General features: G+C 45.6%; 5 protein-coding genes and 1 pseudogene across 5 annotated transcripts; 5 read left to right on the top strand and 1 right to left on the bottom strand.

Moving 5' to 3' along the window:
* Positions 1-1,857: 1,857 nt before the first annotated feature.
* On the top strand, positions 1,858-38,104 carry LOC125516554 (uncharacterized). Its single transcript, XM_087545797.1, has 10 exons — positions 1,858-1,965; positions 13,349-13,738; positions 13,886-13,950; positions 31,751-31,802; positions 31,933-32,343; positions 32,462-32,596; positions 32,712-32,872; positions 33,569-33,637; positions 36,642-36,809; positions 38,014-38,104. Exons 1-10 carry the CDS (start codon positions 1,858-1,860, stop codon positions 38,102-38,104), a joined length of 1,650 nt encoding a protein of 549 aa, XP_087401923.1.
* Positions 2,261-4,069, top strand: LOC147977532 (uncharacterized). Its single transcript, XM_087545739.1, has 5 exons — positions 2,261-2,471; positions 2,576-2,804; positions 2,978-3,065; positions 3,295-3,378; positions 3,638-4,069. Exons 1-5 carry the CDS (start codon positions 2,261-2,263, stop codon positions 4,067-4,069), a joined length of 1,044 nt encoding a protein of 347 aa, XP_087401865.1.
* LOC147977531 (receptor-like serine/threonine-protein kinase SD1-6) lies at positions 11,511-13,102 on the top strand (annotated as a pseudogene).
* On the bottom strand, positions 18,006-19,787 carry LOC147977530 (uncharacterized). The gene is made up of 3 exons (XM_087545737.1): positions 19,712-19,787; positions 18,909-19,632; positions 18,006-18,057 (listed from the first exon to the last, which is right to left on the bottom strand). The coding sequence occupies exons 1-3, from the start codon at positions 19,785-19,787 to the stop codon at positions 18,006-18,008; spliced, it is 852 nt and encodes a 283-aa protein (XP_087401863.1).
* Positions 38,105-43,253: 5,149 nt separating the features above from the next.
* On the top strand, positions 43,254-71,053 carry LOC147977529 (uncharacterized). Its single transcript, XM_087545796.1, has 14 exons — positions 43,254-43,361; positions 43,598-43,856; positions 43,961-44,189; positions 44,300-44,450; positions 44,557-44,763; positions 45,023-45,448; positions 45,571-45,635; positions 61,662-61,713; positions 61,843-62,253; positions 62,372-62,506; positions 62,622-62,782; positions 63,479-63,547; positions 69,594-69,671; positions 70,999-71,053. The coding sequence occupies exons 1-14, from the start codon at positions 43,254-43,256 to the stop codon at positions 71,051-71,053; spliced, it is 2,406 nt and encodes an 801-aa protein (XP_087401922.1).
* Positions 71,054-76,099: 5,046 nt separating this feature from the next.
* Positions 76,100-96,688, top strand: LOC125526816 (uncharacterized). Its single transcript, XM_087545795.1, has 13 exons — positions 76,100-76,207; positions 76,493-76,751; positions 76,856-77,084; positions 77,195-77,345; positions 77,452-77,658; positions 77,918-78,343; positions 78,466-78,530; positions 94,563-94,614; positions 94,745-95,155; positions 95,274-95,408; positions 95,524-95,684; positions 96,381-96,449; positions 96,676-96,688. Exons 1-13 carry the CDS (start codon positions 76,100-76,102, stop codon positions 96,686-96,688), a joined length of 2,286 nt encoding a protein of 761 aa, XP_087401921.1.
* The last annotated feature ends 12,412 nt before the right edge of the window (positions 96,689-109,100 follow it).

Raw genomic sequence — 109,100 nt, 5'->3', positions numbered from 1 at the left:
GCATCTACTGGACAAATGCAATCTGATGTTCACCACAATACAACCAGGCGTAACAGCAGCATGCCAATACGGGTCAATTGTACTTGAACATAAAACACTGGTCCCAGAGTCAGTAAAACGTTACAGTTATAGGACCAGTTGCTTACAAAAATAGATGTCAGGTCTTATGCAAGACTAGACAAAACCAAGCGACATGATTACCATCCAGAACAATAAATTAAATTGAGGAACACCGAGAGGCTGTTTAGGCCATGTACAGCGATGGGTGCTTATGCACCAGTGCTTAAAGAGAGAGAGAGAGAGAGAGAGAGAGAGAGAGAGAGTATGATATGTTTAAATATATGCAATGTGCCTGCGACCCGCTCCCGCGACCGGCTCCCGCGACCCCCTCCTAGGGTTCCTGCGGCGCTGTCGTAGGCTCCCCCCCGCGGAGCCGCCACTGCGGCCGGTGCCCGCCGTCGCCGCGCGCTCTCCCCCGCTCACCTACCACTTCCCCCCTTTCCTCCCTTCCCCGTACCCCCGCATTGCCTCCCCGAGCAAGGTGACCGGGGGCTTCCTCGGGGCTCCTCTCCAGCTCGCCGCCCTCGCCCTGCCTCCTCCCGCCGCCGCCCGCGAGCGCGCCGGTCCTCGCCCTGTCACGCGAGAGGAAGATCGCCGCGGCGGCGCTTCGCCCGGCCGCAATCTCTGGCAGCGGCGAGGAAGGAGGAGGTAGACTGGCGGCGTTTTGATCGGGAGGCCCTCCTCGGCCACCTCGCGGGTGGCGGCGCGAGAGAGGGTCGAGCCTTAGAGTACAAAGCTAATAGTATCATCTATCAACCTCAAAGTAGCATGTCAATTTGTACTTTGATGCACCCAAAAATTGTGTACAGTCGTGATACCTAGACTACCAACAACAGATATTTATTCTTTACAGATTCAAGAGGAATGGAGGGGAAAAACTGAAGAACAAGGACCCACCAAATCCTTTAGCAAATAGGATAGGAAACGAAGCTAGCTCCAAGGTCTCGCCCTCTCGGTCTCAAATGTAGCCTGCAGCACAACCATAAAAAGACCATTAGCACACCTGGACAATTTGTCAAGCACCTAGCGTGCAAAACATTACGATGAACTGGGAGGGAGGTGGTGCATTGGTGAGCTTCCCAGGAGGTTTTGCAGCAGTGAAGGCCATCAGGGATGGGAGTGCCCATCCAAGCAACAACTGCTGCGCGCACACACAGCAACAGCAGCATGCCGGCCTCCCTTCCCCATGGCCGCGGAGTAGGCAGTGGCGACCGGCAGTGCGAGAAGTCAGAGACGGGGCGAGAGAAGGAAAACCAAGCGTCTCGCCGATTGATTGGGACGGAGCAACGAATCGGTATAGCTACATGGCGCGGAGCATTCCTTCCACGAACCACGAGCGGGCTATGCAAGTGGAACCGCGGAGTCTTTACCTACCGCACGGGTCAACACACGCATCGCATGTTCGTCCACACTTGCAAATTATACAGATATACAGGTATGGATCGGAGAAGAGACGCCTCGTTTCCCTTCCTTCCTTCCTTCCACTTGCATTTTGTTGAGCGCTCCTCTCATATTTCCCCGCTGCAAGACCTCCTCTGCAGCTGCAGGTTAGTGCTCTCCGTTGACTCTACTACTTATCCTCGCCGATCTCTTGTGCGTGTATGGCAGTCGTGCTGTAATTGCTTTGTGCAAAGCTTGACTGTAGATCTGCGTTGTACAAAGCTCGATTGGATTGCTGTCGGAGAACCAAGAAAGAGCCGACAAGTTAGATTGCTTAGAAATCTGAGCTAACGTTTATTATATCTGTGTAAACATGCTCCTGCTTCTTCTGCTTTTACATCCAGGTGAACCAATAACATGGCTGATGGGCCAAGCCGTGTGCCACTCCATTCACTGGAAATTATGACAGATAATTTCTCTCAGGACCGGGTAATTGGCAGCGGTTCGTACGGAAAAGTTTACCTGGTATGATTAACCATTCTCAATTTCATAAGTATATGATTAGAAATGGCACCGTTTTCTTATATTCGTTTTCTATCATTCTTGTTGAGGAGCAACTTGCATATATATATATATATATATATATATATATATATGATTTTACAAAAATCTACGCCTATTCAAGTATGAGTATACTTGAGTAATATTTTCTGCTTTATGGATGCCACATATATCCCTGCAATCAGAGAACTAAACAGTATATGTCCAATAGGGGAAGCGGGAAGATGGTCAAAAACTTGCTGTAAAGATTCTTCACGACATGTCAGGACATGACGATGTGCAATTTGATAAGGAATTTTACAATCTTGCAAATCTGCAACACCAGAACATCGTGCAGTTAGTTGGTTATTGCCATGAAACAAGACGTGAATATTTGCCGTACAACAACAGTAAGGTTCTTGCTGATGTGACAAAGAGGGCGCTTTGCTTTGAGTTTATGGAAAATGGAAGCCTTAGCGACTCTCTTTTTGGTAAATCTGTGATGATGCTTGATTTGTATACGTACGTAGCATGGTAACTTCTCATTTTTTGTATACATGTTTCAAGAATTCTAATATTGTCTCTATTTATATAGACGAATTTAATGGACATGGTTGGCGCACGCGCTACGCTATAATCAAGGGTATTTGCAATGGTTTGAAGTACCTTCACGAGGAACTGAAGCCTCCTATTTTTCATTTTGATCTAAAACCAGCCAACATATTGCTGGATAAGAACATGATCCCGAAAATTGCTGATTTCGGACTGTCCAGATTCTTCAAGGAAGAAAAATCTCATAGCACTAATAGTCCTATAGGAACACAGTAAGCTTTTTCTTCATGTGAACTGTTTTATTTTCTAAGCAGAGAATTCCTATTTGTGTTAGGCACAGGGAATGCCAGTAACATATATACCCGTTGTGTCGTGCTTGCAGTGGGTACTTACCACCGGAGTTTATACATCATCGAATAATCTCAAATAAACTGGATATATTCAGCCTGGGAGTTGTAGTTATAAAGATAATTGCAGGTCCTACAGGCCACTGCAGAAGTGCTGAAATGACCTCTGAGCAATTCACTGAGATTGTAAGAATTACGTCTACCAATTAAGATAAGCCGTATATTTGTCACTGCTAGCGCTCTGTTTTCTTTAATCTAATAAACTAACGTTCGATGTGTTCTGAATTGCCAGGTGCATGGGAATTGGAGGAATAGGCTACAATCAGCAGCGTCCGAGTATTTGTTGGAGTCGTATTCTGAACAAGTAAATATATGCATGGAAATTGCTTTAAGCTGTTTGGAGACCGATCGGCAGAAAAGGCCAACTATAGGGGATATTGTTAATATGCTAACTGAGACAGAGACACAAGAAAACTATCATGGGGCATTAGTTGACCAGGTACGATCAGAAATACCACAATCTTTTTTTCTTTTATGATTGTAGTCGTTTTTATTGTTTTCCCATCCTACAAAAACAAGTGTCAAGCTTGAACATATATATATTACTGATGCTTCTGACCTGAAAATGTTATGCCAATGGCTATTAATTTTTCGTAACTTTGATCGTGGCATAGACGGGTGGTATGATGCACCCCGTCTTTGCTTGCGTCGAAACCATTTTATTGCAGTTAACCTCGTGGCTTTCTTCTTGCATGCAGATCAGCACTTGCGTGGTCAAGGACTCTGAGATGATAGATGTCCATCCCCTCCAGATCCACTTCTGTTTTGGGCCGAATAAGATTATGTCCTGCCCATTTCATGTAGCTAATAACATGGATGATCAGCATGTGTCCGTGAGGTGTGTCACAAAACTCCCGGAGGCAGGCCGTTATCTGAGAGATGTATCCGGTGTTGTGCCACCAAGGTCCACACACACCTTCTTTGTATCGATGAAACAAGTAGAGCAGCCACCGACCAACATGAGCGTGCTTGACATGGTCATAGAGACTATCCTAGGGGAAGTACTGTCGTCGGATGTTTCGTTTGAGACGTATTTTAAGGATGCTAGAAAAGAAATCAGCCGTGGATTTCGTGAGGTTACCCTAAATGCCATCTGTGCAACAACGTGTGAGAAGACATCTGAGGTTTGAATGTGATCAAGTAGATACTAGCTAGGATATTCTCTGATACTTTCTTTCCGTATATTTCACCTTTTCTGTCTTCGGCCTGATACGGCACATGTTTTGATCTACCATGCTTACTTCAGGTCATACTCTGTGAGGGTGATTACGCTGCACTAAGCTCAATGGATGTGCACCCTACAGAGCCTTGGTGAGTTCAAGCTTCTAGCGGTATTTATTGTTTGTTGTGTGTACAAAGTGTCATACACTTAATCACTTCAGAAACCAGGCCTTAGCCTTGCATTATAGATAAAGCAACCAACCAAAGATCCATACAAGAAATACGAAGGTAAAGGAAGTCGAGATATTTTACGGTACATCATATTACCGAATTTAAGGAGTATTATTAAGTTGATCCAACAGCCAAAATGATTCAACCTTGGAGTTTAGTAATTTCCTATTAGACTCCCCATGACCTTGCATCCTCCTGCTGCATAAACGGTCGTCGATTGGTCTTCGCCTGACCACACTGCGCTACCGTATGCCATAAGCGCTGCTGTGTGCCTCGGCGACCGCTAAGCACCACACAGCACCATTGTGTTTGTCGAGTTCCAAGGTATACACATATAGCTAGCCTCCGACTCTATACGTCCTGCCTCCGACTCTATATGTCCTGCACGAATTCAACTGAAATCATATCCTGTAGCAGTTGCATCTGCTCACGACCGATGCATGCAAAAGAAGGAGATTATTGACGTGGCCAGTATTCTTGAACGGGCGGACCTCTGAAGCCTGGTGTGGATGAACAGATGAGCTGGTGGGGATACAAAACACAATGAGCATACATCCGGCCTCCTCATATCTAGGATGCACATCCCCAATATCAACGCACACACATAAAAATCACGACAGCAAATAGCAAAGCCGTAAAAGACCAACGCTATGTCTAGGCGGATGAAAGGAATGAAAAGCAACATTGATCCACGTCAAGCAGTTGTAGCCACCAAAAATGATGTAAGCGTATATGGCCCAGACATAATATACACAAGCCGTAAACTATGCACACACCAAGCAAATAGCCCATCACGGAGCCATTGATCGCAGGGAGAGAGAATACGTCATCACCGGAATCCCACCCTACAGAAAATCTGGCAATTCCATGCTTCCATCACCAGTGTCTCTCAATGATAAATCTGGACATCCCAGACAATACACCACGAGTTGTCACTGTCCTGTTAAGGCTGTGATTCTCACCGGAAAATTGCCACACACCAGCTTCATATTGCGACGTCACCACCCATGCTACGGCTCAATGCTTCAGCCACCCAAAACAGAGCACCGGTGAGACATGGAAGCGTCCCCCACAAAACGAACCTACTAACATCCACTGGCCCACCTCACTGATGCAGCTCCAAGACAATGCTCCCAAGAGAGAAAAAAGACACCATTGACGTCATCGTCTGATCCAAGATTACCGTAACCTAGGGTTTCCCTCGAAGCAGTAGGTAGGTAGATGAGAATGGCATCAACGACACCTTCGACAACGTAATGATGCCCAAAGACGTCGCCATCGTCGGCCCAAAAATAATCCAAGCACGGCTTTCACCGTCCTTCGCGCCGCAGCCAAACAAACCGTCCCATGGCACGCCATCTAGGATAGAACCACACCACCATCACGTGCATTCGCCGAGCCACAAGACGCCACTCGTCGAACCCTGCCGTCACCCGCATCGGAGACACGCCGCTGAGCCCCAATGCAGTGTGATTTCCCAGCCCTTGGGCCGAGTGGCACCACAAAGCGAGCAACACCGGGACACGAGGAAGAGCAACAAAAGATTTGCCTTCGGATCTGTGATAGAAGGTGTATCCAATAGTTTCCTTTGGATATCCTATGAAGACACATTTCTCCGATTTGGGTTCGAGCTTATCAGGTTGAAGCTTTTTCACATAAGCATCGCAACCCCAAACTTTCAGAAACGACAACTTTGGTTTCTTGCCAAACCATAGTTCATAAGGCGTCGTCTCAACGGATTTTGATGGTGCCCTATTTAACGTGAATGCGGCCGTCTCTAGAGCATAACCCCAAAACGATAGCGGTAAATCAGTAAGAGACATCATAGATCGCACCATATCAAGTAAAGTACGATTACGAAGTTCGGACAAACCATTACGTTGTGGTGTTCCGGGTGGCGTGAGTTGTGAAACTATCCCGCATTGTTTCAAATGTACACCAAACTCGTAACTCAAATATTCTCCTCCACGATCAGATCGTAGGAATTTTATTTTCTTCTTATGATGATTTTCAACTTCACTCTGAAATTCTTTGAACTTTTCAAATGTTTTAGACTTATGTTTCACTAAGTAGATATACCCATATCTGCTTAAGTCATCTGTGAAGGTGAGAAAATAACGATATCCGCCACGAGCCTCAACATTCATCGGACCACATACATCTGTATGTATGATTTCCAACAAATCTGTTGCTCTCTCCATAGTACCAGAGAACGGTGGTTTTGTCATCTTACCCATAAGGCACGGTTCGCAAGTACCAAGTGATTCATAATCAAGTGGTTCCAAAAGCCCATCAGTATGGAGTTTCTTCATGCGCTTTACACCGATATGACCCAAACGGCAGTGCCACAAATAAGTTGCACTATCATTATCAACTCTGCATCTTTTGGCTTCAACATTATGAATATGTGTGTCACTACTATCGAGATTTAATAAGAATAGACCACTCTTTAAGGGTGCATGACCATAAAAGATATTATTCATATAAATAGAACAACCATTATTCTCTGATTTAAATGAATAACCGTCTCGCATCAAACAAGATCCAGATATAATGTTCATGCTTAACGTTGGCACCAAATAACAATTATTTAGGTCTAATACTAATCCCGAAGGTAGATGTAGAGGTAGCGTGCCGACCGCGATCACATCGACTTTGGAACCATTTCCCACGCGCATCGTCACCTCGTCCTTAGCCAATCTTCGCTTAATCCGTAGTCCCTGTTTCGAGTTGCAAATGTTAGCAACAGAACCAGTATCAAATACCGAGGTGCTACTGCGAGCATTAGTAAGGTATACATCAACAACATGTATATCACATATACCTTTGTTCACCTTGCCATCCTTCTTATCCGCCAAATACTTGGGGCAGTTCCGCTTCCAGTGACCAGTCTGCTTGCAGTAGAAGCACTCAGTTTCAGGCTTAGGTCCAGGTTTGGCTTTCTTCTCTTGAGTAGCAACTTGCTTGCTGTTCTTTTTGAAGTTCCCTTTCTTCTTCCCTTTGCCCTTTTTCTTGAAACTAGTGGTCTTATTGACCATCAACACTTGATGCTCCTTCTTGATTTCTACCTCCGCAGCTTTCAGCATTGCGAAGAGCTCGGGAATAGTCTTATTCATCCCTTGCATATTGTAGTTCATCACGAAGCTCTTGTAGCTTGGTGGCAGTGATTAGAGAATTCTGTCAATGACGCAATCATCTGGAAGATTAACTCCCAATTGAATCAAGTGATTATTATAACCAGATATTTTGAGTATATGCTCACTGACAGAACTGTTCTCCTCCATCTTGCAGCTATAGAACTTATTGGAGACTTCATATCTCTCAATCCGGGCATTTTCTTGAAATATTAACTTCAACTCCTGGAACATCTCATCTGCTCCATGACGTTCAAAACGTCGTTGAAGTCCCGATTCTAAGCCGTAAAGCATGGCACACTGAACTATCGAGTAGTCATCAGCTTTGCTCTGCCAGACGTTCATAACATCTGGTGTTGCTCCAGCAGCAGGCCTGGTAATTCTTCTGTGCAGCAATGAGGATAATCCTCAAGTTACGAACCAGATGGGCCACTCAGGGCCTACATCTGGGCCGGGGTGCACTGCCGGCAATCCCCGCGCCACCAAGCCACCCGGCCACCAAGGAAAAGCACCACCACCTCTCTGACCGCCGGCCACCGCCAACAGGTCACTGGACCACAGCCTACTGAGCCGCACCGCCGCCGACCTCCTGCCCCGAGAAGCAGGGTCGCACGCGGGTAAAGAAGACCCCGCCGCTGCCGACGCCACCCTGGTGAGGTCCGGCGGTGCCCGCCGGCAGCGGCGAGGGGCGAGGGGGGAGCGGGGTCCGATGGAATCAAGCAAAGGTCATCACGGAGGCAAGACCGCCAGGACGGCAGGATGGAGGTCATCACGGAGCCCACCGCGGCGTCTCCACCAAAGCCTTTTGCAGACGAAGACTACTTTTGTTAGGATAGCTTGTACTAGTTGTCCCCCAGGTTAGGGTTTAGAGTTTAGGGGTGGGAGGAGGAGGGGGGCGGAGGGAGGTGTGCCGTGCGCCCCCCAGGAGGCTGCACTAGGGCAGGGTTGGGATGGGATGGGCAGGTGATTCGTGGAGATGTCTTGCTGCTCAGCAGTTAGGAACCTTGGCTAGCTCCAAGGTCTCGCCTTCCGAATCTCAAATGTAGCGTGCAACACAACCATTAAAAAAACCATTAGCACACTGGAAAATTTGTGAAGTACCAAGCGTGCAAAAACATTACAATGAACTGGGAGGTGGCGCATTAAGAGGAGGCTGCAACCAAACTTTGCTGCGGAGAATCATATCAGCCATCAAGGAAGCATATCGAAGCTAAAACTCCTGCTCACACACAGAAGCAAAACGTCGTCCTCCCTTCCCGGCCCCATGGCCGTCGATTCAAGGTCGGAACACGTGAAGGATGCAGTGGCGACAAGCATTGGTCAAGGTAGGTGTGTGGAGATGGCAAGGACTAGTGGGGAAGAGCGAACGCCGAAGTGTGTAGGGCAAATAAGCCGCGGCGACGTGTCGGGCACGACCAACGCATGTATGGGCGCGAGCTGATCGTGTCAGCCACGCCGGGTCCGCGGCGTAGCTGTGTGTGTGCGCGCGCGCGTGCATGTGGTGCACGGGGGTGTCCGTGTGCGGCTACACCGTGCGTGTGTGTGCATGGGCATTCTGTTGGCGAGCCGTGCGGTCCGATCGGGCGCGATCCACCGTGAGCCGCGCAGCGCGGGCGTGTCAGAGCGAAGAGAGCGCGGGCACGATCGGGGGGCGACTGGAGGCGTGGGTGCGTGCCCGGTGTGCTGGCTCGGGTATAAAGCCGTGCGGTGGCGTTGTAACAGAGTGACAAGGTCAAGTTCGTACTCGAGGGAAAGGAAGAGGGCGTTCGTGCGCCGGAAATCTCCTGTGTCCACTGTCTCTTTCGATCCTCTTTTTCCTCCTTCTTCGGGCGTTCGAGCGCAGAGAGCGAGTGAGGTGCAACGAAAGATAGAGGTAGAGCTAGGGTTTAGGGTTTTGCAACAACATTTGGTATCAGAGCCACGTGGAGGGAGGAGCTCGCCGTCGATGTCTGCCGGTGGATCCCGTATGCCGGTGGATCAGGCAGCTCGCTACTGTAGCCAGTGTCGATGCTCACCGGTGAGAACTACACCGCTGGGCAATCAAAGTCGAGGCAAATCTCTACGCGGCTGGGCTGTGGGAGGCGGTGGTGGTGCCGGAGGACGCGGCGGCGGCGGTGCTCGTGAAGAAAGACAAGTCGGCGCGGGCTTACCTGCTCGAGGCGCTCGCAGAGGACCTGCTGCTGCAGGTGGCGTCCAAGAAGACGGAGGCGGAGGTCTGGGCCAGCCTTAAGGTGCGGTTCGTCGGCACGGATCGGTTTCGGGCGGCGCGACTGGGCACTCTCCGCGGCGAGTTTGAGCTGCTGCGCATGGCAGAGGGTGACTCGCTGGACGCGTTCGCCGGCAAGCTCGGTGGCATGACGGCGTGCTTCACGAGGCTTGGAACGATGCTGGAAGATGCGGCGTTGGTGAAGAAGCTGCGTGACTCCGTGCCGGACCGCATGTACGCGGCGGTGGGGATTGAGCAGTTCTTCGACGTGAGCACCATGGCGTTCGAGGAGGCCCTGGGTCGCCTGAAGGCCTTCGACAAGCGGCTACGGCAACCTGGGTAGGCAGGCGGCGAGCGAGATGAGGGCCAGCTCATGTACACGGCGGCACAGTGGCCGGGGCGGGAGCGGCAGCATGGCAGGGCTCGGGACGACGACAACGGGCGAAGCGTGGCGTCGGGCAATGGCAGAAACAGGCGCGGGCACTGCTACAAATGCGGCGAGGACGGCCACTTCAAGAGGGAGTGGCCACTGCTGCGCAAGGAGTCGGCGGCCGGGCGTGCGCTGCTGGCGGACGACGTCGTCGTGGAAGACAGCCTGCTCTGAGCCGCGGCTTAGAGGGTGAACTGTAGGGCAAATAAGCCGCGGCGACGTGTCAGGCACGACCAGCGCGTGTATGGGTGCGAGCTGATCGTGTCGGGTGCGCCGGGTCCGCGGTGTAGGTGTGCCTGTGTGCGTGCGTGTGGTGCATGGGGATGTCTGTGAGCGGCTACACCATGCGTGTGTGTGCGTGGGTGTTCTGTTGGTGAGCCGTGCGGCCCGATCAGGTGCGATCCGTTGGCGCTCACAGCGAGTCACGCGCGGGCACGATCGGTGGGCGAGTGGAGGCGTGGGTGCGTGCCTGGTGTGCTGGCTCGGGGTATAAAGTCGCGCGGTGACGTTGTAACAGAGTGACAAGGTCTAGTTCGTGCTTGAGGGAAAGGAAGAGGGCGTTCGTGCGCCGGAAATTTCCTGTGTCCACCATCTCCTCCGATCCTCTTCTTCCTCCTCCTTCTGTCGTTCAAACGCAGAGAGCGAGCGAGGTGCAACGAGAGAGAGAGAGGTAGAGCTAGGGTTTAGGGTTTTGCAACGACAAAGTGGAGACAGTCATCCCTTGCGCGCCTCTTCCACACCACAGCTCCTGATTCGCCGTCGAGGACTCTTCAAGGCGGGTGGTCGTGCAAGACCGAATCGGCTAACGGCGCCGATGCATAGACGAAGGAGGCAGAGGCGGCCTTGTACCGGTAGATGGCGACGGGGGCAGACAGCCGGAGTTTGCGGGGGTCGGTGGAGAGAGCAGGCGGCGGAGAGGATATGGAGAGAAGTCAGAGACGGGCGAGAGAAAACCAGGCGTCTCACCGATCGGGGACGGAGCAACCAACCATGAAAGCTATGTGGCTCGGTGCTATGAGAAATCCCACAAATGCCCTCGGCGGAGTATGGAAACCATGTGCGGGGTATGCAAAGTGGAACGTTTTCCTTCCTTCCTTCCTTCCACTTGCATTTTGCTCTTCGTTTTTTTTTATCTTCCTTCCACTTCTGTATTGTTGAGCGCTCATACTTCCCCGCTGCATGTCCTCCCCTGCGTCAGTGGCTCGATTGGTATACTGGTTCGTCAGAAACTATTCCCCTTTATATTTTTTCTTTTATGGATCTTGTTTGTGCAAAGCTCGATTGGTATACTGGCGGAGAACCATGAAAGAGCCGACCAGTTAAACTGCTCATCTGTACTAACGCTTATTATCTTATCTATATAAACATGCAGCTGGTTCTTTAGTTTTACATCCCGGGGAAGCAATACCATGGCGGATGGACCAAGCCGTGTGCCACTCCATTCATGGGAAAGTATGACAAACAATTTCTCTGAAGACCGTGTACTTGGTAGCGGTACATACGGAAAAGTTTATCTGGTATCATTAATCATTCACAATTTCGTACTCCCTCCATCCGAAAATAAGTGTCGCCAAGGGATTATATGCTTTGAAATGGTGAAAAAAAAATCGTCATTCATTGCACTCTTTATTTCATTACTGTGGTTCGATTTAGGCGTACGCCAAGATCCATGGCACCGTTTTCTCATATTTGATCTAGCACACTGCTATTTAGTTTTCTATATCAATCTTGTTGAGGAACAACTTGCATATAATTTTCCAAATATCTATGCCTATTCAAGAATGAGTATATTCAGTAATATCTTCTGCTTTATAAATGTCAACTATATCCCTACAAACAGAAAACTAAACCGTATGTGTCCAATAGGGGAAGCGGGAAGATGGGCAAAAAATTGCTGTGAAGATTCTTCATGGCATGGTAGAACATGGCGATGAGAAATTTGAAAAGGAGTTCTACAATCTTGCAAATCTTCAACACCAGAACATTGGGCGGTTAATTGGTTATTGCCATGAAACCCGACGAGAATTCTTGCCGTACAACGAAACAATGGTTCTTGCTGATGTCACAAAAAAAGCGCTTTGCTTTGAGTTTATGTAAAATGGAAGCCTTAACAGCTATCTTTTTGGTAAATCTATGATGATGCTTCATTTTCTATAGGTTGCCATTATATATATGTGTGTGTGTTTCAAGAATTATAATATTGTGTTTATTTCTATAGAGGAATGTAATGGACATAGTTGGTGCCAGCGCTACGGTATAATCAAGGGTATTTGCAATGGTTTGAAGTACCTTCATGAGGAACTAAAGCCTCCTATTTTTCATTTGGATCTAAAACCAGCCAACATAGCTGGACAAGAACATGATCCCGAAAATCGCAGATTTCGGATTGTCCAGATTCTTCAAGGAAAAAAATCCCACATCACCAATAGCCCTATAGGAACACTGTAAGCTTATTCTTCATGTCAAATGGTTTGTTTTTTCAACCAGACAACTCATATTTGCAATGTGCACATGATGTCTCTGACATATGCGTTGTGTCGTGCTTGCAGTGGGTACTTACCACCAGAGTTTATAAGTGAGAACATAATCTCAAATAAGCTGGATATATTCAGCTTAGGTGTTGTGATCATAAAGATAATGGCAGGACCCGAAGACTACACCAAAAGTGCTGAAATGCTGTCCGAGCAATTTATTAAAATTGTAAGAAGTGCCTTTTATTGGTATCAGTTGAACATTCTCACTAATAGTGCTCTGTTTTTACACTACCATACTTTTTGTTCTCAATATCCATGTACATAAGAACTGGAGGACTAGGATACAAGCAGCGTCAGAGGATTTGTTGGAGTCGTATTCTGAACAAGTAAAGATATGTATGGAAATTGCTTTAAGTTGTGTGGAGGCCGATCGACGGAAAAGGCCTACTATAGGGGATATTGTTAATATGCTAAATGAGACAGAGACAGTAGAAAATGATCAAGAGGCAGTAATTGACCAGGTGTGATCAACAATACCACAATCTATTTTTCTAGTATGATCTTAGTCTTTTTTTCTTGTTTTCCTATTCTACAAAAAAAGGCCAAGCTTGTACGTATATTACTGATTCTTACGACCTGAAAATATTATGGCAATGGATATTAATTTTCTTAAGTTTGATCCTAGTATAGACGGGTGGGATGATGCACCCGGTCAGTCATTGGGTCAAAGCCCTGCTATTGTTTTAACCTTGTGGCTTTCTTCTTGCATGCAGATGAACTCTTGCATGGTCAAGGACACTGACCTGATAGATGTCCATCCCCTCCGGCTCGACTTCTCTTTCCGACCGAACAAGTTGATCTCCTGCCAATTTCACGTAACTAACAACATGGATGATTGGCTTGTGTCCGTTAAGTGTGTCCCAAAACACAAGGTGGCAAACCGTTATTATACTAATCGGACGGACATCATCGGTATTGTGCCACCAAGGTCCACACACACCTTCATTTTAACGATGAAAGAAGCACAGCAGCCGCCGGCCAACATGGATGTGCTTGACGTAGTCGTAGAGACTTACGCAAGCAAAGAAAACAGCCGTGCATGTCATCGTGATGTAACCCTAATGGCCGTCTGTGCAACAACGTGCGAGACGAAGATATCTGAGGTTAGTTGTTGGTCTTGGAGGGTTTGAAGTTTGAACGTGATCAAGTAGACGCTAGCTAGGATATACTCTGATACTTTTTCACGTATATTTTACCTTCTGTTTTCAGCCTCATATGGCGCATGTTTTGATCAACTATGCTTACTTCAGGTCATACTTCGTGATGGCGATTACGGTGTACTAAAGTCGATGGATGTGCACCCTACGGAGCCTTGGTGAGTTCAAGCTTCCAGCGGTATTGTTTGTTTGCTTTGGGTACAAACTGACGTGCACTTAAGCACTTCAGAAACCAAACCTTTGCCCTGGATCTTCTATCTTCTATTCTTAAATAGCTACAGCCCACTACCCAATTTTTCTCTCCATGCAACAATGCCACATCACCAAGTCAGTCATGCATGTAGTCATAAGTTACTTTCTCCATTAATCTCTTCATGCAAAACATACTCTCATGCATAATTTTTTTTCTAGGTAATTAAGTCATATAAGACATTTTTATATTTGTTTTTGCATTAATATTTGTTTGCTACCATTTATTCATATATTTTTAACAAGTTTCCTGCAGCAACACGCGGGGCATCGTTTAGTTATAGATAAAGCAACCAACAAAAGATCCATACAAGAAGTACAAAGATAAAGGAAGTTTGGGGACACAAGCAAACAGACCTCGACAAGGGTAGCATCAGGCTCATTACAAATGACGAAGACAGACGGTTCCCTCAAAAAAAAATGACAAAGACAGACGGGGAACAATCCTGCAGCATGGTGTGGCCAAACCAGCTGTCAAGCTAGAAGAGGGGCGCGGTGCCCTGACCAACCTCATGTCGGGCTTCCTCCCGAATGATGTGCTTAATACTTTGGATCGACCGCTAGAATAGGGACCCCTCCTTCAGAGAGCACGCGAGAAGAAGATGACCATGAACGTATTTTGCTTTGATTGGATCAAGGCAAAGGCCCACCTCACCCGAAGGATCCTCCAGACCCATTTTCAGAGTATAGCCAAATTGATGCCCGGCGATGCCAATAATCCCTACAAATACCTTCGTCTGTATGGTGGCAAAACTACACCTATTTAACCATGCGGTACCTTTGTTTCTCATCAATACCCTGCCAGAATAAGCGATAAACCTCCTTGTCCATCTCCGCATGGATCGCTTCTAGGAAAAAGTACAAACCCATAAGTAACATGGGTAGGCTAGAGAGACAAGAGATAATTAGGATATTAGCGCCTTTGGAACTGGCCCGCCAGGGCTCCATATGGGACATAACCTGCTCTACTAGTAGTCCTAAGTCCCTAATTAGGATCTGTGAGTCACTCACCGGACAGCCTAGGTACGTAATTGGGAAGGTCGGGGAGCCGACAACGCAGGTTGTTCCCAATGCACTACTGCTCGTCTCGCAAGTACCCCAGAACATCGTGAACATTGTGTCATCTGCATACTAGAGGTGGGTGAGACCACCTCCAACGATCAAGTGATCCACCAGCCCATGGATGTGGCCAGCCGCTTTGGCCTTATCAAAGATATATGCGGCGACATCAATGATGTGGTTAAATAGGAGCAAAGTGAGCGGATCTCCCTGGCGCACACAGTGTGAGGATTTGAAGTAAGTGATGGGGATCGTTGCATGGAAAACAAAAAGTTTTTCTATGAAACACCCAAGATCTATTCTATAGAGATATTGGCAACGAGAGGGGAGTGTGTCTACGTACCCTATTAGACGGAAAGCTTTAACGATCTAGATATCGTGGTTGGCGTAGTCGTACTCCCTTGGTGATCTGATCCGATCCAGTGCCGAATGGGTGGCACCTCCGAGATGTGCACAAATATGGCTCTCTTACGTATCCGCCTCCTTGATCCAGCAAGGGAGGAGGAGAGGTAGATGGGATCTAGGCCAGCACAATGGCGTGGTGGTAGTGGTGTCAGCAGAACAGCAGCAGGGCTTCGCCAAGTGTGTGCATGAAGGAGATGGAAGGAGTTGGGAGAGGTGGCGGCCATGGGTGGAAGGGTGCAGCCCTCCTTGTACCTCCCCACTATATATAAGGGTGAGGGAGGGGTGGCCAGCCATGGACCATCCTCCAAGGAAGGGGCAGCAGCCATAAGGGGAGGCTTGCCTCCAAAGCCATGTGGGGCACCTCCACCCCTTGTGTTGTAGGGTGGAACCCTAGATGGAGATCTTTCACGAATTGGAGGGGAAATCCCCAAGAACACGAATAACATGAAGAATACAAGAGCGGGGAAACACTCAAATTGACTAGATCCAATCACACAAAGAGAGATACAAGGGTCCAAATCCAACACAAGAAGATACAAGAGGTAACTAGTTCATCCCAATCCTATGAGGAGAGAGGTCTTGATGATCCAATGATGGGGATCCTTCCCTAGATGGGGTCTTGATATCCACAAGAGGATCTTCTCCCTTAGGAGGACATGATCTCCAAGGGCAGGAAGATGAGAAAAACTCTCTCAATATCTCACATATACTTTGCTATCCCTATAAATGACTAGGGGAGGGGTACTTATAGTCTAGGGACGAAATAATGGAGAAAAGGGGTACAAGGGTCATTTTAACCCAATATGCACGCAGGCATCGTCGGAGGGGTCCGGGCACCCTGTGGTCCCTAGGATGAGGAGGCCGGGCACCCGGGGTAGCGCCAGGTGAGTGTGTGGGCACCCGAGGGGTCGGGGTGCTGGCACCCGGGGATGCGGGCACCCGGTGTTGAAAGCCCGGGCACCCGGGGTGCTCAGGGGCCGCACCCTTTGGGGGCCGGGGGTCCGGGCACCCGGGGCATAGGAGACCGGGCACCCGGGGTGGTCCGAGGTCTCCGGTGCTTCGCGTCTTGGGGTCCCTCTTCCTCCTCCTTCTCCCTTATTGGATGGTGTACATGTTCTCTTGCGCTTGAACTCCTCCTCATCGACGATGAAGCTTCGGTAATACCTATGCATGCACACGAGAGGAATGTCAAGTAGTATACCATCCTCGAAGGGGTCAAGTGAACACGTGTAAAGGAGATGATTAACCTTTATGTATGTGCAGTAGATGTCGCACGTGTCACTTGCCGAACGGACTCTTGACATGGTGATGTTCGTAGGATGCTCTGCATCATCCCCTCCCCCTTGGGAAAGATCCGACCTCAGATCGAAAACCAAATCACCATGGGAAAGAGATGGCGTCGCCTTGTAGGAGTGAACGTTCACCAAGTACTCATTGTCTTGAAACTCAAAGTTGGCACTCTCCAATGTCGCACCGGCTCGTGATTCCTTCAAAATGAGCAAGAACAACTAACACTTGGAAAAACAAATGTGGTTAGCGTTAGTGCAAAACCAAGCATTCAAGTGGTGATTCACCGAACAAGTGTTGTCATCATGCATATCAAGTGGTGTGACAAGGGATTGTGACATGTCATGTAAGCACATAAATTGAGCAAAATCAAGGACATCATGGAAGCAAGCATGCAAAGGTGAGGTAAAGGTGTTAATATGCGGGACAAGTAAACGAGCATCTACCTCAATGTCATAGCAAGCATGCATGAGACTCTCAATGAACGGTCTATGGTAGGCATAAGAGTCATTCACAACACCAAATGAACTGCAATGTCTAAACACATGGGGTAAGTGCAAGACAATCCGAGCATAATGTGCACATGGTATAGTGAAAATAGTGTGGCACTCAACACAATGGAAAGAGCAATTGTTCATCATGTGTGAGGCAATCAAGTCAAGCAAGTGACAAGCAATGGGACATGGCATATGTGAAGTAATGACATTGTTGCAACCAAACATATGATAGCAGTAAGTAATCCAAGAATTGGATGCAACATGAGAAAGCATAGAAATCAAGTCGTGCAAACTAGTGGAGCGAAGATGCAACACACTAGAGGAAATAATGGCAATCATGTCATGTGAGCAAATACTAGGCATAGGCAATGCACATGGCATATCACAAGCACGAGTACAAAGCAATATATCATCATAGGAATGGATCACAAAGGAAACATGGCAAGAACAAGCAATATCTCCACCAAGCTTGCAAATACACATACAAGTAGTAGAATCAATCATCATGCGTAATGCAAAGCATGGGTCACAAATGCATGGCAAATGTAAAGAAATGAGCATATCATGCAAAGTGAACATGGCAATATGGGCATAAAGTGAGAAGTGGTATATAACCCATAACCAAGTGAGGGCCATGTAGAACAAATGCGCGAAGTCTTTGTGCGAAGAGAGCGGTGGTAAGAACAATCCACGGTATCCCAAATCATCATTGCTCTCTAAGCTCGTTTCGTCAACTCGTGGGATTGCGGGGTTGACGATGTAGAATGTGTACCTACACAAAAGAGACACAAACCAAAGAACTTGTGTGTGTGGTAAATGTATACATCATCCATCATGATGTGTATGTGCATGTGTGAGTTAGCACAAAATAAGCATCTGTCAAAGAAATTGGAAACCTGGTATATGAACATGTCATCCATCATGAAAGAATAGTTGTTATGTATGACACGATGGGGACACAAGTTGAGAGTGCAAGTATATGGCACATCACTAGGATGTTTATTCATGGGGAGCATATGGTGCACACAAGTAGTGAGATCATGCAATGAATAGGATGGATCAAAATCTCCTAACATGTATGAGGAAACTATGGGGGTCTCCTCATGAGCATTAGTGGAAACAACACATGGAGAATATTGACAACATCCAAAAAAATGCATATTTGGAACAATGTGATCATGGCATGGCATAGTAGATGAATTGCGCAAATCATGTAAAGGAAGCATGGCAATGTCATCGCATGAAAAACAAAAGCCAATGACCATCATCTCGTCATCTATGCCATAAGTGCAAATGAGATTTATTTTAATGGCGGAAGCATAGTTACTATGTTGAGATTGAAATGATGCAATATGGGAGATCTCACTCATAGCATATGACAAGTTCAATGGATTGTCAAACATGATGTGACCTAGAGAATTGTCACAAGAAATCCTATGTAACATGGCATCACAACTAATAGAGTCCACATGGCAACCATCAAACTCATCATAAATGGGTAAATCAACGCATGTGGAAGTCGAACTAGCATGAAGCATGCCAGTAGGCGGATCAACATCATGCAAGCAATCAATGTCAAGAATGTCCACTAGTGGGACTAGAGCATCACCTTCACCCATGTTACCTTTTCATTCCACTCAAGTGGTGTACTTGAGGTGGCAAAGACCAAATGGTGGTCATCATCCTCAACTTGATGGAACCATGTGGGGGGTGTATCGTAATCCACCATGGCCATCGTCTTGTCCAAAAGAAGGACGAAGTCGTCCCGAATCGGCGCATCATCATATATGGGACCTATCACCAAATGAGAAGACACAATAGAGGTAGAGGTTAAGTTGTTAGAAATCAAAATGGCCTCACGTGCCCTATCAACTTCCTCACTCTCTCTATGTGGTGGTGGCTCAATCACTACCTCAAGGTAGGTGCACTCAATGTCACATATGGTGGAGTCACTCAAATCACTCAAGTGGTGGTGTTGGTGGCTCGCCTCGCATGTGAATTGGGGCAGCTCATCATATATGGAGCTAGTGGTGAAGTCACTCTCACTCTCAATATGGTGGCACAAGTCACTCAACTCATCATACGTCACCGTGGTCGAAGGGAAAATCTCATGCTCAACCATCTCGTCGTCGTCGCCGTGGATGAAGGCCGAAGATGGCCCCTCATCGCTCTCCTCCATGACCGACGGGAAAATCACATGCTCGATCATCTCATCACCGTCACCGTGGATGAAGGCCAATGTAGCCGTACTCGTCAGAGGTAGGCGAAGATGTCGTACGTCCAAAGGCGAAGATGCCTTGATAACACTAGGCGAAGATGCCGAAGTGGCGGTAGTAGTCGTAGCTCAGTCTTGTTGGTGCTCGTGTCGCGGTCTTCTCTTGTGTTCATGAAGGTTTTCTTGATGGTGCCGTGTGGTACTTGCATCTTGTAGCTGCTCTGAAGGTGTGCGACTTGAGCGTCTCCGCCGAGAAGATGACGAAGGGGAAGAAGACTTGCATTTGGCCACCAAGTCTCATACTTGATGCATTTGTTCGGCCAACTTGGTGTCTATGTAGTCCCTTTTACGTGCTTCGTTTGGCGAATGTTGATGGCGAGTCACTCAATGCCTTGCATTGCTCGTTGTAGTCCTAAGGTGGACATTTTGGTGATGTAGTTGTTAGCGCCGTCATTGTCGTGGAAGACCGGAGATGAAATTCCCTGCCTATCCATCACAAGACTCGAGCAAATCTGAATGGAAGAAAGGAAAGAACTAGACCAAATGTACCTTTCGAATGTTGAAGATGGATCAATGATCACTTAATAATGTATCAAGGAAATAGCACAATTGGTACCGGATCTTGTCAATTCTCACACCTAAACAAGTACGGCTTATGGTGGAGCTCGGTGAGGATACTGGCACAAATTTTTTATGAGAAATATTAGCAAGAGTCAATAATGTTGGAAAAGATTCACAAATTCGCAAGTGAAACAAGTAGACCAATAGCAATATGTGGCACACGGAAACACACACACGGATAGATATTATGGGGTCGTGCAACCAAGGAATGAGCACAAAATGTGGAATCCACGGAAAACGCTCATGTTGCACAACTCAAAAGAGACGCTAGCACGATTGCTCAATAGGCGGATACGACACTTGTGCACAACCTATAAGATGCAAATGGTATGAGCCTTCTATCCCAAGTATGCTATGTGTATCATGTTCCCAATGTTCTTCTCAAGGTGATCCAAGATGATCGGATATGACAATCTTATGTGGAATTTGGTATGATGCTATGGCTCTTGCTCACAAGCTTCTTTGCTCTCTTTTTGCTTAAAAGCTTACTCTTTTGTTTTTTTTGTATGGCCACTTATGCGAAATGCACAAACCAAGATAGCAATTGTGTATATGCGGGAACAATCTTGTGACACAAGGAATGATATGTGTTGGGGAACGTAGTAATTTCAAAAAAATTCCTACGCACACGCAAGATCATGGTGATGCATAGCAACGAGAGGAGAGAGTGTGATCTACGTACCCTTGTAGACCGACAGCGGAAGTGTTAGCACAACGTGGTTGACGTAGTCGTACGTCTTCACGGCCCGACCGATCAAGCACCGAAACTACGACACCTCCGAGTTTTAGCACATGTTCAGCTTGATGACGATCCCCGGACTTCGATCCAGCAAAGTGTCGGGGAAGAGTTCCATCAGCACGACGGCGTCGTGACGATCTTGATGTACTACCATCGTAGGGCTTCGCCTAGGCACCGCTACAATATTATCGAGGATTATGGTGGAAGGGGGCACCGCACACGGCTAAGAATATGATCACGTGGATCAACTTGTCTCTAGGGGTGCCCCCTGCCCCCGTATATAAAGGAGCAAGGGGAGGAGGCCGGCCGGCCCTATAGGCGCGCCAAGGAGGAGGAGGGGGAAGGAAGTGGGGAAGGAGAAGGAAAGGGGGGCGCCGCCCCCCCTCTCCTTGTCCAATTCGGAATAGGGGGGGAGGAGGCGCGCGGCCCACCCTTGCTGCCCCTCTGTCTCTCCACTAAGGCCCGTATGGCCCATTACTTCTCCCGGTAGGGTTCCGGTAACCCTCCGGCTCTCCGGTTTTCTCCGAAATCACCCGGAACACTTCCGGTGTCCGAATATAGCCGTCCAATATATCAATCTTTATGTCTCGACCATTTCGAGACTCCTCGTTATGTCATTGATCACATCCGGGACTCCGAACTAACTTCGGTACATCAAAACTCATAAACTCATAATATAACTGTCATCGAAACCTTAAGCGTGCGGACCCTATGGGTTCGAGAACAATGTAGACATGACCGAGACACGTCTCCAGTCAATAACCAATAGCGGAACCTGGATGCTCATATTTGACTCCTACATATTCTACAAAGATCTTTATCGGTCAAACCGCATAACAACATACGTTGTTCCCTTTGTCATCGGTAAGTTACTTGCCCAAGATTCGATCGTCGGTATCTCAATACGTAGTTCAATCTCGTTACCGGCAAGTCTCTTTACTCGTTTCGTGATACATCATCTCGCAACTAACTCATTAGTTGCAATGCTTGCAAGGCTTATGTGATGTGCATTACCGAGAGGGCCCAGAGATACCTCTCCGACAATCGGAGTGACAAATCCTAATCTCGAAATACGCCAACCCAACATGTACCTTTGGAGACACCTGTAGAGCTCCTTTATAATCACCCAGTTACGTTGTGACGTTTGGTAGCACACAAAGTGTTCCTCCGGCAAACGGGAGTTGCATAATCTCATAGTCATAGGAACATGTATAAGTCATGAAGAAAGCAATAGCAACATACTAAACGATCGGGTGCTAAGCTAATGGAATGGGTCATGTCAATCACATCATTCTCCTAATAATGTGATCCCGTTAATCAAATGACAACACATGTCTATGGTTAGGAAACATAACCATCTTTGATTAATGAGCTAGTCAAGTAGAGGCATACTAGTGACGTTTGGTTTGTCTATGTATTCACACAAGTATTATGTTTTCGGATAATACAATTCTAGCATGAATAATAAACATTTATCATGATATAAGGAAATAAAAATAATAACATTATTATTGCCTCTAGGGCATATTTCCTTCAATATGATGATACCAAGATGATCGGATCACTAATGTGCACATGTAACGTTGCCAACAATACTTAAATGGCTAGTCTCGATAGGCAAGTGACACAAAATGGGCTAAGGGGTTAACAATGTAAAGGCAAGAATGTACAATGATGGGATACCACGATACCAAGATGATATAGAGGTTATTGTTCTTGCTTACGGTTAGGGTGTCAAATTGGTGAAGTGGTCGATGTCGAGTCCTTGTCGAAGGTGAGCGGCGGTGTTGTCGATGTCGAACTGTTCCTAGGTAGCCGAAACAACCTAGGAAACGGGAAAAACTGCAAACTCAAAATCTCAAAGGAGAATTTCAAATGGTGGTAGCGGAAAGCGTAGGTGGTTCCGGAGTTAGCAATGCGGGAGTGGTGGTGGTGGTTGATGACGAAGCGACAATCACTAAGTAGCCAAAACACCTTAGGAGACTCAAGTAACCCCTCAAGCAACCACAAATGCTATATGGAACTAAAAGGGTTAGGTTGCGGAAAGCTATGGTGGTTTTGCGGATGATATAGTGGATGGCCGAGGCAAAGAAGCCAAAATGCCAAAATTTTGATGAAGTCAAATGGTGTTGGAACCTATCCAGATGGATGGGGGATGTCAATAGCTACTCAACGAGCCAAAGAACGTCAAAATCGGACTCCGGGGGTGAAAATTATGGCCGAAACGGTTTTTGTTGGTGGGCTGATTCGAGGGGGTGCGGGTGCCCAGGGGTCGAGGGAGCGGGCACCCGGGGTGGTCAGAGGGGTTGGACGGGGTGGTCCGGGTGCCCGGGAGTCACGGATTTGGGCGGACATTTATGGGAAAATGGGAGAAATTCGTGGATTTCGTGGAGGGAAAGATGGAGATGGATGGGGGAAGGCGAGATCCACTTGAAACCAAGCAAATCCATGGATCAAATCCAACAAAACCTCATCAAACCAACAAATCACAAAAAAAATTGGGGCTATTTTTGGTGGGAAATTTTCGTGAGAAACACAACAAAATTAGGCTAGAGAACGAGGGGGGCTCCAATTTCGTGAGATACCATGGCTCATGATACCAAGATGTTGTAGGGTGGAACCCTCGATGGAGATCTTTCACGAATTGGAGGGGAAATCCCCAAGAACACGAAGAACACAAGAGAGGGGAAACACTCAAATTGACTAGATCCAATCACACAAAGAGAGATACAAGGGTCCAAATCCAACACAAGAAGATACAAGAGGTAACTAGTTCATCCCAATCCTATGAGGAGAGAGGTCTTGATGATCCAATGATGGGGATTCTTCCCTAGATGGGGTCTTGATATCCACAAGAGGATCTTCTCCCTTAGGAGGACATGATCTCCAAGGGTAGGAAGATGAGAAAAACTCTCTCAATATCTCACATATACTTTGCTATCCCTCTAAATGAGCTAGTGGAGGGGTACTTATAGTCTAGGGACGAAATAATGGAGAAAAGGGGTACAAGGGTCATTTTAACCCAATATGCACGCAGGCATCGTGGGAGGGGTCCGCGCACCCGGGGTAAAGGGGTCCAGGCACCCGGGGGCCGCTGGGATGACGAAGCCGGGCACCCAGGGGTGAAGTCCGGGCACCCGGGGTAGCGCCACTTGAGGGTGCGGGCACCCAAGGGTAGGAGTGCGGGCACCCGGTGGTGAAAGCCCGAGCACCCGGGGTGGTCAGGGGCCGCACCCTTTGGGGGCCGGGGGTCCGAGCACCCGGGGCATACGAGGCCGTGCAGCCGGGGTGGTCCAAGGTCTCCGGTGCTTTGCGTCTTGGGGTCCCTCTTCCTCCTCCTTCTCCCTTCTTGGATGGTGTAGATGTTCTCTTGTGCTTGAACTCCTCCTCGTCGTCGATGAAGCTTCAGTAATAGCTATGCATGCACATGAGAGGAATGCCAAGTAGTATACCATCCTCGAAGGGGCAAGTGAAAACGTGTAAAGGAGATGATTAACCTTTATGTATGTGAAGTAGATGTCGCACGTGTCACTTGCCGAATGGACTCTTGACATGGTGATGTCCGTAGGATGCTCCGCATCACCTAGGGTTTGCCCTAGCCCAGCCGCATAGACCTTGTAGGGGCTGGTGCACCTGGCCATGCAGACCAGGGTTCCCTCCTACAGCCCATGTTGGCCCCCAAGGCAAGTGGACCTCCGGAACCCTTCGGTACCTCTAGTACACTCCTGGCATACCTCCGAACTTTTCCGACTCCAAATATAGCTTCCCATTTATTAATATTTGCCCCTGGAAGATTCTGGAGCTCCTTGTGATTTCCCGGATCCCATCCGGGACTGCAAACTACTTTTGTACTTCACCGTATGAATATCCCAATACTACCCTAGCATTACCGAACATTAAGTGTGTGACCCTACGGGTTCGTAAATCATACACACATGAGCGAGACACCTCTCCGATCAATAATCACTAGTGGGACCTAGATGCCCATATTGATTTTAGCATATTCAATGAAGATCTTCATCGGTTGAATCACGATGTTGAGGATTCAATTAATCCCGTATGCAATTCCTTTTGTCCGGCGATATGTAGGATTAGACTGCCCAGAGCTGGAGCGGTCATTCCAACAAGTTACTTGATATCTCCTTTTTATTAATCTGGTATTCGAACAAGAAAGGGTATCCCACACCTATTTCTCTAGAGGTGATCCTGGGTATCGAACCCACGAGTGGAAGATTCCCTTGAAGCGATGGTCTCTAGCAAGCTTTTGTCAAAGTGTCAAATCCAACTTTTGACCAGATCAACAAGCAAATTGTGATTCAAACACATATATTAAAAAGAAGGTACAGTGATGAGGTCTTAATGCTCACAACCATGTATTGGTGTTGGGATAAAAAATGATATTAGTTTGTGCTTAGGAAGTCACCCATCAAGAGGTGCTTGCTTCGTTTGGGATGGGGATGTGTCCAAATTACACCTTGACCGACATGAGTCCTGCATCAAGAATCAGTTGTCCTACCGAAGGCCCTATCTATCTCGCGGGGTTGCCCCCATAATTAAGATAATAATATCTGACAAAAGCTTTGGGCGTTCAATGACTACACCTCATGAATCCCCAAGGATATCATCCATGTTACCCAACTAAACCTAACTGTCACCGGTGTTTGATATAAAACTTCATGGTCCCCTTGCCCCTGACCTCACCGGTGCTCAATCTCCATGATTCTGGGTACCTACAGGGATGAAGATCGCGGACAAGACAAGAGATACTTCACGATGCAATTTTATTTTACACATACAATACGTTGTGTCAAAGACTTCCATCGACCCCTTCACCAAATTCCTGGGCCTGCAAGTCTCATGCCTCACCACATACCTTACCGGACTACTCACACATGGAGATCAGATCGCGAGAAAAGATCACTGAAGAACACATCTTGAGATTGATTGATTGCAATATGTCTTACAATAGATGCCTTGTGTGATGCACGATTACAAGTATGAACTAGATGAGAGAGGGCTATGATTTCTGAGATGGCTATGGAGGTGAAGATGGCGGCGGCTAGGGTTTGTGGATGAAGATGGTGATGAATGGGTTGTGGTTGTGATCCACGCTCCTCCTTTGCTCCTTCTCTTGACATTTTGACGGGGTCCCCTTAATAATATTTGTTCAGGTGCACGACCTGCCTTGGTTTCCACGCCAAACGACCGCTCATACGAGCGCGTGCGGTCGCATGGAATGTCGTCTTTCTCCCTGGTGGCCTTCTGACGCCTCCTGGTGATTTGTTTCTTCTCTATTTCCCTTCCTTTCCTTTCTCCCACGTGATATCTTCCCTTTTCAGCCCATTTCCTATGAAAAAAACAGTAAAGAGAGGATTTGTGGAATCCTTTGCATTCATTAGTCATTAATGGCAACATCGGAGCAAATATCTCTCTTTTAATGAAATATGCCGGTTTAAACGAGCTTGAAATGAGTGTAAAAATATCATTCATCATTACTCAGCTTGGGTTTTTCAGTCAATCAACAGATTGTGTAGTTTCTTAGTCTTCTGGTCCACGTCTTCATGACTTATAGAAAGGGTTTCTTTCTTTTACAAGATCATGGAAGCTTCAGAAACCGTCCTAGATCTTCTAGAAACAAGAAACGGACATACCTAGTTCAATTTTGTTACCGTCAAGTCTCTTTACTCATTTCGTAATACAATATCCCTGTTATCAAACTCATGAGTCAAATCCGTGAAAGCCATTCATGATGTTGTATTATCGAGAGGGCCTAGAGATATCTCAACGTCACACAGAGGGACGAATCCTAGTCTCGATTCATGCAACCGAACAAACACTTTCCGATATATCTGTGGAGAAACTTTATGATCACCCAGTTACGAAGTGATGCTTGATATCCACAAAGTATTCTTCCAGCAATCGGGAGTGGTATGATCTCATGGTCTAAGGAACAGACACTTGACATAAAGCAAGTTGTAGCAAATACACTAAGTGACACGATCTGATGCGAAGCTTACAGTTGGGTCTATCCATCACAGAATTCTTCTAATGATGTGATGCCATTATCAAATGACAGCTCATGTCTATGATTAGGAAATCTTAACCATCTTTGATCAACGGCCTAGTCTAGTAGAGGCTCACTAGGGACAGGGTGTCTGTTTATCGACCCACATATGTATCTGAGTTTCTGGTCAATACAATTATAGAATGTATTGATAATAAACATTAATCATGAACGGGGAAATATGATAATAACATTTTTATTATTGCCTCTAGGGCATCTTTCCAACAGCAAGGGCTTAGAACACCATTTATGTTAATGGTCGTACTACCACTGGATCCAAGTTGCATCACCCAGATGATTCAGCAGTCATCAAAGGCCCTCCGCTTTAGGACCTGACGAAGGAATAAGAGCTCCAGGTGGTTATATGCTTTCTAGAAGACAAGTTTAAGGAAGATCCCCCCCCTTCGTTTCGTTGACTTGACTTTGGGGACAAGCTCGTGAAGCACGAGCACCCTATCGAAGATATCCTGACCTCAGAGAAAGGTCGACTGGCTGGGTGTGGATCACCCTACCAGTGATCGGAGCTAGGTGCATTGTGCACACCTTCGTAAATACGCGCTGAAGGGTGTTGATCACAGTAACAGGCCTAAAATGCATAATGTCGGTGGCCCCAACAACATTGGGAATAAGGGAGATGACCCCAAAATTATTTCAAGACATATCAAGCATCCCAACAAAGAAGTCCTGGCCATCTTGGCCAAGGGTTGAGCCTGTTCTCCAGTATGCCAAGGCTGCCCAAATTTCCACTTAAAAAGAGGAAGGGCGAGGGCCTCATTCTCGAGGGCGTAAATGATAACCCACAAGTATAGGGGACTGCGACAATCTTCGAGGGTAGTATTTCACCCAAATTTATTGATTCGACACAAAGGGAGCCAAATAATATTTTGACTATTTGCAATTGAGTTGTCAATTCAACCACACCCGGAGAACTAAATATGTGCGGCAAAGTGTCTATTAGCGCGGTAGTATGATAGTTTGATTGCAGTAATAAAAATAGCAATAGTAATAGTAACAGTAGAAGTTTTGTAGTGATTGTAACGGCAGCCACAACAAAAGTAACTTAGCGAAGATCAATATGACAAAAGCGCAGGCATTGAACGAGCGATGGATATTTATGTTGGATGTTGGATGATATTCATCATATAACAGTCATATATCAGTCACACAATAGCTCCAATTCATCAATGTAATGTAGGCATGTGTTCCGTATATACCCATACGTGCTTATAATAAGAACTAGCATGACATCTTTTGTCCTACCCTCCCACGGCAGTGGGTCCATAAGGAAATCTAATGGATATTAAGGCGTCTTTTTAATAGCGAACCGGAATAAAGGATTAAGACATAGTGAACACATGAACTCCTCATACTATGGTCCTCACCGAAAATAATCCAATTATTGTCACCTTAGGGTATGTAGATCATAACACGTATCCACCCTTCTGAGCCCCGAACGGGCTCCAGATTAGCCCTCCCGATGAAGAACAGGAGGTGGCGGTGGCTCCGTATCGTAAAACTTAATGATTCCTTATCTCTGATTTTTTTTCTCCGCGAGACGGTACTTATGGAGTTGGAGTTAGGGCTAACGGAGGAATGTGGACCCACAAGCTCACACGGCGCGCCCCCTGAGCTCGTGGCTCCTGGGTGCCCCCCCTCCAGTAGTTCTCTTCGCCAATATTTTTTACATATTCTGTAAATATTCTTCGTAAATTTTTAGCTCAATATGAGAACTTTTATTTCTACACAAAAATAAGACCATAGCAATTCTGATGAAAATAGCGCCAGTCCGGGTTAGATTCATTCAAATCGCATAAATTAGAGTAGAAAACGGAAGCAAAAGTTTCTGAAAAAGTACATACGTTTGGGAAATATCACTAAGACCCTCAACTCCATGGGCAAGAAATTAGGGGCAAGGGCACCCCCTACTAGGAGCCGCCTCAAAAAACACCTTATTGAAGGCATATGTGTGCTCCTGGATGGCCCACGCTTCTGGAATGAGGGACTCATGCTACTATAGGTCCATCAACACCAATGACAAAAAGTTATCATCACTCACCATTTGGCGACCCGTCAGTGATGACTACCTCATCACTAGCGGACTACCTCACCTGTGAGTGATGACTAGTGATCACTGACCGGTCGGCCATTTGGTCAATGGTGATTGTTGATGGGGCAACACGAAACAAGCTAGTACTGACCGACGGTACACTCTGGGCGGTTGGTGTACTTGTGGTGACCTTGGTAACTAGGGCTGCACTGCTAGCACACTATTCTAGTAGTGCAGCCCCGATTACACTGCCTCATCCAGAGATAGATTACATCACCAACATTGCATTTCATAGCATCACATACAAAACAGTATGAACATTGCATATCATCCCATACACACATACATTTGCATTTCATAGCCTTACATACAAATAGTATCATTATTGCATGTATATCATCAATATTTCATTTCAACATTTTTAACTTGTGTACATGTACATCATTGCCATCGTAAAGTAGATACAACGTACCCATCTCATCTCTTCATGTCTAGACCATAGATCATTTTCAGATATCTAGTTGACCATGACTATCTGGCTTGCTACAAATATGTTTGAATAAGTATATTAACTTGGATGTACATAAATGAAATGGAGATAGCTAGTTTGCAATCGCCATGACTTTATATCATAGGCCCCAATCTAGTGCAATTTTGAGTCGATAGCTGGTGCAATGCTACCAGCTAAAGGCGCTGCCATTGGGTATTTTTGTGCAGTGCAACAAAATTTGAGCAACGTCACCAGCGTCATATTTCTGCCGGACTACACAAACACTCTCTTGAAAGAAAAGTGCTTTGTATAGTACATCTGCATTACACAAAACACTCTTTTGAAACATTTTTGAGAATGAGTGTATCATCCACACATTGTAGATGAGAGAGCCCTCCAAGTACCACCCTGGCCTCCACTACCAAAATATGGCTTGCTGCCTTGGAGCTTTGCTGTCAGAGCATCGGCCACAGTATTAAATAAGAGGGGGAATAGCGGATCATCCAACGGATCGACCCCCCCCCCCCCTCACATTTCTAAAGAGTACTCCTATCTCACTGTTAATGTTACCTCCGTTTACTAGTTACATCATACAACTAGTCCATCTGGTACCTCATCGATAAATTCCAATCTAACGTAGTCAAGCGAAAATTAATGTCTCCCCTCGAGAGCATTTGGTCTCACGTAGCACTTTCATGCAAAACCACATTCCCATGGAGGATACTCTTACCACAGATAAACACTGTCCGGTTAGGGTGGATCATCTTGTGGGCCACCCGCACCAATCTGGAGGCAAAACTCTTTACCAGTAACTTAAAGCTGACATTGATCAATGTAATCGGTCTGTATTGCCGAATGCCATCCGCTCCATTCAACTTCGGCAAAAAGGTTAACACCCCTTATTTAAGTCTCTTAATATCAATTAGGCCCCATGTGAAATCATCCAGCAAGCTAAACTTCTGAGGGCCTACCAGCGCCCAGAATTTCCTATAAAAAAATCACCGGAAGTCCATTTTGACAGGGAGCCATGTCCGTCTTAATCTCGTCTAGAGACATGTATTTTCTTGTAGGGAAAATGGAGCCACCAAACTCCTATTATCCATCTCTGATACCCTTCCCTTAATCTTCCACGTTGTTGCCGAGATATGTGCCCATCCAGGTTCTGCAGTCCCGAGAGGCTCGCGGTAGAATTCATAAATCTGGTTCCAGAGCTCCCGGTCATGGGAAATGATTCTGTTCCCACTCCTAAGGTACCAAATCAAACATCTTCTCCTTCTCCCGTTAGCGAGCGCATGAAATAATGCGGTGCTGGCATCACCCCCCAGAATCCATTGTTATGTTCCCCTCTGCTACCCGTACAACTCCTTGCAGTAAGCTGGGAAGGTTAGATCGTCTTCGATCTCATATCTCCATGCCCATCCATTCATCGAGACACCAACAACACCGGCTTTAAGGTCCATGTTGGGACTTCGGCCACTAAAGCCTTTTTCTCTAGATGCTACCTACATTCACTCCCCAACCACTGAGGTGATGTCGTAGGCGTCGAATGCTATGTTGCCAACCATTGATCTTGTGCCATAACGGCCCATAACAGTGGGGTGGCCTCTCCATTGCCTGCCACCAAATGTCAGTGACACTCTCCACAAAACCAGGCTGGAGGAGCCATTGTTTCTAAAAGAAGAAGCGCCCAGGGGTCTGCCTTTCTTCCTCCCCGGAGGCTAACTACAATGGACAACTAGAACAATGATCGGTCATGAGAACTGTAAATAAAAAAAATAAGTGTGTAACGTGTCATCCAGCTATTGCGCGTGGAACAATGTTCACCTTTGTATTTTTCTTATTGGATGCGGATTTGGTGAACATGGTTCCACGCGCACCCCTTATGAATAGTAAATTCAAAAATACTAGAAAAATTAAAAAAATCTGAATATTTTTTCTAACATACTTAGTCAACCGATATACCTGTGTTTGAAGTTTCACAAAGCAATTACATCCTTATTATTCTGGGCAAAAATGAAAAAAGAAGCTATATTAAGAAACACTATTTAATGTACAGTAAGGTCCCAATTGTAGTTTCTTCACTAAGAATACTACTGGTGTCAATATTTTTCTGAAAATTCACACGTGAGTAGAATGGTCGACCGAGTTTGTTATCCGAAAATTTTAGATATTTTTCAATTTTCCTTGTATATTTTTGAATTTACTATTCACGTGGGTGCGCGTGGAACCATGTTCACCTTTGTATTTTTCCTTATTGCCCTACCATGTTTCCTCATGTGATGCAGGATTTTGGCAGCCTATTACAAATGGCTTGTCATTTGGAACTACAAGACCCAGGTATATACGTAGGATGGAGCCGTATTCTTCTTGGGATGCATTGATGGGCTGGGCCCTCACATCATATATTACGCATTGAAAAGTAAGATGTTCAAGAGTTTCAATTGTATCGATATTTTGTGCGATGCAGACAAGAATTAGGGAGCATGGATTCTACCCTGGTTTGACTCATGCCATCAGAGCGCTTAGCTCCGACTACGGTGGGTTCATCGCTTCCGTTAGGTTCATCGCACAGTCGACGGAGCAATTGTTCGTGGTGGGTGATGGGCATGGGTACATCCACGTGTATGAATGCATGTCAATGAAGAGAGTCAAGGAATTCAAAGCTCACGGTCGTGCGGTCATCTCATTCACCGTTCACCCGACTGAACCATTTCTGTTATCAGCATCTGATGACCAGCTGATTAAGCTTTGGAACTGGAAGGAGAGCTGGGTTTGCATTCGGATATTCACTGGGCACTCGGACCGGGTAAACCAAGTCATGTTTAATCCGCATGATGTCAACACGTTTGCCAGTGTTTCCAAAGATGGCACAATGAAGGTTAATTATTAGTCCTTTTTCTTTCGTGCTCGTGCCTATAATGTTTTCTTTTTCTTTGAAGGGAGGCCTATAATGTTGTTTGTCCGTATAATATAATTTATTTATTTCTCATTCACAGGTCTGGAGAATTTTATTTCCCATTCATGTCATCAGCCTCAAGTGCGAAGAGGGACAAGCATGTGTTGTTTACTATCCCACGGGTGGTGATCAGCGGCACTACATTGTTACAGGATCAGAACATGGGACGGCACGCGTATAAATACTAGATCATTTTCTTAATTCAACAAAAAAATATGATATCAGATGTATCGCGTGGTTGCATGCCGCACATCTCAAATTAACGTCTCTCCTTCATTTTCTAATATCAGATCTGGGATTTGCAAACACAGACATGTATCCGTGAAATCAAGGGGCTCAACCGATACAGTGAACAAAATGCTGGTGTGATGGATTACCTCCCAGATCGTCCAGTGTTGGCTACCGCGTCAGGTGCCACAGGTGTTTCTCTCCACGACCTCACTACCTACAGGTATTACAGCACCCGCTACAATATATTGTGACTTCGTGCCTCCTCAGACATAGTTTTTTTGTCGGGTCCCTGTACTAAAGACACACAAGTGATGGCCATAGTACTAAAGAAACACGAGTGATGACCATAGTAAGAGCAAGTCTAATACGATACAATCAACACGTTGTGAGGATTAAAATGTTGTATTCTTGCTGAGTTAGATGAGAGAGAAGAGGAGCGAGAAGCGAAGCGGGTTGTACATTAAAAACCAGCTGCAACACCGGCTCCAAGAATTATTGCCAAAATGTATGGTGGGCCATGTACTAGTAAAGTAGTACTATTAAGTAACTAGCTACTATATTTGGCTATTAAGTTGACTATATATGACATGGCAAGTTTATGTAGCCGGTTGCTGGCTATACTATTAACCATACTCTAAATAAATGTGCTTGTCGAATCTCTTCTGATCACATGTGCATGAGGAAAGTTTCAATTTGGATCCGAATCAACCTGGCAGAAAGCAGGGAATGCAAAAGTAACACTCTAACTACCAGCTTGCTTTTCAGTTGAAATCCTTATATAAAACCAGAGGATCCGAGCATGGCTCCACCATTCCCCTCTCTTCTTTTGTTTTTTGTTTTGTTTTATGATGTAGAGTATACATGGCTAAATTATGTATGCATGTTGGAATTAATAGTAGGATTCATAATTTTGTAGGTGCCAAAGAACGCTTCATTTTGGTCTTGGCAGTGTTTTATGTTTTGCATACATCAAGGGCACAAGAAGGTAACGATGTTTTTTAAACGCCCTGTATTTTACTACTCCCTTCATTTTTGTATACAAGGCCACAAACTCGGATTACAGGTACCAATGTAAAATTTAATGCATGCTTTATAAGTCAACTTTTTTTCTTATTTACTGGGATCATTAATACTTCGCATGCATGCAAAGAAACTGAATGGTGGAAGTAGATGACTGTCATTATGACTGCATGCATGCAAGTATTAAACAGGTTGTTAGTATGAGAAACTACCATTAATTTAGCCTCGATTACTGTTGGTGGCCTTATATAGATGCAAAATGTATATTTCATAGTGGCCTTGTATATAAAAATGGATGGAGTACCACACATCTTCTTTTCAACCTTTTAGTGGGAACAAAGTGGGATAATCCTACGTGAGAATAGCATCGCCACAGGAGTAGATAACGTCCTAACAAACTAAAGCCATCTTGTCCATGGGGATGATCCTAGTACTCCTAGCCAAATGTGTGAACATCCAAGCTCAATAAGCCCCTTGAGGGAAAGAAGTGCTAAGGGCATCTTCGGACCCTCAAACTGCCCGCAACCGTCCGGACTACGCCGTTAGGACGTGTTTAGCCATTCAAAGCGGGTCCGCATCGGTCCGCCGACCTGTTCGGACGCACTTTTTTCCAGAAAGACGAAACAAACTACGGGGCTTTACACGAGTCTAGACAGCAACCACGTAGGACTCTGACACCACTGGCCCACACAAAGCCCCTCCTAGATCCCACATCCCCATCCTCCCATCTTTCTCTGCATCCACTTTCTCACTTGCTTCCTCTGCTGTTCCACCAGCCCGCCACACCCTTCCCTAAACTGGACGACTCCGTATCCTCCAACACTACACCCAGGCTTCATGCCGGTTTTCCACACCTCCCCTCCATCCGCCGCACAGGTACCATCTGACCCTACGGTACTACGTACTAAGCCTGACAAGTGTTCATTGAAACGCATGTGCTAATTTGTTTTATCCCTTCTTCTTTAAAACTGTTTAGATATGAAGTACATATATGAGCACTATGTTGAGTCGTTGGATGGCTTGTCCGACAAAAGACGACTCCACAGATGAGACACCGATGATGCAGGCGGTCAGACGCGAAGCGTGCGGAAGAGCATGTTGTCAAATTATATGGATCGACCAAGGGTCATCAAGTGCTCAACCGCAACAGGGCGTGCGGCCATTTGATGCTGATGGACCACTACCTTGCCCTCGATACCTATTCGCCGATATTTTTGGTTGGCTCTTTTGGATGTGAATAATGTCTTCGATCGGCTCTATGGCGTCCGGCCCTTTGATGATTACTTCATCTTAAAGAAGGATGTCGTGGGAAGGATATGGTTCTCTAGTTACCAGAAGTGCACGACTGCACTATAGATGCTTGCTTATGGCACTGCCGCTAATTCATGGGATGAATACCTATAGATGTGTAAGAGCAATGCGGAGATGACATGGTAAGATTTCCTACTGTCGTGGTCTCAGTGTTTGGACCTCAGTACCTGAGAGAACCAACTGTCGTAGACACAGACAGGACCTTGGCAATGTCTAAAGCTAGATGGTGTCCAGGTGTGTTTGGATCTCTTGACTTCATGCATCGGAGATGGAACAACTCTCTTGAAGCTCTACAAGGCAAATTTCAAGATCATTTTAAGAAGCTTACCATCATTATTGAAGTAGTTGCACTTACAAAATCTTTGGATTTGGCACGCTTTCTTTGGTATGCCCGGGTCTCATAGTTGAATCAATGTGCTGCAACAATCACCATTGTTTGCTAGGCTGACTAAAGGCGAATCTCCTCCTTGCCACTCTGTCAATGGATATGAATACAACATGGGATACTATTTGGTTGATAGTATCTATGCTCCATGAGTTACCTTTGTCAAGACCATCTCTGATCCACTTGGCCAAAGTCTCACTTTGGCCAAAGACAAGAAGCAGCTGGAAAGGATATTGAGAGGGCATTTGCAGTTCTACAAGTATGTTGTGCAGTTGTTCGTGGACCTACTAAACAATGAGATCCGGAGACCTTTTGGGAGGTGATGACATGTTGTGTAATCATGCACAACATAATCGTGGTGGATTAGGGTGAGGATGTTATCGTAGCTCTTCAATTTGATAACATGGGTAATCCTATCGTACTGCCAGAGCAAAATCTAGCCAAATTTGATGAGTTTGTTCAAATGTATCAACACATTCAACATCGAGCAACTCATATGCAACTGAACTAAGATTTGATTGAGCAACCCTGTGCAGTTAAATAGGACAAGTAATACAAATGTGCTATTACAATCTTAATACTTTGTTGGATAGTGATGTTTAATTAGAACTACTATTGCATTTAAGCATTTGCTTTAGTTAAACTGGAACTGGATATTCAGCTATTTTGAGCTTGTAGACTCCAAAAAAAATGGAGGCTGATGTATGCGGCTAGCTTTGGATGGGGCATACTCATCGGTCATTTTTTTAGAGCTAGACGGAAATTTATAACTCCGGTCTAACACTTCGTGTAGCTTCCGCTTTTCTGCGCCGAAATCCATGCAACCGATCGGGGCGTTATTTCTCAAGATGCAACCTAGCATTTTGCTATATGTCTTGGCCGCGCCATCTGGGGCGATGGGATCTCCTTTTGGGCCAACTTACGTTATTATAATGATACCTTCATGAAGCTTGTTCGGTTCCCTAGCCTTATGACTGCTCTTGTTGCTGGAGGCGGTGCTAGATGAAGCCCCATCGGTGTGGCTCGTTTCTCCTCGCCCAGTGGGTGGTTCTTCATGTTGGTCGTCGCCCATCTCAACGTCAGGGGCTACTCTCAACATCAGGGTTGTTGTAGTTGAGTTCCTTTTCAGATGATGCTCTGGCGTGGGGATCCATTCATCGAAGTGCAAAATTGACAAAGAGTTATTATTGAGTGGAAATTTTGGCATGACCCTTGATAAAAGGGAAAATTTTGTTTTTGCCACTCTCGATTTTGCCAATTTTTCTTATGCCAGTTCAGATTTTGACATTTCACTTTTGCCACTCTTAGTTTTGGACAATTGTCACAATTGTCATTCCTGTGCTGGTGGAGATCTAGTGGTCAACAGCATTGTTGGGATAGAGTGGGAACATGACGGTGACCCCGCGGTGGCGCCCTCTCAAAAGCCATGCAAGCACGGCAGGTGAGCACGCGGTGGTGGCGGCGCAAGAGGCGAGCACGCATGGCCGGTGAGGTCTAACGGCTCGCGGCGCACGGCGGCGATGGGCGATTTCGCTGAGCGGGGGCATGGTTTGAACAAAAGGCGTCTAAGGTAAGGTAGATGGGGGGCCGGTAATTTTTGGATCGGACCTACGTGGCGGGCGGGACAGCCGCAAATGCCTGGCGCAGCGGGCCCACTACCGTACCCACCACCCCAAATATCTGACATGGCGGTCCACCTAGCACGCCCGCCACAGCAACTTTTTTTGAATGTCACAATGCTTCTACGCAGTGATTATCGATCCGATCCACACATTATATATGTCTATATAGTACAAAATAACATTCATATAAAGACATTAGAATTAAGTTGTTAATGGATTCTACTGACGGTCTTCACATGAATTTTGGTTATCCTCTTCCTGGTATGGACTATTGTCCTTTTCTGACTCAGTCTTGACCATGGTGCAATGTCATCACTAGGCAATGTTGATCTTTTTCTTCTCGGTACATGTTTGATGCCTCGTTGTTCTTCCGCGGGGTAGTCGTCTAATTGGTCATAGTCCTCCTCATCATTGACTTCGTCCATTCCGACGATACTCCTCTTTCCTCTTCAGTAGACCACACGGCTAGGCTTAATTGGGTCTTTTATGTAGAAGCATTGACAATCTTATTGCAAGCACGTTCGTGGACTCATTTTGTGGTGGTATAACCATGGTAGTGAAATAATCGTCTTCTTAAAGTACGTGGTTCGCCCATCTAACATGGAACATGGGGCATATCCGCGTACCTTAGTTCCCAAATCTCTTTGATTCTGTTGTAGTGTTCCTTCTTTTCATTAGCGGTGTATGCATGTAGTGTCACCCCTAAATTCTGGTACACACCTTTTACCTTGTCTCTGGCCTCCGTATAGAATATGTATCCGTTGATGTCATAGGCTTGGTATGTGGTCACATTCAATGCGGATCCCGATGCCAAGGAGAACAGCTCAGTAGCTCTTTCATCATCTTCTCACAATGGATTTTCCCGCACGTATGTCTTGAACAAACCTGCAAACTTTTTGTCGTGCTCATTTGTTAGTTGCACATCGGAGCGGTTTATCCCGTGTTTCCTGTATTCAGTTTTCAACCGCAACATGTGCTTCCTAGCATATGGGTTGACACACTTAATGTGTTGTAACACCACAGTGTGAGCTCTTATGAAGTCGGGCTCTCGGTTGGGATCGTCAAAGGTCACATGCATATTCTTTCTCCATTTCTTGTGACCTACGCCCTTTAGCCGGCCAATGTGCTTATTCTTGGGCATGCCCAAAGGTTTCTCGACTTCAAGGTAGTCTATGCAAAGCAAAATAACCTCTATAGATAGAAATCACTGGACGATGCTTCCGTCTTGATGTGACCTGTTATGAACGTTTCGTTTGAGTATCCCATTTGATCTTTAGAAGGGGAACATGTTGTGGATGAATACTGGTTCTAGGTCTATGATGTTTCCGATAATGTGGACAAGCAGATGCACCATGATGTCAAAAAATGAGGGTGTGAAGTACACCTCAAGCTCACATAGTATGACAACAATCTCTTCTTGCAGTTTCGACACGTCCATCCATCATTCATTCCTGTTGCTCGTCATTGTCCGTTCCTTCACATGACATCCCATCCTCACCATGACTTGCCCATGTCGTATAACCGGGCATAAAACAACTAGGCAACAAGTTCTTATGCAACTCTCCTGGTTCACTTGAGTACATAACATCATTCTCGCAAACAACACACAGACAACATATTTTCTTGGAACTCTTTTTTTGTACATATTCCTCCGCAAAATGTAAGAACTCTATCAAAACATTAAAATTATCATTGGACACACATGGTATAGAGTACATCCAACTATGTTCCAACATTCCACGCCAAAACCTGCAACATATATACATATATAACATAATAAATTATTATTCGATCTAAGAATATGGAAAATTAGAAAATTCGGCACGACCTTTGCTAAAAATGGGAGATATTGAGTGACATCAACCTGACGAAACAAAAATTAATCAACATTTCGATGTGATTTGGCACTTTCATTTGTATTCCCTGAAAATTTTCAACAAAAGCATCCGATCAACCGAATGTTGAATCGCCGAACACGTCCACCGCACCACACACCAACAATCAAGTACGCATGCATGCTCATACATACACACGATGTTGAATTTAGAAAAGAATTCTCACCTAAAACGTGTCTCCTCGTCTCTCTGATGTAGCGTGTCAGATCGATCAGAAGAAATCAAGAACTGAGAGCTGTGGTGTATGATCAATGGTGAGAGGAGTAGCAGGAAGAGGAAGAAACTAGGGAGTGGAAGCCACTGAACTAGGAAGCAAACATTACACACGATTTTAGCACTGGCGGGCGGCAGGAATTGCCCACCACTGCTAAGTGACGTGGAAAACATCCTCGCGCGAGAATTTTTTGTGGCGGGCACCAATTAGGGCCCGCCACATCTATTCAACCTACCACTAGCGGGCGATGTAGAGGACCAGCCACAGCTATGTTCTGCTAAAATTGGGTTTCAAACGATGATAGCTAGTGGCGGATGCTAGTTACTGCTTGCCACTGCTTGGTCATTTACCTGTGGCGGGCAGCAGCTAGGGCCCGTCACAGCTGAGTTACGCAAGCAATCCTCGTCCGGGAGATTGTACCTGTGGCGGGGGTTGAATTTTGTCAACCACAGTTACGTTGTTAGCTCTGGCGGACACTGTTTGGTACTCGTCATTGCTTATTTAAAAAAATAACTGTGGCAGGTGACCTACACTGCCCGCCACTCACTGGGGTTCAGCTATAAGCCCTTTCCCAGCAGTGTAGTGGTAGCCTCAAAGCTTGGTTGCGATCTTGCGTCTGATACATATGTCTCCTATTTGAAGTTATTAAGTCCAAAAATAGTATTCCATAAACGAGTTTTACAAAACAACAACTGAAAACTGATTTTGTAAACTTGTTCCATATAGCAGATATCCTAACAACCACTCAAGCGTGGGATAGCATAGTAGGAAGGTTTTTTAATTCGGCATGGGGATTTTTCTTCACAACGTTATTTCACAGTTCATAGTTCTGACCATAGTGTAGCCTTGCCATTGGACATATCTCCGGTGTTGCAATCGTGGAAATCGATGAATTTTCTAAGAACGTCCTGCCTCCTGCAAGGTAATTGAGGAATGGAGGAACATAAAGCTTGAACGAGATGGAGCATGAATTGCGTGTTTGAGTTATGCCAATGCAAAATTGGTGTAGAGATTGTTCTCAGTGGTGTTATTCAGTTATGTGATTAGCATTCTTTATCATATTGTAGAAGTAGTACATATTTTTCCTATGTACATTGCAGTATGTTCCGATCAGAGAAACGTGGGTTCCCTCAAAATTTACATTTCTTCATGAGTTTCTGATTTTAAAATTGGTATGAACCTTGCACATTTCTTCATGAGTTTCTTATTTTTAATTTGTTATGAACTTTGCGCTTTCCTGTGGATCCTTTTCCCTGCATAACGCATGGAATTTGTACGAAACGCGGACCCCCTGTCACCTCTCTGTAGATATTTTGGAGTGAATGGTGTGAAAGCAGAGCATTATTTAAGGTCGACGGGAGTGAGTGGCGCTCGTTCAGGAGTGAATAGGCTTGGTGCAGGAATATTTGAGGAACATGGTTTTCTTTCAGTTTTGCATTCTCACTAGTCCCAGTGTTGCTGTTGTTGCTTGATTGATGGCAAACAATTGCCTCGATTTCAATCCAAAGTTGCTCGGGTTAGCATCGCTAAGCTACCACCACTATCGCTCCATAGAATTGCAAGGACATTCAGTTAATATATCCAAAAACTGAGGAGCCATTGCTCACTCTACAACGGTGTCATAAAAACTTCCAAGCAAGACTGCAAGTACATACTGATCGATGATCCAATTTTTAAGCGACAAAGTTAGACGAGAGATATTTGGGCGGCATCGTTCTGTCTGACCTCTCCGCCATTCAAATCACCAGATATATCCGAGATACCTTTAGCTGCTGAAATGCACATATGCAACCATCCATCTTCTGTCAGTCACTCTGTTAGTGTAGAGTGCATTTCTGTCTTAGGCTATTGATAATAATCTAGAGCAGAGTATAATTCATTTCTATGATTACCACTACATAGTACATTGCTACAAGTAGTACATAAAGAATGCATGAGGCATAACCTTAAGAGAGAAACCCCAATAAGAGGGAAATACATGGAAGCACAAGACTTTAATTTGCAGGGCTCCACAGTAATCAAGCTTTCTCCCGCTTTATCAGCAGATCACCAATACAAAAGGATCCGCTACATTCATTCAGTTCAACAATGAATAACGGAAGCTCACAAAATAAAAATGAATTGTCCAATGTGATGTTTTAAAGTACCAGCATGTATACATAATAAGGGGTGTAATGTTGAATACACTATGAGTTTGTCCACAATGGTACCCATATTATACTTGACCGTATCGTGTCATTTATCAACAGATGGTTGAAACCCATGGTATCCTACAGCTGCATCTACTGGACAAATGCAATCTGATGTTCACCACAATACAACCAGGCGTAACAGCAGCATGCCAATACGGGTCAATTGTACTTGAACATAAAACACTGGTCCCAGAGTCAGTAAAACGTTACAGTTATAGGACCAGTTGCTTACAAAAATAGATGTCAGGTCTTATGCAAGACTAGACAAAACCAAGCGACATGATTACCATCCAGAACAATAAATTAAATTGAGGAACACCGAGAGGCTGTTTAGGCCATGTACAGCGATGGGTGCTTATGCACCAGTGCTTAAAGAGAGAGAGAGAGAGAGAGAGAGAGAGAGAGAGAGAGTATGATATGTTTAAATATATGCAATGTGCCTGCGACCCGCTCCCGCGACCGGCTCCCGCGACCCCCTCCTAGGGTTCCTGCGGCGCTGCCGTAGGCTCCCCCCCGCGGAGCCGCCACTGCGGCCGGTGCCCGCCGTCGCCGCGCGCTCTCCCCCGCTCACCTACCACTTCCCCCCTTTCCTCCCTTCCCCGTACCCCCGCATTGCCTCCCCGAGCAAGGTGACCGGGGGCTTCCTCGGGGCTCCTCTCCAGCTCGCCGCCCTCGCCCTGCCTCCTCCCGCCGCCGCCCGCGAGCGCGCCGGTCCTCGCCCTGTCACGCGAGAGGAAGATCTAGCCCCGCCGCCGCCGCCGCCGGTCGGGCTTCGCCCGGCCGCAATCTCTGGCAGCGGCGAGGAAGGAGGAGGTAGACTGGCGGCGTTTTGATCGGGAGGCCCTCCTCGGCCACCTCGCGGGTGGCGGCGCGAGAGAGGGTCGAGCCTTAGAGTACAAAGCTAATAGTATCATCTATCAACCTCAAAGTAGCATGTCAATTTGTACTTTGATGCACCCAAAAATTGTGTACAGTCGTGATACCTAGACTACCAACAACAGATATTTATTCTTTACAGATTCAAGAGGAATGGAGGGGAAAAACTGAAGAACAAGGACCCACCAAATCCTTTAGCAAATAGGATAGGAAACGAAGCTAGCTCCAAGGTCTCGCCCTCTCGGTCTCAAATGTAGCCTGCAGCACAACCATAAAAAGACCATTAGCACACCTGGACAATTTGTCAAGCACCTAGCGTGCAAAACATTACGATGAACTGGGAGGGAGGTGGTGCATTGGTGAGCTTCCCAGGAGGTTTTGCAGCAGTGAAGGCCATCAGGGATGGGAGTGCCCATCCAAGCAACAACTGCTGCGCGCACACACAGCAACAGCAGCATGCCGGCCTCCCTTCCCCATGGCCGCGGAGTAGGCAGTGGCGACCGGCAGTGCGAGAAGTCAGAGACGGGGCGAGAGAAGGAAAACCAGGCGTCTCGCCGATTGATTGGGACGGAGCAACGAATCGGTATAGCTACATGGCGCGGAGCATTCCTTCCACGAACCACGAGCGGGCTATGCAAGTGGAACCGCGGAGTCTTTACCTACCGCACGGGTCAACACACGCATCGCATGTTCGTCCACACTTGCAAATTATACAGATATACAGGTATGGATCGGAGAAGAGACGCCTCGTTTCCCTTCCTTCCTTCCTTCCACTTGCATTTTGTTGAGCGCTCCTCTCATATTTCCCCGCTGCAAGACCTCCTCTGCAGCTGCAGGTTAGTGCTCTCCGTTGACTCTACTACTTATCCTCGCCGATCTCTTGTGCGTGTATGGCAGTCGTGCTGTAATTGCTTTGTGCAAAGCTTGACTGTAGATCTGCGTTGTACAAAGCTCGATTGGATTGCTGTCGGAGAACCAAGAAAGAGCCGACAAGTTAGATTGCTTAGAAATCTGAGCTAACGTTTATTATATCTGTGTAAACATGCTCCTGCTTCTTCTGCTTTTACATCCAGGTGAACCAATAACATGGCTGATGGGCCAAGCCGTGTGCCACTCCATTCACTGGAAATTATGACAGATAATTTCTCTCAGGACCGGGTAATTGGCAGCGGTTCGTACGGAAAAGTTTACCTGGTATGATTAACCATTCTCAATTTCATAAGTATATGATTAGAAATGGCACCGTTTTCTTATATTCGTTTTCTATCATTCTTGTTGAGGAGCAACTTGCATATATATATATATATATATATATATATATATATATATATATATATATATATATGATTTTACAAAAATTAATATTTTCTGCTTTATGGATGCCACATATATCCCTGCAATCAGAGAACTAAACAGTATATGTCCAATAGGGGAAGCGGGAAGATGGTCAAAAACTTGCTGTAAAGATTCTTCACGACATGTCAGGACATGACGATGTGCAATTTGATAAGGAATTTTACAATCTTGCAAATCTGCAACACCAGAACATCGTGCAGTTAGTTGGTTATTGCCATGAAACAAGACGTGAATATTTGCCGTACAACAACAGTAAGGTTCTTGCTGATGTGACAAAGAGGGCGCTTTGCTTTGAGTTTATGGAAAATGGAAGCCTTAGCGACTCTCTTTTTGGTAAATCTGTGATGATGCTTGATTTGTATACGTACGTAGCATGGTAACTTCTCATTTTTTGTATACATGTTTCAAGAATTCTAATATTGTCTCTATTTATATAGACGAATTTAATGGACATGGTTGGCGCACGCGCTACGCTATAATCAAGGGTATTTGCAATGGTTTGAAGTACCTTCACGAGGAACTGAAGCCTCCTATTTTTCATTTTGATCTAAAACCAGCCAACATATTGCTGGATAAGAACATGATCCCGAAAATTGCTGATTTCGGACTGTCCAGATTCTTCAAGGAAGAAAAATCTCATAGCACTAATAGTCCTATAGGAACACAGTAAGCTTTTTCTTCATGTGAACTGTTTTATTTTCTAAGCAGAGAATTCCTATTTGTGTTAGGCACAGGGAATGCCAGTAACATATATACCCGTTGTGTCGTGCTTGCAGTGGGTACTTACCACCGGAGTTTATACATCATCGAATAATCTCAAATAAACTGGATATATTCAGCCTGGGAGTTGTAGTTATAAAGATAATTGCAGGTCCTACAGGCCACTGCAGAAGTGCTGAAATGACCTCTGAGCAATTCACTGAGATTGTAAGAATTACGTCTACCAATTAAGATAAGCCGTATATTTGTCACTGCTAGCGCTCTGTTTTCTTTAATCTAATAAACTAACGTTCGATGTGTTCTGAATTGCCAGGTGCATGGGAATTGGAGGAATAGGCTACAATCAGCAGCGTCCGAGTATTTGTTGGAGTCGTATTCTGAACAAGTAAATATATGCATGGAAATTGCTTTAAGCTGTTTGGAGACCGATCGGCAGAAAAGGCCAACTATAGGGGATATTGTTAATATGCTAACTGAGACAGAGACACAAGAAAACTATCATGGGGCATTAGTTGACCAGGTACGATCAGAAATACCACAATCTTTTTTTCTTTTATGATTGTAGTCGTTTTTATTGTTTTCCCATCCTACAAAAACAAGTGTCAAGCTTGAACATATATATATTACTGATGCTTCTGACCTGAAAATGTTATGCCAATGGCTATTAATTTTTCGTAACTTTGATCGTGGCATAGACGGGTGGTATGATGCACCCCGTCTTTGCTTGCGTCGAAACCATTTTATTGCAGTTAACCTCGTGGCTTTCTTCTTGCATGCAGATCAGCACTTGCGTGGTCAAGGACTCTGAGATGATAGATGTCCATCCCCTCCAGATCCACTTCTGTTTTGGGCCGAATAAGATTATGTCCTGCCCATTTCATGTAGCTAATAACATGGATGATCAGCATGTGTCCGTGAGGTGTGTCACAAAACTCCCGGAGGCAGGCCGTTATCTGAGAGATGTATCCGGTGTTGTGCCACCAAGGTCCACACACACCTTCTTTGTATCGATGAAACAAGTAGAGCAGCCACCGACCAACATGAGCGTGCTTGACATGGTCATAGAGACTATCCTAGGGGAAGTACTGTCGTCGGATGTTTTGTTTGAGACGTATTTTAAGGATGCTAGAAAAGAAATCAGCCGTGGATTTCGTGAGGTTACCCTAAATGCCATCTGTGCAACAACGTGTGAGAAGACATCTGAGGTTTGAATGTGATCAAGTAGATACTAGCTAGGATATTCTCTGATACTTTCTTTCCGTATATTTCACCTTTTCTGTCTTCGGCCTGATACGGCACATGTTTTGATCTACCATGCTTACTTCAGGTCATACTCTGTGAGGGTGATTACGCTGCACTAAGCTCAATGGATGTGCACCCTACAGAGCCTTGGTGAGTTCAAGCTTCTAGCGGTATTTATTGTTTGTTGTGTATACAAAGTGTCATACACTTAATCACTTCAGAAACCAGGCCTTAGCCTTGCATTATAGATAAAGCAACCAACCAAAGATCCATACAAGAAATACGAAGGTAAAGGAAGTCGAGATATTTTACGGTACATCATATTACCGAATTTAAGGAGTATTATTAAGTTGATCCAACAGCCAATATGATTCAACCTTGGAGTTTAGTAATTTCCTATTAGACTCCCCATGACCTTGCATCCTCCTGCTGCATAAACGGTCGTCGATTGGTCTTCGCCTGACCACACTGCGCTACCGTATGCCATAAGCGCTGCTGTGTGCCTCGGCGACCGCTAAGCACCACACAGCACCATTGTGTTTGTCGAGTTCCAAGGTATACACATATAGCTAGCCTCCGACTCTATACGTCCTGCCTCCGACTCTATATGTCCTGCACGAATTCAACTGAAATCATATCCTGTAGCAGTTGCATCTGCTCACGACCGATGCATGCAAAAGAAGGAGATTATTGACGTGGCCAGTATTCTTGAACGGGCGGACCTCTGAAGCCTGGTGTGGATGAACAGATGAGCTGGTGGGGATACAAAACACAATGAGCATACATCCGGCCTCCTCATATCTAGGATGCACATCCCCAATATCAACGCACACACATAAAAATCACGACAGCAAATAGCAAAGCCGTAAAAGACCAACGCTATGTCTAGGCGGATGAAAGGAATGAAAAGCAACATTGATCCACGTCAAGCAGTTGTAGCCACCAAAAATGATGTAAGCGTATATGGCCCAGACATAATATACACAAGCCGTAAACTATGCACACACCAAGCAAATAGCCCATCACGGAGCCATTGATCGCAGGGAGAGAGAATACGTCATCACCGGAATCCCACCCTACAGAAAATCTGGCAATTCCATGCTTCCATCACCAGTGTCTCTCAATGATAAATCTGGACATCCCAGACAATACACCACGAGTTGTCACTGTCCTGTTAAGGCTGTGATTCTCACCGGAAAATTGCCACACACCAGCTTCATATTGCGACGTCACCACCCATGCTACGGCTCAATGCTTCAGCCACCCAAAACAGAGCACCGGTGAGACATGGAAGCGTCCCCCACAACACGAACCTACTAACATCCACTGGCCCACCTCACTGATGCAGCTCCAAGACAATGCTCCCAAGAGAGAAAAAAGACACCATTGACGTCATCGTCTGATCCAAGATTACCGTAACCTAGGGTTTCCCTCGAAGCAGTAGGTAGGTAGATGAGAATGGCATCAACGACACCTTCGACAACGTAATGATGCCCAAAGACGTCGCCATCGTCGGCCCAAAAATAATCCAAGCACGGCTTTCACCGTCCTTCGCGCCGCAGCCAAACAAACCGTCCCATGGCACGCCATCTAGGATAGAACCACACCACCATCACGTGCATTCGCCGAGCCACAAGACGCCACTCGTCGAACCCTGCCGTCACCCGCATCGGAGACACGCCGCTGAGCCCCAATGCAGTGTGATTTCCCAGCCCTTGGGCCGAGTGGCACCACAAAGCGAGCAACACCGGGACACGAGGAAGAGCAACAAAAGATTTGCCTTCGGATCTGTGATAGAAGGTGTATCCAATAGTTTCCTTTGGATATCCTATGAAGACACATTTCTCCGATTTGGGTTCGAGCTTATCAGGTTGAAGCTTTTTCACATAAGCATCGCAACCCCAAACTTTCAGAAACGACAACTTTGGTTTCTTGCCAAACCATAGTTCATAAGGCGTCGTCTCAACGGATTTTGATGGTGCCCTATTTAACGTGAATGCGGCCGTCTCTAGAGCATAACCCCAAAACGATAGCGGTAAATCAGTAAGAGACATCATAGATCGCACCATATCAAGTAAAGTACGATTACGAAGTTCGGACAAACCATTACGTTGTGGTGTTCCGGGTGGCGTGAGTTGCGAAACTATCCCGCATTGTTTCAAATGTACACCAAACTCGTAACTCAAATATTCTCCTCCACGATCAGATCGTAGGAATTTTATTTTCTTCTTATGATGATTTTCAACTTCACTCTGAAATTCTTTGAACTTTTCAAATGTTTTAGACTTATGTTTCACTAAGTAGATATACCCATATCTGCTTAAGTCATCTGTGAAGGTGAGAAAATAACGATATCCGCCACGAGCCTCAACATTCATCGGACCACATACATCTGTATGTATGATTTCCAACAAATCTGTTGCTCTGTCCATAGTACCAGAGAACGGTGGTTTTGTCATCTTACCCATAAGGCACGGTTCGCAAGTACCAAGTGATTCATAATCAAGTGGTTCCAAAAGCCCATCAGTATGGAGTTTCTTCATGCGCTTTACACCGATATGACCCAAACGGCAGTGCCACAAATAAGTTGCACTATCATTATCAACTCTGCATCTTTTGGCTTCAACATTATGAATATGTGTGTCACTACTATCGAGATTTAATAAGAATAGACCACTCTTTAAGGGTGCATGACCATAAAAGATATTATTCATATAAATAGAACAACCATTATTCTCTGATTTAAATGAATAACCGTCTCGCATCAAACAAGATCCAGATATAATGTTCATGCTTAACGTTGGCACCAAATAACAATTATTTAGGTCTAATACTAATCCCGAAGGTAGATGTAGAGGTAGCGTGCCGACCGCGATCACATCGACTTTGGAACCATTTCCCACGCGCATCGTCACCTCGTCCTTAGCCAATCTTCGCTTAATCCGTAGTCCCTGTTTCGAGTTGCAAATGTTAGCAACAGAACCAGTATCAAATACCGAGGTGCTACTGCGAGCATTAGTAAGGTATACATCAACAACATGTATATCACATATACCTTTGTTCACCTTGCCATCCTTCTTATCCGCCAAATACTTGGGGCAGTTCCGCTTCCAGTGACCAGTCTGCTTGCAGTAGAAGCACTCAGTTTCAGGCTTAGGTCCAGGTTTGGGTTTCTTCTCTTGAGTAGCAACTTGCTTGCTGTTCTTTTTGAAGTTCCCTTTCTTCTTCCCTTTGCCCTTTTTCTTGAAACTAGTGGTCTTATTGACCATCAACACTTGATGCTCCTTCTTGATTTCTACCTCCGCAGCTTTCAGCATTGCGAAGAGCTCGGGAATAGTCTTATTCATCCCTTGCATATTGTAGTTCATCACGAAGCTCTTGTAGCTTGGTGGCAGTGATTAGAGAATTCTGTCAATGACGCAATCATCTGGAAGATTAACTCCCAATTGAATCAAGTGATTATTATACCCAGATATTTTGAGTATATGCTCACTGACAGAACTGTTCTCCTCCATCTTGCAGCTATAGAACTTATTGGAGACTTCATATCTCTCAATCCGGGCATTTTCTTGAAATATTAACTTCAACTCCTGGAACATCTCATCTGCTCCATGACGTTCAAAACGTCGTTGAAGTCCCGATTCTAAGCCGTAAAGCATGGCACACTGAACTATCGAGTAGTCATCAGCTTTGCTCTGCCAGACGTTCATAACATCTGGTGTTGCTCCAGCAGCAGGCCTGGTAATTCTTCTGTGCAGCAATGAGGATAATCCTCAAGTTACGAACCCAGTCCATGTAATTGCTACCATCATCTTTCAACTTTGCTTTCTCAAGGAACGCATTAAAATTCAATGGAACAACAGCACGGGCCATCTATCTACAATCAAGCATAAACAAGCAAGATACTATCAGGTACTAAGTTCATGATAAATTTAGGTTCAATTAATCATATTACTAAAGAACTCCCACTTAGATAGACATCCCTCTAATCCTCTAAGTGATTACGTGATCCAAATCAACTAAACCATGTCCGATCATCACGTGAGATGGAGTAGTTTCATTGGTGAACATCACTATGTTGATCATATCTACTATATGATTCACGCTCGACCTTTCGGTCTCCGTTTTCCGAGGCCATATCTGTATATGCTTGGCTCGTCAAGTATAACCTGAGTATTCTGCGTGTGCAACTGTTTTGCACCCGTTGTATTTGAACGTAGAGCCTATCACACCCGATCATCATGTGGTGTCTCAACGGTGCATACTCAGGGAGAACACTTCTTGATAATTAGTGAGAGATCATCTTAAAATGCTACCGTCAATCAAAGCAAGATAAGATGCGTAAAAGATAAACATCACATGCAATCAATATAAGTGATATGATATGGCCATCATCATCTTGTGCTTGTGATCTCCATCTTCGAAGCACCGTCGTGATCACCATCATCACCGGCGAGACACCTTGATCACCATCGTAGCATCGTTGTCGTCTCGCCAATCTTATGCTTCTACGACTATCGCTACCGCTTAGTGATAAAGTAAAGCATTACAGCGCAATTGCAATGCATACAATAAAGCGACAACCATATGGCTCCTGCGAGTTGCCGATAACTTGGTTACAAAACATGATCATCTCATACAATAAAATTTAGCATCATGTCTTGACCATATCACATCACAACATGCCCTACAAAAACAAGTTAGACGTCCTCTACTTTGTTGTTGCAAGTTTTACGTGGCTGCTATGGGCTTAAGCAAGAACCAATCTTACCTACGCATCAAAACCACAACGATAGTTTGTCAAGTTGGTGCTGTTTTAACCTTCGCAAGGACTGGGCGTAGCCACACTCAGTTCAACTAAAGTTGGAGAAACTGTCACCCGCTAACCACCTTTGTGCAAAGCACGTCGGGAGAACCGGTCTCGCGTAAGCGTACGCGTAATGTCAGTCCAGGCCGCTTCGTCCAACAATACCGCCGAACCAAAGTATGACATGCTGGTAAGCAGTATGACTTATATCGCCCACAACTCACTTGTGTTCTACTCGTGCATATAACATCAACACATAAAACCTAGGCTCGAATGCCACTGTTGGGGAACGTAGTAATTTCAAAAAAATTCCTACGCACACGCAAGATCATGGTGATGCATAGCAACAAGAGGGGAGAGTGTGATGTACGTACCCTTGTAGACCGACAGCGGAAGCGTTAGCACAACGCGGTTGATGTAGTCGTACGTCTTCACGGCCCGACCGATCAAGCACCGAAACTACGGCACCTCCGAGTTTTAGCACACGTTCAGCTCGATGACGATCCTCGGACTCCGATCCAGCAAAGTGTCGGGGAAGAGTTCCGTCAGCACGACGGCGTGGTGACGATCTTGTCGTACTATCGTCGCAGGGCTTCGCCTAAGCACCGCTACAATATTATCGAGGATTATGGTGGAAGGGGGCACCGCACACGGCTAAGAATATGATCACGTGGATCAACTTGTCTCTAGGGGTGCCCCCTGCCCCCGTATATAAAGTAGCAAGGGGAGGAGGCCGGCCGGCCCTATAGGCAGGAGGAGTCCTCCTCCTAGTAGGAGTAGGACTCCTACAAGGAGGGGGAAGGAAGTGGGGAAGGAGAAGGAAAGGGGGGCGCCCCCCCCCCTCTCCTAGTCCAATTCGGACCAGGGGGGAGGAGGCGCGCGGCCCACCCTTGCTGCCCCTCTCTCTCTCCACTAAGGCCCATATGGCCCATTACTTCTCCTGGTAGGGTTCTGGTAACCCTCCGGCTCTCCGGTTTTCTCCGAAATCACTCGGAACAATTCCGGTGTCCGAATATAGCCGTCCAATATATCAATCTTTATGTCTCGACCATTTCGAGACTCCTCGTTATGTCCGTGATCACATCCGGGACTCCGAACTAATTTCGGTACATCAAAACTCATAAACTCATAATATAACTGTCATCGAAACCTTAAGCGTGCGGACCCTACGGGTTCGAGAACAATGTAGACATGACTGAGACACGTCTCCGGTCAATAACCAGTAGCGGAACCTCGATGCTCATATTGAATCCTACATATTCTACGAAGATCTTTATCGGTCAAACCGCGTAACAACATACGTTGTTCCCTTTGTCATCCGTATGTTACTTGCCCAAGATTCGATCGTCGGTATCTCAATACCTAGTTCAATCTCGTTACCGGCAAGTCTCTTTACTCATTTCGTAATACATCATCTCGCAACTAACTCATTAGTTGCAATGCTTGCAAGGCTTATGTGATGTGCATTACCGAGAGGGCCCAGAGATACCTCTCCGACAATCGGAGTGACAAATCCTAATCTCGAAATACGCCAACCCAACATGTACCTTTGGAGACACCTGTAGAGCTCCTTTATAATCACCCAGTTACGTTGTGACGTTTGGTAGCACACAAAGTGTTCCTCCGGCAAACGGGAGTTGCATAATCTCATAGTCATAGGAACATGTATAAGTCATGAAGAAAGCAATAGCAACATACTAAACGATCGGGTGCTAAGCTAATGGAATGGGTCATTTCAATCACATCATTCTCCTAATAATGTGATCCCGTTAATCAAATGACAACACATGTCTATGGTTAGGAAACATAACCATCTTTGATTAATGAGCTAGTCAAGTAGAGGCATACTAGTGACGTTTGGTTTGTCTATGTATTCACACAAGTATTATGTTTCCGGATAATACAATTCTAGCATGAATAATAAACATTTATCATGATATAAGGAAATAAAAATAATAACATTATTATTGCCTCTAGGGCATATTTCCTTCAATATGATGATACCTAGATGATCGGATCACTAATGTGCACATGTAACGTTGCCAACAACACTTAAATGGCTAGTCTCAATAGGCAAGTGACGCAAAATGGGCTAAGGGGTTAACAATGTAAAGGCAAGAATGTACAATGATGGGATACCACGATACCAAGATGGTATAGAGGTTATCGTTCTTGCTTACGGTTAGGGTGTCAAATTGGTGAGGTGGTCGATGTCGAGTCCTTGTCGAAGGTGAGCGGCGGTGTTGTCGATGTCGAACCGTTCCTAGGTAGCCGAAACAACCTAGGAAACGGGAAAAACTGCAAACTCAAAATCTCAAAGGAGAATTTCAAATGGTGGCAGCGGAAAGCGTAGGTGGTTCCGGAGTTAGCAATGCGGAAGTGGCGGTGGTGGTTGATGACGAAGCGACCATCTCTAAGTAGCCAAAACACCTTAGGAGACTCAAGTAACCCCTCAAGCAACCACAAATGCTATATGGAACCAAAAGGGTTTGGTTGCGGAAAGCTATAGTGGTTTTGCGGATGATATAGTGGATGGCCGAGGCAAAGATGCTGAAATGCCAAAATTTTGATGAAGTCAAATGGTGTTGGAACCTATCCAGATGGATGGGGGATGTCAATAGCTACTCAACGAGCTAAAGAACGTCAAAATCGGACTCCGGGGGTGAATGTTATGGCCGAAACGGTTTTTGTTGGTGGGCTGATTCGAGGGGGTGCGGGTGCCCAGGGGTCGAGGGAGCGGGCACCCGGGGTGGTCAGCGGGGTTGGACGGGGTGGTCTGGGTGCCCGGGAGTCACGGATTTGGGCGAACATTTATGGGAAAATGGGAGAAATTGGTGGATTTCGTGGAGGGAAAGATGGAGATGGATGGGGGAAGGCAAGATGCACTTGAAACCAGGCAAATCCATGGATCAAATCCAACAAAACCTAATCAAGCGAACAAATCACAAAAAAAATTGGGGCTATTTTTGGTGGGAAATTTTCGTGAGAAACACAACAAAATTAGGCTAGAGAACGAGGGGGGCTCCAATTTCGTGAGATACCATGGCTCATGATACCAAGATGTTGTAGGGTGGAACCCTCGATGGAGATCTTTCACGAATTGGAGGGGAAATCCCCAAGAACACGAAGAACACAAGAGAGGGGAAACACTCAAATTGACTAGATCCAATCACACAAAGAGAGATACAAGGGTCCAAATCCAACACAAGAAGATACAAGAGGTAACTAGTTCATCCCAATCCTATGAGGAGGGAGGTCTTGATGATCTAATGATGGGGATTCTTCCCTAGATGGGGTCTTGATATCCACAAGAGGATCTTCTCCCTTAGGAGGACATGATCTCCAAGGGCAGGAAGATGAGACAAACTCTCTCAATATCTCACATATACTTTGCTATCCCTCTAAATGAGCTAGGGGAGGGGTACTTATAGTCTAGCGACGAAATAATGGAGAAAAGAGGTACAAGGGTCATTTTAACCCAATATGCATGCAGGCATCGTGGGAGGGGTCCGGGCACCCGGGGTAAAGGGGTCCGGGCACCCGGGGGCCGCTGGATGACAAAGCCGGGCACCCAGGGGTGAAGTCCGGGCACCCGGGGGCCGCTGGGATGACGAAGCCGGGCACCCAGGGGTGATGTCCAGGCACCCGGGGTAGCGCCACTTGAGGGTGCGGGCACCCGAGGGTAGGAGTGCGGGCACCCGGGGGGTCGGGGTGCGGGCACCCGGTGGTGAAAGCCCGGGCACCCGGGGTGGTCAGGGGCCGCACCCTTTGGGGGCCGGGGGTCCGAGCACCCGGGGCATAGGAGGCCGTGCAGCCGGGGCGGTCCAAGGTCTCCGGTGCTTCGCGTCTTGGGGTCCCTCTTCCTCCTCCTTCTCCCTTCTTGGATGGTGTAGATGTTCTCTTGTGCTTGAACTCCTCCTCGTCATCGATGAAGCTTCGGTAATACCTATGCATGTACACGAGAGGAATGTCAAGTAGTATACCATCCTCGAAGGGGTCAAGTGAAAACGTGTAAAGGAGATGATTAACCTTTATGTATGTGAAGTAGATGTCGCACGTGTCACTTGCCGAATGGACTCTTGACATGGTGATGTCCGTAGGATGCTCCGCATCTCCTAGGGTTTGCCCTAGCCCAGCCGCATAGACCTTGTAGGGGCTGGTGCACCTGGCCATGCAGACCAGGGTTCCCTCCTACAGCCCATGTTGGCCCCCAAGGCAAGTGGACCTCTGGAACCCTTCGGTACCTCTAGTACACTCCTGGCATACCTCCGAACTTTTCCGACTCCAAATATAGCTTCCCATTTATTAATATTTGCCCCTAGAAGATTCGGGAGCTCCTTGTGATGTCCCGGATCCCATCCGGGACTCCGAACTACTTTTGTACTTCACCGTATGAATATCCCAATACTACCCTAGCATTACCGAACGTTAAGTGTGTGACCCTACGGGTTCGTAAATCATGCACACATGAGCGAGACACCTCTCCGATCAATAATCACTAGTGGGACCTAGATGCCCATATTGATTTTCGCATATTCAATGAAGATCTTCATCGGTTGAATCACGATGTTGAGGATTCAATTAATCCCGTATGCAATTCCTTTTGTCCGGCGATATGTAGGATCAGACTGCCCAGAGCTGGAGCGGTCATTCCAACAAGTTACTTGATATCTCCTTTTTATTAATCCGGTATTCGAACAATAAAGGGTATCCCACACCTGTTTCCCTAGAGGTGATCTTGGGTATCGAACCCACGAGTGGAAGATTCCCTTGAAGCGCTGGTCTCTAGCAAGCTTTTGTCAAAGTGTCAAATCCAACTTTTGACCAGATCAACAAGCAAATTGTGATTCAAACACTTATATTAAAAAGAAGGTATAGTGATGAGGTCTTAATGCTCATAACCATGTATTGGTGTTGGGATAACATATGATATTAGTTTGTGCTTAGGAAGTCACCCATCAAGAGGTGCTTGCTTCGTTTGGGATGGGGATGTGTCCAAATTACACCTTGACCGACATGAGTCCTGCATCAAGAATCAGTTGTCCTACCGAAGGCCCTCTCTATCTCGCGGGGTTGCCCCGATAATTAAGATAATAATATCTGACAAAAGCTTTGGGCGTTCAATGACTACACCTCATGAATCCCCAAGGATATCATCCATGTTACCCAACTAAACCTTACTGTCACCGGTGTTTGATATAAAACTTCACGGTCCCCTTGCCCCTGATCTCACCGGTGCTCAATCTCCATGATTCTGTGTACCTACAGGGATGAAGATCGCGGGCAAGACAAGAGATACTTCACGATGCAATTTTATTTTACACATACAAGACGTTGTGTCAAAGACTTCCATCGACCCCTTCACCAAATTCCTGGGCCTGCAAGTCTCATGCCTCACCACATACCTTACCGGACTACTCACACATGGAGATCAGATCGCGAGAAAAGATCACTGAAGAACACATGTTGAGATTGATTGATTGCAATATGTCTTACAATAGATGCCTTGTGTGATGCACGATTACAAGTATGAACTAGATGAGAGAGGGCTATGATTTCTGAGATGGCTATGGAGGTGAAGATGGCGGCGGCTAGGGTTTGTGGATGAAGATGGTGATGAATGGGTTGTGGTTGTGATCCACGCTCCTCCTTTGCTCGTTCTCTTGACATTTTGACGGGGTCCCCTTAATAAAATTTGTTCAGGTGCACGACCTGCCTTGGTTTCCATGCCAAACGACCGCTCATACGAGCGCGTGCGGTCGCATGGAATGTCGTCTTTCTCCCTGGTGGCCTTCTGACGCCTCCTGGTGATTTGTTTCTTCTCCATTTCCCTTCCTTTCCTTTCTCCCACGTGATATCTTCCCTTTTCAGCCCATTTCCTGTGAAAAAATAGTAAAGAGAGGATTTGTGGAATCCTTTGCATTCATTAGTCATTAATGGCAACATCGGAGCAAATATCTCTCTTTTAATGAAATATGCCGGTTTAAACGAGCTTGAAATGAGTGTAAAAATATCATTCATCATTACTCAGCTTGGGTTTTTCAGTCAATCAATAGATTGTGTAGTTTCTTAGTCTTCTGGTCCACGTCTTCATGACTTATAGAAAGGGTTTCTTTCTTTTACAAGATCATGGAAGCTTCAGAAACCGTCCTAGATCTTCTAGAAACAAGAAACGGCCATACCTAGTTCAATTTTGTTACCGTCAAGTCTCTTTACTCATTTCGTAATACAATATCGCTGTTATCAAACTCATGAGTCAAATCCGTGAAAGCCATTCATGATGTTGTATTACCGAGAGGGCCTAGAGATATCTCAACGTCACACAGAGGGACGAATCCTAGTCTCGATTCATGCAACCGAACAAACACTTTCCGATATATCTGTGGAGAAACTTTATGATCACCCAGTTACAAAGTGACGCTTGATATCCACAAAGTATTCTTCCAGCAATCGGGAGTGGTATGATCTCATGGTCTAAGGAACAGACACTTGACATAAAGCAAGTTGTAGCAAATAAACTAAGTGACACGATCTGATGCGAAGCTTACAGTTGGGTCTATCCATCACAGAATTCTTCTAATGATGTGATGCCATTATCAAATGACAGCTCATGTCTATGATTAGGAAATCTTAACCATCTTTGATCAACGGCCTAGTCTAGTAGAGGCTCACTAGGGACAGGGTGTCTGTTTATCTACCCACATATGTATCTGAGTTTCTGGTCAATACAATTATAGAATGTATTGATAATAAACATTAATCATGAATGGGGAAATATGATAATAACATTTTTATTATTGCCTCTAGGGCATCTTTCCAACAGCAAGGGCTTAGAACACCATTTATGTTAATGGTCGTACTACCACTGGATCTAAGTTGCATCACCCAGATGATTCAGTAGTCATCAAAGGCCCTCCGCTTTAGGACCTGACGAAGGAATAAGAGCTCCAGGTGGTTATATGCTTTCTAGAAGACAAGTTTAAGGAAGATCCCCCCCCCCTTCGTTTCGTTGACTTGACTTTGGGGACAAGCTCGTGAAGCACGAGCACCCTATCGAAGATATCCTGACCTCAGAGAAAGGTTGACTGGCTGGGTGTGGATCACCCTACCAGTGATCGGAGCCAGGTGCATTGTGCACACCTTCGTAAATACGCGCTGAAGGGTGTTGATCACAGTAACAGGCCTAAAATGCATAATGTCGGTGGCCCCAACAACATTGGGAATAAGGGAGATGACCCCAAAATTATTTCAAGACATATCAAGCATCCCAACAAAGAAGTCCTGGCCATCTTGGCCAAGGGTTGAGCCTGTTCTCCAGTATGCCAAGGCTGCCCAAATTTCCACTTAAAAAGAGGAAGGGCGAGGGCCTCATTCTCGAGGGCGTAAATGATAACCCACAAGTATAGGGGACTGCGACAGTCTTCGAGGGTAGTATTTCACCCAAATTTATTGATTCGACACAAAGGGAGCCAAATAATATTTTGACTATTTGCAATTGAGTTGTCAATTCAACCACACCCGGAGAACTAAATATGTGCGGCAAAGTGTCTATTAGCGCGGTAGTATGATAGTTTGATTGCAGTAATAAAAATAGCAATAGTAATAGTAACAGTAGAAGTTTTGTAGTGATTGTAACGGCAGCCACAACAAAAGTAACTTAGCGAAGATCAATATGACAAAAGCGCAGGCATTGAACGAGCGATGGATATTTATGTTGGATGTTGGATGATATTCATCATATAACAGTCATATATCAGTCACACAATAGCTCCAATTCATCAATGTAATGTAGGCATGTGTTCCGTATATACCCATACGTGCTTATAATAAGAACTAGCATGACATCTTTTGTCCTACCCTCCCACGGCAGTGGGTCCATAAGGAAATCTAATGGATATTAAGGCGTCTTTTTAATAGCGAACCGGAATAAAGGATTAAGACATAGTGAACACATGAACTCCTCATACTATGGTCCTCACCGAAAATAATCCAATTATTGTCACCTTAGGGTATGTAGATCATAACACGTATCCACCCTTCTGAGCCCCGAACGGGCTCCAGATTAGCCCTCCCGATGAAGAACAGGAGGTGGCGGTGGCTCCGTATCGTAAAACTTAATGATTCCTTATCTCTGATTTTTTTTCTCCGCGAGACGGTACTTATGGAGTTGGAGTTAGGGCTAACGGAGGAATGTGGACCCACAAGCTCACACGGCGCGCCCCCTGAGCTCGTGGCTCCTGGGTGCCCCCCCTCCAGTAGTTCTCTTCGCCAATATTTTTTACATATTCTGTAAATATTCTTCGTAAATTTTTAGCTCAATATGAGAACTTTTATTTCTACACAAAAATAAGACCATAGCAATTCTGATGAAAATAGCGCCAGTCCGGGTTAGATTCATTCAAATCGCATAAATTAGAGTAGAAAACGGAAGCAAAAGTTTCTGAAAAAGTACATACGTTTGGGAAATATCACTAAGACCCTCAACTCCATGGGCAAGAAATTAGGGGCAAGGGCACCCCCTACTAGGAGCCGCCTCAAAAAACACCTTATTAAAGGCATATGTGTGCTCCTGGATGGCCCACGCTTCTGGAATGAGGGACTCATGCTACTATAGGTCCATCAACACCAATGACAAAAAGTTATCATCACTCACCATTTGGCGACCCGTCAGTGATGACTACCTCATCACTAGCGGACTACCTCACCTGTGAGTGATGACTAGTCATCACTGACCGGTCGGCCATTTGGTCAATGGTGATTGTTGATGGGGCAACACGAAACAAGCTAGTACTGACCGACGGTACACTCTGGGCGGTTGGTGTACTTGTGGTGACCTTGGTAACTAGGGCTGCACTGCTAGCACACTATTCTAGTAGTGCAGCCCCGATTACACTGCCTCATCCAGAGATAGATTACATCACCAACATTGCATTTCATAGCATCACATACAAAACAGTATGAACATTGCATATCATCCCATACACACATACATTTGCATTTCATAGCCTTACATACAAATAGTATCATTATTGCATGTATATCATCAATATTTCATTTCAACATTTTTAACTTGTGTACATGTACATCATTGCCATCGTAAAGTAGATACAACGTACCCATCTCATCTCTTCATGTCTAGACCATAGATCATTTTCAGATATCTAGTTGACCATGACTATCTGGCTTGCTACAAATATGTTTGAATAAGTATATTAACTTGGATGTACATAAATGAAATGGAGATAGCTAGTTTGCAATCGCCATGACTTTATATCATAGGCCCCAATCTAGTGCAATTTTGAGTCGATAGCTGGTGCAATGCTACCAGCTAAAGGCGCTGCCATTGGGTATTTTTGTGCAGTGCAACAAAATTTGAGCAACGTCACCAGCGTCATATTTCTGCCGGACTACACAAACACTCTCTTGAAAGAAAAGTGCTTTGTATAGTACATCTGCATTACACAAAACACTCTTTTGAAACATTTTTGAGAATGAGTGTATCATCCACACATTGTAGATGAGAGAGCCCTCCAAGTACCACCCTGGCCTCCACTACCAAAATATGGCTTGCTGCCTTGGAGCTTTGCTGTCAGAGCATCGGCCACAGTATTAAATAAGAGGGGGAATAGCAGATCATCCAACGGATCGACCCCCCCCCCCCCCCCTCACATTTCTAAAGAGTACTCCTATCTCACTGTTAATGTTACCTCCGTTTACTAGTTACATCATACAACTAGTCCATCTGGTACCTCATCGATAAATTCCAATCTAACGTAGTCAAGCGAAAATTAATGTCTCCCCTCGAGAGCATTTGATCTCACGTAGCACTTTCATGCAAAACCACATTCCCATGGAGGATACTCTTACCACGGATAAACACTGTCCGGTTAGGGTGGATCATCTTGTGGGCCACCCGCACCAATCTGGAGGCAAAACTCTTTACCAGTAACTTAAAGCTGACATTGATCAATGTAATCGGTCTGTATTGCCGAATGCCATCCGCTCCATTCAACTTCGGCAAAAATGTTAACACCCCTTATTTAAGTCTCTTAATATCAATTAGGCCCCGTGTGAAATCATCCAGCAAGCTAAACTTCTGAGGGCCTACCAGCGCCCAGAATTTCCTATAAAAAAATCACCGGAAGTCCATTTTGACAGGGAGCCATGTCCGTCTTAATCTCGTCTAGAGACATGTATTTTCTTGTAGGGAAAATGGAGCCACCAAACTCCTATTATCCATCTCTGATACCCTTCCCTTAATCTTCCACGTTGTTGCCGAGATATGTGCCCATCCAGGTTCTGCAGTCCCGAGAGGCTCGCGGTAGAATTCATAAATCTGGTTCCAGAGCTCCCAGTCATGGGAAATGATTCTGTTCCCACTCCTAAGGTACCAAATCAAACATCTTCTGCTTCTCCCGTTAGCGAGCGCATGAAAGAATGCGGTGCTGGCATCACCCTCCAGAATCCATTGTTATGTTCCCCTCTGCTACCCGTACAACTCCTTGCAGTAAGCTGGGAAGGTTAGATCGTCTTCGATCTCATATCTCCATGCCCATCCATTCATCGAGACACCAACAACACCGGCTTTAAGGTCCATGTTGGGACTTCGGCCACTAAAGCCTTTTTCTCTAGATTCTACCTACATTCACTCCCCAACCACTGAGGTGATGTCGTAGGCGTCGAATGCTATGTTGCCAACCATTGATCTTGTGCCATAACGGCCCATAACAGTGGGGTGGCCTCTCCATTGCCTGCCACCAAATGTCAGTGACCCTCTCCACAAAACCAGGCTGGAGGAGCCATTGTTTCTAAAAGAAGAAACGCCTAGGGGTCTGCCTTTCTTCCTCCCCGGAGGCTAACTACAATGGACAACTAGAACAATGATCGGTCATGAGAACTGTAAATAAAAAAAATAAGTGCATAACGTGTCATCCAGCTATTGCGCGTGGAACAATGTTCACCTTTGTAGTTTTCTTATTGGATGCGGATTTGGTGAACATGGTTCCACGCGCACCCCTTATGAATAGTAAATTCAAAAATACTAGAAAAGTTAAAAAAATCTGAATATTTTTTCTAACATACTTAGTCAACCGATATACCCGTGTTTGAATTTTCAGAAAGCAATTACATCGTTATTATTCTGGGCAAAAATGAAAAAAAGAAGCTATATTAAGAAACACTATTTAATGTACAGTAAGGTCCCAATTGTAGTTTCTTCACTAAGAATACTACTGGTGTCAATATTTTTCTGAAAATTCACACGTGAGTAGAATGGTCGACCGAGTTTGTTATCCGAAAATTTTAGATATTTTTCAATTTTCCTTTGTATTTTTCCTTATTCCCCTACCATGTTTCCTCATGTGACGCAGGATTTTGGCAGCCTATTACAAATGGCTTGTCATTTGGAACTACAAGACCCAGGTATATACGTAGGATGGAGCCGTATTCTTCTTGGGATGCATTGATGGGCTGGCCCTCACATCATATATTACGCATTGAAAAGTAAGATGTTCAAGAGTTTCAATTGTATCGATATTTTGTGCGATGCAGACAAGAATTAGGGAGCATGGATTCTACCCTGGTTTGACTCATGCCATCAGAGCGCTTAGCTCCGACTACGGTGGGTTCATCGCTTCCGTTAGGTTCATCGCACAGTCGACGGAGCAATTGTTCGTGGTGGGTGATGGGCATGGGTACATCCACGTGTATGAATGCATGTCAATGAAGAGAGTCAAGGAATTCAAAGCTCACGGTCGTGCGGTCACCTCATTCACCGTTCACCCGACTGAACCATTTCTGTTATCAGCATCTGATGACCAGCTGATTAAGCTTTGGAACTGGAAGGAGAGCTGGGTTTGCATTCGGATATTCACTGGGCACTCGGACCGGGTAAACCAAGTCATGTATAATCCGCATGATGTCAACACGTTTGCCAGTGTTTCCAAAGATGGCACAATGAAGGTTAATTATTAGTCCTTTTTCTTTCGTGCTCGTGCCTATAATGTTTTCTTTTTCTTTGAAGGGAGGCCTATAATGTTGTTTGTCCGTATAATATAATTTATTTATTTCTCATTCACAGGTCTGGAGAATTTTATTTCCCATTCATGTCATCAGCCTCAAGTGCGAAGAGGGACAAGCATGTGTTGATTACTATCCCACGGGTGGTGATCAGCGGCACTACATTGTTACAGGATCAGAACATGGGACGGCACGCGTATAAATACTAGATCATTTTCTTAATTCAACAAAAAAATATGATATCAGATGTATCGCGTGGTTGCATGCCGCACATCTCAAATTAACGTCTCTCCTTCATTTTCTAATATCAGATCTGGGATTTGCAAACACAGACATGTATCCGTGAAATCAAGGGGCTCAACCGATACAGTGAACAAAATGCTGGTGTGATGGATTACCTCCCAGATCGTCCAGTGTTGGCTACCGCGTCAGGTGCCACAGGTGTTTCTCTCCACGACCTCACTACCTACAGGTATTACAGCACCCGCTACAATATATTGTGACTTCGTGCCTCCTCAGGCATAGTTTTTTTGTCGGGTCCCTGTACTAAAGACACACAAGTGATGGCCATAGTACTAAAGAAACACGAGTGATGACCATAGTAAGAGCAAGTCTAATACGATACAATCAACACGTTGTGAGGATTAAAATGTTGTATTCTTGCTGAGTTAGATGAGAGAGAAGAGGAGCGAGAAGCGAAGCGGGTTGTACATTAAAAACCAGCTGCAACACCGGCTCCAAGAATTATTGCCAAAATGTATGGTGGGCCATGTACTAGTAAAGTAGTACTATTAAGTAACTAGCTACTATATTTGGCTATTAAGTTGACTATATATGACATGGCAAGTTTATGTAGCCGGTTGCTGGCTATACTATTAACCATACTCTAAATAAATGTGCTTGTCGAATCTCTTCTGATCACATGTGCATGAGGAAAGTTTCAATTTGGATCCGAATCAACCTGGCAGAAAGCAGGGAATGCAAAAGTAACACTCTAACTACCAGCTTGCTTTTCAGTTGAAATCCTTATATAAAACCAGAGGATCCGAGCATGGCTCCACCATTCCCCTCTCTTCTTTTGTTTTTTGTTTTGTTTTATGATGTAGAGTATACATGGCTAAATTATGTATGCATGTTGGAATTAATAGTAGGATTCATAATTTTGTAGGTGCCAAAGAACGCTTCATTTTGGTCTTGGCAGTGTTTTATGTTTTGCATACATCAAGGGCACAAGAAGGTAACGATGTTTTTTAAACGCCCTGTATTTTACTACTCCCTTCATTTTTGTATACAAGGCCACAAACTCGGATTACAGGTACCAATGTAAAATTTAATGCATGCTTTATAAGTCAACTTTTTTTCTTATTTACTTGGATCATTAATACTTCGCATGCATGCAAAGAAACTGAATGATGGAAGTAGATGACTGTCATTATGACTGCATGCATGCAAGTATTAAACAGGTTGTTAGTATGAGAAACTACCATTAATTTAGCCTCGATTACTGTTGGTGGCCTTATATAAATGCAAAATGTATATTTCATAGTGGCCTTGTATATAAAAATAGAGGGAGTACCACACATCTTCTTTTCAACCTTTTAGTGGGAACAAAGTGGGATAATCCTACGTGAGAATAGCATCGCCACAGGAGTAGATAACATCCTAACAAACTAAAGCCGTCTTGTCCATGGGGATGATCCTAGTACTCCTAGCCAAATGTGTGAACATCCAAGCTCAATAAGCCCCTTGAGGGAAAGAAGTGCTAAGGGCATCTTTGGACCCTCAAACTGCCCGCAACCGTCCGGACTACGCCGTTAGGACGTGTTTAGCCATTCAAAGTGGGTCCGCATCGGTCCGCCGACCTGTTCAGACGCACTTTTTTCCGGAAAGACGAAACAAACTACGGGGCTTTACACGAGTCTAGACAGCAACCACGTAGGACTCTGACACCACTGGCCCACACAAAGCCCCTCCTAGATCCCACATCCCCATCCTCCCATCTTTCTCTGCATCCACTTTCTCACTTGCTTCCTCTGCTGTTCCACCAGCCCGCCGCACCCTTCCCTGAACTGGACGACTCCGTATCCTCCAACACTACACCCAGGCTTCATGCCGCTTTTCCACACCTCCCCTCCATCCGCCGCACAGGTACCATCCGACCCTACGGTACTACGTACTAAGCCTGACAAGTGTTTATTGAAATGCATGTGCTAATTTGTTTTATCCCTTCTTCTTTAAAACAATGTGTTTAGATATGAAGTACATATATGAGCACTATGTTGAGTCGTTGGATGGCTTGTCCGACAAAAGACTCCACAGATGAGACACCGATGATGCAGGCGGTCAGACGCGAAGCGTGCCGAAGAGCATGTTGTCAAATTCTATGGATCGACCCAGGGTCATCGAGTGCTCAACCGCAACAGGCGTGCGGCCATTTGATGCTGTTGGACGACTACCTTGCCCTCGATACCTATTCGCCGATATTTTTGGTTGGCTCTTTTGGATGTGAAAAATGTCTTCGATCGGCTCTATGGCGTCCGGCCCTTTGATGATTACTTCATCTTAAAGAAGGATGTCGTGGGAAGGATATGGTTCTCTAGTTACCAGAAGTGCACGACTGCACTATAGATGCTTGCTTATGGCACTGCCGCTAATTCATGGGATGAATACCTATAGATGTGTAAGAGCAATGCGGAGATGACATGGTAAGATTTCCTACTGTCGTGGTCTCAGTGTTTGGACCTCAGTACCTGAGAGAACCAACTGTCGTAGACACAGACAGGATCTTGGCAATGTCTAAAGCTAGATGGTGGCCAGGTTTGTTTGGATCTCTTGACTTCATGCATCGGAGATGGAACAATTGTCTTGAAGCTCTACAAGTCAAATTTCAAGATCATTTTGGCCAAAGACAAGAAGCAGCTAGAAAGGATATTGAGAGGGCATTTGCAGTTCTGCAAGTATGTTGTGCAGTTGTTCGTGGACCTACTAAACAATGAGATCCGGAGACCTTTTGGGAGGTGATGACATGTTGTGTAATCATGCACAACATGATCGTGGTGGATTAGGGTGAGGATGTTATCGTAGCTCTTCAATTTAATAACATGGGTAATCCTATCGTACTGTCAGAGCAAAATCTAGCCAAATTTGATGAGTTTGTTCAAATGTATCAACACATTCAACATCGAGCAACTCATATGCAACTGAACTAAGATTTGATTGAGCAACCCTGTGCAGTTAAATAGGACAAGTAATACGAATGTTCTATTACAATCTTAATACTTTGTTGGATAGTGATATTTAATTAGAACTACTACTGCATTTAAGCATTTGCTTTAGTTAAACTGGAACTGGATATTCAGCTATTTTGAGCTTGTAGACTCCAAAAAAAAAATGGAGGCTGATGTATGCGGCTAGCTTTGGATGGGGCATACTCATCGGTCATTTTTTTAGAGCTAGACGGAAATTTATAACTCCGGTGTAACACTTCGTGTAGCTTCTGCTTTTCTGCGCCGAAATCCATGCAACCGATCGGGGCGTTATTTCTCAAGATGCAACCTAGCATTTTGCTATATGTCTTGGCCGCACCATCTGGGGCGATGGGATCTCCTTTTGGGCCAACTTACGTTATTATAATGATACCTTCATGAAGCTTGTTCGGTTCCCTAGCCTTATGACTGCTCTTGTTGCTGGAGGCGGTGCTAGATGAAGCCCCATCGGTGTGGCTCGTTTCTCCTCGCCCAGTGGGTGGTTCCTCATGTTGGCCGTCGCCCATCTCGACGTCAGGGGCTACTCTCAACATCAGGGTTGTTGTAGTTGAGTTCCTTTTCAGATGATGCTCTGGCGTGGGGATCCATTCATCGAACTGCAAAATTGACAAAGAGTTATTATTGAGTGGAAATTTTGGCATGACCCTTGATAAAAGGGAAAAAAAAATTTGCCACTCTCGATTTTGCCAATTTTTCTTATGCCAGTTCAGATTTTGACATTTCACTTTTGCCACTCTTAGTTTTGGATAATTATCACAATTGTCATTCCTGTGCTGGTGGAGATCTAGTGGTCAACAAAATTGTCGGGATAGAGTGGGAACATGACGGTGACCCCGCGGTGGCGCCCTCTCGAAAGCCATGCAAGCACGGCAGGTGAGCACGCGGTGGTGGCGGCGCAAGAGGCGAGCACGCATGGTCGGTGAGGTCTAACGGCTCGCGGCGCACGGCGGCGATGGGCGATTTCACTGAGCGGGGGCATGGTTTGAACAAAAGGCGTCTAAGGTAAGGTAGATGGGGGGCCGGTAATTTTGGGATCGGACCTACATGGCGGGCGGGACAGCCGCAAATGCCTGGCGCAGCGGGCCCACTACCGCACCCACCACCCCAAATATCTGACATGGCGGTCCACCTAGCACGCCCGCCACAACAACTTTTTTTGAATGTCACAATGCTTCTACGCAGTGATTATCGATCCGATCCACACATTATATATGTCTATATAGTACAAAATAACATTCATATAAAGACATTAGAATTAAGTTGTTAATGGATTCTACTGACGGTCTTCACATGAATTTTGGTTATCCTCTTCCTGGTATGAACTATTGTCCTGTTCTGACTCAGTCTTGACCATGGTGCAATGTCATCACTAGGCAATGTTGATCTTTTTCTTCTCGGTACATGTTTGATGCCTCGTTGTTCTTCCGCGGGGTAGTCGTCTAATTGGTCATAGTCCTCCTCATCATTGACTTCGTCCATTCCGACGATACTCCTCTTTCCTCTTCAGTAGACCACACGGCTAGGCTTAATTGGGTCTTTTATGTAGAAGCATTGACAATCTTATTGCAAGCACGTTCGTGGACTCATTTTGTGGTGGTATAACCATGGTAGTGAAATAATCGTCTTCTTAAAGTACTTGGTTCGCCCATCTAACATGGAACATGGGGCATATCCGCGTACCTTAGTTCCCAAATCTCTTTGATTCTGTTGTAGTGTTCCTTCTTTTCATTAGCGGTGTATGCATGTAGTGTCACCCCTAAATTCTGGTACACACCTTTTACCTTGTCTCTGGCCTCCGTATAGAATATGTATCCGTTGATGTCATAGGCTTGGTATGTGGTCACATTCAATGCGGATCCCGATGCCAAGGAGAACAGCTCAGTAGCTCTTTCATCATCTTCTCACAATGGATTTTCCCGCACGTATGTCTTGAACAAACCTGCAAACTTTTTGTTGTGCTCAGTTGTTAGTTGCACATCGGAGCGGTTTATCCCGCGTTTCCTGTATTCAGTTTTCAACCGCAACATGTGCTTCCTAGCATATGGGTTGACACACTTAATGTGTTGTAACACCACAGTGTGAGCTCTTATGAAGTCGGGCTCTCGGTTGGGATCGTCAAAGGTCACATGCAAATTCTTTCTCCTTTTCTTGTGACCTACGCCCTTTAGCCGGCCAATGTGCTTATTCTTGGGCATGCCCAAAGGTTTGTCGACTTCAAGGTAGTCTATGCAAAACAAAATAACCTCTATAGATAGAAATCACTGGACGATGCTTCCGTCTTGATGTGACCTGTTATGAACATATCGTTTGAGTATCCCATTTGACCTTTAGAAGGGGAACATGTTGTGGATGAATACTGGTTCTAGGTCTATGATGTTTCCGATAATGTGGACAAGCAGATGCACCATGATGTCAAAAAATGAGGGTGTGAAGTACACCTCAAGCTCACATAGTATGACAACAATCTCTTCTTGCAGTTTCGACACGTCCATCCATCATTCATTCTTGTTCCTCGTCATTGTCCGTTCCTTCAAATGACATCCCATCCACACCATGACTTGCCCATGTCGTATAACCGGGCATAAAACAACTAGGCAACAAGTTCTTATGCAACTCTCCTGGTTCACTTGAGTACATAACATCATTCTCGCAAACAACACACAGACAACATATTTTCTTGGAACTCTTTTTTTTACATATTCCTCCGCAAAATGTAAGAACTCTATCAAAACATTAAAATTATCATTGGACACACATGGTATAGAGTACATCCTACTATGTTCCAACATTCCACGCCAAAACCTGCAACATATATACATATATAACATAATAAATTATTATTCGATCTAAGAATATGGAAAATTAGAAAATTCGGCACGACCTTTGCTAAAAATGGGAGATATTGAGTGACATCAACCCGACGAAACAAAAATTAATCAACATTTCGATGTGATTTGGCACTTTCATTTGTATTCCCTGAAAATTTTCAACAAAAGCATCCGATCAACCGAATGTTGAATCGCCGAACACGTCCACCGCACCACACACCAACAATCAAGTACGCATGCATGCTCATACATACACACGATGTTGAATTTAGAAAAGAATTCTCACCTAAAACGTGTCTCCTCGTCTCTCCGATGTAGCGTGTTCGATCGATCAGAAGAAATCAAGAACTGAGAGCTGTGGTGTATGATCAATGGTGAGAGGAGTAGCAGGAAGAGGAAGAAACTAGGGAGTGGAAGCCACTGAACTAGGAAGCAAACATTACACATGATTTTATCACTGGCGGGCGGCAGGAATTGCCCACCACTGCTAAGTGACGTGGAAAACATCCTCGCGCGAGAATTTTTTGTGGCGGGCACCAATTAGGGCCCGCCACATTTATTCAACCTACCACTAGCGGGCGATGTAGAGGACCAGCCACAGCTATGTTCTGCTAAAATTTGGTTTCAAACGATGATAGCTAGTGGCGGATGCTAGTTACTGCTTGCCACTGCTTGGTCATTTACCTGTGGCGGGCAGCAGCTAGGGCCCGTCACAGCTGAGTTACGCAAGCAATCCTCGTCCGGGAGATTGTACCTGTGGCGGGGGTTGAATTTTGTCCACCACAGTTACGTTGTTAGCTCTGGCGGGCACTGTTTGGTACTCGTCATTGCTTATTTAAAAAAATAAATGTGGCGGGTGACCTACACTGCCCGCCACTCACTGGGGTTCAGCTATAAGCCCTTTCCCAGCAGTGTAGTGGTAGCCTCAAAGCTTGGTTGCGATCTTGCGTCTGATACATATGTCTCCTATTTGAAGTTATTAAGTCCAAAAATAGTATTCCATAAACGAGTTTTACAAAACAACAACTGAAAACTGATTTTGTAAACTTGTTCCATATAGCAGATATCCTAACAACCACTCAAGCGTGGGATAGCATAGTAGGAAGGTTTTTTAATTCGGCATGGGGATTTTTCTTCACAACGTTATTTCACAGTTCATAGTACTGACCATAGTAACATATCTATGTAGCCTTGCCATTGGACATATGTCCGGTGTTGCAATGGTGGAAATCGATGAATTTTCTAAGAACGTCCTGCCTCCTGCAAGGTAATTGAGGAATGGAGGAACATAAAGCTTGAACGAGATGGAGCATGAATTGCGTGTTTGAGTTATGCCAATGCAAAATTGGTGTAGAGATTGTTCTCAGTGGTGTTATTCAGTTATGTGATTAGCATTGTTTATCATATTGTAGAAGTAGTACATATTTTTCCTATGTACATTGCAGTATGTTCCGATCAGAGAAACGTGGGTTCCCTCAAAATTTACATTTCTTCATCAGTTTCTGATTTTAAAATTGGTATGAACCTTGCACATTTCTTCATGAGTTTCTTATTTTTAATTTGTTATGAACTTTGCGCTTTCCTGTGGATCCTTTTCCCCGCATAACGCATGGAATTTGTACGAAACGCGGACCCCCTGTCACCTCTCTGTAGATATTTTGGAGTGAATGGTGTGAAAGCAGAGCATTATTTAAGGTCGACGGGAGTGAGTGGCGCTCGTTCAGGAGTGAATAGGCTTGGTGCAGGAATATTTGAGGAACATGGTTTTCTTTCAGTTTTGCATTCTCACTAGTCCCAGTGTTGCTGTTGTTGCTTGATTGATGGCAAACAATTGCCTCGATTTCAATCCAAAGTTGCTCGGGTTAGCATCGCTAAGCTACCACCACTATCGCTCCATAGAATTGCATGGACATTCAGTTAATATATCCAAAAACTGAGGAGCCATTGCTCACTCTACAACGGTGTCATAAAAACTTCCAAGCAAGACTGCAAGTACATACTGATCGATGATCCAATTTTTAAGCGACAAAGTTAGACGAGAGATATTTGGGCGGCATCGTTCTGTCTGACCTCTCCGCCATTCAAATCACCAGATATATCCGAGATACCTTTAGCTGCTGAAATGCACATATGCAACCATCCATCTTCTGTCAGTCACTCTGTTAGTGTAGAGTGCATTTCTGTCTTAGGCTATTGATAATAATCTAGAGCAGAGTATAATTCATTTCTATGATTACCACTACATAGTACATTGCTACAAGTAGTACATAAAGAATGCATGAGGCATAACCTTAAGAGAGAAACCCCAATAAGAGGGAAATACATGGAAGCACAAGACTTTAATTTGCAGGGCTCCACAGTAATCAAGCTTTCTCCCGCTTTATCAGCAGATCACCAATACAAAAGGATCCGCTACATTCATTCAGTTCAACAATGAATAACGGAAGCTCACAAAATAAAAATGAATTGTCCAATGTGATGTTTTAAAGTACCAGCATGTATACATAATAAGGGGTGTAATGTTGAATACACTATGAGTTTGTCCACAATGGTACCCATATTATACTTGACCGTATCGTGTCATTTATCAACAGATGGTTGAAACCCATGGTATCCTACAGCTGCATCTACTGGACAAATGCAATCTGATGTTCACCACAATACAACCAGGCGTAACAGCAGCATGCCAATACGGGTCAATTGTACTTGAACATAAAACACTGGTCCCAGAGTCAGTAAAACGTTACAGTTATAGGACCAGTTGCTTACAAAAATAGATGTCAGGTCTTATGCAAGACTAGACAAAACCAAGCGACATGATTACCATCCAGAACAATAAATTAAATTGAGGAACACCGAGAGGCTGTTTAGGCCATGTACAGCGATGGGTGCTTATGCACCAGTGCTTAAAGAGAGAGAGAGAGAGAGAGAGAGAGAGAGAGAGAGTATGATATGTTTAAATATATGCAATGTGCCTGCGACCCGCTCCCGCGACCGGCTCCCGCGACCCCCTCCTAGGGTTCCTGCGGCGCTGCCGTAGGCTCCCCCCCCCGCGGAGCCGCCACAGCGGCCGGTGCCCGCCGTCGCCGCGCGCTCTCCCCCGCTCACCTACCACTCCCCCCCTTTCCTCCCTTCCCCGTACCCCCGCATTGCCTTCCCGAGCAAGGTGACCGGGGGCTTCCTCGGGGCTCCTCTCCAGCTCGCCGCCCTCGCCCTGCCTCCTCCCGCCGCCGCCCGCGAGCGCGCCGGTCCTCGGCCGCGGTGAGCTGGCGGCGGCGGGCCTGCCTTTCCCCGCGCGCAGCACTACCCTGCTCGGACGGTTGGTGGAGGTGCCGTGGGCCCAATGGCTCTCTATGCGGTGGTGCGGCCGTTGGCGGTGGGGCGGCGTGGTGGCACTGTGGCTGGCGGCCCCCGCCCAGCCCAGATCTGGGCCCATTTGGGCCCCATCTGGGTTGGGGCGGGCCGGTGACTTGGCGTTCGGCGGCGACGTTCCCTGGTGGTGGCGTGGTGGCGGCGGTCTCGGGCGGTGAGGACTCCGTTGGTCGGCGTGCTGCAGCGTGGTGACAGGACTGTCCGGGTCCAGTGGGCCCGGGCAGGCCATCGTGGCCCGGCAAGTCCTCGTCGCCGCGTAGAAGATAAGATACCACCGTGGCGCCGGAAACCACCGTGTCCACCGTGTTCTTCCTCCTTCTTCTTCCACCTCAGCTCGAGTGACAGGAGAGGTAGCTAGAGGGCTTTGGTTCCAACAGGAATGCTCCTCGTAGAAGATAAGATACCCACATGAACAGCCAAATAGTTTTCAAAATAAGACTTGTCAATGTTGCACCCACTGTTTTCTTACTCGTTTGAACTAGACCGAGAGTGCGGCTTGGCACGCTGCCTGGCTCAACGAGGTCACCCAACATCTAAAACTACAATATAACACAGTGTTTAGTACATTCAAACATCCCAGGGAAATTAGAGTAACCGCCCAGGATAAATGAGTTCAGTATAGATCACAAACAATAAAGATATACCAAAAGCAAGGTATAGCCAATGCACAGGATAATTGATCTGCAAGTTTACAACAAAGCACAAAAGATTCAATTTGTAGCAAAGCAAGGCACAACGGATGCCCAGGACAACCAGCCCGCATCAAGTCAGTACGAAGCATAAAGATCTAAGACATCAAAAGTACGACAGAGTAACACAGGGGGATAAGGAACCTATATCACTCGATTTCCTAAACTAAAATCTTACAAAATATTTGTATCCGCTAACAACATAGCATAACCACATCATGAACAAATCTTCACTTTGTAAACAACTGGCCTGAGTCGTGGTGCTCCCATGGGTCCGCCTAGCGAACAATCCACCATGGAGAAAGAGGCAGGGATGCAGGAAGAGAAGTAGGAGCATTTGGTACACCTGGAGGTGGCGCAGAGACTACTTGGGACTGGCGTCTTCTCCATGCTGACCCCGATGGTTCTTCTTCAACACATGCTCCTCTTCATAGCCACAGTGCTGTGTCATGCAAGGCGCGGTGAGTTATCCAATTCCGATGAGAATCTAGTTTAACCCTGAATGCAGATATATGAAGGACCATTTTCCATTAGCAATGGTCAACATCGAGAAGTCACCCAGGAGCTTTGCTGGCTAGCACCATCGATGGTAGCCATCATCCAGGCTAGTCACCCAGGGGTTCTATCCTCAGCTCTACCTGGATTAAGTTGATGCCTCGTGCCTCCTTGGCATCACTCTTTTCTAATGGCCTGGGTATCCAACAGCAACAATGAACAAAGAGGTGACATTTAAACAACTGGAAAAAAAATCAAGATGACCTACAAATGATGTATGTGCAAGAAGCTAAACACAATGATGAGAAATGCATATTAATACTAGGAAATTCTTATGATATCTGTCTGACGAACCAAGATTGTCTCTTTGGCCCAATTGACAAAGAAGAACATTGTTTTCTTTTGGTAAGTGAACCAATTCCAGCTAGTCATGGTTGGATCGGCTGCTATTCTGTTGAAGCCAACTAGAAGTTGTGCGTTTTCAGTTTTAGTAGTAGTTCAAAGGGAGTCAATTGATTTACTTCATAATAAGAATTTCTCCAATCTGGAATGATGTTGCAAAGGCATCAAGAAAGGGGAAACTGTAACAAAATGTCACTTGCGCTGACTGCCCGCAATAAAGTGAGAAATAATTAGAGTACAAAGCTATTCTTTTTTGGAAAAGGAGGTTAAGACAACGGCCTCTGCATCAATCGATGTATACATCCATCTTTATTAATTATTCAACAAAGATCTGACCAGAACATACATCAAGCCACCCGAAGCCACTACTCACACCTACAAACTTAATAATGTGAAGTGCTCTCACTCCCCATATCTAAAACCGGTGTCGTCGCTGATCCATCCAATAACGTATCGGAACCTACAACTAGTGCAGCAAACCTAAAGCGTGCACCGCATGCACACGTTCTATAGGCCGCCATCATCATCAAACCGTTAACCCATCTTCAGGAAAGAGATCCACATCATCCTTGCCAGTCCGGTCCTCCGTCGACGCCACCATGACACCCAACGGCACCACCTCCCTACGCGCAAACTGTTGAGCACATCGCCGCCGCTAACGGTACACCGAAGCACCATGCCGCAAAGTACCACCAGCCGAGACAGCTTGAAGTCCCTGGAAGATCTGTCATGCGTAGCACCTGCCGAACAGGCATGACAAAGCGTAGCAGCTGTCGGCTAGGCATGACTTGACATCTCCACCGAACCTCCGTGCAAGATGAAGCCGCTCCACCTCCTGCCTCTATCATCCAATGTTGCTCCACAAACGATGATTCTAAGAGAGAAACGACATCGCAGTGATGCCGCAGTGACGCCATCGTCCGATCTGGAAGACCAGCTCTTAGGGTTTTCCCCGGAGCAGTACGAGTGGGTCGATAGTAGTTACAGGATGATGCCTTCATCAGTGTACGACGCCGAACGCCGCCTTCGGCTCGGTTTTCACCGGCAACTATGTCTCCCCAACTCGTCACCGGGACTAGATGACGGATCTCGAGATCCGGCCACCCAGCCTCAGGCCGGCCACCTCCGACGGAGGAGATGACCACCACCACCGCAATCCGAAGCCAAACCCGAGGTTGAGCGTCTACAGCGTGGCCGCCGCCACCACCTGCCGCTCGGAGATCCGATCTGCCAGCCGCCACCGCGGCATGCGAGACACGTGAACGAGGCAGAGCTTCACCACTGCCTCAGCCACTGCCACCGGAAGGGGAACAGTAACCTCCGCCCCGCGCCACCTACCGGCCAGATCCGGCCGCCGCCTCGAGGCACGCCCCTCCTACCATGCATCCCTTCACGCCGCAACGCCCCCATGCAGCAGCTGCTCCGGCGCGCCCCAGCGCCGCGGTGCCCCGCACCCGTGCTGCGCCTTGACCCGACGAGAGCGGCCCGCTCCGCCCTGTCACGCGAGAGGAAGATCTAGCCCCGCCGCCGCCGCCGCCGGTCGGGCTTCGCCCGGCCGCAATCTCTGGCAGCGGCGAGGAAGGAGGAGGTAGACTGGCAGCGTTTTGATCGAGAGGCCCTCCTCGGCCACCTCGACGGTGGCGGCGCGAGAGAGGGTCGAGCCTTAGAGTACAAAGCTAATAGTATCATCTATCAACCTCAAAGTAGCATGTCAATTTGTACTTTGATGCACCCAAAAATTGTGTACAGTCGTGATACCTAGACTACCAACAACAGATATTTATTCTTTACAGATTCAAGAGGAATGGAGGGGAAAAACTGAAGAACAAGGACCCACCAAATCCTTTAGCAAATAGGATAGGAAACGAAGCTAGCTCCAAGGTCTCGCCCTCTCGGTCTCAAATGTAGCCTGCAGCACAACCATAAAAAGACCATTAGCACACCTGGACAATTTGTCAAGCACCTAGCGTGCAAAACATTACGATGAACTGGGAGGGAGCTGGCGCATTGGTGAGCTTCCCAGGAGGCTTTGCAGCAGCGAAGGCCATCAGGGATGGGAGTGCCCATCCAAGAAACAACTGCTGCGCGCACACACAGCAACAGCAGCATGCCGGCCTCCCTTCCCCATGGCCGCGGAGTAGGCAGTGGCGACCGGCAGTGCGAGAAGTCAGAGACGGGGCGAGAGAAGGAAAACCAGGCGTCTCGCCGATTGATTGGGACGGAGCAACGAATCGGTACAGCTACATGGCGCGGAGCCTTCCTTCCACGAACCACGAGCGGGCTATGCAAGTGGAACCGCGGAGTCTTTACCTACCGCACGGGTCAACACACGCATCGCATGTTCGTCCACACTTGCAAATTATAGAGATATACAGGTATGGATCGGAGAAGAGACGCCTCGTTTCCCTTCCTTCCTTCTTTCCACTTGCATTTTGTTGAGCGCTCCTCTCATATTTCCCCGCTGCAAGTCCTCCTCTGCAGCTGCAGGTTAGTGCTCTCCGTTGACTCTACTACTTATCCTCGCCGATCTCTTGTGCGTGTATGGCAGTCGTGCTGTAATTGCTTTGTGCAAAGCTCGACTGTAGATCTGCGTTGTACAAAGCTCGATTGGATTGCCGTCGGAGAACCAAGAAAGAGCCGACAAGTTAGATTGCTTAGAAATCTGAGCTAACGTTTATTATATCTGTGTAAACATGCTCCTGCTTCTTCTGCTTTTACATCCAGGTGAACCAATAACATGGCTGATGGGCCAAGCCGTGTGCCACTCCATTCACTGGAAATTATGACAGATAATTTCTCTCAGGACCGGGTAATTGGCAGCGGTTCGTACGGAAAAGTTTACCTGGTATGATTAACCATTCTCAATTTCATAAGTATATGATTAGAAATGGCACCGTTTTCTTATATTCGTTTTCTATCATTCTTGTTGAGGAGCAACTTGCATATATATATATATATATATATATATATATATATATATATATATATATATATATATATATATATATATATGTGATTTTCCAAAAATCTACGCCTATTCAAGTATGAGTATACTTGAGTAATATTTTCTGCTTTATGGATGCCACATATATCCCTGCAATCAGAGAACTAAACAGTATATGTCCAATAGGGGAAGCGGGAAGATGGTCAAAAACTTGCTGTAAAGATTCTTCACGACATGTCAGGACATGACGATGTGCAATTTGATAAGGAATTTTACAATCTTGCAAATCTGCAACACCAGAACATCGTGCAGTTAGTTGGTTATTGCCATGAAACAAGACGTGAATATTTGCCGTACAACAACAGTAAGGTTCTTGCTGATGTGACAAAGAGGGCGCTTTGCTTTGAGTTTATGGAAAATGGAAGCCTTAGCGACTCTCTTTTTGGTAAATCTGTGATGATGCTTGATTTGTATACGTACGTAGCATGGTAACTTCTCATTTTTTGTATACATGTTTCAAGAATTCTAATATTGTCTCTATTTATATAGACGAATTTAATGGACATGGTTGGCGCACGCGCTACGCTATAATCAAGGGTATTTGCAATGGTTTGAAGTACCTTCACGAGGAACTGAAGCCTCCTATTTTTCATTTTGATCTAAAACCAGCCAACATATTGCTGGATAAGAACATGATCCCGAAAATTGCTGATTTCGGACTGTCCAGATTCTTCAAGGAAGAAAAATCTCATAGCACTAATAGTCCTATAGGAACACAGTAAGCTTTTTCTTCATGTGAACTGTTTTATTTTCTAAGCAGAGAATTCCTATTTGTGTTAGGCACAGGGAATGCCAGTAACATATATACCCGTTGTGTCGTGCTTGCAGTGGGTACTTACCACCGGAGTTTATACATCATCGAATAATCTCAAATAAACTGGATATATTCAGCCTGGGAGTTGTAGTTATAAAGATAATTGCAGGTCCTACAGGCCACTGCAGAAGTGCTGAAATGACCTCTGAGCAATTCACTGAGATTGTAAGAATTACGTCTACCAACTAAGATAAGCCGTATATTTGTCACTGCTAGCGCTCTGTTTTCTTTAATCTAATAAACTAACGTTCGATGTGTTCTGAATTGCCAGGTGCATGGGAATTGGAGGAATAGGCTACAATCAGCAGCGTCCGAGTATTTGTTGGAGTCGTATTCTGAACAAGTAAATATATGCATGGAAATTGCTTTAAGCTGTTTGGAGACCGATCGGCAGAAAAGGCCAACTATAGGGGATATTGTTAATATGCTAACTGAGACAGAGACACAAGAAAACTATCATGGGGCATTAGTTGACCAGGTACGATCAGAAATACCACAATCTTTTTTTCTTTTATGATTGTAGTCGTTTTTATTGTTTTCCCATCCTACAAAAACAAGTGTCAAGCTTGAACATATATATATTACTGATGCTTCTGACCTGAAAATGTTATGCCAATGGCTATTAATTTTTCGTAACTTTGATCGTGGCATAGACGGGTGGTATGATGCACCCCGTCTTTGCTTGCGTCGAAACCATTTTATTGCAGTTAACCTCGTGGCTTTCTTCTTGCATGCAGATCAGCACTTGCGTGGTCAAGGACTCTGAGATGATAGATGTCCATCCCCTCCAGATCCACTTCTGTTTTGGGCCGAATAAGATTATGTCCTGCCCATTTCATGTAGCTAATAACATGGATGATCAGCATGTGTCCGTGAGGTGTGTCACAAAACTCCCGGAGGCAGGCCGTTATCTGAGAGATGTATCCGGTGTTGTGCCACCAAGGTCCACACACACCTTCTTTGTATCGATGAAACAAGTAGAGCAGCCACCGACCAACATGAGCGTGCTTGACATGGTAATAGAGACTATCCTAGGGGAAGTACTGTCGTCGGATGTTTCGTTTGAGACGTATTTTAAGGATGCTAGAAAAGAAAACAGCCGTGGATTTCGTGAGGTTACCCTAAATGCCATCTGTGCAACAACGTGTGAGAAGACATCTGAGGTTTGAATGTGATCAAGTAGATGCTAGCTAGGATATTCTCTGATACTTTCTTTCCGTATATTTCACCTTTTCTGTCTTCGGCCTGATACGGCACATGTTTTGATCTACCATGCTTACTTCAGGTCATACTCTGTGAGGGTGATTACGCTGCACTAAGCTCAACGGATGTGCACCCTACAGAGCCTTGGTGAGTTCAAGCTTCTAGCGGTATTTATTGTTTGTTGTGTGTACAAAGTGTCATACACTTAATCACTTCAGAAACCAGGCCTTAGCCTTGCATTATAGATAAAGCAACCAACCAAAGATCCATACAAGAAATACGAAGGTAAAGGAAGTCGAGATATTTTACGGTACATCATATTACCGAATTTAAGGAGTATTATTAAGTTGATCCAACAGCCAATATGATTCAACCTTGGAGTTTAGTAATTTCCTATTAGACTCCCCATGACCTTGCATCCTCCTGCTGCATAAACGGTCGTCGATTGGTCTTCGCCTGACCACACTGCGCTACCGTATGCCATAAGTGCTGCTGTGTGCCTCGGCGACCGCTAAGCACCACACAGCACCATTGTGTTTGTCGAGTTCCAAGGTATACACATATAGCTAGCCTCCGACTCTATACGTCCTGCCTCCGACTCTATATGTCCTGCACGAATTCAACTGAAATCATATCCTGTAGCAGTTGCATCTGCTCACGACCGATGCATGCAAAAGAAGGAGATTATTGACGTGGCCAGTATTCTTGAACGGGCGGACCTCTGAAGCCTGGTGTGGATGAACAGATGAGCTGGTGGGGATACAAAACACAATGAGCATACATCCGGCCTCCTCATATCTAGGATGCACATCCCCAATATCAACGCACACACATAAAAATCACGACAGCAAATAGCAAAGCCGTAAAAGACCAACGCTATGTCTAGGCGGATGAAAGGAATGAAAAGCAACATTGATCCACGTCAAGCAGTTGTAGCCACCAAAAATGATGTAAGCGTATATGGCCCAGACATAATATACACAAGCCGTAAACTATGCACACACCAAGCAAATAGCCCATCACGGAGCCATTGATCGCAGGGAGAGAGAGTACGTCATCACCGGAATCCCACCCTACAGAAAATCTGGCAATTCCATGCTTCCATCACCAGTGTCTCTCAATGATAAATCTGGACATCCCAGACAATACACCACGAGTTGTCACTGTCCTGTTAAGGCTGTGATTCTCACCGGAAAATTGCCACACACCAGCTTCATATTGCGACGTCACCACCCATGCTACGGCTCAATGCTTCAGCCACCCAAAACAGAGCACCGGTGAGACATGGAAGCGTCCCCCACAACACGAACCTACTAACATCCACTGGCCCACCTCACTGATGCAGCTCCAAGACAATGCTCCCAAGAGAGAAAAAAGACACCATTGACGTCATCGTCTGATCCAAGATTACCGTAACCTAGGGTTTCCCTCGAAGCAGTAGGTAGGTAGATGAGAATGGCATCAACGACACCTTCGACAACGTAATGATGCCCAAAGACGTCGCCATCGTCGGCCCAAAAATAATCCAAGCACGGCTTTCACCGTCCTTCGCGCCGCAGCCAAACAAACCGTCCCATGGCACGCCATCTAGGATAGAACCACACCACCATCACGTGCATTCGCCGAGCCACAAGACGCCACTCGTCGAACCCTGCCGTCACCCGCATCGGAGACACGCCGCTGAGCCCCAATGCAGTGTGATTTCCCAGCCCTTGGGCCGAGTGGCACCACAAAGCGAGCAACACCGGGACACGAGGAAGAGCAACAAAAGATTTGCCTTCGGATCTGTGATAGAAGGTGTATCCAATAGTTTCCTTTGGATATCCTATGAAGACACATTTCTCCGATTTGGGTTCGAGCTTATCAGGTTGAAGCTTTTTCACATAAGCATCGCAACCCCAAACTTTCAGAAACGACAACTTTGGTTTCTTGCCAAACCATAGTTCATAAGGCGTCGTCTCAACGGATTTTGATGGTGCCCTATTTAACGTGAATGCGGCCGTCTCTAGAGCATAACCCCAAAACGATAGCGGTAAATCAGTAAGAGACATCATAGATCGCACCATATCAAGTAAAGTACGATTACGAAGTTCGGACAAACCATTACGTTGTGGTGTTCCGGGTGGCGTGAGTTGCGAAACTATCCCGCATTGTTTCAAATGTACACCAAACTCGTAACTCAAATATTCTCCTCCACGATCAGATCGTAGGAATTTTATTTTCTTGTTACGATGATTTTCAACTTCACTCTGAAATTCTTTGAACTTTTCAAATGTTTTAGACTTATGTTTCACTAAGTAGATATACCCATATCTGCTTAAGTCATCTGTGAAGGTGAGAAAATAACGATATCCGCCACGAGCCTCAACATTCATCGGACCACATACATCTGTATGTATGATTTCCAACAAATCTGTTGCTCTCTCCATAGTACCAGAGAACGGTGTTTTTGTCATCTTACCCATAAGGCACAGTTCGCAAGTACCAAGTGATTCATAATCAAGTGGTTCCAAAAGCCCATCAGTATGGAGTTTCTTCATGCTCTTTACACCGATATGACCCAAACGGCAGTGCCACAAATAAGTTGCACTATCATTATCAACTCTGCATCTTTTGGCTTCAACATTATGAATATGTGTGTCACTACTATCGAGATTTAATAAGAATAGACCACTCTTTAAGGGTGCATGACCATAAAAGATATTATTCATATAAATAGAACAACCATTATTCTCTGATTTAAATGAATAACCGTCTCGCATCAAACAAGATCCAGATATAATGTTCATGCTTAACGTTGGCACCAAATAACAATTATTTAGGTCTAATACTAATCCCGAAGGTAGATGTAGAGGTAGCGTGCCGACCGCGATCACATCGACTTTGGAACCATTTCCCACGCGCATCGTCACCTCGTCCTTAGCCAATCTTCGCTTAATCCGTAGTCCCTGTTTCGAGTTGCAAATGTTAGCAACAGAACCAGTATCAAATACCCAGGTGCTACTGCGAGCATTAGTAAGGTATACATCAATAACATGTATATCACATATACCTTTGTTCACCTTGCCATCCTTCTTATCCGCCAAATACTTGGGGCAGTTCCGCTTCCAGTGACCAGTCTGCTTGCAGTAGAAGCACTCAGTTTCAGGCTTAGGTCCAGGTTTGGGTTTCTTCTCTTGGGTAGCAACTTGCTTGCTGTTCTTTTTGAAGTTCCCTTTCTTCTTCCCTTTGCCCTTTTTCTTGAAACTAGTGGTCTTATTGACCATCAACACTTGATACTCCTTCTTGATTTCTACCTCCGCAGCTTTCAGCATTGCGAAGAGCTCAGGAATAGTCTTATTCATCCCTTGCATATTGTAGTTCATCACGAAGCTCTTGTAGCTTGGTGGCAGTGATTGGAGAATTCGGTCAATGACGCAATCATCTGGAAGATTAACTCCCAATTGAATCAAGTGATTATTATACCCAGATATTTTGAGTATATGCTCACTGACAGAACTTTTCTCCTCCATCTTGCAGCTATAGAACTTATTGGAGACTTCATATCTCTCAATCCGGGCATTTGCTTGAAATATTAACATCAACTCCTGGAACATCTCATCTGCTCCATGACGTTCAAAACGTCGTTGAAGTCCCGATTCTAAGACGTAAAGCATGGCACACTGAACTATCGAGTAGTCATCAGCTTTGCTCTGCCAGACGTTCATAACATCTGGTGTTGCTCCAGCAGCAGGCCTGGTAATTCTTCTGTGCAGCAATGAGGATAATCCTCAAGTTACGAACCCAGTCCATGTAATTGCTACCATCATCTTTCAACTTTGCTTTCTCAAGGAACGCATTAAAATTCAATGGAACAACAGCACGGGCCATCTATCTACAATCAAGCATAAACAAGCAAGATACTATCAGGTACTAAGTTCATGATAAATTTAGGTTCAATTAATCATATTACTAAAGAACTCCCACTTAGATAGACATCCCTCTAATCCTCTAAGTGATTACGTGATCCAAATCAACTAAACCATGTCCGATCATCACGTGAGATGGAGTAGTTTCATTGGTGAACATCGCTATGTTGATCATATCTACTATATGATTCACGCTCGACCTTTCGGTCTCCGTTTTCCGAGGCCATATCTGTATATGCTTGGCTCGTCAAGTATAACCTGAGTATTCTGCGTGTGCAACTGTTTTGCACCCGTTGTATTTGAACGTAGAGCCTATCACACCCGATCATCATGTGGTGTCTCAACGGTGCATACTCAGGGAGAACACTTCTTGATAATTAGTGAGAGATCATCTTAAAATGCTACCGTCAATCAAAGCAAGATAAGATGCGTAAAAGATAAACATCACATGCAATCAATATAAGTGATATGATATGGCCATCATCATCTTGTGCTTGTGATCTCCATCTTCGAAGCACCGTCGTGATCACCATCGTCACCGGCGAGACACCTTGATCACCATCGTAGCATCGTTGTCGTCTCGCCAATCTTATGCTTCTACGACTATCGCTACCGCTTAGTGATAAAGTAAAGCATTACAGCGCAATTGCATTGCATACAATAAAGCGACAACCATATGGCTCCTGCCAGTTGCCGATAACTTGGTTACAAAACATGATCATCTCATACAATAAAATTTAGCATCATGTCTTGACCATATCACATCACAACATGCCCTACAAAAACAAGTTAGACGTCCTCTACTTTGTTGTTGCAAGTTTTACGTGGCTGCTACGGGCTTAAGCAAGAACCAATCTTACCTACGCATCAAAACCACAACGATAGTTTGTCAAGTTGGTGCTGTTTTAACCTTCGCAAGGACTGGGCGTAGCCACACTCAGTTCAACTAAAGTTGGAGAAACTGTCACCCGCTAACCACCTTTGTGCAAAGCACGTCGGGAGAACCGGTCTCGCGTAAGCGTACGCGTAATGTCAGTCCAGGCCGCTTCGTCCAACAATACCGCCGAACCAAAGTATGACATGCTGGTAAGCAGTATGACTTATATCGCCCACAACTCACTTGTGTTCTACTCGTGCATATAACATCAACACATAAAACCTAGGCTCGAATGCCACTGTTGGGGAACGTAGTAATTTCAAAAAAATTCCTACGCACACGCAAGATCATGGTGATGCATAGCAACAAGAGGGGAGAGTGTGATGTACGTACCCTTGTAGACCGACAGCGGAAGCGTTAGCACAACGCGGTTGATGTAGTCGTACGTCTTCACGGCCCGACCGATCAAGCACCGAAACTACGGCACCTCCGAGTTTTAGCACACGTTCAGCTCGATGACGATCCTCGGACTCCGATCCAGCAAAGTGTCGGGGAAGAGTTCCGTCAGCACGACGGCGTGGTGACGATCTTGTCGTACTATCGTCGCAGGGCTTCGCCTAAGCACCGCTACAATATTATCGAGGATTATGGTGGAAGGGGGCACCGCACACGGCTAAGAATATGATCACGTGGATCAACTTGTCTCTAGGGGTGCCCCCTGCCCCCGTATATAAAGTAGCAAGGGGAGGAGGCCGGCCGGCCCTATAGGCAGGAGGAGTCCTCCTCCTAGTAGGAGTAGGACTCCTACAAGGAGGGGGGAGGAAGTGGGGAAGGAGAAGGAAAGGGGGGCGCCCCCCCCCCTCTCCTAGTCCAATTCGGACCAGGGGGGAGGAGGCGCGCGGCCCACCCTTGCTGCCCCTCTCTCTCTCCACTAAGGCCCATATGGCCCATTACTTCTCCCGGTAGGGTTCTGGTAACCCTCCGGCTCTCCGGTTTTCTCCGAAATCACTCGGAACACTTCCGGTGTCCGAATATAGCCGTCCAATATATCAATCTTTATGTATCGACCATTTCGAGACTCCTCGTTATGTCCGTGATCACATCCGGGACTCCGAACTAATTTCGGTACATCAAAACTCATAAACTCATAATATAACTGTCATCGAAACCTTAAGCGTGCGGACCCTACGGGTTCGAGAACAATGTAGACATGACCGAGACACGTCTCCGGTCAATAACCAGTAGCGGAACCTCGATGCTCATATTGACTCCTACATATTCTACGAAGATCTTTATCGGTCAAACCGCGTAACAACATACGTTGTTCCCTTTGTCATCCGTATGTTACTTGCCCAAGATTCGATCGTCGGTATCTCAATACCTAGTTCAATCTCGTTACCGGCAAGTCTCTTTACTCATTTCGTAATACATCATCTCGCAACTAACTCATTAGTTGCAATGCTTGCAAGGCTTATGTGATGTGCATTACCGAGAGGGCCCAGAGATACCTCTCCGACAATCGGAGTGACAAATCCTAATCTCGAAATACGCCAACCCAACATGTACCTTTGGAGACACCTGTAGAGCTCCTTTATAATCACCCAGTTACGTTGTGACGTTTGGTAGCACACAAAGTGTTCCTCCGGCAAACGGGAGTTGCATAATCTCATAGTCATAGGAACATGTATAAGTCATGAAGAAAGCAATAGCAACATACTAAACGATCGGGTGCTAAGCTAATGGAATGGGTCATGTCAATCACATCATTCTCCTAATAATGTGATCCCGTTAATCAAATGACAACACATGTCTATGGTTAGGAAACATAACCATCTTTGATTAATGAGCTAGTCAAGTAGAGGCATACTAGTGACGTTTGGTTTGTCTATGTATTCACACAAGTATTATGTTTCCGGATAATACAATTCTAGCATGAATAATAAACATTTATCATGATATAAGGAAATAAAAATAATAACATTATTATTGCCTCTAGGGCATATTTCCTTCAATATGATGATACCTAGATGATCGGATCACTAATGTGCACATGTAACGTTGCCAACAACACTTAAATGGCTAGTCTCAATAGGCAAGTGACGCAAAATGGGCTAAGGGGTTAACAATGTAAAGGCAAGAATGTACAATGATGGGATACCACGATACCAAGATGGTATAGAGGTTATCGTTCTTGCTTACGGTTAGGGTGTCAAATTGGTGAAGTGGTCGATGTCGAGTCCTTGTCGAAGGTGAGCGGCGGTGTTGTCGATGTCGAACCGTTCCTAGGTAGCCGAAACAACCTAGGAAACGGGAAAAACTGCAAACTCAAAATCTCAAAGGAGAATTTCAAATGGTGGTAGCGGAAAGCGTAGGTGGTTCCGGAGTTAGCAATGCGGAAGTGGCGGTGGTGGTTGATGACGAAGCGACCATCTCTAAGTAGCCAAAACACCTTAGGAGACTCAAGTAACCCCTCAAGCAACCACAAATGCTATATGGAACCAAAAGGGTTTGGTTGCGGAAAGCTATGGTGGTTTTGCGGATGATATAGTGGATGGCCGAGGCAAAGATGCTGAAATGCCAAAATTTTGATGAAGTCAAATGGTGTTGGAACCTATCCAGATGGATGGGGGATGTCAATAGCTACTCAACGAGCTAAAGAACGTCAAAATCGGACTCCGGGGGTGAATGTTATGGCCGAAACGGTTTTTGTTGGTGGGCTGATTCGAGGGGGTGCGGGTGCCCAGGGGTCGAGGGAGCGGGCACCCGGGGTGGTCAGCGGGGTTGGACGGGGTGGTCTGGGTGCCCGGGAGTCACGGATTTGGGCGAACATTTATGGGAAAATGGGAGAAATTGGTGGATTTCGTGGAGGGAAAGATGGAGATGGATGGGGGAAGGCAAGATGCACTTGAAACCAGGCAAATCCATGGATCAAATCCAACAAAACCTAATCAAGCGAACAAATCACAAAAAAAATTGGGGCTATTTTTGGTGGGAAATTTTCGTGAGAAACACAACAAAATTAGGCTAGAGAACGAGGGGGGCTCCAATTTCGTGAGATACCATGGCTCATGATACCAAGATGTTGTAGGGTGGAACCCTCGATGGAGATCTTTCACGAATTGGAGGGGAAATCCCCAAGAACACGAAGAACACAAGAGAGGGGAAACACTCAAATTGACTAGATCCAATCACACAAAGAGAGATACAAGGGTCCAAATCCAACACAAGAAGATACAAGAGGTAACTAGTTCATCCCAATCCTATGAGGAGGGAGGTCTTGATGATCTAATGATGGGGATTCTTCCCTAGATGGGGTCTTGATATCCACAAGAGGATCTTCTCCCTTAGGAGGACATGATCTCCAAGGGCAGGAAGATGAGAAAAACTCTCTCAATATCTCACATATACTTTGCTATCCCTCTAAATGAGCTAGGGGAGGGGTACTTATAGTCTAGGGACGAAATAATGGAGAAAAGAGGTACAAGGGTCATTTTAACCCAATATGCATGCAGGCATCGTGGGAGGGGTCCGGGCACCCGGGGTAAAGGGGTCCGGGCACCCGGGGGCCGCTGGATGACAAAGCCGGGCACCCAGGGGTGAAGTCCGGGCACCCGGGGGCCGCTGGGATGACGAAGCCGGGCACCCAGGGGTGATGTCCAGGCACCCGGGGTAGCGCCACTTGAGGGTGCGGGCACCCGAGGGTAGGAGTGCGGGCACCCAGGGGGTCGGGGTGCGGGCACCCGGGGGGTCGGGGTGCGGGCACCCGGTGGTGAAAGCCCGGGCACCCGGGGTGGTCAGGGGCCGCACCCTTTGGGGGCCGGGGGTCCGAGCACCCGGGGCATAGGAGGCCGTGCAGCCGGGGCGGTCCAAGGTCTCCGGTGCTTCGCGTCTTGGGGTCCCTCTTCCTCCTCCTTCTCCCTTCTTGGATGGTGTAGATGTTCTCTTGTGCTTGAACTCCTCCTCGTCATCGATGAAGCTTCGGTAATACCTATGCATGTACACGAGAGGAATGTCAAGTAGTATACCATCCTCGAAGGGGTCAAGTGAAAACGTGTAAAGGAGATGATTAACCTTTATGTATGTGAAGTAGATGTCGCACGTGTCACTTGCCGAATGGACTCTTGACATGGTGATGTCCGTAGGATGCTCCGCATCTCCTAGGGTTTGCCCTAGCCCAGCCGCATAGACCTTGTAGGGGCTGGTGCACCTGGCCATGCAGACCAGGGTTCCCTCCTACAGCCCATGTTGGCCCCCAAGGCAAGTGGACCTCTGGAACCCTTCGGTACCTCTAGTACACTCCTGGCATACCTCCGAACTTTTCCCATTTATTAATATTTGCCCCTAGAAGATTCGGGAGCTCCTTGTGATGTCCCGGATCCCATCCGGGACTCCGAACTACTTTTGTACTTCACCGTATGAATATCCCAATACTACCCTAGCATTACCGAACGTTAAGTGTGTGACCCTACGGGTTCGTAAATCATGCACACATGAGCGAGACACCTCTCCGATCAATAATCACTAGTGGGACCTAGATGCCCATATTGATTTTCGCATATTCAATGAAGATCTTCATCGCTTGAATCACGATGTTGAGGATTCAATTAATCCCGTATGCAATTCCTTTTGTCCGGCGATATGTAGGATCAGACTGCCCAGAGCTGGAGCGGTCATTCCAACAAGTTACTTGATATCTCCTTTTTATTAATCCGGTATTCGAACAAGAAAGGGTATCCCACACCTATTTACCTAGATGTGATCCTGGGTATCGAACCCACGAGTGGAAGATTCCCTTGAAGCGATGGTCTCTAGCAAGCTTTTGTCAAAGTGTCAAATCCAACTTTTGACCAAATCAACAAGCAAATTGTGATTCAAACACTTATATTAAAAAGAAGGTATAGTGATGAGGTCTTAATGCTCACAACCATGTATTGGTGTTGGGATAAAAAATGATATTAGTTTGTGCTTAGGAAGTCACCCATCAAGAGGTGCTTGCTTCGTTTGGGATGGGGATGTGTCCAAATTACACCTTGACCGACATGAGTCCTGCATCAAGAATCAGTTGTCCTACCGAAGGCCCTCTCTATCTCGCGGGGTTGCCCCGATAATTAAGATAATAATATCTGACAAAAGCTTTGGGCGTTCAATGACTACACCTCATGAATCCCCAAGGATATCATCCATGTTACCCAACTAAACCTTACTGTCACCGGTGTTTGATATAAAACTTCACGGTCCCCTTGCCCCTGATCTCACCGGTGCTCAATCTCCATGATTCTGTGTACCTACAGGGATGAAGATCGCGGGCAAGACAAGAGATACTTCACGATGCAATTTTATTTTACACATACAAGACGTTGTGTCAAAGACTTCCATCGACCCCTTCACCAAATTCCTGGGCCTGCAAGTCTCATGCCTCACCACATACCTTACCGGACTACTCACACATGGAGATCAGATCGCGAGAAAAGATCACTGAAGAACACATGTTGAGATTGATTGATTGCAATATGTCTTACAATAGATGCCTTGTGTGATGCACGATTACAAGTATGAACTAGATGAGAGAGGGCTATGATTTCTGAGATGGCTATGGAGGTGAAGATGGCAGCGGCTAGGGTTTGTGGATGAAGATGGTGATGAATGGGTTGTGGTTGTGATCCACGCTCCTCCTTTGCTCGTTCTCTTGACATTTTGACGGGGTCCCCTTAATAAAATTTGTTTAGGTGCACGACCTGCCTTGGTTTCCATGCCAAACGACCGCTCATACGAGCGCGTGCGGTCGCATGGAATGTCGTCTTTCTCCCTGGTGGCCTTCTGACGCCTCCTGGTGATTTTTTTCTTCTCCATTTCCCTTCCTTTCCTTTCTCCCACGTGATATCTTCCCTTTTCAGCCCATTTCCTATGAAAAAATAGTAAAGAGAGGATTTGTGGAATCCTTTGCATTCATTAGTCATTAATGGCAACATCGGAGCAAATATCTCTCTTTTAATGAAATATGCCGGTTTAAACGAGCTTGAAATGAGTGTAAAAATATCATTCATCATTACTCAGCTTGGGTTTTTCAGTCAATCAATAGATTGTGTAGTTTCTTAGTCTTCTGGTCCACGTCTTCATGACTTATAGAAAGGGTTTCTTTCTTTTACAAGATCATGGAAGCTTCAGAAACCGTCCTAGATCTTCTAGAAACAAGAAACGGCCATACCTAGTTCAATTTTGTTACCGTCAAGTCTCTTTACTCATTTCGTAATACAATATCGCTGTTATCAAACTCATGAGTCAAATCCGTGAAAGCCATTCATGATGTTGTATTACCGAGAGGGCCTAGAGATATCTCAACGTCACACAGAGGGACGAATCCTAGTCTCGATTCATGCAACCGAACAAACACTTTCCGATATATCTGTGGAGAAACTTTATGATCACCCAGTTACGAAGTGACGCTTGATATCCACAAAGTATTCTTCCAGCAATCGGGAGTGGTATGATCTCATGGTCTAAGGAACAGACACTTGACATAAAGCAAGTTGTAGCAAATAAACTAAGTGACACGATCTGATGCGAAGCTTACAGTTGGGTCTATCCATCACAGAATTCTTCTAATGATGTGATGCCATTATCAAATGACAGCTCATGTCTATGATTAGGAAATCTTAACCATCTTTGATCAACGGCCTAGTCTAGTAGAGGCTCACTAGGGACAGGGTGTCTGTTTATCTACCCACATATGTATCTGAGTTTCTGGTCAATACAATTATAGAATGTATTGATAATAAACATTAATCATGAATGGGGAAATATGATAATAACATTTTTATTATTGCCTCTAGGGCATCTTTCCAACAGCAAGGGCTTAGAACACCATTTATGTTAATGGTCGTACTACCACTGGATCCAAGTTGCATCACCCAGATGATTCAGTAGTCATCAAAGGCCCTCCGCTTTAGGACCTGACGAAGGAATAAGAGCTCCAGGTGGTTATATGCTTTCTAGAAGACAAGTTTAAGGAAGATCCCCCCCCCTTCGTTTCGTTGACTTGACTTTGGGGACAAGCTCGTGAAGCACGAGCACCCTATCGAAGATATCCTGACCTCAGAGAAAGGTTGACTGGCTGGGTGTGGATCACCCTACCAGTGATCGGAGCCAGGTGCATTGTGCACACCTTCGTAAATACGCGCTGAAGGGTGTTGATCACAGTAACAGGCCTAAAATGCATAATGTCGGTGGCCCCAACAACATTGGGAATAAGGGAGATGACCCCAAAATTATTTCAAGACATATCAAGCATCCCAACAAAGAAGTCCTGGCCATCTTGGCCAAGGGTTGAGCCTGTTCTCCAGTATGCCAAGGCTGCCCAAATTTCCACTTAAAAAGAGGAAGGGCGAGGGCCTCATTCTCGAGGGCGTAAATGATAACCCACAAGTATAGGGGACTGCGACAGTCTTCGAGGGTAGTATTTCACCCAAATTTATTGATTCGACACAAAGGGAGCCAAATAATATTTTGACTATTTGCAATTGAGTTGTCAATTCAACCACACCCGGAGAACTAAATATGTGCGGCAAAGTGTCTATTAGCGCGGTAGTATGATAGTTTGATTGCAGTAATAAAAATAGCAATAGTAATAGTAACAGTAGAAGTTTTGTAGTGATTGTAACGGCAGCCACAACAAAAGTAACTTAGCGAAGATCAATATGACAAAAGCGCAGGCATTGAACGAGCGATGGATATTTATGTTGGATGTTGGATGATATTCATCATATAACAGTCATATATCAGTCACACAATAGCTCCAATTCATCAATGTAATGTAGGCATGTGTTCCGTATATACCCATGCGTGCTTATAATAAGAACTAGCATGACATCTTTTGTCCTACCCTCCCACGGCAGTGGGTCCATAAGGAAATCTAATGGATATTAAGGCGTCTTTTTAATAGCGAACCGGAATAAAGGATTAAGACATAGTGAACACAAGAACTGCTCATACTATGGTCCTCACCGAAAATAATCCAATTATTGTCACCTTAGGGTATGTAGATCATAACACGTATCCACCCTTCTGAACCCCGAACGGGCTCCAGATTAGCCCTCCCGATGAAGAACAGGAGGTGGCGGTGGCTCCGTATCGTAAAACTTAATGATTCCTTATCTCTGATTTTTTTTCTCCGCGAGACGGTACTTATGGAGTTGGAGTTAGGGCTAACGGAGGAATGTGGACCCACAAGCTCACACGGCGCGCCCCCTGAGCTCGTGGCTCCTGGGTGCCCCCCCTCCAGTAGTTCTCTTCGCCAATATTTTTTACATATTCTGTAAATATTCTTCGTAAATTTTTAGCTCAATATGAGAACTTTTATTTCTACACAAAAATAAGACCATAGCAATTCTGATGAAAATAGCGCCAGTCCGGGTTAGATTCATTCAAATCGCATAAATTAGAGTAGAAAACGGAAGCAAAAGTTTCTGAAAAAGTACATACGTTTGGGAAATATCACTAAGACCCTCAACTCCATGGGCAAGAAATTAGGGGCAAGGGCACCCCCTACTAGGAGCCGCCTCAAAAAACACCTTATTGAAGGCATATGTGTGCTCCTGGATGGCCCACGCTTCTGGAATGAGGGACTCATGCTACTATAGGTCCATCAACACCAATGACAAAAAGTTATCATCACTCACCATTTGGCGACCCGTCAGTGATGACTACCTCATCACTAGCGGACTACCTCACCTGTGAGTGATGACTAGTCATCACTGACCGGTCGGCCATTTGGTCAATGGTGATTGTTGATGGGGCAACACGAAACAAGCTAGTACTGACCGACGGTACACTCTGGGCGGTTGGTGTACTTGTGGTGACCTTGGTAACTAGGGCTGCACTGCTAGCACACTATTCTAGTAGTGCAGCCCCGATTACACTGCCTCATCCAGAGATAGATTACATCACCAACATTGCATTTCATAGCATCACATACAAAACAGTATGAACATTGCATATCATCCCATACACACATACATTTGCATTTCATAGCCTTACATACAAATAGTATCATTATTGCATGTATATCATCAATATTTCATTTCAACATTTTTAACTTGTGTACATGTACATCATTGCCATCGTAAAGTAGATACAACGTACCCATCTCATCTCTTCATGTCTAGACCATAGATCATTTTCAGATATCTAGTTGACCATGACTATCTGGCTTGCTACAAATATGTTTGAATAAGTATATTAACTTGGATGTACATAAATGAAATGGAGATAGCTAGTTTGCAATCGCCATGACTTTATATCATAGGCCCCAATCTAGTGCAATTTTGAGTCGATAGCTGGTGCAATGGTACCAGCTAAAGGCGCTGCCATTGGGTATTTTTGTGCAGTGCAACAAAATTTGAGCAACGTCACCAGCGTCATATTTCTGCCGGACTACACAAACACTCTGTTGAAAGAAAAGTGCTTTGTATAGTACATCTGCATTACACAAAACACTCTTTTGAAACATTTTTGAGAATGAGTGTATCATCCACACATTGTAGATGAGAGAGCCCTCCAAGTACCACCCTGGCCTCCACTACCAAAATATGGCTTGCTGCCTTGGAGCTTTGCTGTCAGAGCATCGGCCACAGTATTAAATAAGAGGGGGAATAGCGGATCATCCAACGGATCGACCCCCCACCCCCCCCGCCCCCCCCTCACATTTCTAAAGAGTACTCCTATCTCACTGTTAATGTTACCTCCGTTTACTAGTTACATCATACAACTAGTCCATCTGGTACCTCATCGATAAATTCCAATCTAACGTAGTCAAGCGAAAATTAATGTCTCCCCTCGAGAGCATTTGATCTCACGTAGCACTTTCATGCAAAACCACATTCCCATGGAGGATACTCTTACCACGGATAAACACTGTCCGGTTAGGGTGGATCATCTTGTGGGCCACCCGCACCAATCTGGAGGCAAAACTCTTTACCAGTAACTTAAAGCTGACATTGATCAATGTAATCGGTCTGTATTGCCGAATGCCATCCGCTCCATTCAACTTCGGCAAAAAGGTTAACACCCCTTATTTAAGTCTCTTAATATCAATTAGGCCCCATGTGAAATCATCCAGCAAGCTAAACTTCTGAGGGCCTACCAGCGCCCAGAATTTCCTATAAAAAAATCACCGGAAGTCCATTTTGACAGGGAGCCATGTCCGTCTTAATCTCGTCTAGAGACATGTATTTTCTTGTAGGGAAAATGGAGCCACCAAACTCCTATTGTTGCCGAGATATGTGCCCATCCAGGTTCTGCAGTCCCGAGAGGCTCGCGGTAGAATTCATAAATTTGGTTCCAGAGCTCCCGGTCATGGGAAATGATTCTGTTCCCACTCCTAAGGTACCAAATCAAACATCTTCTCCTTCTCCCGTTAGCGAGCGCATGAAAGAATGCGGTGCTGGCATCACCCTCTAGAATCCATTGTTATGTTCCCCTCTGCTACCCGTACAACTCCTTGCAGTAAGCTGGGAAGGTTAGATCGTCTTCGATCTCATATCTCCATGCCCATCCATTCATCGAGACACCAACAACACCGGCTTTAAGGTCCATGTTGGGACTTCGGCCACTAAAGCCTTTTTCTCTAGATGCTACCTACATTCACTCCCCAACCACTGAGGTGATGTCGTAGGCGTCGAATGCTATGTTGCCAACCATTGATCTTGTGCCATAACGGCCCATAACAGTGGGGTGGCCTCTCCATTGCCTGCCACCAAATGTCAGTGACCCTCTCCACAAAACCAGGCTGGAGGAGCCATTGTTTCTAAAAGAAGAAACGCCTAGGGGTCTGCCTTTCTTCCTCCCCGGAGGCTAACTACAATGGACAACTAGAACAATGATCGGTCATGAGAACTGTAAATAAAAAAAATAAGTGCATAACGTGTCATCCAGCTATTGCGCGTGGAACAATGTTCACCTTTGTATTTTTCTTATTGGATGCGGATTTGGTGAACATGGTTCCACGCGCACCCCTTATGAATAGTAAATTCAAAAATACTAGAAAAATTAAAAAAATCTGAATATTTTTTCTAACATACTTAGTCAACCGATATACCCGTGTTTGAAGTTTCACAAAGCAATTACATCGTTATTATTCTGGGCAAAAATGAAAAAAAGAAGCTATATTAAGAAACACTATTTAATGTACAGTAAGGTCCCAATTGTAGTTTCTTCACTAAGAATACTACTGGTGTCAATATTTTTCTGAAAATTCACACGTGAGTAGAATGGTCGACCGAATATTTTTCAGTTTTCCTAGTATATTTTTGAATTTACTATTCACGTGGGTGCGCGTGGAACCATGCTCACCTTTGTATTTTTCCTTATTCCCCTACCATGTTTCCTCATGTAACGCAGGCTTTTGGCAGCCTATTACAAATGGCTTGTCATTTGGAACTACAAGACCCAGGTATATACGTAGGATGGAGCCGTATTCTTCTTGGCATGCATTGGTGGGCTGGGCCCTCACATCATATATTACGCATTGAAAAGTAAGATGTTCAACAGTTTCAATTGTATCGATATTTTGTGCGATGCAGACAAGAATTAGGGAGCATGAATTCTACCCTGGTTTGACTCATGCCATCAGAGCGCTTAGCTCCGACTACGGTGGGTTCATCGCTTCCGTTAGGTTCATCGCACAGTCGACGGAGCAATTGTTCGTGGTGGGTGATGGGCATGGGTACATCCACGTGTATGAATGCATGTCAATGAAGGGAGTCAAGGAATTCAAAGCTCACGGTCGTGCGGTCACCTCATTCACCGTTCACCCGAGTGAACCATTTCTGTTATCAGCATCTGATGACCAGCTGATTAAGCTTTGGAACTGGAAGGAGAGCTGGGTTTGCATTCGGATATTCACTGGGCACTCGGACCGGGTAAACCAAGTCATGTTTAATCCGCATGATGTCAACACGTTTGCCAGTGTTTCCAAAGATGGCACAATGAAGGTTAATTATTAGTCCTTTTTCTTTCGTGCTCGTGCCTATAATGTTTTCTTTTTCTTTGAAGGGAGGCCTATAATGTTGTTTGTCCGTATAATATAATTTATTTATTTCTCATTCACAGGTCTGGAGAATTTTATTTCCCATTCATGTCATCAGCCTCAAGTGCGAAGAGGGACAAGCATGTGTTGATTACTATCCCACGGGTGGTGATCAGCGGCACTACATTGTTACAGGATCAGAACATGGGACGGCACGCGTATAAATACTAGATCATTTTCTTAATTCAACAAAAAAATATGATATCAGATGTATCGCGTGGTTGCATGCCGCACATCTCAAATTAACGTCTCTCCTTCATTTTCTAATATCAGATCTGGGATTTGCAAACACAGACATGTATCCGTGAAATCAAGGGGCTCAACCGATACAGTGAACAAAATGCTGGTGTGATGGATTACCTCCCAGATCGTCCAGTGTTGGCTACCGCGTCAGGTGCCACAGGTGTTTCTCTCCACGACCTCACTACCTACAGGTATTACAGCACCCGCTACAATATATTGTGACTTCGTGCCTCCTCAGGCATAGTTTTTTTGTCGGGTCCCTGTACTAAAGACACACAAGTGATGGCCATAGTACTAAAGAAACACGAGTGATGACCATAGTAAGAGCAAGTCTAATACGATACAATCAACACGTTGTGAAGATTAAAATGTTGTATTCTTGCTGAATTAGATGAGAGAGAAGAGGAGCGAGAAGCGAAGCGGGTTGTACATTAAAAACCAGCTGCAACACCGGCTCCAAGAATTATTGCCAAAATGTATGGTGGGCCATGTACTAGTAAAGTAGTACTATTAAGTAACTAGCTACTATACATGGCTATTAAGTTGACTATATATGACATGGCAACTTTATGTAGCCGGTTGCTGGCTATACTATTAACCATACTCTAAATAAATGTGCTTGTCGAATCTCTTCTGATCACATGTGCATGAGGAAAGTTTCAATTTGGGTCCGAATCAACCTGGCAGAAAGCAGGGAATGCAAAAGTAACACTCTAACTACCAGCTTGCTTTTCAGTTGAAATCCTTATATAAAACCAGAGGATCCGAGCATGGCTCCACCATTCCCCTCTCTTCTTTTGTTTTTTGTTTTGTTTTATGATGTAGAGTATACATGGCTAAATTATGTATGCATGTTGGAATTAATAGTCGGATTCATAATTTTGTAGGTGCCAAAGAACGCTTCATTTTGGTCTTGGCAGTGTTTTATGTTTTGCATACATCAAGGGCACGAGAAGGTAACGATGTTTTTTAAACGCCCTGTATTTTACTACTCCCTTCATTTTTGTATACAAGGCCACAACCTCGGATTACAGGTACCAATGTAAAATTTAATGCATGCTTTATAAGTCAACTTTTTTTCTTATTTACTGGGATCATTAATATTTCGCATGCATGCAAATAAACTGAATGGTGGAAGTAGATGACTGTCATTATGACTGCATGCATGCAAGTATTAAACAGGTTGTTAGTATGAGAAACTACCATTAATTTAGCCTCGATTACTGTTGGTGGCCTTATATAAATGCAAAATGTATATTTCATAGTGGCCTTGTATATAAAAATAGAGGGAGTACCACACATCTTCTTTTCAACCTTTTAGAGGGAACAAAGTGGGATAATCCTACGTGAGAATAGCATCGCCACAGGAGTAGATAACGTCCTAACAAACTAAAGCCGTCTTGTCCATGGGGATGATCTTAGTACTCCTAGCCAAATGTGTGAACATCCAAGCTCAATAAGCCCCTTGAGGGAAAGAAGTGCTAAGGGCATTTTCGGACCCTCAAACTGTCCGCAACCGTCCGGACTACGCCGTTAGGACGTGTTTAGCCATTCAAAGTGGGTCCGCATGGGTCCGCCGACCTTTTCGGACGCACTTTTTTCCGGAAAGACGAAACAAACTACGGGGCTTTACACGAGTCTAGACAGCAACCACGTAGGACTCTGACACCACTGGCCCACACAAAGAGCCTCCTAGATCCCACATCCCCATCCTCCCATCTTTCTCTGCATCCACTTTCTCGCTTGCTTCCTCTGCTGTTCCACCAGCCCGCCACACCCTTCCCTGAACTGGACGACTCCGTATCCTCCAACACTACACCCAGGCTTCATGCCGCTTTTCCACACCTCCCCTCCATCCGCCGCACAGGTACCATCCGACCCTACGGTACTACGTACTAAGCCTGACAAGTGTTCATTGAAACGCATGTGCTAATTTGTTTTATCCCTTCTTCTTTAAAACAATGTGTTTAGATATGAAGTACATATATGAGCACTATGTTGAGTCGTTGGATGGCTTGTCCGACAAAAGACTCCACAGATGAGACACCGATGATGCAGGCGGTCAGACGCGAAGCGTGCCGAAGAGCATGTTGTCAAATTCTATGGATCGACCCAGGGTCATCGAGTGCTCAACCGCAACAGGGCGTGCGGCCATTTGATGCTGTTGGACGACTACCTTGCCCGCGATACCTATTCGCCGATATTTTTGGTTGGCTCTTTTGGATGTGAAAAATGTCTTCGATCGGCTCTATGGCGTCCAGCCCTTTGATGATTACTTCATCTTAAAGAAGGATGTCGTGGGAAGGATATGGTTCTCTAGTTACCAGAAGTGCACGACTGCACTATAGATGCTTGCTTATGGCACTGCCGCTAATTCATGGGATGAATACCTATAGATGTGTAAGAGCAATGCGGAGATGACATGGTAAGATTTCCTACTGTCGTGGTCTCAGTGTTTGGACCTCAGTACCTGAGAGAACCAACTGTCGTAGACACAGACAGGATCTTGGCAATGTCTAAAGCTAGATGGTGGCCAGGTTTGTTTGGATCTCTTGACTTCATGCATCGGAGATGGAACAACTGTCTTGAAGCTCTACAAGGCAAATTTCAAGATCATTTTAAGAAGCTTACCATCATTATTGAAGCAGTTGCACTTACAAAATCTTTGGATTTGGCACGCTTTCTTTGGTATGCCCGGGTCTCACAGTGGAATCAATGTGCTGCAACAATCACCATTGCTTGCTAGGCTGACTAAAGGCGAATCTCCTACTTGCCACTCTGTCAATGGATATGAATACAACATGCGATACTATTTGGTTGATGGTATCTATGCTCCATGAGTTACCTTTGTCAAGACCATCTCTGACCCACTTGGCCAAAGTCTCACTTTGGCCAAAGACAAGAAGCAGCTAGAAAGGATATTGAGAGGGCATTTGCAGTTCTGCAAGTATGTTGTGCAGTTGTTCGTGGACCTACTAAACAATGAGATCCGGAGACCTTTTGGGAGGTGATGACATGTTGTGTAATCATGCACAACATGATCGTGGTGGATTAGGGTGAGGATGTTATCGTAGCTCTTCAATTTGATAACATGGGTAATCCTATCGTACTGTCAGAGCAAAATCTAGCCAAATTTGATGAGTTTGTTCAAATGTATCAACACATTCAACATCGAGCAACTCATATGCAACTGAACTAAGATTTGATTGAGCAACCCTGTGCAGTTAAATAGGACAAGTAATACGAATGTGCTATTACAATCTTAATACTTTGTTGGATAGTGATATTTAATTAGAACTACTACTGCATTTAAGCATTTGCTTTAGTTAAACTAGAACTGGATATTCAGCTATTTTGAGCTTGTAGACTCCAAAAAAAATGGAGGCTGATGTATGCGGCTAGCTTTGGATGGGGCATACTCATCGGTCATTTTTTTAGAGCTAGACGGAAATTTATAACTCCGGTGTAACACTTCGTGTAGCTTCCGCTTTTCTGCGCCGAAATCCATGCAACCGATCGGGGCGTTATTTCTCAAGAAGCAACCTAGCATTTTGCTATATGTCTTGGCCGCGCCATCTGGGGCGATGGGATCTCCTTTTGGGCCAACTTACGTTATTATAATGATACCTTCATGAAGCTTGTTCGGTTCCCTAGCCTTATGACTGCTCTTGTTGCTGGAGGCGGTGCTAGATGAAGCCCCATCGGTGTGGCTCGTTTCTCCTCGCCCAGTGGGTGGTTCTTCATGTTGGTCGTCGCCCATCTCGACGTCATGGGCTACTCTCAACATCAGGGTTGTTGTAGTTGAGTTCCTTTTCAGATGATGCTCTGGCGTGGGGATCCATTCATCGAACTGCAAAATTGACAAAGAGTTATTATTGAGTGGAAATTTTGGCATGACCCTTGATAAAAGGGAAATTTTTTTCCCACTCTCGATTTTGCCAATTTTTCTTATGCCAGTTCAGATTTTGACATTTCACTTTTGCCACTCTTAGTTTTGGATAATTATCACAATTGTCATTCTTGTGCTGGTGGAGATCTAGTGGTCAACAACATTGTCGGGATAGAGTGGGAACATGACGGTGACCCCGCGGTGGCGCCCTCTCGAAAGCCATGCAAGCACGGCAGGTCAGCACGCGGTGGTGGCGGCGCAAGAGGCGAGCACGCATGGTCGGTGAGGTCTAACGGCTCGCGGCGCACGGCGGCGATGGGCGATTTCGCTGAGCGGGGGCATGGTTTGAACAAAAGGCGTCTAAGGTAACGTAGATGGGGGGCCGGTAATTTTGGGATCGGACCTACGTGGCGGGCGGGACAGCCGCAAATGCCTGGCGCAGCGGGCCCACTACCGCACCCACCACCCCAAATATCTGACATGGCGGTCCACCTAGCACGCCCGCCATAACAACTTCTTTTGAATGTCACAATGCTTCTACGCAGTGATTATCGATCCGATCCACACATTATATATGTCTATATAGTACAAAATAACATTCATATAAAGACATTAGACTTAAGTTGTTAATGGATTCTACTGACGGTCTTCACATGAATTTTGGTTATCCTCTTCCTGGTATGAACTATTGTCCTGTTCTGACTCAGTCTTGACCATGGTGCAATGTCATCACTAGGCAATGTTGATCTTTTTCTTCTCGGTACATGTTTGATGCCTCGTTGTTCTTCCGCGGGGTAGTCGTCTAATTGGTCATAGTCCTCCTCATCATTGAGTTCGTCCATTCCGACGATACTCCTCTTTCCTCTTCAGTAGACCACACGGCTAGGCTTAATTGGGTCTTTTATGTAGAAGCATTGGCAATCTTATTGCAAGCACGTTCGTGGACTCATTTTGTGGTGGTATAACCATGGTAGTGAAATAATCGTCTTCTTAAAGTACTTGGTTCGCCCATCTAACATGGAACATGGGGCATATCCGCGTACCTTAGTTCCCAAATCTCTTTGATTCTGTTGTAGTGTTCTTTCTTTTCATTAGCGGTGTATGCATGTAGTGTCACCCCTAAATTCTGGTACACACCTTTTACCTTGTCTCTGGCCTCCGTATAGAATATGTATCCGTTGATGTCATAGGCTTGGTATGTGGTCACATTCAATGCGGATCCCGATGCCAAGGAGAACAGCTCAGTAGCTCTTTCATCATCTTCTCACAATGGACTTTCCCGCACGTATGTCTTGAACAAACCTGCAAACTTTTTGTCGTGCTCAGTTGTTAGTTGCACATCGGAGCGGTTTATCCCGCGTTTCCTGTATTCAGTTTTCAACCGCAACATGTGCTTCCTAGCATATGGGTTGACACACTTAATGTGTTGTAACACCACAGTGTGAGCTCTTATGAAGTCGGGCTCTCGGTTGGGATCGTCAAAGGTCACATGCAAATTCTTTCTCCTTTTCTTGTGACCTACGCCCTTTAGCCGGCCAATGTGCTTATTCTTGGGCATGCCCAAAGGTTTGTCGACTTCAAGGTAGTCTATGCAAAACAAAATAACCTCTATAGATAGAAATCACTGGACGATGCTTCCGTCTTGATGTGACCTGTTATGAACGTATAGTTTGAGTATCCCATTTGACCTTTAGAAGGGGAACATGTTGTGGATGAATACTGGTTCTAGGTCTATGATGTTTCCGATAATGTGGACAAGCAGATGCACCATGATGTCACAAAATGAGGGTGTGAAGTACACCTCAAGCTCACATAGTATGACAACAATCTCTTCTTGCAGTTTCGACACGTCCATCCATCATTCATCTTGTTCCTCGTCATTGTCCGTTCCTTCACATGACATCCCATCCTCACCATGACTTGCCCATGTCGTATAACCGGGCATAAAACAACTAGGCAACAAGTTCTTATGCAACTCTCCTGGTTCACTTGAGTACATAACATCATTCTCGCAAACAACACACAGACAACATATTTTCTTGGAACTCTTTTTTTTACATATTCCTCCGCAAAATGTAAGAACTCTATCAAAACATTAAAATTATCATTGGACACACATGGTATAGAGTACATCCAACTATGTTCCAACATTCCACGCCAAAACCTGCAACATATATACATATATAACATAATAAATTATTATTCGATCTAAGAATATGGAAAATTAGAAAATTCGGCACGACCTTTGCTAAAAATGGGAGATATTGAGTGACATCAACCCGACGAAACAAAAATTAATCAACATTTCGATGTGATTTGGCACTTTCATTTGTATTCCCTGAAAATTTTCAACAAAAGCATCCGATCAACCGAATGTTGAATCGCCGAACACGTCCACCGCACCACACACCAACAATCAAGTACGCATGCATGCTCATACATACACACGATGTTGAATTTAGAAAAGAATTCTCACCTAAAACGTGTCTCCTCGTCTCTCCGATGTAGCGTGTCCGATCGATCAGAGGAAATCAAGAACTGAGAGCTGTGGTGTATGATCAATGGTGAGAGGAGTAGCAGGAAGAGGAAGAAACTAGGGAGGGGAAGCCACTGAACTAGGAAGCAAACATTACACATGATTTTATCACTGGCGAGCGGCAGGAATTTCCCACCACTGCTAAGTGACGTGGAAAACATCCTCGCGCGAGAATTTTTTGTGGCGGGCACCAATTAGGGCCCGCCACATTTATTCAACCTACCACTAGCGGGCGATGTAGAGGACGAGCCACAGCTATGTTCTGCTAAAATTTGGTTTCAAACGATGATAGCTAGTGGCGGATGCTAGTTACTGCTTGCCACTGCTTGGTCATTTACCTGTGGCGGGCAGCAGCTAGGGCCCATCACAGCTGAGTTACGCAAGCAATCCTCGTCCGGGAGATTGTACCTGTGGCGGGGGTTGAATTTTGTCCACCACAGTTACGTTGGTAGCTCTGGCGGGCACTGTTTGGTACTCGTCATTGCTTATTTAAAAAAATAACTGTGGCGGGTGACCTACACTGCCCGCCACTCACTGGGGTTCAGCTATAAGCCCTTTCCCAGCAGTGTAGTGGTAGCCTCAAAGCTTGGTTGCGATCTTGCGTCTGATACATTTGTCTCCTATTTGAAGTTATTAAGTCCAAAAATAGTATTCCATAAACGAGTTTTACAAAACAACAACTGAAAACTGATTTTGTAAACTTGTTCCATATAGCAGATATCCTAACAACCACTCAAGCGTGGGATAGCATAGTAGGAAGGTTTTTTAATTCGGCATGGGGATTTTTCTTCACAACGTTATTTCACAGTTCATAGTTCTGACCATAGTAACATATCTATGTAGCCCAGCAGTGGTAATCATAGAAGTGGTACATATTTTTCCTATGTACATTGCAGTATGTTCCGATCAGAGAAACGTGGGTTCCCTCAAAATTTACATTTCTTCATGAGTTTCTGATTTTAAAATTGGTATGAACCTTGCACATTTCTTCATGAGTTTCTTATTTTTAATTTGTTATGAACTTTGCGCTTTCCTGTGGATCCTTTTCCCCGCATAACGCATGGAATCTGTACGAAACGCGGACCCCCTGTCACCTCTCTGTAGATATTTTGGAGTGAATTGTGTGAAAGCAGAGCATTATTTAAGGTCGACGGGAGTGAGTGGCGCTCGTCCAGGAGTGAATAGGCTTGGTGCAGGAATATTTGAGGAACATGGTTTTCTTTCAGTTTTGCATTCTCACTAGTCCCAGTGTTGCTGTTGTTGCTTGATTGATGGCAAACAATTGCCTCGATTTCAATCCAAAGTTGCTCGGGTTAGCATCGCTAAGCTAGCACCACTATCACTCCATAGAATTGCATGGACATTCAGTTAATATATCCAAAAACTGAGGAGCCATTGCTCACTCTACAACGGTGTCATAAAAACTTCCAAGCAAGACTGCAAGTACATACTGATCGATGATCCAATTTTTAAGCGACAAAGTCAGACGGGAGATATTTGGGCGGCATCGTTCTGTCTGACCTCTCCGCCATTCAAATCACCAAATATATCCGAGATACCTTTAGCTGCTGAAATGCACATATGCAACCATCCATCTTCTGTCAGTCACTCTGTTAGTGTAGAGTGCATTTCTGTCTTAGGCTATTGATAATAATCTAGAGCAGAGTATAATTCATTTCTATGATTACCACTACATAGTACATTGCTACAAGTAGTACATAAAGAATGCATGAGGCATAACCTTAAGAGAGAAACCCCAATAAGAGGGAAATACATGGAAGCACAAGACTTTAATTTGCAGGGCTCCACAGTAATCAAGCTTTCTCCTGCTTTATCAGCAGATCACCAATACAAAAGGATCCGCTACATTCATTCAGTTCAACAATGAATAACGGAAGCTCACAAAATAAAAATGAATGGTCCAATGTGATGTTTTAAAGTACCACCATGTATACATAATAAGGGGTGTAATGTTGAATACACTATGAGTTTGTCCACAATGGTACCCAAATTATACTTGACCGTATCGTGTCATTTATCAACAGATGGTTGAAACCCATGGTATCCTACAGCTGCATCTACTGGACAAATGCAATTCTGATGTTCACCACAATACAACCAGGCGTAACAGCAGCATGCCAATACGGGTCAATTGTACTTGAACATAAAACACTGGTCCCAGAGTCAGTAAAACGTTACAGTTATAGGACCAGTTGCTTACAAAAATAGATGTCAGGTCTTATGCAAGACTAGACAAAACCAAGCGACATGATTACCATCCAGAACAATAAATTAAATTGAGGAACACCGAGAGGTTATTTAGGCCATGTACAGCGATGGGTGCTTATGCACCAGTGCTTAAAGAGGGAGAGAGAGAGAGAGAGAGAGAGAGAGAGAGAGTATGATATGTTTAAATATATGCAATGTGCCTGCGACCCGCTCCCGCGACCGGCTCCCGCGACCCCCTCCTAGGCTCCCCCGCGCGGAGCCGCCGCTGCGGCCGGTGCCCGCCGTTGCCGCGCGCTCTCCCCCGCTCACCTACCACTCCCCCCCTTTCCTCCCTTCCCCGTACCCCCGCGTCGCCTCCCCGAGCAAGGTGACCGGGGGCTTCCTCGGGGCTCCTCTCCAGCTCGCCGCCCTCGCCCTGCCTCCTCCCGCCGCCGCCCGCGAGCGCGCCGGTCCTCGGCCGCGGTGAGCTGGCGGCGGCGGGCCTGCCTTTCCCCGCGCGCAGCACCACCCTGTTTGGACGGTTGGTGGAGGTGCCGTGGGCCCAGTGGCTCTCTATGCGGTGGTGCGGCCGTTGGCAGTGGGGCGGCGTGGTGGCACTGTGGCTGGCGGCCCCCGCCCAGCCCAGATCTGGGCCCATTTGGGCCCCATCTGGGTTGGGGCGGGCCGGTGATTGGTGTTCGGCGGCGACGTTCCCTGGTGGTGGCATGGTGGCGGCGGTCTCGGGCGGTGAGGACTCCGTTGGTCGGCGTGCTGCAGCGTGGTGACAGGACTGTCCGGGTCCAGTGGGCCCGGCCAGGCCATCATGGCCCGGCAAGTCCTCGTCGCCGCGTCCGGTCAGCTCCGCTGCGGCGGTGGAGGCAGTCCCCTCCCTCCGGTCGAGTTGTGTTCGCTCCCGTGGCCGGTATCTCCTATCCATCTCCAGGTCTCGTGTTGACAGCTCTAGTGAGGCAGTGAGGGTTGTCCGGTAATCGTGATGGCACAAGCAGGTGGGTGGCTGCGAGGGTGGTACATTTCGAAATGCCTGGGGTGGTGGTGCTGGTTGTCGGTCGGGAGAAACCCCTGTCGGCCTGTCTGGCACCGATGCGATGACGCCTGCGGGCGCCATGGGACCTTCCTGAGGGGCATCGGGTATACCCCTTCCCCACTATCCCTCGTGTACTAGGGAAACCCTAGAACTTGTTCGGGCAACAGCGGCGGCATCGTGGCATTCCTTCTTGAAGGTGTTGCTTGGGGTGCGGCGCTTCGAGATGCTGGGAGTGTGGTGGTACTTCTTCGGAGGGTGCAACGGTTGCCGGTCTTCCTCTCTTCGTTGATCTACCGGTGTCGGCATTTATTTCTCTTTCTTCTTCTTCTTCTTTTCCTTTGGGATATCTGTGCTGCAGCCCCAGCAAGTTGGATGTATCGAATGTTTGCTTTATAATATAAAGCGGGGGGAAACCCTTTATTTCAGAGAGAGAGAGAGAGAGAGTATGGTAGCGTCTGCTAAATAAAACTGTCTCACAACGGGGGAGTGCTTCACATAGGTGCTTAAGTAGCGTTTGGATTTTTGGTCCGTGAAGTGAGGACAGCAGTTTTCTCTCCTAAGGAGCCGCTAGGACCGAAAGCCAATCTTTGCTTCCATCCTCCCATCCTAAGCACATGTGCAAGCCGAAGCCTAAATAAAACCGGGTTTTCTTTCTGAGGCACCGGCATAAGCACCTGCGGTGTACAGAGCCGGGGGGGGGGGGTCCGCATTGGCTGACCAAGTCATCGCAATCCAAGTTTCATCAGAATTTTCAAGAAGCTTGACAGCATAAATACAGTTACTCTTTCCTCCACATCTCTCTTGGCTCATACAGGAAAATGTAGGATTCCTCTACTCAAGGCTAACAAACAGGGCATGGTTTTCCAATTTCTCCATCTTCACCAACTTCTTTGGCTCGAATGCAAAGTCATGGCAGAAGACATTGAAGGAGCTACTATATGGGCCATTAGACTCGACAGAGCTTACCTAGAGGTCAACCATGAGAAGCATGTCACCATAGGCCACCAACCATGGTTTAATAGGCAGGGATTCCCACATCATTTGCTACTTCTTGCATCGTGAACTTATGTGTTAAGTGTACTGCGTGGAACCTCAGCAGACCATCTACGACAAAGATATCACCTTTGAAGAGTACAATCTGATTGATGCTGGAATCATCAAGAGCAAGAGGGCTCTGACCAGTAGTTTGTTCCAACTTGCCACTCAAACATGGAATACGTTGAGAAAAGGAGGAGGCGAGAGTTGGGTGAAATTAATGGAGCCATGAGTACCCAAGTTTGTTGCTGTCTGGGAGTTTGGGGGCTTCGCTTTGGTACCGGTGTACAAATCAACAAGGAGGGAATTGTTGGCAATAAGCCATGCCCGTGCCCGTGCGGTGGTGACCGGTGTCGACGCGACAGTTCTGGTCCATGGTGGGCACAGGTGTGTCCCAGCGTGAGTCCGTGCTCACGTTGGTTGCGTGAAGGAGCTACATGCACGAAGACCGTTGCGATCTGTTGGAGCCGGCCGCGTGCGTGCGCCGGAAACCACCGTGTCCACCGTGTTCTTCCTCCTTCTTCTTCCACCTCAGCTCGAGTGACAGGAGAGGTAGCTAGAGGGCTTTGGTTCCAACAGGAATGCTCCTCGTAGAAGATAAGATACCCACATGAACAGCCAAATAGTTTTCAAAATAAGACTTGTCAATGTTGCACCCACTGTTTTCTTACTCGTTTGAACTAGACCGAGAGTGCGGCTTGGCACGCTGCCTGGCTCAACGAGGTCACCCAACATCTAAATCTACAATATAACACAGTGTTTAGTACATTCAAACATCCCAGGGAAATTAGAGTAACCGCCCAGGATAAATGAGTTCAGTATAGATCACAAACAATAAAGATATACCAAAAGCAAGGTATAGCCAATGCACAGGATAATTGATCTGCAAGTTTACAACAAAGCACAAAAGATTCAATTTGTAGCAAAGCAAGGCACAACGGATGCCCAGGACAACCAGCCCGCATCAAGTCAGTACGAAGCATAAAGATCTAAGACATCAAAAGTACGACAGAGTAACACAGGGGGATAAGGAACCTATATCACTCGATTTCCTAAACTAAAATCTTACAAAATATTTGTATCCGCTAACAACATAGCATAACCACATCATGAACAAATCTTCACTTTGTAAACAACTGGCCTGAGTCGTGGTGCTCCCATGGGTCCGCCTAGCGAACAATCCACCATGGAGAAAGAGGCAGGGATGCAGGAAGAGAAGTAGGAGCATTTGGTACACCTGGAGGTGGCGCAGAGACTACTTGGGACTGGCGTCTTCTCCATGCTGACGCCGATGGTGCTTCTTCAACACATGCTGCTCTTCATAGCCACAGTGCTGTGTCATGCAAGGCGCGGTGAGTTATCCAATTCCGATGAGAATCTAGTTTAACCCTGAATGCAGATATATGAAGGACCATTTTCCATTAGCAATGGTCAACATCGAGAAGTCACCCAGGAGCTTTGCTGGCTAGCACCATCGATGGTAGCCATCATCCAGGCTAGTCACCCAGGGGTTCTATCCTCAGCTCTACCTGGATTAAGTTGATGCCTCGTGCCTCCTTGGCATCACTCTTTTCTAATGGCCTGGGTATCCAACAGCAACAATGAACAAAGAGGTGACATTTAAACAACTGGAAAAAAATCAAGATGACCTACAAATGATGTATGTGCAAGAAGCTGAACACAATGATGAGAAATGCATATTAATACTAGGAAATTCTTATGATATCTGTCTGACGAACCAAGATTGTCTCTTTGGCCCAATTGACAAAGAAGAACATTGTTTTCTTTTGGTAAGTGAACCAATTCCAGCTAGTCATGGTTGGATCGGCTGCTATTCTGTTGAAGCCAACTAGAAGTTGTGCGTTTTCAGTTTTAGTAGTAGTTCAAAGGGAGTCAATTGATTTACTTCATAATAAGAATTTCTCCAATCTGGAATGATGTTGCAAAGGCATCAAGAAAGGGGAAACTGTAACAAAATGTCACTTGCGCTGACTGCCCGCAAAAAAGTGAGAAATAATTAGAGTACAAAGCTATTCTTTTTTGGAAAAGGAGGTTAAGACACCGGCCTCTGCATCAATCGATGTATACATCCATCTTTATTAATTATTCAACAAAGATCTGACCAGAACATACAACAAGCCACCCGAAGCCACTACTCACACCTACAAACTTAATAATGTGAAGTGCTCTCACTCCCCATATCTAAAACCGGTGTCGTCGCTGATCCATCCAATAACGTATCGGAACCTACAACTAGTGCAGCAAACCTAAAGCGTGCACCACATGCACACGTTCTATAGGCCGCCATCATCATCAAACCGTTAACCCATCTTCAGGAAAGAGATCCACATCATCCTTGCCAGTCTGGTCCTCCGTCGACGCCACCATGACACCCAACGGCACCACCTCCCTGCGCGCAAACTGTTGAGCACATCGCGGCCGCTAACGGTACACCGAAGCACCATGCCGCAAAGTACCACCAGCCGACACAGCTTGAAGTCCCTGGAAGATCTGTCATGCGTAGCACCTGCCGAACAGGCATGACAAAGCGTAGCAGCTGTCGGCTAGGCATGACTTGACATCTCCACCGAACCTCCATGCAAGATGAAGCCGCTCCACCTCCTGCCTCTATCATCCAATGTTGCTCCACAAACGATGCTTCTAAGAGAGAAACGACATCGCAGTGATGCCGCAGTGACGCCATCGTCCGATCTGGAAGACCAGCTCTTAGGGTTTTCCCCGGAGCAGTACGAGTGGGTCGATAGTAGTTACAGGATGATGCCTTCATCAATGTACGACACCGAACGCCGCCTTCGGCTCGGTTTTCACCGGCAACTATGTCTCCCCAACTCGTCACCAGGACTAGATGACGGATCTCGAGATCCAGCCACCCA

This window comes from Triticum urartu, chromosome 3A, assembly GCF_056163025.1.
Source record: "Triticum urartu cultivar PI428250 chromosome 3A, HENAU_Tu73, whole genome shotgun sequence".
Classification (NCBI taxonomy): domain Eukaryota; kingdom Viridiplantae; phylum Streptophyta; class Magnoliopsida; order Poales; family Poaceae; genus Triticum; species Triticum urartu.
Note: the sequence above shows the minus strand (reverse complement) of the source record. Positions and strands in the feature narration are given on the sequence as shown.

Coding starts and splice junctions, on each gene's coding strand:
- LOC125516554 (XM_087545797.1), top strand. CDS start 1,858: ATGGCTGATGGGCCAAGCCGTGTGCCACTCCATTCACTGGAAATTATG. Junction 1,966..13,348: donor CGTACGGAAAAGTTTACCTG/GTATGATTAACC, acceptor TCTTGCATGCAG/ATGAACTCTTGCATGGTCAA. Junction 32,597..32,711: donor CAGAACATGGGACGGCACGC/GTATAAATACTA, acceptor TTCTAATATCAG/ATCTGGGATTTGCAAACACA.
- LOC147977532 (XM_087545739.1), top strand. CDS start 2,261: ATGTCAGGACATGACGATGTGCAATTTGATAAGGAATTTTACAATCTT. Junction 2,472..2,575: donor CCTTAGCGACTCTCTTTTTG/GTAAATCTGTGA, acceptor CTATTTATATAG/ACGAATTTAATGGACATGGT. Junction 3,066..3,294: donor CTGAGCAATTCACTGAGATT/GTAAGAATTACG, acceptor ACCGATCGGCAG/AAAAGGCCAACTATAGGGGA.
- LOC147977530 (XM_087545737.1), bottom strand. CDS start 19,787: ATGCAAGTCTTCTTCCCCTTCGTCATCTTCTCGGCGGAGACGCTCAAG. Junction 19,633..19,711: donor CTTCAGAGCAGCTACAAGAT/GCAAGTACCACA, acceptor AACAAGACTGAG/CTACGACTACTACCGCCACT. Junction 18,058..18,908: donor GAGTGGAATGAAAAGGTAAC/ATGGGTGAAGGT, acceptor TTGTGTAGGTAC/ACATTCTACATCGTCAACCC.
- LOC147977529 (XM_087545796.1), top strand. CDS start 43,254: ATGGCTGATGGGCCAAGCCGTGTGCCACTCCATTCACTGGAAATTATG. Junction 43,362..43,597: donor CGTACGGAAAAGTTTACCTG/GTATGATTAACC, acceptor TATGTCCAATAG/GGGAAGCGGGAAGATGGTCA. Junction 61,714..61,842: donor TTTGGAACTACAAGACCCAG/GTATATACGTAG, acceptor TGTGCGATGCAG/ACAAGAATTAGGGAGCATGG.
- LOC125526816 (XM_087545795.1), top strand. CDS start 76,100: ATGGCTGATGGGCCAAGCCGTGTGCCACTCCATTCACTGGAAATTATG. Junction 76,752..76,855: donor CCTTAGCGACTCTCTTTTTG/GTAAATCTGTGA, acceptor CTATTTATATAG/ACGAATTTAATGGACATGGT. Junction 77,346..77,451: donor CTGAGCAATTCACTGAGATT/GTAAGAATTACG, acceptor CTGAATTGCCAG/GTGCATGGGAATTGGAGGAA.